Source organism: Puma concolor, chromosome A3 (genome assembly GCF_028749965.1).
Source record: "Puma concolor isolate L17-30 chromosome A3, mPumCon1.1.hap2, whole genome shotgun sequence".
Classification (NCBI taxonomy): domain Eukaryota; kingdom Metazoa; phylum Chordata; class Mammalia; order Carnivora; family Felidae; genus Puma; species Puma concolor.
The window spans coordinates 39,489,447-39,611,342 of NC_141669.1; the positions used below are offsets into that span (position 1 = coordinate 39,489,447).

The 121,896-nt window shown below is 42.8% G+C and overlaps 2 protein-coding genes and 2 long non-coding RNA genes across 10 annotated transcripts; 2 read left to right on the forward strand and 2 right to left on the reverse strand.

The window, feature by feature from the left end:
- Positions 1–28,549: 28,549 nt before the first annotated feature.
- On the reverse strand, positions 28,550–35,872 carry LOC147582392 (uncharacterized). 2 transcript variants are annotated; one of them, XR_015249074.1, is made up of 2 exons: positions 35,747–35,872; positions 28,550–33,971 (listed from the first exon to the last, which is right to left on the reverse strand). It is a non-coding gene; the product is annotated as an uncharacterized LOC147582392 (long non-coding RNA). The 2 variants fall into 2 exon arrangements; XR_015249073.1 differs by having other exon boundaries at positions 34,607–35,792.
- On the forward strand, positions 35,807–41,183 carry CD8A (CD8 subunit alpha). 2 transcript variants are annotated; one of them, XR_015249071.1, is made up of 6 exons: positions 35,807–35,980; positions 36,069–36,434; positions 37,044–37,154; positions 37,374–37,614; positions 38,125–38,155; positions 41,065–41,183. XR_015249071.1 is itself a non-coding variant. In XM_086700644.1 (6 exons), the coding sequence occupies exons 1-6, from the start codon at positions 35,932–35,934 to the stop codon at positions 41,114–41,116; spliced, it is 720 nt and encodes a 239-aa protein (XP_086556770.1). In that variant the 5' UTR covers positions 35,809–35,931; the 3' UTR covers positions 41,117–41,183. The 2 variants fall into 2 exon arrangements, 1 of the variants encoding a protein (XP_086556770.1); XM_086700644.1 differs by having other exon boundaries at positions 35,809–35,980; positions 37,374–37,484.
- Positions 41,184–43,436: 2,253 nt separating this feature from the next.
- On the reverse strand, positions 43,437–113,114 carry RMND5A (required for meiotic nuclear division 5 homolog A). Of its 5 annotated transcripts, none has more exons than XM_086700641.1 (11): positions 112,332–113,114; positions 92,880–93,022; positions 84,277–84,381; positions 76,445–76,579; positions 74,560–74,660; positions 61,702–61,868; positions 60,878–61,043; positions 57,713–57,815; positions 55,619–55,773; positions 53,931–54,018; positions 43,437–43,662 (listed from the first exon to the last, which is right to left on the reverse strand). In XM_086700641.1, exons 1-10 carry the CDS (start codon positions 112,471–112,473, stop codon positions 53,955–53,957), a joined length of 1,281 nt encoding a protein of 426 aa, XP_086556767.1. In that variant the 5' UTR covers positions 112,474–113,114; the 3' UTR covers positions 43,437–43,662; positions 53,931–53,954. The 5 variants fall into 5 exon arrangements, with proteins under 5 accessions (XP_086556767.1, XP_086556766.1, XP_086556765.1 ...); XM_086700640.1 differs by lacking the exon at positions 43,437–43,662 and adding an exon at positions 49,524–53,447; XM_086700639.1 differs by lacking the exon at positions 43,437–43,662 and having other exon boundaries at positions 49,524–54,018; positions 112,332–113,112.
- Positions 113,115–113,374: 260 nt separating this feature from the next.
- LOC147582393 (uncharacterized) lies at positions 113,375–117,843 on the forward strand. The gene is made up of 2 exons (XR_015249072.1): positions 113,375–113,952; positions 114,893–117,843. It is a non-coding gene; the product is annotated as an uncharacterized LOC147582393 (long non-coding RNA).
- Positions 117,844–121,896: the final 4,053 nt, after the last annotated feature.

Consider the following 121,896-nt stretch of genomic DNA (forward strand, 5'->3'; position numbering starts at 1 on the left):
ATTAATTTTATAATTGGGGGTAAAATGGTTTGGGGAAAAAACAGCCTCTTTTTAAAAAGAGACTCCAATCATCGTGTTATTTTTTGTTAATGTTTATTTATTTCTGAGAGACAGAGCACGAGAGGGGGAGGGGCAGAGAGAGAGGGAGACACAGAATCCGAAGCAGGCTCCAGGCTCTGAGCTGTCAGCACAGAGCCCGACTTGGGGCTTGAACTCACAAACCACGAGATCATAACCTGAGCTGAAGTCGGTCGCTCAACTGACTGAGCCACCCAGGTACCCTGTCCAATCATTGTATTATTAAAAAATTGGAGGGACACCTGGGTGGCTCACTTGGTTAAGTGCCTGACTTCGGCTCAGGTCATGACCTTTTGGTTCATGGGTTGGAGCCCCACATCGGGCTCTCTGCTGACAGCTCAGTGCTTTGGATTTTGTGTATTCCTCTCTCTCTACCCCTCCACTGCTCTCTCTCTCTCTCTCTCAAAAGTAAATAAATATTTAAAAAAATTTTTTTTAATTGGAATCCGCTTAAATATCCATCAATGAGAGATTTGTTCATAAATGAGAGTGTTTAAAAATCCGTGCAATGGGAATCATGTGACGCATGTGGGGGCTGCAGGACAGCGGGGCCTGAGCCTACCAGTTGTGCCAACTTGGACAAGCCCTGTAACTTCCGTGAGCCTCAGTTCCCTCCTTTGCAATGGGAGCCACGATAGTGTCGGTCTGTCTTGCTGTGAGGCTGGCAGATGGCAGGGTCTGGGAACCGTGGTGGTTCCTTGGCCAGCCTTCCTCTCAGTGGGAAGCAAGGGTAGAGAATTCTGGGCGCCCAGGCTGCAGGTGTGGCACCCAGCAGCACAAGTTCAAAGGATGGAGGGGGCTCCTATGCCACCCCCTCCCTTTCATCCTTCCTCATCCCCACCCTGGCCCCCCTCGTCTCGCGTCTCTACCTGTAGGAAGTGGGCAACTTGTTTTCACAAAGTGATCCCCAGCCCTGTGTGGGCTGCAACGTTGATCCGAATCTACCACCCAGTCAAAGGGAAAGAGAGAAAGAGCCCTGTCTTCAGAGGCCTTTCCAGGTGTGGAGGACGAAAGAGATTTCCTCCATCACTTCTTGGGAAACCTCCTCAGATGCGTCACTGACTCTCCTCGGTGACCGTGAGTCATTGGTTCCTGGAGTCCTCCGGGCTACATAACTTGGTGCTTCAGTCCAAACAGAAGGAAGCCGTATCCCCCGACACCGCCTCGGTTTGGGATTCACAGACAGACAGACAGCTGGCCCGTGTGATTCTCGTCGTGCTGAACACGGAAGTGCTGAAAAAGGAATTTATTCCTGCACAGTGTCGTTGACTCTCCTGCATCTTGTTTTCTCGCGTTCATGTACTGACCTTTATGAGCAAGTCCCCATCTTTAGCTTAGCTTGGGCTTCTGAATTTGAACAGAAAAGTCTACGTGTATTTTCATGTATTTTCAACCACAGACCATCGCCTGTCCTGTCCCCCGTGGACAAGGCTAATCGCCTGCCTCCTGTCTGCCGTTCGTGCTCCCCTTCCTCAGGTTCTTGGTGCCAGTTCAAATGCATTTATTTGGGGCACCTTCTGTGTGCCCGGCTGGCCCTGTGCTGGGACTATGGGCCCAGGACAGATGCAGCCTGGCCCCCGATCCCTCCCTACTGGCCAGTCCCTGATCTCCTGGGGACACCAAGGCCTGTGGGAGCCTGTCCTGCCATCTGCACACTCAAGTCCGCATTCCCGAGCCCCGAAGCCAGAATCAATATGAATAAATGAGCGAGGGAGGAAGGGCTCCCACAAGCGGGCCCCGCTCCTCGCTTGCTGAGCTAGGAACACAGTTCGCCTGAGGCACCCCCTCAGCCCTCTGCTGCCGGCTCCCCAACCCAGCCTGTCGGGGCTCCCCAAGGCTGTGAGAACTTGATTTATCCCCACTTCTCAGTGTTTGCTCTGCCAGGTACGGTCGACAAACCGCTTGAAGAACACGAGCTCAATGAACTGGCGCTGAATTGAGCACCTTGAGTGTCCTTGGCACTAACCATGCGTTCAACACACACACTGTCCCCAGCCCCACGGGCTCACACCGTCCTGGGGAACCCAGACACAGGTCCGGCACTTGTGTGACTCCAAGAGTGAGTGTCCGGGGCGAGTGAACAGGTCAATACCCAGATGATGTAAACACAAGCCTGAAGGCATGAATTGCCACCTCACAAAAGAGCGTAAGGCCTTTCACAGTAGATTTTGTGGAGGTCTCTGCGGTTGGGTGGGGGCAAAGCTAAGAGGGAAGATTTGAAGTGTTGGTGGGGAGGCAGAGGCCCATCTTCCCCAACACACCCCTCCCCAGCACCCCTTCAGCATCCTGTGGGCCAAAAGCTGGCTGCTTGGCTAGACCTGCTGTCTGGGTAGGACCAGGCCAGGTAAAAGGGAGGCCGTGACTCCTGTCCCTCTACCCTCACTCCACCCCAGGCCTTTGTGGAAGCCCTTTCCTGGACCACGCTCTGAGCCCATCTGGCCAGAAACTCAGCATCCCATCTCTCATGGCCCATCTTGAGGTGTGGGCGTTAAAGGAGGAGAGAAGGAAGGCTCACCGGGGCTCAGATGGGAGCCGAGCTTGCCCAATGGGTCTCTACAACTACAGAGCTTATCCATGAAAGAGCGATAATACTATTGGGATCTAGTCTACTTCACTTCGGAGGGAATGAGCTCCTGCGTGTGGCGGGCAAGGTGGGGGCAGGGATGTTAGCCTCGTAAACTATTCCTGATTACTGTGCCATACAGGGCCTTTCAGTGGACAGCTGTCCCACAGTGGAGCCTGGGCAGACCCTGCCGAGGTTAACTCAAAACCTCCCTGCCCTCTTCCCTGCCCTGCATTTAGTATCCAAACTAAATTAAGACCTTTGAGTGTGTCTGCACGTTTAAGAGAGGATGGTTGAGTCACATGGTCTCATTTCTCCTGCCATAACCTTTACACCAAACTTTCACCTTCAGAGAATGAGGGGTGATTCGGTCAAGGTTAAGAATACACATTGGGGCGCCTGGGTGGCTCAGTCGGTTAAGCGGCCGACTTCGGCTCAGGTCATGATCTCGCGGTCCGTGGGTTCGAGCCCCGCGTTGGGCTCTGTGCTGACCACTCAGAGCCTGGAGCCTGTTTCGGATTCTGTGTCTCCCTCTCTCTGACCCACCCCCGTTCATGCTCTGTCTCTCTCTGTCTCAAAAATAAATAAACGTTAAAAAAATAAATAAATAAAATAAAATAAAATAAAAAAGAATACACTTTCCAGGAAAATGAAAATCTGTCAGGTACCTACACGTGTCACTGGTTGGGTGAAAATGTAGAAGAGTGATACCACGCACTGCCGGAGAGGACGTGGGCGAGGGCACTCACAAGGGTTGCTGATGGTATCGTGACACACGATAGTCTTTTGGAAAAACAGTTTGCCAATATCTAGTAAGACCTAATATAAATCACGTACTCTAACTCAGCAATCCAGGGAATATGCCCCTATAAAGTAAAAACATTATTGCAAAAGAATAAACATACAAAGATGATTCTTTCAACTTCATTTGGGCAAAATAAAAGCTGGAAACAACCCCAAGTTCATCAACAGGGAATGACTAAATAAGTTGTGGCCTATACACCCCCTGAAATATCATGTAGCCATCAGAAGAATGACTCAAGAGAATGATTTGGTGAGATTACCAGAAATCCTTAGGTAGGAAAAGCTGGAGGAAGGGAAGAATTTACAATATGATCCTGTTTTGGTCCAGCAAGTAAGCACCTGTGGTAAACCATTTACATGTCTAGGGCTGAGAGCCAGACGGGTGTCCCTGTAGAAGGACACCCACCCGACCACCAATCCTGGGCATGAGCCCTAAAAAGCAAACATTCCCCAGGAAAAGGAATGAGTCTCGCTGAAGTAATGAGAAATTGAAACAAAACAACTCTTCCTCTTATTTCTTATTAATTAACTTGACTGTTAAAATGCAATTTTATAATATAGTGGAAAGCACAAGAATCAATATTTTTATTCATTCTTGCACTCCCCAATTTCAAAAATAATTTGGGGCAGGTTACAAAGCTACACACGCAAAAAGGGAACCGTGAAAAAGGGCAAACCAGCAACGTAATGGAGGGTGGGGACGAAACGGGAACATCACAGTGGCAACACCACCTGTCAGGGTTCAACATGGGGTTCCCACTCAAGCCGAGCCATTCGGTACCACGGGAAGATCTGGTGGTACTATGTCCTTCATCTTGATGTGTTATCAACCTCTCTCTATTTTTAGTTTTCCAGTCACTCCAGATAGTTTATTTTCTCCTCTACGTTGACCTAAAATTACCATTCACCACCCCAGATACACCGTGCTGCTCCGGCTGTGGGTCCGTGGTGTGAACGCCCCAGCTGCTCAGCAGTATGGTTACGTGAGAGAACGCAATTTCCACTCGTTTAAACTTTTGTTCCCCGAGAAGTAGAATTTGGACAGCAGCTAAACGTATTGTCGGTTCCTATGCTTAAGACGATGGCATTTCAAGCATAGGTACAATGAGGTTATTGACTTACTAAGGCATGACTCTATGGATCATTTTGTTTATCTGTTTTGTTATAGGATTCATTTAATAATTCATATCAGTAATAGCATGAGAACACTACTTCCTCCCAAACTCTTGGGTTTTAGTTTCTTCTCAGGGTCCCAGGACTTGGCTGGCTTCTCAAAGTGTCAGAATCCCGGAGGCTCATCTTCAGTTATTACTGTGACCACCTCCCACCCTCCCATCCCACTCCCCTCATCCCCTCCCCACCTCCCTGCCCAAGGAAGGGGAGCTTAAGTTTTCCCATAAGCTTTGTTACTGGTCATCCAGGTTCTGAATTCTGGATTCCTGTAGCCTCACTGTGATGTCCTGTGCTTCCCATCCTTGGGTCTTAGCAGAAGGAAAAATTGCAGACATGCAGGAATGTGATTCGCCCATCTTTTTGGAATCAAGAAGTCTTTATTCCTCAAAGGCAAGAGCCTCTTCCTCCCAAGGGGTTATCAGCTATTAAATACATACTGGCCAGTTTATAATCATGGATTCTAAGAACTAAACTAAAGTGATATGAGAACTGACCCCATTAGAGTGCACGACACCAGTGGCATTCACATACAAGGGGAAAGAACAGATTGTATAATAAAGGTGTTGAGATCATTGCTTAGCTGTTTGGAAAAAATTAGGTTTTTGTCCTTCACATCTTACACAGAAAGCAAGTTCAGGTGTCTCAAATAAATGAATTTTTTTTTAATGTTTATTAATTTTTGAGAGAGAGACAGAGTGCGAGCAGGGAAAGAGGAGAAAGAGGGAGACACGGAATCCAAAGCAGGCTCCAAAAACAAAAGAAAAAAAAAGGATCCAAAGCAGGCTGCAGACTCTGAGCTGTCAGCACAGAGCCGAGCCCGATGCGGGGCTCGAACCCAAACCATGTGATCGTGACCTGAGCCGAAGTCAGACACTCAACCAACTGAGCCACTCAGGCGCCCCAATAAGTAAAGAAACCAGAAGGTCAGTAATTTAATGAATAATAAACTCTAATAACAATTAAATACAAACTTGTTTCAGATATAGATTAGAGTTGTCTAAACAATAAATTTTAAAAAGAAATTCAATTTTTAAAAGGCATTATACCAGATTATACCAAAATATAATATTTCATATAGATGAGAAGAGTGCTGATAAGTGGTGTCACCATTGCCAAGGGCAATTTGGTAATAGGTACCAAGAGCCTTAGAGTCATGTATATTTTTTGACCCAGGAATCCCACTTAAATGAATCTATCATGAAAAGATTACTATGGTTATCACAAAGATTATAATAATAATAATGGCAAAAACATTTATTGTGAGCATGTTGAAAACATACTAAAAATCTAATTATCCTCTAGTGATACAAAAGAGAATACATCCATACAGTGTCATGAGAGCCATTAAAATCATGCTGTGCAAGAATGCTTACTAACAGGAAAGATAGAATGTATTTTTAAATTTAAAAAGCAGGTTATAAAACTTTAGATGTCATATGAACCCAATCCTGGAGAGGAAGGGAATCATCTGTGTGTCAGAAACATACATTAGAAAAAATAGAAAGACGGTCAATGTTAGCTCTGGTTGCCCGAGGGGCCGGGGGAGGTGGCAGATGACAGGTGAATTTTACCTTCTTGTCCATGCATGTGGATTACTTCCATCTGCATATGACATGTATAACCAGACAAAACAATAAAGCAATTTCAATTAAATATATATATATAGAGAGAGAGAGAGACTGTATAATGACAAGAGAGAAATTACTGTTTAAAAAAAGTTATGAAATATTAAAGCAACTGGCATGACCCCATTTTTAAGAGAATGTGAATCTGAAAGTTGATACAGTAGAAGCTGCTGGTTGGGTCTTTGGGGTAAGACTATATGAATATTTTCTTTTCCTCTCCTCTTTGCTTTGCTAGAGCTTAGATTTTCCCTGAAAAGACACCTGATTCTGATATAAGAAAATAATGTCTTTAAGGCTGTAGCCACTTGAGCAGAACTTCTCACTTCCACGGTGGCTCCGAATATCACTGGCTCATCCTCTCCGGCTGCTCTGAGGGTTTCACTCTCTACCTTCACGGCCATTCTAAAGGCATCTTACCTTCAGAAGCGAGCTCAACAAGAACATCTCCTGCAGCTGCAAAATCTCCTTCGAGAGGAGAAAAATAATCACCAAATAACAAAAAATAAATTTTACATTTCCAAACTATAAGTGAGATTATCCACTTCGTACATCTATTTTTAAAAAGTGGTCTGGCGTCTGAGCACGCACACACACACATGTGCACCTGTTTCTACTTGTTTTCAGAGAAGGGTAGCCCACATCCAATCCCGCTAAAGTTTAACGTGACCAGATGATCCCTGTCTTTGCCCTTCGTTTATTGACACTTGCCCTCACTTGCCAGCCACCATCTGTACTTATCAAACACTTGTTATGTGCTTACTACTATACTGTCTTACCTGCACTCCCTCAATGAACTCTTTACACACTCTTGTCGTTTGACAAGCAGGATGCTAAGCCTGAGCACCATCGGTCACCAGGCTAAAAAGCAAATGGCAGAGATAGGACTTTCCTGACTATCACCACCCAATGATACCTATGAGATATCCTGTGCCCCCCACCCGAACCCATGGGAACAGCAGCAAGAGCAGTTTAATCTCGGGTCCTGCACAAGTTTACCTAATCTTAGCACTGCATGAAGGCCCAGAGTTCATGATCGCTACATAACGGCCGTCCTGTGGGCTCTTTACTCCGCTTGAAGCAGCAGCAAACTGCAACTAAAATTCAAAATCTTCGCAACTGGTGAAATCTGATTCTTTAAAGTTTAGATCTCTATGTTTGGGAAAGAGTTTAGCCTATCCAGTTCAGCTTCCAAAATAATACTTGAACACCCTCTACGACAGCCCCGCCAAGTGTTTGTCCTCCCCACATTTAAATATTTCCTGTGACACGGAACGCACATTCTCTGGGCAACCATTTCCCGTTTCACTATTTCTACCCCAAAGTGTTTTTTCTCAAAGGAAGTCCCTGCAAGCTTCCAAGAACCCCTCAAAAGCAAGTCGACTCAATGGCTTACACTTGACTGCAGTTTTGAATTCCTAATGCACCAAGGTGAGCTTTTTGCTGCCACGAAATTCACATTGATGTCCACGTGTGACCATTTCCATGGCCTATTCCCAGCTGTCACTCCATCCCTTTCTAGCCCACTCAAGGGAGACTACCATGATACAAGTAAGCACGTGGCACTATAGTTTATAGGAATAACCTTGAACCTGCTCTGCTATTTTAAGGAGGTATGTTTCTGTTACACTTCACATCCAGCAGTGACAAAGTAAGGTACCCATACAGAGAAGGTTAAGAACGTAAGCTGGGGTTCTTTCCACGTGACAGGGCCCAGGCATTGCCATGTGTCCTGGGTCATCTGCTTTCCTAGAATGTCTGTTGGTGCCCCCTGGCCCAGAACCAATGCAGCTTTCAATGGTATCATTATGATCAGTGGTTTCTGTTTCCGCTTCATTTACAAACCCACACATATTACAGATTCTCAGAATATTTCATTGTTTGCAAAATCACTATTTTAGAATTGCCCTCTTTGGCTTTGTTTTGTTTATTGGAAGGGGTAATTTGGCTTTATAACTCTGTCACCCTGCCACACAACTGGGGAGGTGTTGCTGGCTAAGCAGGGGGCAGGTGTGACCTGCCTTCACTCCCGTGGCCCAGATGGACTCCCCTGACAACAAGGGGCAGAGCTGAGAAGACAACACAGGCCCTGGTGTTGCCTGCACGGCGCTCCCCCCACAAGACCACACTTCCTCCCAGTCTTTCAAGGCTACACCAGTATAACATAAATGAGACTTTCTAAAAAACCACCTAAAAACACAGGTGTCTAAGTCGGCTTAGTCTACGGATTTATCAAAGCTTGGAGGAGCCGTCTTGGATGCTTTCCTCCAAAAACTCCAGCCGTCAGTATCCACACATTCAGGTACGTTCCCATTCATGACTGAAATGCCCTGGTGGCCCTTCCTTGAGGATAGGGTCTGCAGCCGCTCTCCTTGGTGTGCTTTGGGGGGTGGGGGGCGGGGCACGGCTGGCAGGCACATGCTGAGTCACACAGCCTGACAGAGTCAGGTAATGGCAATAAAGTGCAGAGGTGTCTGGGCTGGAGGTGAGCAGCTAGGAAGGGAGTCTCTCTCTGGGAAGCTTCCATACCGCTGGTCAAGGTCTGCTAACCATGCAGGTGGCAGCCAAGAATGGGCCACAGCACTTTTCTTCTCCCCCATTGCTTCCACATGCATTTTCTGTTAGTTTCTTCCTAAAGGTGTTTGCCCCCCACCCCCACCCCGGGCATCATCCAATAGGAGGCTGCGTTGGCTGGAGCCCAAGGTCTCAGGGCTGGGGGCTTTCCCAGAGTCTCGCGGCTTCCACTGGCACAGGGCTTTTCCCACTTGGGATGCACTGAGTGGCACCTGCCGGGGCAGCGGTTCTGACTCCATGTGATCACAGCCACCTCAAACCAGCCACAAGCCTCTGTTTTTGCGTGCCTGGGGTTTGCTGCGACCGGTACAGACTCTGGGGCTGCTCGTCAGGCAGGATCACATTGAAATGGGCAAAGAATCCCTGAATGTGGGACTCTTTCCCAAGGAAGCTAACGGGAATAGACCAAGGAGGGGCTGGAGAGGAGCGGATGCAGGCCGTCGCCCCCAACAAGCACCAGGAGTCAGGCCAAACCACTATCACTCCAGGTCCTGCCTGAACACCTGCTCTTTTATGTGGGGATGCTATGTAGGGCGCCCCTCCCTGCTCCAGCAGCGGCCCGCCACCCCTACCCCACTGCTTGGGAGGGAAAGAACAAGTTCATTTACAAACACAGATGCAGTGTCATCCCGGTCTGTCCCTGGCCTCCTCGGCCTGCCCACAGCCGCCTTAGGCACCGTGGAGAGTCAAACCCGACAGGGCCCAAAGAAACCACTCAGACCTTGGAAACCCAGCGCGGAGATTAATCCTCAGGAAACACTACCCTCAGCGTTCTTAGCACTATTTATTAGCATTATTTATGTATTTGAGAAATACTGATAGCAACCTAAATGATCAATAATAAGTGATTATAAGCTATTCTTAATAAGCTATTTTAAGAAATTGTGATCCATTTCTTGGGTAGACAATTATTCAAAGTTCAAAAATCGCGGCCATAAAGATTTTTATAAGCGACTCTGAGGGGGCACCTGGGTGGTTCAGTCCGTTGAGCGTCTGACTTCGGCTCAGGTCATGATTTCATGGTTCGTGAGTTTGAAACCCGCGTCAGGCTCTGTGCTGACGGCTCAGAGCCTGGAGCCTGCTTCAGATTCTGTGTCTCCCTCTCTCTCTGCCCCTCCCCTGCTCATGCTCTGTCTCTCTCTACGTCAAAAATAAATAAACGTTAAAAAAATTTTCAAAAAAAAGAGACTGAGAATGTTTATGCAAATAAGTAAAGGAAAAATAGGACAGAACATTGCGTTTGCAGTAAGGTCAACACAGGCTTAGGAAAGAAGCACAAGAAAGCAAATTCGCATGTGCTTTGGAGAGACTAGAATCTTCTTTTCATCTTCTGTGGTGGGCTCTGCTCCCCGCTTCGCTCCCACCTTCACCCACAGGCCTCTTGCTTCTTCCTGGGGCCACAGTCAGCCATGTAAAGTCCCTCCTTCAGGCCCCTAGGAGGGAAGGATGGGGTGGGGATGGGCTCAGACGTTTCATTTGCTCATTCAGTGACAAGTTTACTCCTCATTCACTTACTTGCTCCTTGACCTTGGGCAGGTGGTTCCTTGCCCCCAAGCCTCAGTTTCCACTTCTACAAACTGGAGGTAACAATCACCTTCCTGCCATTTGCCAGATACTGTGCACAGAGCTGCCCAGCTGCGAACAAAGACACGGAACCAAATGGTAGATCCGAGCATGAGCCGCGCCCATTTAGCCGCCTATAGCCGCGTGAGAGGCTGCGCTGATCCTGGTGTCTAAGGAACAGGGCTTTTCAGGGTACCTGGCCCAGGAGGACATGTGGGTAAAGAGTATGGCCTTCAGTGCCCAGAGCGAGGTGTTGGCATGTCAGCTGTGCATTCCCTTCCTCTTCTCAGATATGGGGGATCCCGCTACAGCTCCCCACTGCATCTAGAATACACAGTTACCATAGGCCCCCTGCGCACACACACACACACACACCCCGCAGAAGGCCCCTCCCTCCTCAGGCTCTGTGGCCCCTCTTTCTGCCTGGAACCCCAGGGCTCCTCCTCAGCCTTCCTCCCAGATCATTCCCCCATTCATCCCACAAACATTTAGACTTTCCAGAAGACCCCATCGGGTTCTCAGGCACTACTCCTCATGCTCTGTGGTTCTTTCTTCTCCCTCTGGTTTCCCTATTATCTCTGTCCCACTACACTGTCAGTCTTGGACACCACATGTATTTCTTGAGCATTGCTTAACCCCGTGCCCAGCATAATACATGTGAAACAAATGAGCAAATAGACATTACGCCTAAAATGAAAACAAATCAGGGATTTGGTCCTTTTCCTCAAAAAGCTTTAAAAGTGGTTGAGGAGGGGGCGCCTGGGTGGCTCAGTCGTTTAAGCGTCCAACTTCATCTCAGGTCATGATCTCTCGGTTTGTGAGTTCGAGCCCCACGTCGGGCTCTGTGCTGAGAGCTCAGAGCCTGGAGCCTGCTTCGGGTCTGTGTCTCCCCATCTCTCGGCCCCTCCCATGCTCATGCTCTGTCTCTTTCTGTCTCTCAATAATAAATAAATGTTAAAAAAATTTTTTTAAGTGGTTGTGGAAAAAGGACAAATGTATGATTCCACGTGAGGTTCCTAGAGTAGTCAAATTCACAGAAACAGAAAGCAGAATAGTAGATACCAGGGTTTAGGGACAGGGGGGTAGCAATGAGCTAGCATTTAATAGGGACAGGGTTTCAGTTTGGGAAGATGACAAAGTTCCAGAGGCGGATGGTGGCAAAGGTGGCACGGCATTGCGAATGTACTTAATGCCACCAACGTGGACACTTTAAAATGGCTAAAATGGTTAACTTACTGTCATATGTATTTTGTCACAATTAAAAAATGTTTAAAATGGTTGTGGAGAAAGATATAAACCTAGCAAACAACTGGAGAATGATCAGACAACATCTGAATCAATGGCACAGACAGTATCAGGCAAAGATTGATACACTCTGCTCAGTCCGGCCCCTGAAAAGAAAAAAGTCCAACTCTGAAGGTTGTGTCGGAGGCAGAGTGTGGCTTTGCACTGACACCACCCCCCAGAAGGGAAGTGAGTTATTCTTAAGCTTTCCATTTGTAAAAGTCATCTAACTGCAATAACACATACACATTGCGGACATTTAGAAACTAGAAAAAAGGAGCAAAGGAAGGGAATCTTGATCATTCTCTTCTAATGGTTTTGAAGTATTATTTACATGGTTGTAATCTCGCTGCATGTTATGTTTTTTTAAAGTATACTCTCAGCACGTTCCTTGTTCCTGCGTAGTGTTCATAATTACAATACTGCGTAATTTTAATGTTTAAAATTGTGTTGAATGGATTATCATGATTTACCTAAATTATTTGTTACTTGTAAACATTTCCATTGTTTTTAACACTTAATATCTTGTTCATACCCTATTGTACCTAATCAAAGATTATACCTACTGGAGAAATGTTACAGACTGGAATTACTGAGCTCATGGGTGTAAACATTTTATAGCCACGAGCATGTACCACACTTTCACCCACAACAAGTATCACCTTTATTTTCCCTACCGGCTTATAGGTTGGGAAATACTTTTTCAGCATTGTGTGATAATTTTGTATTGGAAGACGGTTACTTTAAAAAAAAAAAAAAACCTTTATATTTTACAGCGATTTTCAGTTCACAGCAAAATTGAAAGGCAGGTACAGGGATTTCCCATATACCTCCTGCCCCCACACATGCACAGCCTCCCCCATTTTCAACATCCCCCACCAGAGTGGTACATTTGTTACATCTGGTGAACTTACATTGACACATCATCCCAGGTATATAGTTCACATTAGAGTTCACTCTTATACATTCGATGGGCTTGGACAAATGCATAATGACATGTATCCACATGATAGCATCATACAGAGTAGTTCACTGCCCTCAAATTCTCTGTGCTCCACCTGTTCGTCTCTCCCCACTCCCTAACCCCTGGCAACCATTCATCTTTTCACCATCTCCATTGTTTTTGCCTTTTTTGAATGTTATATCATTGGAATCACACAGTATGTGGCCTTTCCAGATTGGCTAACTTCACTTAGTAGCATGCATTTAAGGTTCCTCCATGTCTTTTCATGGCTTGACAGCTCATTTCTTTTTGTTGTTGTTGTTCTTTTTTTTAAATGTTTGTCTATTTTTGAGAGAGACAAAGAGTGCAAGCGAGGGAGGGGAAGAGAGACAGGCAGACACAGAATCTGCAGCAGGCTCCAGGCTCTGAGCTGTCAGCACAGAGCCTGACCTGGGGATTGAACCCATGAACTGCGAGATCATGACCTGAGCCGAAGTTGGATGCTTAACGGACCGAATCACCCAGGTGCCCGGCTCATTTCTTTTTAGTGCTGAATTCTATTCCATTGCCTACACGTACCACAGTCGACTTCTCCATTCACGTACCGAAAGACATCGTGGTCGCTTCCAAGTTCTGGCAATTCTGAATAAAGCTACTATAAATATCTGTGTAGGTCTTTGTGAAGATAAGAGTGTTAAACTCCTTTGGGTAAATACCAAGGCATGAGAGTATGTTTAGTTTTAAGAGAAACTGTCAATTTGTCTTCCAAAGTGGCCATGCCATTTGCATTCCCACCAGCAATGGCTGAGAGTTCCTGTCATTCCACATCCTCATTGGCATTTGGGATGGTCAGCGTTCTGGCTTTTGATAGTTCTAGTAGGTGTGTGGTGGTATGTCATTTTATTATTTTTTGTAATATGAAATTTATTGTCAAATTGGTTTCCATACAACATCCAGTGTTCCTCCCAACAGGTGCCCTCCTCAATGCCCATCACCCACTTTCCCTCCCTCTGACCCCCTATCAACCCTCAGTTTATTCTCAGTTTTTAAGAGTCTCTTATGGTTTGCTTCCCTCCCTCTTTTTTTTTTTTTCCTCTTCTCCCCTCCCCCCCCCCCCCATGGTCTTCTGTTAAGTTTCTCAGGATCCACATTAGAGTGAAAACATATGGTATCTGTCTTTCTCTGTATGGGTGATATGTCATTTTAATATGCGTATGTCCCGGATGACATATTAGATGGAATAACGTTTCTTTTTTTTTAAGTTTGTTTGTTTGTTTGTTTTTGAGAGACAGAGAGAGCATGTGCAGGAAGGGCAAGAGAGAGAGGGAGAGATAGAGAATCTCAAGCACAGAGCCGGACACAGGACTTGAACCCATGAACCATGGGATCATGACCTGAGCCAAAATCAAGAGGCAGACGCCTAACCAACTGAGCCACCCAGGTGCCCCTGGAGTAATGTTTTGTATGCTTATTTGCCATCTGTATATGTTTGTTGGTGAGATGTTAGCTGAGATATTTTGGACCATTTTTTAACTGAGTTCTTTGTTTTCTTATTGTTGCATTTTAGGAGTGCCTTGTATGTTTCAGAGAACAGCCTTTTATCAGATACATCTTTTGCAAATAATTTCTCCCAGACCGTGGCTTGTCTTACCACTCTCTCTTGACATTGTCTCAGCAGAGCAGAAGTGTTTACTTTTAATGAAATCCAGCTTATCAATTCTTTCTTTCGTGGATCATGCCTTGGAAGAATGTAGTATTTTAAAATTCTGTTTCCCAAGTGGAACATCTTCCCTTGTGGTACACAGACCTGCCTGCTGTGCTGTGGAAGCTGAAGTATAGAGTGTATGCTGTTCACATGGCAGGAACTCAAAACCCTAGATAGGGTACCTGGTTCATTTCTGCCACGTGCCTGGGGGCACACCACGGCGGGCTTGTTCAGAAGCAGTAATCTAAGCACAGTGTTACACGGAGTTGTGCGGAGACACAGCACGAGACTGCACTGAGGCTGCTGGGGAGAGGATCCCCGCCAAGCCTGCTGCAGACAGACCATCCAGGACCTGCCAGCAATGCCAAGGCTCCGCCAGCCTTCCAAAGTGAGAGAGGAGCAGGGCTGGAAAAGGCAAAAGAATAAAGAAGGCAGGACAGGATGGAGCCAAGGAATTAAGCAGCGGGAAGGCAAGAGTGCAGTTAGCAGGGGGCACAAAACAAACACAGCCCCTCCAAGAGGAACCCCCCCCCCCCCACCGCCCTGCTTTGGAGAGGACTGGTTACTGTGGGGGGCTTCCCCACACTGTGGCAGGGTCTTGCTAAAAGTGAAACCATAATTTTTCAAGGGTTCTGAAGGGGTTTGCCCTGGGAGGGAAGATGTTCCACTTGAGGGTCTGCACTGGCTTAAAAACAATCCCTCCTTCCACGTGCTTTCTGTATTCAAGGCTCGTCTGCAGTGGGCCCAGCACATCTGGCATCCCAGCATGGGCCGGGGTGTGAAAGAGCTCGTGTGTTTTAAGTGTGCCCGACAGCATGAGACCCCATCTGCTTCCTCAGCACAAGACAAATAAGGATAATAAGACTCCCCTCTGCTCCCAGGCTCCAGCACTGTGCCCTGAGAAGTACGTTCTTTCTCACCTCCTTTCTTGACAGGCTAACAGGGTGGGTGGTCTAGTAACCAACTCTTTTAACTTCTTAGGAAATTGAGGCCCAGAGAGGCTCTGCAGCATGATCAAAATCACACAGAGTTTACTAAATCCGAGAGTGAGGATTCAACCCCAGGCAGCTTGACTCCAACGCCTTACCTACTCCCCACACTTGCCAGGCACAGCCAAGCTGTTTCTCTAGATTTTGAGGAAGTGCAAGCCTAGGAGTTTGGAGAAAAACTTGGGAGAAAACGTGTGTAACCTGATTTAAAGGTCTGAGTTTTGGGCTTATCTGAGAGAAAAAAAGTTAAGTTGGCTTTCAAATCAGGTAAACCCAGCAATACAGAATGTTTCAGGAGAAGAGGTAAGGCTGGAGGAGGGTGAATCCAGAGCTCGAGCGACAGACAGGAAGGCTCCATGTTTAAGGCAAAGGCTGGCATCCAGAAAACCTGGGCCGCTTATGTGATCCCAGCCAAGTGACCGTGGCTGTTGTTTTCCCCCAGTTTTCTTGAGATATAATTGACATATAACATTATGTTAATTTCAGGTGTACAATGTAATGATTTGATATTTGTGTATATTATGAAATGACCACCATAAGTCTAGTTAACACCCATCATCTCACATAATTATAAATTGTTTTCTGGTGATGAGAACTTTTAAGCTCTATTCTCTTAGCAACTTTCAAACATACACTACAGTATTGTTAACTATAGCTGCCATGGCGTACATTATGCTCCCAGAACTTATTTATCTTACAACTGGAAGTTTGTACCTGTTAATATATGGGTTCATACCTTTTGAGAATAAATATATAGAAAGAACATCTCAGGGCACATGGGTGGCTCAGTCGGTTAAGCCTCTGACTCTTGATTTCCGCTCAGGTCATGATCTCACGGTTTGTACGTTTGAGCCCTGAGGCGGGCTCCGTGCTGACAGCGGGGAGGCTGCTTGGGATTGTCTCTTTCCCTCCTTCTGCCCCTCCCCTACTCGCATCTGCGCTTTCTCTCTCAAAATAAATAAACTTTATATATACATATATATATATACACATATATATACACATATATATACATACATATACATATATACATGTATATGTATGTATATATACGTATATATGTGTGTATATATATATATATATGTAGAATATCTCTAATCCATTTCACCCCTCATACAGTATTTGTCTTTCTCCACTTGACTTATTTCCCTTAGCATAATGCCTTTAAGGTTCATCCATGTTGTCACAATGGCAGGATTTCCTTCTTTTAAGTGGCTGAATATTTCATTGTAACATATATATCCATTCATCCATTGACATTTGGGTTGTTTCCATATCTTGGCTATTGTAAGCAATGCCGCAATGAACATGGGGATGCAGATTCCATTTTGAGATAGTGATTTCATTTCCTTTGGTAAATATATATACACACAGAAGTGGGATTGCTGGATCATTTGGTAGTTCTTCTTAATATTACTGTTTAGAGAGAGAGCACAAGCAGGAGAGGGGCAGAGAGAGAGGGAGAGAGAATCCCAAGCAGGCTCCATGCCCAGCATAGAGGCGGGGGTGGGGAGGTTCAGTCTCACAACCCTGAGATCATGACTTGAGCCAAAATCGAGACTCAGGTGCTTAACCAACTGAGCCATCCAGGCGCCCCTATGGTAGTTCTATTTTTACTTTTCTGAGGAATCATTATATTGTTTACCCATAATGGCTTCACCAATTTACATTCCTACCAACAATACACAAGGGTTCCCTTTTCTCCACATCCTCATTAGCATTTTTATCTTTTGTTTTTTTGATGATAGCCATTCTAACAAGTATGAGGGGATATTTCATTGTTTTTGATTTGCATTTCCCTAATTATTAGTGATGTCGAGCACCTTTTCATGTGATTATTGGCCATCCGAATGTATTCTTTGGGAAAATGTCTATTCAGTTTCTCTGCCCATTTAAAAAAAATTTTTTTTTTAACGTTTGTTTATTTTTGAGACAGAGAGAGAGACAGAGCATGAACAGGGGAGGGGCAGAGAGAGAGAGAGACACAGAACCTGAAACAGGCTCCAGGCTCTGAGCGGTCAGCACAGAGCCCGACACGGGGCTCGAACTCACAGACCGTGAGATCATGACCTGAGCCAAAGTTGGATGCTTAACCGACGGAGCCACCCAGGCGCCCCCCTCTGCCCATTTTTAAATAAGATTGTTTGGGTTTTTTTTTTTTTACTATTGAGTTGTGTGAGTTCTTTATATTTTTGGATGTTAGCCCCTTCTCAGATGATTTGCCTGGCTATTTTTGAATAGCTTAAAGTTTGTCCTCTGACAAAGGCCGCAAAGCCTGTTTCCTTGGAAATTCAAGTACTTTACACAGTGCCCAGAACCCAGCAGATACTCATTATATGATTAGTCTATTAACCTTCTAAAAAGGACAGAGTTTTTAAATTTTTGTTTTAAATTATTAAATATTTCACATATAAAGAAAAGCACTGGAAGTCTTATAATAGATGCCCAGACACCCACTGTCAGATTTACACAATTTAACATTTTCCCAAATTTTCTTCAGTTTTTTATTTCAAGATATAAAATGGTAACACTTACTTCATTCCCATTCCATCCTCCAGTACCACTCACCGCCAAAGTAATCCCCATCCTGAAGTTTGTGGATTCTACCTGGTTCTAGTCAGGCTTTTACATTTTTATACTTATATTTTATATGTATGTATTTATAAATAATGGTAATAAAAAATAATACAGAACATTATGGTCCATGTGTTTTTCTTTTTTATAAATGGTGTCAGGTTGAGAGTACACTTTAGAAATTTTCGTATTTCATTAAATGGCATATTTTTGAGGTTTATCTGTGTTGATGCCTGTGAATCTGGTTTGCTCACTGTGTTATTTATCAACATTTATTTATCCATTCCTTTATTATTCAATATTTAAGTTGTTTCCAATTTTTGTTATTACAAATTTCCAGTTTCTGTTCTTGTTACCTCTGTGAGCACTCATACTTCAAAGTTTCTCTGAATGATGAACCTAGAAGTGGAAGGGCGGGGGCGTGGGGGGCAGTTCGGAAAGCAGGGGGTGGGAATGGTGATGAGCACATTCCTTTTTGCTAGATATCGCCAAATTGTCTCCAAAGTGGATGCACCCATTCACATTCCGATCAACACTGCATAAAATTCATTGGCCATTTTCTCATGCTTGATATTATTAGTCTTGTTAATTTTTGCTAATCTGAGTATAAAGTAATATCAGTTGTTTTAATTTGCATTTCCCTTACTCATTTAAGGCTTACTGTCTTTTTATATGGATATTGGTTGGTTCATGAGCTGTTCATTTTCAATTGAGTTATTTGCCTTTATCTTTTTAATTTGTAATAGTCTTATACATTATGGATCATGCTGCTTCTATGCACTGAAAGTATCTTTTTTTAATCTGAGATCTGTTCTTAAACTTCGCACTTACTGGTTTTTGTACCACATTCTTTTTTAAAAATTTAATATGGTAATATTTTGTCAGACCTTTATGGTTTGTGTTTTTAAGGTCTTGATCAAGAAATCTTGCCCTTATCCTATGTCATAAATTTTTTTTTCCCAAAAGTTTTAAAGCATTTATTTTCACACTTAGTCTCCACTCCATCTGGGTCCATCTGGGATATACTTTTGTAAATGGTTGGAGATATAGGTCAGATTTTACATTTTTCCCATGGAAAGCCAATGGTCACAGCCCATGACTAGATCTTTTACCCACTGAGGTGTACAGCCATCTCCAATATTTTCATATGTATCTTTGCTAAGCCCTCTACTTTCTTCTTTGATTTATTACTATTAAAATTACTACATTTTATGAATCCTGATATTTGGAAAAGTAGGTTCTCCCCTTACCCTTCAGCAAACTTATCTTAGCCCTTTTTGGTTGGTCCTTTATACTTTCCCATGAATTTTTATAATCAGTTTGTTAAGAAGGTCTAGTTCACATTTAGAGTACACTGATCTGTAATATTAACTGGGGAACACAGACGTCTTGAAGTTGAGCCTTCTTGTCCAATATGGTGTACCTCTCCGAAGACATTTCTGTCAGAACAAGCTCACTGACATTTGGGACAGACTGGCTTGTCTTCCAACCTGAGGTGACAATACCGACCCACTTCACAACTCTGCTGGGAGAAATTTTAAGAGCATGAGGATTGTCTCTTTCACCTACAGACCTTTCTACCCTTGACCCCAAATGTCAGGGAACTCATTTGCAGGTCACACACTACTGAAATTCACCTTGATTAACAACGGTGATAAAACCCAAGGTGATGGCCGGGAGAGAAGGGTGGGACCCTCACTTTACTTTCCCAAATGAAATGAACTTGCTTACCTTGGGGGCACAATTACCTTAAGTGGTTCTGTGTGATTTCCTCCTTCTGAGGAGAATTCAGAAGAAACAGAATCAGAGGTTTCTGGCTTCAGGTCTTAAATTAAATGGGGGGGGGGGGGTCCTCTTGTGCCCTTAGGCCTGTGGGGTGCTACAATCCTGTTTCCTTCTATTTAAGTTGACATACCATTGGACTGGTGAGCTAAATCATCCATCATCCTTAGCAAGTAACCAACAGATTGTCACCACCTTGGTGCGACCCTGCCTTTTGCAGGGCCTCAAGGGGAAGGCATCTCAATAATCCCTGTCTCATGGTGCCTGCCTAGGAAGTACAGCCATGCTGTGACCTCACCAAAGCTGCTTGGCCGCAGGATCATGAGACTCAGAGGCAAGAAGTGCAGGGTCCACATGGGTGGATCTTTCACATTTTCACCAGATTCCCTCGCCCTCCCATAAGGGTGTTCCAGCACCCTACTCCCAGCCCAAATCCTAGGAGATTCTAGTTCTGCCCTGTAGACAGGGGTCACCCTGTATGATCTACAGAGTGTCCACCTTTAATAAATTTGCCCAAAGTCCTAGAGAATGGGGAAAGGGCAGCACTGGAATCAGCAAGCACTTGGGAACCTCTCTGTTCCTGCATCTCTGGCAGGGGATCACCATGGATATGATTCCCTTACTTCCGATGAGCAGCAAATCTGAGGTTAGAGAAAGTTGCTTATGTCAGGTGACCTCCTTCTGAGGAAAAGCACTTTTAATCTCCTTTCATTTTTTTAAAGCTTCATACAAATCTTACGAATACAATTTTGTCAGAAAAACTAATAGTTTGCCATTAGTAACTAATAATTCTTTGTTTCCCAAATCCACCGTCACCACATTAGTTGACATAATACCACAGCACTTTCTGTGCATTTATACACATACACACACATCATAATTTTTATATAAAAGAGTCCTAATGTATACATTGTTCTGCAACTCATTTGTCATTTAATAGATGTTAGAATTTGTTTTATTCCAGGACATACAAATTTATTGGCTTACTTTTTAAAAAATATTTATTTATTTTTGAGAGAGTGCAAGTAGGGGAGGGGCAGAGAGAGAGAGGGACAGAGGATCCAAAGCCGGTTCTGTGTTGACAGCAGCGAGCTCAATACGGGGCTCAACCTCATGAACTGTGAGATCATGACCTGAGCCAAAGTCGGACACTCAACCAACTGAGCCACCCAGATGCCCCTATATTGACTTGCTTTTAACTGCTAGATGGTATCCCTTGAGGTCAGTGAACCATAATTTAAGTTCCCACTGCCCCATTGATGAACACTGGGTTTTCTCCAAAAATTCACTTTATAGGCCGTGCTGCATGAACATTTTTGGACCTGCCTCCTTATGGATGGCTGTGAGGAAGCACATTCTGCTGCACCCATAGGTAGGCATGATGTTGTTCAGGCACATGCCGGGAAAACACTGAGAAATAACTATTTATATGGATGCCACAGAGGCAAAAATAAAATAAAAACAGTTACAAATATGATAGGTATTTATCCCATCACATCAATAATCACTTCAAATGGGAATGGTCTAAATACACCAACCAAAAGACAGATTTTCAGAGTATAAAAAGCAAGTCCCAACCATACGTTGTCTATAAGCAGCCTACTTCTTTTTTTAAAAAATGTTCATTTATTTCTTTGAGAGAAAGAGAAAGAGAGAGAGAGAGAGAGAGAGAGAGAGAGAATCCCAAGCAGGCTCTACACTCAGCACGGAGCCCAGTGCAGAACTCAGTCCCACAAACTGTGAGATCATTACCTGAGCTGAAATCAAAAGTCAGACACTTAATGGACTGAGTCACCCCCATGCCCCATACACAGAGCCTACTTTAAAGGAAAGACTCATATGGGCTGCAAAAGGATGGGGAAAGCTGCATCATGTTAATACTTATCAAAAGAAAGCACTTTATTTTGTAGTCATTTTAACTTCAGATGGGGCAGACTTCAGAACAAGGAAAATTATCAGGATTAAAAAGAGGCATTACATCGTGTTGAAGAGCTCAGTTCTCCAAGAGGACTTAACAATTCCACGTGTATGCACCTAACAACAGAGCGTCAAAATATGTGAGATAAAAAATGGCCTGACTGCAAAGAGAAAGAGACAAATCCACTATAATTGTTGGATATTTCAACACCCTTCTCTAAGCAGCAGGCAGAAAATCAGTAATGAGTTAATTGACTTGAATAGCATTTTTAACCAACTTAATTTAGTTGACATTTATAGAACACTCCATCAAACAAGAGCAGAAGACACACTCTTCCCAAGCTCACACGGAATATTTACCAAAGCAGACCACCTTCTGGCCCATAACACATACTTTAACAAATTTACAAGAATAGAAACCGTACAAAATATGGTCTCAGACTACAATGAAATTAAACTAGAAATCAATAACAGAAAGATATCTGGGTAATCCCCAAATATTTGGAGATTAAACAACATACTTCTTTTTCTAGTTTTTTAAGTTTATTTATTTTGAGAGAGAGAGTGTGTGTATGTGCACATGTGTGCTAGCAGGGTAGCAGCAGAAAGAGAGGGAGAAAGAGAATCCCAAGCAGGCTCTTGGGCTGACAGGGTTCGAACCCATGAACCGTGGGATGATGACCTGAACCGAAATGAAGAATCGGACGCATAACCAACTGAGCTACCCAGGAGTCCCTAAACAACATACTTCTTAATAACACATGCGTCAAAGAACAAGTCTCAAGAGAAATTTAAAAATATTTTGAACTAGGCAAAAACGAAAATACAACTTATCAAAATGGGTGGGATACAGCCAAAGCAGCGCCTCTAAGGAAATTTATAGCACTAAATGCCTATATTAAAAAGAAAGGAAGATCTAAAATCAATAACCTAAGCTTCCACCTTGAGAAATGAAAGAAAGAAAAGCAATTTAAGCCTAAAGCAAAGCAGAAGGAAAGAAATAAAAATGAGAGCAGAGGTCAATGATATGGAAAACAAGGAAACAATAGAGAAAATCAATAAAGCTAAAAGCTGGTTCTTAGGAAAGATCAATTAAATTAATAAATTGCTAGCCAGGCTAACCAAGAAAGAAAGGAAGAAGACACTAATTACTAATATCAGAAATGAAAGAAGGGTCATCTCTACTGATCACTTGGACAGGATAAATGGATGGGGCCACTTGCGTATGACAGGCTGGGCTATTCCTCATCTTCTTAGTCCTGGAAAAAAAGCATAAGACTCAGCTTCCCACACTTTTTTTTTTTTAATTTTTTTTCTTAATGTTTATTTTGTTTTTGAAAGAGAGAGCGTGAGCAGGGGAGGGGCAGAGAGAGAGAAGGAGACACAGAATCTGAAGCAGGCTCCAGGCTCCAAGCTGTCAGCAAGCACAGAGTACGACACGACACGGGGCTCAAACTCACACACCATGAGATCATGACCTGAGCTGAAGCTGACGCTTCAACTGACTGAGCCACCCAGGTGGCTTCCCACATCTTACTTTCTCCTCCCTCTCCACCAAACTCCCTTTACCTTAGGGACAATGAAACAGGAATGTATCAATACCAGGAAAATCATGTAATCTCAGTGGGCATCACTTTCCTCCATATTTCAGCCCAGTTACCCTAAAATCTCACCACTCTAAAAAAAAAAATCTTAAAAAGCACCCTCCCCCTTAATTGTATAAACTTTAGGCTCCACAGTACCCCTACCTGCTTTGCGTGCTACACTGAAAGGTCTGCTCAGGTCCAGGGGTAGCAGGGTGGGAGGCAGTCAGGGAGAATTTGTGGTATCTGACTTGATCACTGGATTTTTTTCTTTTTCAATAAGGTGTTTGGCAGTCAAATAAATATAAACATAATTCTTAGAATGTACGACTTGAAAGAGATTAACCTTCTCAAGTTACAAGTTAGAAAACAGAAACACAAAAGGACACGAACAAACAATCCACACACAGCAAAGAAAATTCAACTGATTATCAGACTTGCAGGGGGAAAAAAGTCAACTTCAATAAATATCAAAGCAAATCTTTTAAAATATCCCATATCCTACCTCAAAAATAATAATGTCCTGCTTTTGTTTTTGTTCTTTGTTCTTTTTTTCTTTTGTTTTTGTTGTTCTTTTTGTTTTCCGGGTTTTTGTTTTTGTTTTTTTTTACCTGCTGCCGACCGCAGTTAGTAAAGCAAGCCAACTGTGGCAGCCTACAGTGTGCATTTGTCAAATCCTCAGGATTTGTCAAATCCCAGTTCGGCTTTCAACACCCTTTCCTTCCAAAAATCCAGACTGAGAAAATAATTCAAAATCCATAAAAAAGATATATAAGCTAATTTGTTTATCTGTTCTTTTTTTAAGTTTACTTATTCTGAGAAGGAGGAGGGGCAGCGGGGGGCGGGGGTGGGGGAGGGGAGCATTCCAAGTGTCCCTGAAGTAATTCATGAACCAGTAAGATAACGACCCCAACCAAAACCCACTAAGGCACTCAGATGGTCCCAATTTGTTTATCATCGTAACATGGAAATAAAATGGCCAAAGGGTACAAAGTCCAGTTATAAGATGAATACGTTTTCGGGATGTAATGTACAGCATGATGACTACAATTAACAATACTGTATCGTATCTTTGAAAGTTGCTAAGAGTAAATCTTAAATGTTCTCAACTCACACACACATGGGAAAAAATGTAATTATGTGAGGTGATGGATGTGTTAACTGACCTTATCATTTTCACAATATATACATATATTAAATCATTATATTGTACACTTTGAACTTACACAATGTTACATGTCAACTGCACCTCAATGAAGCTGGAAAACATCTTAATAAATAAAATATGTAAGGCACAAACTGTTAGAAAGAACTATAAAAAGGAAATGGTAAATGCACAAACATAGTTTGAAAACTTACAGTTCTTTCAGAAATTAGCAGATCAAGTAGATAAAAATAAAGGACAGAGTAGGAATGGATAATGTATTTTACTAAGCTTGATCTAATATACAGAATTTCGTGCTCAATCATTCATTCAACAGTATGCCTAAAGTTATTGACAAAATCAACCATCAATCAAAAGCTGAAAAAATTTCAGAAAGCTTCAACATGGACCACATTCTCAGACTAGAGGGCAATAAAATGCAAAACAAATGGGGAAAATCTACCCACTTAGAAAATTGTTAACACCTTTTAAGAACTCTTGAAGTAATTAAGTAAAAATTGAAATTGTATACTATTTAGAAAAAAAAGAAAAAATATTAAAAATTACATACTATGTAGAAATCACTATGTCATAATGAAAAAGTAGGCACGACCTACATGTCCAGCTAACTGGGGACTGACTGGGCAAAATATGAGCAGAATATTATGCTGATATCAGGTGAGATTCATGACGCACCTGTTATCAAAGAAATGTGTATGATATAGGAATAGAAAGCAGGCTGGAAACCTGAAGAGGAAATATGATGACAATGATGGAAAAAAAATAAAAAATACATCAGTATAGGATCAGAACAAAAAAGGACAAAAAATGATACCAAAACAACTGTTGACACCATGAGTGATTATTTTTCTCTTTCTTTTCCATTTTATATTTTCCAAAATATTTTTAGTCTAAGAAAGAAGGCAAAACTTTTTTAGGGTAAATACTGATTGTGTACATCTGAGGCAGGGAGGGATTTAGAGGTCTGAGCGAAGCACTGTCCACCCCTTACCCCTGCTCCCCCCCCCCCCCCCCATTGCTGGGTCTAATCAGCTCAGGATCCACGTGAATAACCAAAACCGAGGATTCACGCCAGCAGAAGAAACTGACGGGGCCTAAAGACTTGTCAGTGGCTGACAGCATGACGCATTTTGACCGAGGGGCCCTGGCTCCAAGCACCGCCAGGGCCAGCTCAGGGCCGGGCCCTCCAGTAGACTGAAACCAAACGCGGAATGAAATCGGTGAACAGGTCGCGGGAGCCTCAGAGAGGCACGGCTCCTGTCACCACCCACCTTAGCGCTCCAAGACTTCCCCACTCTCGCAGACCCAACCCGAGTCCGGGGCGCGCGAGCCTGCACCCGCCGCCCGGACCCATCCCAGAACAGCTACCTCCAAGCCCCGACTGGGTGGGAGGCCGGAGACCGGATGCTCCGCCTGCCCCAAGGACAACCCCGAGCCCCTTCCCCCCCCCCCCCCCCCCCGCCCCCGACCGACCCCAACCGCTTCCTGCCCGACGCTCCCCTTCTCCTACGGCCCCGCCCCCGCCCCTGGCCTAGGGCCCCCTCTCGGGGCTCCGGGTCCGGAGGACCAAGCCTGGGGACCTCTGCCCGCGTTCCCTCCGTGCCTCGGCCGAGCCGTCCCCACCTGCGGAGCCCCAGACAGCGACCAGGTCACGCCCCAGTCGGGCCTCCCGGCTCCCGGGACGGCGCGGGATCTCCGATCTCCAGTCGGTCCCTTTTCGGGATGTTGAATTGGGAGAAATCGCAGCCTGGCCCAAACAAGAGGGGTTCTCAAAGTGGGGATTCCTACCTACCATTAAAGCGTTGACATTCTAGCTATTTCTAGGGACAAGGCATTGCACAGATGGCTTAAGACTAATGGTAGCTATTCAGACATTGGGGACAATTAAGAGTCTACCTGAAATCTCTCCCCCACCCCCAATACTGGGCCAGAAATTCCATCTTTAACTCGTCATTTGATCCCCTGTTAAAACGCAAACCCACCCTCCACCCACCCCACCCCCCTCCCAATACTAATCCCCGTTGCCAAAGAAAAATAGGGCTCTAAGGAGCCTGGAAAAGGATTAGGGAGTCAGAGTGGGGATCTTGAGAAAGGGGGGGGGGGGGGGGGGAGCTACAGCCGGGGAAGACTGAGGCAATGTGGGGAGGTTGAACGAGGCTGGGCACCCGGTGGGAACTCGCACCTGCTTCCGTTTTGCTTGTGGTCAAGCGCGGACTGAATCGGATTACCCACCCCCCGCCACCCCTCACCCCTCATCCCCACTCCCCACTAGAGGGGGGGGAAACCAGAGCAACATCGCCCCCTGCTGGACGGAGCGGCGCGTTAGCTTTCATCCACGGTGGGCACCGGGCGGGCGTGGTGGGGAGCGTCCTGGGCTGCTAGACCCAGTTTAGGGAGGCCCTCCTGAGTTACTTGTAGTAAAATGCTCACCCTCCTGGGACTCCGTTTTTCTTCCTCTATAATGTAATGTTTGTAATGTAATGTTTTCTTCCTCTGGGGGGGGGGGGGGGCAGGGGCAGAAGGCCAAGCCCCGACTTTCTTTAGGAGCCACTGTCTCCTGGGGTAAGAGTGGGAAATGTGCTGGCTGCTTCTGTTCGGGAGCTTGCTACGCACAGAAAAATAAATTCTGTGCGAAATGGTGGGAGGGATCCCGGCCCTGGATCAAGCAGGGTGGATACCTTAGACATCTGCCCAGGCTGGCCCAGAGAATGGTGCAGAATGAGCAACTGAGAAGGGAAGGGGGTGCAAACCTCTTACAATGGCCCCACCTCCTGTCCATCAACTCTGCCTCAAGCGACCTGGCTGGTGCGGATTCCCCAAACCCTCCGCTCCGCCTAGGCCGCCGTGCCTATGCAGCGGCGTGCGCCTTCAGCCTGGCTCCCCAGCGCTGCACGTCTCCGCCTCGGTGAAGACTGGGTTCAGGTGCAGCTGCGCTGGTCGCCCTGGTCGCCTTCCCCCAGCTTCCCTCCGCCCCCCTGCTAAGGGTGGCGACTTTGGCTGGGCTCCTGTCCTCGCTGCACCCACCACATCCTGGCACCCCCCATCTGGTATCACGTGTTTCCTTGCCTGTCCCCTTTGGCTTGGGGACCTGCAGCACTGGAAGCGGTGCGGTGAAGCAGGACACCAGCTGCAGGCCCCACCCGCATGCCGGCTCCACGTAGCTCCCCTCCACTGCACAGCCGCCTGGGGGCGGGGGGGGGGGGCGGCATGGGAACACATTCTCCACAGTCCAAGTTAGAAGCTGACTGTGGGGCCTAGGGAGTCCTCTTGCACCGCTCTGCGCTAGGAATGTTCCTGATGGACAGTTCGCCTCAATGTCAGGTGCGGAGAGGAGGCTCATTTCTCCCATTCCTGCTAACCTGAGAAATTGCAAACCTTCCTGGGAAATCCTCTCACCCCTTTCACCCCGCTCCCAGAAAAACGGAAAGAGGAGGGAGGAGCTGGAGGACTACAGGAGGAGGGAGGGAGGATGGGGAGAGCCCTCGGGTTTCCAGGTCTTTTCTCTCCTTCTCAAGCTTCGCCTTCTACCTTCCTCTTCACTCTCCTGTCTTCCTGTTCGCAGAGGAGGAAACTGTAATTAATGGGTCAGTGGGCTGTAGGACGAGTTGGAACCTTTTCCGCCTGCCCCAGGCGAGGGTGGTTAGCTGTGGAAACAATCGCCTCCCACCCCCGCCCTTGCAATTTTCCATTGCTGCGCCCTCCAGCTTCCACAGCTCACCCGGCAGGTATCTGAAGAGAACCGCGAAGATGCCCTCAGAAAGTAGCACGGGGGCTTCCCACGGGCAAGGTCACAGTTTATAAAACATGAGCGTGAAAGCTTCATGGTTGCGTTGAGCTTACTTCATGGATCCTCCACCAGCGCCCAAGTAAAGAAGTAACCATCTTGTGTACAAAGAAACATTTCCACTGACTTTTCAAGTTTCTATCTTGGATACACTGGGTCAAGACAACAAATTGTCTCAAGAAAAAGAAAGAGAAAGAGAAAGTAAAGAAAAGGAAAGGAAAGGAAAGGATAGGAAAGGAAAGGAAAGGAGAAAGAAAAAACAAAGGAAGAAAGGAAGAAAAAGGAAGGAAAGAAGGAGGAAAGGAAGGAGGGAAGAAAGGAAGAAAGTGAGCCTTTTTTGTAAGTTTATTTTGCACCTGGGTTGTTGTTTGTTTGTTTGTTTGTTTGTTTTTGCCAGAGCCTTAACCATGAGTACAGCAGGACTCAGCACAGCCAGAAAGAAAAAGGAGAGCTGAAGCCTCATTTATTGTGGAATCAATACTGCACAACTGGTTAGAAAGAAATCAGGTTCCCTAAGCACCAACAAAATTTGTCTTTTAAATGTTCAACAGACCTGTAGGCAAAGAATGCAGACAGGCATTTGGCGGAAGAGGTCAGCTGAATGGCCGCATGGGAAGGACACACTGTCTCTCAACCTTAGGGAGATGCAAGTTTAAACAACAAGATACCAACTCATCTATCAGAGTGACAGAATTGAAAAGACTGACCAAACTAAGAATTATAAAGCGCGTGGGTAAATGGAAACTCATCCACAGCTGGTGTGAGGATAAACTGGTATCATCACTTTGGAGAGAAACTTGCCAATGGCTAGGGAGGTTGAAGAGAAGCCCATGTTCCAGGTCAGTTGGCATCCTCTTGAAGCCCTTCCTCTCCCAAGCTGACACCCTAGAGAAAATCTTGTACATAGACTGTAGGAAATATTCACAAGGATACTCACCGTAGCATTGTTTATAACGGCAAAAACTAGAAACAGCCTAAAGATCCATTAAGAAAGGAACAGAGAGGGGTGCCTGGCTGGCTCAGTTGGTTGAGCATCTGACTGTGGCTCAGGTCTTGATCTTGCGTTCGTGAGTTCAAGCCCTGCGTTGGGCTCTGTGCTGACATCCTGGAGCCTGCTTCAGATTCTGTGTCCCCCTCTCTCTCCGCCCCACCCCTGCTTGTGCTATGTTTCTCTCTGTTTTTCAAAAATGAATAAACATAAAATTTTTTAAAATAAAAAAACACAAAGGAATGGATAAATAAAGAGTGGCGGTTGTTATCAGATTTTACTGCTCTTGTATCCCACCCCAAAGACGAAAGACTCTGTGCTCCTTTACTTGGTTTGTTTTTTTTTTTTTTGAAGTTTTTATTGTGGTAAAATACGTATAATATTTACCATCTTAACCATTTCTCAGTGTCGAGTTCAGTGGTATTAAGCACATTCACATTATGGTACAGACATCACTACCATCCATCTCCACCCATCTCCAGAACTCCTATTTTGTACTCATCAAATAATAACTCCCCAACCTTCTGCCCCCCAGTTCATGGCAACTGCCAATCTACTTTCTGTCCCTATGGTTCTGAGCACAGTATTTGTCCCTTTGTGACTGGCTTATTTCACTCGTCATAAGGTTCTCAGGGTTTAGCCACGTTGTAGTATATGTCAAAATTTCCTTCCTTTTTAAAAGTTGAATAATATTCCATTGTGTGGACATCCCACATTTGCTTATCTTTCATCTATCGGGGGACACCTGGGTTGCCTCCACGTCATAGCTCTTGTGAATGATGCTGCTATGAATGTAGGTATATTCCTTCACTCCATTTTAACTTGACATCAAGCATTTTTCGTCATAAATAGATGTAAAATATATAATTCCAATGTGTTGTAAATATTAATGTTTTAAGATAAAAACTTTACATCACTTTTTAACTTTTTCTGATAAAATATGAATAAATAATGTATCAATTTTATTTCCACCCTCACTGTTTGTTTGTTTTTTTTTTAATGTTTATTTATTTTTGAGAGAGACAGAGAGAGACACAGCATGAGCAGGGGAAGGAGCAGAAAGAGAGGGAGACACAGAATCCAAAGCAGACTCCAGGCTCTGAGCTGTCAGCATAGAGCTCGATGAGGGGCTCGAACTCACTAACCGTGAGATCATGACCTGAGACGGAGGCTTAACCAACTGAGCCACCCAGGCGCCCCAACCCTCACCTGTTTTTAAAAGCAAGAACATGTTGTTTACCTTTTGAAAATTTTTCATCATTCCTTTTTTCCCTCTAATTTATGAATTCTACCCATCTTCCTGCATAGAAGTTTATCCTAATGTAGTATGTTTTTATGCTTGAAGAGCTTTTATTGATCAGACTTCTCTGCCAGAAAAGCATATAAAATGAAATTTTAATTTCCTATAACCATGAATTTCCAAGTATTAAAAATGTATTTAGATTATGCCATCATTACAGCTATTGGCAGTGCAGACTGCTCAAAAACAACAGAAGTTACATTGAAAATGAAATGTTAAACATAAAAAGTAGCCTTTGGTAATACTGTACTATAGTTACAAAATGTTACCATTGGGAGACACTGGGTAAAGAGTATATGAGAGCTCTGTATTGTTTCTTATAATGCAGTGTCAAAATAAGAATTTTTATAAAAAAAAAAACTTTTAGTGGAAATTCAGCTCTTAAAGAGATGGATAGGCCCAATTAGTTAATGAACCCATAAGAAATTATTACCTATTGCTAAAATGAGACAGGGTTCAACATCAATTATTTTTCTACCTTCTTTTCATCCAGTGTAAGCACTGAGAAATCTTGTTCTTATAAATGGTTTGGTTGTAGCAGAGACGCTAAATCTTTTAACTTTTTCAAAAAAAAAGAACACCACAGGGCGCCTGGGTGGCTCAGTCAGTTAAGCATCCACCTTCAGCTCAGGTCATGATCTTGCAGTTCATGGGTGGGTTCGAGTTCCACATTGGGCTCCGTGCTGACAGTTCAGAGCCTGGAGCCTGCTTCGGATTCTGTGTCTCCCTCTCTCTCTCTCTCTGCCCCTCCCCTGTTCACACTCTGTCTCTCTCTCAAAAAATAAAGCATTAAAAAAAATTAAAAAAAAAAAAAAACCACAATAGTGAGCTACCAACAAAAAGCCATTTTAATGATCTAGTTGTTACTCTGTTACTTTGCAAGGGCTGCTGTAAACAAAGTACCACAAACCAGGCGCTCCACAACAGCAATGTATAGTCTCACAGTTTCTGGAAGCTACAAGTCCAAGATCAGGGGTGAGTTTGTTCCCTTTCAGGGCTGTGAGAAAGATCTGCTTTCCCTCTCCCCTACTTTCTGGTGCATTTCCCACCATCTTTGGGTTTCTTGGCTTGTAGAATCATCACCGTGATCTCTGCCTTTATTTTCACATGCCATTCTCCCAGGGTATGTGTCTGTATCCAAATGTACCCTCTTTAGAAGGACACCAATTATATTGGATTAGGACCCACCCTAATGACCTCATTTTAATTTGACTTTACCTTTAATAAAACCCTATCTCCAATAAGGTTATATTCTGAGGTACTGGGGGTTAGGATTTCAAAATAGGATTTTCAGGGGACATACACACTTCAGCCCCTAACCGTTGGCAAATCTAGTAGGTCTTCTTTCAATTGTGTTGAAAGCAAAGACTTGGGAACCACTGAACTGCAAGTGGCTTGATTACTATCTTTAGAGTTACTCACTTCTCAGTTTCTGGAAGCCGACTAAGACAGGCTTTACCAATACCTATTTACTCATACCTATGAACTGTACCATTCTTTTTTTTTTTTTTTAATTTTTTTTTTAACGTTTATTTATTTTTGGGACAGAGAGAGACAGAGCATGAACGGGGGAGGGGCAGAGAGAGAGGGAGACACAGAATCGGAAGCAGGCTCCAGGCTCTGAGCCATCAGCCCAGAGCCCGATGCAGGGCTCGAACTCACAGACTGCAAGATCGTGACCTGAGCTGAAGTCAGACGCCCAACCGACTGAGCCACCTAGGTGCCCCTGAACTGTACCATTCTTATCTCACCTAGAAGCAACTGCCCTCACTGATGGACTTAGAAGGGGTTGGGGAAATATAAATATTTTTAATTTCAATACAGATTTGACAAAACTATATTTTAATTAAATGTTTTTATTTTATCATAGACTTTAAACTTTGTTTTCATCAAAACTTTGGAGCTGAGGATTTTTACCTCATTTGATTCGCTGCAAATAAAAATGCTGCCAACTAATGTCATTGGCAAAGCCAGTCTTCAATGTCAAACCAAGTAGCAACTCAGACTGTGTGTTGAAAAGGAAGTCTGGGGGCACCTGGGTGGCTCTGTCGGTCAAGTATACAACTTTGGCTCAGGTCATGATCTCACGGTTTGGGAGTTCGAGCCCCACATTGGGTTCCGCGCTGACAGAGCGGGCCTGCTTGGGATTCTCTCTCTATCCATCTCTCTCTGCTCCTCCCCTGCTCTCTCTCTCTTTCAAAAGAAATAAACTTAAAAAAAAAAAAAAAAGAAAGAAAGAAAGAAAAGGAAGCCTGGTTCCCTTTGCAATGCAATGCTAATGAACACGTTAGGAATGAGCGCACCTCCTATAGTAACTGTGTGGCTTTGCATTGTAGCTCTCCAAAAGAGACGTGAGTAAAGTGATGGGGCCAAGGAGTTGGCCATAAAGTGCTCCGCTTCCAGCATTTCTCCCGGACACCCTCTTTGCCAGGATCTCAGGGACTCTCCTCAGGAGAAATGCTTATTCCTAAAGGAATGGGCATGGAATGAAAAATATCTGGGTGTTTCCCCTTGTTGCCCACAGAGGGTTTCGAACCTCCTGGGCATTGCCCCACAGTAACGTATGGGATGGTAGCAGGTCTGCCTTTTTGTTTTAAAGCAAGCAAATGGCAATTATGAAAAAGAAGGCAGGGAAAGAGAATCAACACGAAGACAAGACACAGACATCTGCTCCTGGGCAGATCCGTCTTAGGAAAGAGAACCAATGGCAGTTGAGGATCTGGAAAATGAGCCCCTTCAAATATCGTGCATCCCCGCAGACAGCCTCCTTGTCCCCCAGGGGTATGAATACTCTGGTTTGAGGACCCCCAAACTGTCCTGTATTCACAAGATAATGTTACTATACACCATTTTAAATGAATGAACTAAATCTATATGTAACAACACAATGCAAACTCAAAGACATACAATATGACAATGTGTCTGTAGATTGAAACATTCTCCAGAAAAAGTGGGAGTGACGTTGACAGGTATTTGTCACTGAGATAAAGCAAAGCCTTGTCAACTCTAGAACCCAAAGGCCTTTCTAGGCCCAAACAAGCTAACTCCTTCCAAGGAGACAGTATTGTCCCCACAGAGCTGGATTGGCAAGAGGAGGCAGCAGGGCCACTGATTGCAAGTTGTCCGTGTAGTCAGTGTCGTAGGAGCTGTGGCACGGAGCCCTGATTAATTTCGTACCCCTGCCCTGCCCGTGTATGCCTTCTGAGTGTCTTCGTGTCATGTCAGTTAAGATGATTTTATTTCCACGTTTTAAGAACGAACACCTCCAGAAAAACAAAGACTTGCTTCAATTCAGCACAGAAACTGGTGACTCTCCTACCTTGTCTCTCTCTGGATGTTTTTAAAAAGAAGGGGCTCGCCTGGCGGAGTGTAGTTCTCGTGTCTTCACGCCACCCCGCTGGAGTGCCGTGGCTTGGGGTAGGGGACGCACCTGGCAGGGGAGGGCAGGCCCCGCTCAGCCCTCTGCACACCTGGCTCTATTGCATGCAAGTATCCCCCGAATTTGCGCGCGGATTGCATCTGCTCTCCTGCTTGCTGCGGAGCGGATGTCCTCGTGGTTGCATCGAGAATCCACCACATTCTGTAAAAAAAAAAAATATCACAAAGCCTCCTTTGTTTCACACGTTGCCTTGGCATCCCCCTCCCCTCAACCCTCTGTAGTGCTCTGTACAAAGGGGCTGCCACCCTCGTGGCTGACACTTTTCTTAGCTGCAAGGCTGGAAGGCCTCCAAGCCAGCTGCAGCTCTCTTTTCCTGAAAGAGACATGGCCTGTCTGGTCTTGGCTCTTTCTCCATCACCCTCATTCATGTGAGTTAAGGCACAGCACTGTGTATACACAGCCAGGGACACACGCACACATGTATACATCTATATGCCAGGGGATGATGCCCTACTGTGAGCCACAGTCATAACCATCATTACAAAAGGTTTTCCTTCCCCAGCCTCCCTCATCTTCCATTTGAAAATGTAACAGGTAAGGGCGCCTGGGTGGCTCAGTAAGTTGAGCATCTCGATTTTGGCTCAGATCATGATCTCATGGTCCATGAGTTCGAGCCCCGTATCAGAGCCTGGAGCCTGCTTTGGATTCTGTGTCTCCCTCTCCCTCTGCCCTTCCCCTGCTCATGCTCTGTCTCTCTCTCTCTGAGATAAACATTAAAAAAAAAAAATTTTTTTTATAGCCCATTCAACACTTAAAGTTTTGCAAGCACAGCTCACCCCAAGCTATGATGTGACATGGTGGGGAGGGGTGTCTGAGACACAGTCTTCGCCAGGCAAAACTCACAGGTGGGGCAGACACATGGCACAGATAATGCCACGTGGCTCAACTCTAGAATGAAGTAGCAACAGTGTGAGGTACATTCATTATGGGATTCAAAGCAGAAAGGCTCAGGCAACCATAAGAAAAGGGAGGAGGGGCATCCACTGGAGCCGGAAGCTTTCAGGACCGCAATCTGCAAAAAGGAAGGGGACACGGTGTGCAGGAGCCTGGGAAGAAAACTGTCTCTCTCCAGGCATTCACCCAGGCTACACACATGTCCCTGCCAAGCACCTAAAGTCAGGTACACAGAGGAATGAGGTCTAAATCCCACAGCACTGGAGCCAGCCCCAGGGCTTAAACAGAATGGTATTTCCCGCAAAGGGAACAACGAAGGCAAGAGGAGTTTCGACGACCTCAAGTCCCCGTGAGAATGCAGGGCCAGGGGACTGGGCAGAGGTTGGGAGCAGCCAACCCGTGTTTCAGTCTCCATTCAGTCCCGGATTTCGTAGGCGCCTCCAGGAATGACACTCTCAGATCCCCTTTATGAGAATAATGATCATGGCAGGGTGACTGAAGGTCTAGCCAAGAGAGGCACTGGTGTAGAGGCCCCACTGTTTGCAGTGTCTACACCATACAAGAAAAAAAAAAAAAACCTGTGAGGTGAAGTTTAGCAGCAGGGAGAAATCTCCACGGGTGTGGTCAGCAGCTGACCGCCAGTACCACACAAGGCGTGAGTGGCCCCTGCCCCATGGTAGTCTCCTTCCGGCGAAACACCCAGAGTCCCCTGGCCAGAGAAGCTTGCAAATCATCAACACCTCTCCGTCCTCAACCCTCAGTGCCCATCTTGCTAGAGACACTCTGAGTGACTACAGAGGAAGGGGACGTGTGTGCTCTGCTTTCCTGCTCACCCTCACCCTCACCTCTTGTAAACCTCTGTCTCCGTCGCCCCCACAAGAAAGCCTTTCCCAAGGGTCATTTGCAAGCCTTTTTCTTCATCCACAAACCCGCAGTTCTCCACTGACCCCAGCTGTCCTGTAAAGCCTACTTCGACGGCCCATCTAGATCATGGACCACCACCTCCCTCCCAGCCCCCTCACCGGGCTGGAAGGTGGCAACCGCGGAAAAACAGGGCCACTCTCCTCGTCGGGGCTTCGGGTGACATCACATCCTCCGAACGCGAAATCTGGCTCCTCGGCCGGCCGGCGAAGGGCGCAACTTCCCCCCTCGGGGTCCCACCAGCTCCTGCGCGCGTCCGCTCGTGTCGCTCAGCGCCGAGTGCGCCATGGCCTCTCCGGTGACTGCCCAGCTCCTGCCGCTGGCCTTGCTGTTTCGTGAGTTGGCGACCCTCGGGGAGGGCGGGGGCGGGGCAGACGCGGGGCGCCGGGCTCCCGGCTCAGTCTGGACACCTGCCACCCGCAGATGCCGCCGCAGCCGCCGGGCCGAGCCCGTTCCGCTTATCGCCCGGGAAGGTGGAGGGCAGGCTCGGCCAGCGGGTGGAGCTGCAGTGCGAGGTGCTGCTGTCCAGCGCGGCGCCGGGCTGCACCTGGCTCTTCCAGAAGAACGAACCTGCCGCCCGCCCCATCTTCCTGGTGTACCTCTCCAGAAGCCGGACCAAGTTGGCCGAGGAGCTGGACCCCAAACAGATCTCGGGCCAGAGGATTCAGGACACCCTCTACAGTCTCACCCTGCACAGATTCCGCAAGGAGGAAGAAGGCTACTATTTCTGCTCGGTCGTGAGCAACTCCGTTCTGTACTTCAGCTCCTTCGTCCCGGTCTTCCTGCCAGGTCCGAGCGCCCAGGGCGCGGCACCTCTCGGTGTGCGGTTTAGGACTCCTCTCTGAACCCGTGTTCACACGAACCCCCCGCTTTCGAGCCTCTTAGAGACCTTGTGTGTTGGGGGGGGGGGGCTCCTTAATACTGCTCCCATTTCACAGACGAGGAAGCTGAGGCTAAGGTGCGGCTGGGTCGAGGCTGAAGATGGCTTCTTAGGTCCGGCCGATTTGGGCTCGAGTTCGGGTGCTCGTCTACTCCTGGGCAGTTACTTAAATTCTGTGAGCCAGCGTTTGCTCGTCAGTGACCGGCGGATATCAACCCAAGCCCGCAAGCTTGCGGGTTGAGCCATGGAGAGAGGCTGGGTGACCGGGAGCGGGCTTCTGCGTTCCGGTCCGAGGCGCCGGGTGCGCTTGGCGGAGCCGGGGACTCGGCAGGGTACCGCGCGCGCCGCAAAGGGGTGAGCGCGAATCCTCGAAGTCCCTAATCCGTCTCCCCGCCTTGAGTGCAGAGATCCGCGAGCGCGGAGGAGGCGCCCCCTGGGGCAGAGGCGCGTGGGGCAGTGGGGAGGGTTAAGGTAGATGTCCCCGGTCCGACTCCAACTAGGCTGTGTTTTTCCCGCAGTCAAGCCCACCACTACGCCCGCGCCGCGACCGCCCACGCAGGCGCCCATCACCACGTCGCAGCGGGTGTCTCTGCGCCCGGGGACCTGCCAGCCTTCAGCGGGCAGCACAGGTGAGACAGGCACAAGGTCCCGGGGCGGGAACCGGCCAGGGGCCGTGCGGACCGCAGGGAGAGCCCCTGCTAGGGCCAGCCCTGATCCTGGAGGTAGAGGCGAAAGCTGTCCACGTGGTGGGAAAACAGACCCGGACCCGAGAGACAGGCCCAACTGGTGGTATGGGGTGAGAGGATCGCGGGCCGGCTCCTAAATGTCGGCGTTTTCGGTGTCTTCAGTGGAAGCAAGTGGGCTGGACTTGTCCTGTGACATCTACATCTGGGCACCCCTGGCTGGGACCTGCGCCTTCCTTCTCCTGTCGCTGGTCATCACCGTCATCTGCAACCACAGTAAGTCCTAGGGAAGCGCGGAGTTACGGGAAGCGGTCTGCTCCACTGGCTCCGATTCCGCGGCTTGCTCCAGGCAGCCGTTGCCCGCAGACAGGATGGAGATTTCTGGGACTCCGAGCTGCACTGTAGGGTAAGGCAGAGCCCATTTTTTTCCTGGAGACAGAACTCGAGAAAGTCCCTTGTCCCTCTGCTTTCCACTCTCCGGGACATTTTCCCGACGACAGAGCCCTTATCCCAGGGGCCGTAGCTGTGGTGAGTCCATTGGCTAAGGACAAGGCAGCGCACAGATCCTGGCTTATCACAAACGGCCGCGGGGGAGTCTGCCGCTGTGGCCCTGGGACCAGTGCCCAGAAAGGCTGGTCAAAAACCATGACGAGTTGAGACTGACCCTTAGCCGCCTCCTCGCGAATCCCCTACTACTTTGGGTCCCACCGTGGGTGACTGTACTAACCCATCTTAACCCACATCTGTATTTTCAATGCTTTTTAAAATTGATGAGAAGAGGGAAGGAAAACTCCCTTACCTGGCTCTCAAAAGTTAAAATCCTAAAGAAATAGGAAAAGGGAGGGAGAAACTCTATCTGGGGACTATTGGTGGAGGGGGGGGGTCAGTCACTTTACCCCTTCTTTTTCTTATCCAGGGAACCGAAGACGTGTTTGCAAATGTCCGAGGTGAGTGTTTTGTAATCCCTGGGCCTAACACTGGGCAGCCCTGGGCAGAGGCCGGGCTTCCCAAACAGCACTCGGTGGGAACCCTTCCCAGAGAGAGGCCACAGCAGTGGAATTCTGGGAGCAGGGAATCAGCATAGTTCTTGAGCAGAGAGAGGCACAAGGCAGGCACTGTGGGGGAAATGGGGGCACAGGTTGGGCTAACAGGAAGAGCAGTGTGACTATAGTAAATCTCCCTCTTATTTGGCTTAGCACCAAAAATCCCATCTGAAGCATTCGCCCAAAGAATCCTAGCTCCTCAAAGACCTGAGGTCTCTTCATCTGGATGATTCCAGCTGGCTTTTATTGTTTTCTTAAGAAAACTTTTCCTTCCCACTTGCTTGTTCTAGATTTTTGAGAGTCTAGTGTTTTGAGAGAGAGCCAATCTTCTATCAGGGAACCAAATAAACAATGGTCTAGGTTCCTAATTTCCCTGTGTCAGTGCAGGGCCTGGATTTATGACCAAGGAGTGGACTGGAAGAAAAGGGAACCAGAGGCAGGGGCAGTTAACTATCTGGCAGCTCAAGTGACTCCCTGATCCAATTCCAGGCTGTGATCATTCTGAAATGATCATGAAAAAAACAAAAACAAAAACCAGTGTCTGGAAGAGAGGTCTCCGTCTCCACAGTCCTTTGAACTTAGGCTGAGGCAGCCCTGCCCTAACATCTCACTGGCACCACTGGAGCCCTGCACTGTGGTGGGGCTACACTCAGGATCTCTCTTATCCACACAGCAACCCCATGTGAGAGATACCACAGTCCCATCTCACAGATTAGCAGCTCAGCTCAAGAAACCCACCAAAGACGGCAGAGACATGATGACACCCAGATTATTGATAATAATAAATCACTTGATAAAAGCCTGCAGAGTCCCAGCTACTAGCCATATATATACATATATATATATATATTAATTTCAAGTTTCATAACAATTTTACAAGTAGTTACCATGACCACCATTTTTCAGATGAGGAAACTAATGGGTAGGACATTTAGTGACTTGTCCAAGGCCATACAATCAGCAGGTAGCAGAGCTGTGACTTCTATCCAAAACTCAGGCTGCTTCCTACGATTGGGGGGTTGGGGGATGGGGTTGTTTAAGGATAACATATAAGAATTATATTCACTGGTTTCTTTCAGTAGATAAAAATATTTCAAGGTTTGTTTTTTAAGTTTGAGAGAGAGATAGCATGGGTGTGCGCACACACACACACATACACACAAGCAGGGGAGGGGCAGAGAGAAGGGAGAGACAGAATCCCAAGCAGGCTTTGCACCATCAGTGCAGAGCCCGATGTGGGGCTTGAACTCACCAACTGTGAGATTATGACCTAAGCTGAGATCAAGACTCTGACACTTAACTGAGTCATTAATTTTTGAGGCGCCCCCAAATTATTTCAAGTTTCATTCCTAGGGTTTGCATTTCCCACTCCTTGATATTTCCCTGCAGGAAGCCAACTTCACTATCTCATATATCTTTATATATATATATAAATATGTAACAATGGAACTGTAATGAATTTCCAATGCCTGTTTTATTTTTTTTTTTTAATTTTTTTTCAACGTTTTTTATTTATTTTTGGGACAGAGAGGGACAGAGCATGAACGGGGGAGGGGCAGAGAGAGAGGGAGACACAGAATCGGAAACAGGCTCCAGGCTCTGAGCCATCAGCCCAGAGCCCGACGTGGGGCTCGAACTCACGGACCGCGAGATCGTGACCTGGCTGAAGTCGGACGCTTAACCGACTGCGCCACCCAGGCGCCCCTCCAATGCCTGTTTTAAATGCTATAACAAGGGGATAAAGACCCTTTCAAAACAGAGAAAGATTTTTAGCATTTTCAAGTACTTGGGGTGCAGTTGGGAGCTTTTGGAGGAGGATCATCCCTTATCTGTATCTTTTCTGAAAATTCTCATTTTGAAATGAACTGAGAGGGGCACCTGGATGGCTCAGTTGTTTCAATGTCTGACTCTTGATCTTGGCTCAGGTCATGATCTCACGGTTTGTGAGTCTGAGCCCCACATCAGGCTGTGCACTGACAGTGCAGACCCTACTTGGGATTCTCTCTCTCTCTCTCTCTCTCTCTCTCTCCCTCTCTCTCTCACTCTGCCTCTCCCATGCACTCTTTCTCTCAAAATAAATAAACTTAAAAAAAAAAAAAAGGAACTGAGAACACAACTCTGCCCTAGAATGCAAAGCTATACTGAGTAAGCATATCTCAGGGATCCACATGCATGAGTTAACATATCTAGTGATGACTGAGGGCAGCTCAGCTTCCACAGAGACGTTTGGGAGGATGGTATGCGTAGACATGACACTCATGATGCATTAGCCCATTTAGGAGGCACTAGCCCAGTACTGAATTAACACACATTTTTAGTGTGACATCAAATGTGGGTTGTTTGTGTGAGATAAAGTAGCTCTTCGTGGCTGATGGTGGTGGTTTGCTCACATCCTCCCCTATCCCTGTGATCCTCCCAGGGGATGAGAATCAGGTCAACTGATGATGTTGGTTATCAGCCTCTTTTTGTCACCTCCATGGGTACCCTGACAAAGGCTCCAAGAAGCTAGACAAACTGGGTTCAGACCCTGGCTCCACCACCTCCTAGATATGTGACCTTGGGCAAGTTCTCCAGTCTCTCATTCCCAGTGCCCCTCACTCTTCAGGTAGCTGTGACCACGAGACGACAGACACGTGATGCTTGACAGGGTTGCTGACATCACTCACCCAGCCCCATGCTGGTGTTCCAGGGACAAGTCCTCAGGCCCTGTAGGGGCCAGGAGGCTGGAGAGGGTGGGGAGACATGCATGGATGTTGCATCACACCGTGGGGGCTCTTGCTGCAGTAACAGTTGGTCGCCTGTCTCTCTTTCAGGCCCGCGGTCAGAGCAGGAGGCAAGCCTAGCCCGTCAGAGAGATACGTCTAACATGGAGATGGGCCCCATGCACCAGCCACTACAAGACCAAATAAAACTCTCTTTATGAGGACAGTAAGTCCTTCCCTTTCAGTTTTTCCAGCTTCCTTCTTAATGTATCTGTTCTCATTATTATTTTCATGGGGGTGGGGTGGGGAAGCGACTTTTTCTTTATGTGTTTTCCTCAGTTGACACAAAACAAGACTGTGTATCTACAGTACACCACAAGGGTTACGAGACCATTGTGTGCACGCACTGGGGTAAAGGGTGGGCAGGCCAGAGCTACTGTGAGCCATGTTCTCGGAATCTGGCGGTTAGAGCTGGTGGGGGAGGAGGGAGCCTTGACATAGCTTAGCCCAAACCTCTTCAGTGGACATCCAGGGATGGGGGGCAGCTTGATCAGAGTCACAGCAAGGTTCAGGGCTCTTCCTCCAGCCATTCAGATCTTTCTTCTGGAGACCTCTGTTTCAGCGTGGGGTGTTGTGTCTCAAACCTCAAGGGCACAAATTATTTCTTGAGCACCAGTGATAGAGCCATAGCCCCAAAGAGGTAAGGGAATAAGAGAACTTCTGCCTTTCAGAGTTTGATAATGTAGTTGAATAGTATCAGACTTTTTAAATTATGAAGTGTGAAACTGTATGGAGTAGGAATGCCTCAAAATGGAAAGGGTTAACTGAATCCTGGCACATGAAGAAAATCTCTGTGAAATCTGCAGGGGAGGGGGACAAAACTGCTCGCCCAGCCCTTGCATCGCAGAGGGGCCCCTGAAGGAGGGGAGACCACTCCTTTCTGAGTGTGATTTGCGTGTCAGTCTGGTAAGGAAGCTGAGAGCCAAGCGTGCTGCCCTACATGCACACTTCCTCTCTTATGGACTTGTGGAAGCAGTGAGTGCTGCTTGGAAGAAAAAAACATAGACAAGGAAATAAGAATCACCTGTAATTCTTTGTCTCGGGTATAGTCCATTGTTAATATTACGGTGTACATTCTCTATTTTCTATGCATGTATGTGAAGTACATACTTCCGTTTTTTAAAAGTGGGATTGCACTGTGTTTATAAATGGCTTTAAAAAACAAACATTTATGGCATGCTTTTTAAGGACAAGATAGCACTCCGTTTTTGATTGTGGCATCTTTTATCTATTTAACTATTAGGATTGAAGTTTCCAGTTTTTCACTACTGTAGTAACGCTGACAAAACTTTGCACACAGCTTTGTTTCTTTAGGGTAAAAACCTAAAAGTAAAATGACTGGGTTGGTCCCTAGTTTCACTGTGCACTCCCCTATTTTCACACCAGTTAAAACTGGTTAGCCTTGGGGCTCCTGAGTGGCTCAGTCGGTTGAGCATCTGGCTTTGGCTCGGGTCATAATCTCACGGTTTGTGGGTTTGGGCCCCGAATTGGGTTCTGTGCTGACAGCTCGGGCAGAGCCTGGATCCTGTTTTGGATTCTGTGTCTCCCTCCCTCTCTCTGCCCCTCCCCTGCTTGTGCTTTTTCTCTCAAAAATCGATAAATAAACTTAAAAACTGATCAGCGTCTTCTCGCAACATCTTGTCTTTTGTTCTTTCGTGGTAACAGATGAGCTGATACCTCTAATAAGGAAGCATAAAATCTTCAGGCTGTGGTTGAGGTCAAATATACATACTGAAAAGTGCCCAAATCCTAAGTATACGGCAGCTCCAAGACATCATTACGTGAAAACACTCAACATAGCCAGCACCAGGTCCACAGAGAACTTTCCCTGCCTTCCTAAAACTGACTTCTGCAACCTTAATTTTCAAAAACCAAAACAGTTTTAAGGAACAGAAATCAAGAGGAAAAATTGTCGCAGATGTGAAAAGGCAGTTGTGAAAGCTAAGAAACTTCCCGTAAGACAAAGTCTTGCCCCTGCCCCCCTCCTCCCCGAACATAATCAGCTGACCAGAACCAGACGCCAGTCCAGGGACTGAGACTCAGCTCAGAGCTGGCTCCAGGCTCAGAGCTGCCTGTGGAAGCTGTCCCTGGGTCCCTGAAAAGGGTGACAAGGAGCATCCGGCCTCCTCATGGCGCTGGCTGTGGAGGGCCAATGTCAAAGAACCAGGGCCAGGGTGAAGGCAGGAAAAGGGCCTTCCTTTCCTCCGCTTTCAGCTCAGGTGATGAGCAGCGGGGAAGCCGCACTGGGGAGGCTCTGGAGAGGGTTCAAGACTTACTGATTTTTTCATACTCCCTAACTTACCACACCATACTTACCACAGCTAAGATGGTAAACACTACTTTGGGGATTCAAAGTATCAACATAGGAAAAGGTATGCATTAGAGTTGGCGCTCAGGACCAGGGAGAAAATAGAAAAACAATGTGCAGGCTGAGGCCTAAAGCATGCTCAAGGTGGGCTGTGAATTTAGGCTCAGGGCTTGCTGGCAACCACAAGCACCTCGCCATTCATCCTGCACAGGCACAAGGAGCACCTCATGGTTCAAAGTCGGCAGGTCCAGGTCATGGTTCACTTGCAAGTTCTAGCCTGAAGCATATTGGTTCTACAAACTCCCCCTGGGGGATGATGCCGACAACACATTCTTTGGACCCTGAAAAACAGGAAGTAGAGAAATGAGTTCTCCATTATGCAGTTAACTTGGTCACAGTTGGCTGGAAACAGCTCCAAGGCAGTTCACTTAACATTCATTCATTCAACAAAACATACCCCATTGGCGGAAGAAAAAAAGTCAGAGAACTTTGTCGTTTCTTTCTCCAGTCGTGACACTGCTCTTCAGAGATCCCCACCCTACACTTGAACATCCCGCGTGACTCCACAACCACTGAGACGGGGAGAAGTCTCTCTTTTTCACCAGCAAGAAGCCACCCCTTCCTCCAGCCCCGGGGGCAGATTCTTCCCCCGCACACAGTTTTGTGACCACCAGGGTTAGGTACCACCTAACCTGCTCCTAAAAGCGGCTTGAGTTATGTTTCTCCACCAAAGGGAACTGAAGGAGGCCACGATTGCCTTAGATTAAGTTAAATGCAGAGGCTGTGAACGTAGCTTCCTGGCTCTGCTACTTTGTGTGTTTTCTAGCAAGCGCTTAAGGCCTCAAAACTTGTCTCCCCACTTGTAAAATGGGGGTAATGATAGTCCCTACCTCAAAGGTTGTTGGGAAGGATATGAGTTCAAATGTATTTTTAAGGTCCTGGAACAGCTCCTGGAACATAGTAACAAGACGTATACGAAAAAAGTACTGAATTTTTCAAAACTGGTGTAGTACCTATTACACTCTGAATGCAGTCACCTGATTCTCCCAATTCCTATTCTCAGAAATGGGCACACAGTAACCATTTCCAACAGATACACATTTATGTATGTACCCAGGGATCTCAGCATCCCAGTGCTAGGGAGGACAGCCCTTCCTGTGCAGCTCACCTCAGGAGAGCTCACTCCCAGATGCACACAGCCTTCACACTGTCATTGAAGCTCCCCTCAGCCTCACCTTCTGAGTGCCACCCCTTACGCCCCCCACCGCCCTGCTGCAAGAGAGCTCCACCATGCTTACAGCCGTCGAATAAAGTTGGCAGAGCAGAAAAATACTGTGTGTTCTACCATTTTGTCACCTCACCACCTACTGAAGCCCCCACCACTTTGGGAAACCTCACTTTTGCAGGCCAGTTACTAATTCCCCTTTTCTGCTCTCCTTTAGGTGGTTGTGATCTGCAGATGTCATTTGTTCTTATGTTTTAGCGACTGAAATAAAATAATAGCTACCAGTTATTTAGCACTCGGCATGGGCCCGCTCTCTCATTCGGGCCTCATCAGAACGATGAAGTAGGAACTAGTACCATTCTTCTTACAGATGAGAAAACTAAGGCATAGGAAGTTTTGGTCATTTGCCCAAGATCACACTAGAACCTGGTGGGATCAAGGTTTGAACTCAGGTCCAATCCTGTAGCCCAAACTCTCAGCTGCTACGCTATTACTGAGTATCTTATCTGCCTTTTTTTTTTTTTTTTTTAATATTTATTTTTGAGAGACAGAGCAAGCGAGTGCATGAGCTGGGGAGGGAGAGAGAGGGAGACACAGAATCCAAAGCAGGCTCCAGGCTCTGAGCAGTCTGCACAGAGTCCGACGCGGGGCTCGAACTCATGAGCTGTGAGATCATGACCTGAGCCGAAGTCAGATGCTCAACCGACTGAGCCACCCAGGCACCCCCCACCCACCTTTTTTTAATTGAAGTATAGTTAAGACACGATGTTAGTTTCCGGTGTACAACATAGTGATTCAACAACTCTATACACTATGCTATGCCACCACAAGTGTAGCTACCATCTGTCACCATATAATGTTTTAATAATACCATTGACTATATTCCCTACATTGTTTTTAATTTTAAAATTTAGAAGTTCTCTAAACTCTCTGTAAGCACCTCAAACCAAAAGTTTTTTTTTTTTCACCTATGCTGCCCAAGGTAGAAAACGAAGGTTACCACCTGCTCTGAAATCAAACAAATGGGAAAGAGTATGTTCTAGAACAAGAGTAGAGTAGGGATCCTGTCTGAAGTTAGGGTGAGGGCTCTGCTTCTAAAACAAATACCAAGAGGGGCCAAGAAATGCAGCTCATGGAGATGGTTCAGGGATAACTAACTCATTTGTCTAATATCTCAGGGCAGGTGGAAGGCTGCACTGACCGCTGGTGCTGATGGTTTATTCCTTTATGTGAATGAAATGTCACCTGTTTCCTGGCTGAGATGCACAGTGCAGGGGGGTAGAATTCGCAGGTTGCTTGCCTACCAACCATTCTCCCCTTTTCCCTTACCAGCAGAACCCTTGTTGTATTACAGGGGGTGACGTGCCGTGCCCAGACATTTCCCAGACTTGCCCCCAGCCAAGTGTGGCTAATAAGCCATTGGCTGGAGCTTCCAGGAGACTCTCCAAAGGGGCTAATTCAACTGCAAGCTCCTTTTCCCACCCCTTTCCTCTTTTTGCCTAACACAGTTATATGTCTAACAAAGAGGTGAAACTGAAGCCACACCTTAAGGTTGTGGAGAACAGGAGCCTGGGCCCCTGACGGCAAAAACCCTAGACTGCCTACTCCTCACAGGCCACTGGTACACACTAGTCAAGTCAAAGGCTATTTGCCCAAATTTCCTGTACTACTTCTCAAAGCTTTCATGACAATTTAATAATGTCCTGTACAATTCCTCTTTAGGACTAATTGATGAGCTCACTAATCTAAAATCACTAGAAGCAACAGGGTCTTAAGAATGAAAGGAAACCTAAAATGCATGTTCAGAAACTCCCAAAATGATTAGTCTTGAACACTGACAAATAACAGGTTTCCTTTTAAAGAACACTTTTCTTCTAGAGGGGAAAAAACATCAAAGTCCTTTCCTTAAACGGCGGCCCTTGCACAGTGGCTGAATGCAGCCTTCAAACGGAGTTAAAAAGATCCCTCCTGACTAGAAATTGGCAGAAAATCATACAACCCATGTAGTGTAGAGACCAACATACAGAGTCTGAAGTGAGAAATTCACCCTTCTAGAAAATGTAGACGACAGAAAGAATGGAGACTGTATTTTAGAACACCAGGGCAAGGAAGCCCATCATTTAAGAGACCTCACCATAAATTGGTTCTCTGAAATTATAAAAACGTTCAGAGCACTGACATTTTATGATAAAACATCTTGCTGGGTTTTCTTCATTGGATTTCTCACTCTCACAGTATCTGGGTCTCCACTGAGTAGACACCAAGTTTGTCTTGTTCACCATTCCATTCTCAGGACATACAATGCTCAATACTCACTTTAACTGCTTACTGTACTGGCCTCCCATGCTCTAACCTCATCCCCTCCCCAACCATCTTTCATCCTACTGTAGCCAGAGTGGGCCTTAAAAATACACAACTTATGGGGTGCACGGATGGCTGTCGATTAAGCATCCAACCCTTGAATCCAGCTCAGGTCATGATCTCATGGTCTGAGATCGAGCCCCTCAGAAGGCTCCATGCTGAACACAGAGCCTGCTTGGGATTCTCTCCCTCTCTGCCCCTCCCCCACGTGTGCACACTCTTTCAAAATAAGTAAACATTAAAAAAATATACAACTTATTACATCTCTCCCTTCTCATCCCTCCCATTGTCCTCCAGTAGTTAGGTCACTGGTGGGAATTAACCTCACCAGAAGGGTCTCGGTGCTCTACTTTTCTCTACCTCCCAGCAGTCCTAAGCTGCAGGAGGCCCAGGGCCCTGTTCTCTCTCAATGCCTTAAAAAAAACCCATGTCAAATGACTGAAGGTGCCATATCATTGTATGTAAGATGTTTTCTGCATTTAACATACACACATCTGGGGCGCTTGGGTGGCTCAGTCAGTTAAGCATCTGCCTTTGGCTCAGGTCATGATCTCATGGTTTGTGGGCTCAAGCGCTGCATTGGGCTCTGTGCTGACAGCTCGGAGCCTGGAGCCTGCTTCGGATTCTGTGTCTCCCTCACTCTCTGCCCCTCCCCCACTTGTGCTCTGTCTCTCAAAAATAAATAAAAATGTTAAAAAAATTTTTTTAATGACTTTTAAAAAAAGCAAAAAAACCATACACACATCTGTTATTAAACGAAAGGATTCTAATGCACAAGCCAGTATTTAGAATGAAACACTTGCTTTTCCAAGGAAACTCAAAATTCTCTGTCACATAGCGCTTTCCTAGGCACTACTTACAATGTTGAGGTATGTTACGTTAGCATAGAAGAGTCATAGGAGTGTTAAGAACACCCCACTACAAGGAAAAGTTTTGGAAAAAAAATTAAAAAAAAATGAGTATAATACTTTCTGTCATACATATACTGACAGAGATTTCAAAGTAGCTTTGTGAATGGATCATTCTCTTGTCCTTTAATGCAAAGTTTTTAAAACTGGATCTCGACCCATTAGCAGGTCATAAAATCAACTTAGAGAGTTGGTGAACATTAACAAATAAATCTAAAGTATCAGTGTTATCACACTTTAGAAGCATTCATTTTGTAAAACTTGTCTCAGAACTATAAACTTTATGTGTACACAGGGTTATGAGATTTTCTTACTGGCTGCCTCAAAACAGTGTGTCCTCTGTGAGAGGGTGAGGGGCACCAAGCTACTGTTTAGTTTGGTCTAAGGGTGCGTTTCCAGGCTTTCTCTTGCCATTACAAAAAATCCAGTTTTCCATCTTTGGTGATCATCATTGCCCATTTCAGTGGGTAGGGGATGGGAAATGCATTTTGCCATGCTGCAAATACAACACTCCTTTCAACTGCCTGGGTGCTTAAAGAAATACACTCATTTTTAAAGTAACTGTACTCAAACTGAATTCAAAGCCACACTAAATTTAACTTTTCTTGAGGATTCAAGTCTTAATCATCAAGAAAAGGGTAAATTTTGCCCAGTGGGCGTGATCCTTACCTCAGAAAATAGGGAGCATCCGAGAGGCTCCTCGTAAGGGAAGCCAGTTCTCTCACAAGCGTGCAGATTCTGATTCAGATCTGGGTTGAGGCCTGAGATTCTGCCTTTCTCACAAGCTCTCGGGTGATGCCGACGCTGCTGGAAACTCCACTTTTGAGTCCTAGAGAGCCCCACACGTTGCAGGGATAGGTGGCGAGCTCTTTGGCCGGGCTGGCCAGACCTCACCTATATACCACCTGAGCCACTAGCTCCAAATGCAACGGGGTGGGACCCAAGCGAGGACCCACTTGTTCCCAAGTAGGAAACATTCTGAAATCTCCCGTAAGAATGAGTCTTAAAAAATACACAAAAGCAGCACACAAGGATCCTTGGTCTCTACCACCTTAGCTCATCACTGAACAGGATAGACAACTGAGCCTGCTTCTTCTCCCTGGCAATGCCGACCGTGCGTGCCCCACTCTACCGACAGCCCGAGTACAGCTGTCTCAGGGCTCCTCTTCCAGGTGACACGCAATCGATCACTCCCGTCAAAGGGTCCCGGCTATGCACAGGGTACAGGAGCCTGCAAACACTGATGTGAGCCTGCCCTAGGAATTGGGATGGTGACCGGCCACCTCCTCTTCTTACACTGCTATGGCACAGAACAGGATGGGATGGAGACAAAGAGATTCTCTTAAATTCTTGGCATGCAGGCCCTTCACAAACACAGGCAGCAGTGTCCTCTTCTTACAACTGACGCCTCCATGCTCCCCTGCCCTCGTACCTCTGTCAGCTGTCACATTTATACAGACGGGTTCCACAAAACACTTTTTAAATGTGCATTTCTTTAATTTTTAAAAATATACACAGGAGAAGCCATGTGTTTTACATAGGAATACACACATTAACAAAGCATTTGTTATAGTTTTCCAAAATTCTATTATATCAGTCTGAAATTTATAAATTAAGTATAGCAGAACTTTTAAAGTCAAAATGAAATCCCTGAAACTACTGGATGCAGTGGACTTTTTTCCAAAATCAAATGAACAGAGAATATGAATATGGTTTGTGTTAAATAAGGTTTATTGTTAGCTTTATTGCCTATAGTCTATAAGATGCAACTTTATTGTGCCTTTGCAAACAGGATACATTTCTTAAAAAACTGATCAAAATTTTCCATACATATAGCTCTATATGATAGATTACAGTGCAACACTATTTTTGTTACATAATTATAGAAATACTATAGAACCCAAGAGCACAGCGTAAGCAAAAGAAATACAATCCTGAGCCATCTGAACAAGATGATTTAATGAATCCTTTTAGTGTAAGTTTAGAAAACACGGAGGAGAAAAAAAAAGATACATGCACACTGCAGTCATGAGCAAAATACATTAAATACCTGTTCCTTGCTAGACACAGGTGGGGGACTATGGTGAATTTCAGACACATGCACACGCACTCACACTCCCATCTACTCCTGCTTCCCTCCCATCCCCAATACATTCACTCCCACCCCTTCCCCAAAGAAAAGATCAGGCACTAAATCCTAGTGAACCCCACATCTGCCTTGCTGGAGAACGTGAAGGGACTGCTAAAATAAGAGTAGAAATCCTCACCCACAACACGAAACAAAGCATGTGCCGTAAGCCAATTCCAGCTGCTTTTGCCTCTTTGGAAGTAAACGAAGCATATGCTCACTACAGTTTACAACTGTAGAGGGAAAGGTCTTGAAAACAAAACTGTCTTCCCTCCCTATCCCCTGAAGTAAAATCAACAGCGGAAAACTCACCCTAAAACTAATTGCCTCATCTGCTATTAAAATACATGTGTCATTCTATTTTTGGTATCTATTCAATCATAGTTCAGTAAGAACAGTTCATGAAGTTTGTACCTGCTTATAGTAAACACTACTGTACCACATAAAACCCACCACGGCTGGACAGGCTTATGAAGCACCAAACCTTCTACGTGTGTGTTCCTTGCTAACATTCGCTCAAGACCACAGCATCCTAGTGTTACCAAGGATAATGTACGTAGAGTTAAGTAACGAAAGGTATTTGGTTTGTGTCTTCACCTTACACATCCTGGTGATGAAATTAACCAAACCATGCCTTCCCTGAAAATAACCTGAGTCTGCTGACTACGCAAACTGACCAGCTCGACTGTCAGTCCACTAATCAGAGGTTGAGCTGGAAAACCAGAGGGCTAATGTCTACCAGCAGCTTGTCTTGTGCGGATAACCAAGAGTTCTTGGTTTTTGCAGTATCTATTGTCCCAAAGGCTGAACCACTGAGGTGGAAAGAACTCACAGCATCAAGAATACTGAACGAACTACACAGCCTGCGGGACTGCCTGGAGAGAAAAGAGGATCCTCATTCCCCACAGGACGTGCTGTGGGTTTTAGTGTCTCTGTGTACATCAGCTGCTACAGAAAGAAAAAAAAAAAGATTAACTCCATAACTTTCTTATTTTCAATTAAATGCTCATACACTCACAAAATAGTCACACACCCTATGAATATGAGGTGGCTCTTCTCTTCAACATTTTTAAAATCAAGAGGCACCAATACCCGTTCATTTATGTATTAGAAGTCTCACAGAATCACCACCAAAACGACAGAAATGGCATTTGTGATGATCACACAAAGGAGAAAAAGATCGAAAGATAAACTTAGCCGCCGTATTTCAGACTGTACTTGAAAGCACAGACGCTCTGGCTAAATTAGAATCTAAGGTTCTAATAAGGTTTTCTTGGTTTCGCATAGTCCCATGGCCTTTGTCCGTGACTGATAAATGGAATGGTTCCTAAGGTAATTGAGGAAACCACTCTGCAATTCTGTTTTCGATGTATATTATTATAATTAGTCTGCCTAGAAAAAAAACCCTTGGCTCTGTCATGGCCTTCTGCAAACAGAGGAAGAGCATGGCGAAGAGCATCCTCCTGCACTGTTGACTACACGGCCTCGGCGATAAGGTCCTGACGCCACTGGTGAAGGGGGTTCCAGAGCAGAAAGGACCACATGTTGTATTTCAGCATCTTTGGTTAAGGTCTGGCCTTGTCAAATCCACCTCTCCTTCCCATTTAGTCACCAATGTTTTAAGCCCATGCCTTTAGTTAAAGGTCACAAGACATAGTTTTCATGTCAAATCAAGAGTTTCAAATTTCTGGCCCTACCCTGCCCAGTAGGACTGTAAGGACCTTACACAGGAAACTGTAAAATCCAATGCTTCAGTGAAAAGCATGCTCTTTTTAAAGTTTCATGAGCTGCATAGAAAACTGTCAATAGGATTCCCAACACTGGGAGAGGGACAGAGCACTTTGTCCTTAAAAGTGGCCTGAGCCAACTATATGAAGTGTGTGGCCCCCCAAAATATTTACCACCAGCCTCTAGAGCAACATCTATATTGTACAAAACTTACGTGAAGCCTAAATGTTTTATACGTTTTTCAGGTGGAAAGGTGAGAATAAGAGTTGTGAGTAAAGCTAAATCTGGCCTAGTGAGAAAAAAGAAGTAAACAAACAAACAAACAAACAACGTCTGGATTTTAATTCAAAGGAAAATATAGGTCATAAACCTGTTTTACATCCTCAGCCAGAGTTGCCTGGAATTCTCTACCTTCTGTTATGGAGTCCAACGAGCTTCTCTCTGCTCTCTTCCTTCACTGCTTAACCGGATAGAGGGGAAACTTTAGGGAGGGTTCCAACAGGAAAGCAGAAACATGGCTAAAGTCCCGGTGGGGCCAAGACTGAGGTCGGACAGAGCAAGCGTCGTGCCTGGATAGCCTAACGCTGCCCAAAGCGGTCACCCGGAAGCCTGACCACACACAGCAGTCAAGCAGCGTTCTCCTGCAGGTACTCCTTTCCTTTAGACGTACCCCCGCTCTCCCAGACAAACATTTCAGGACAAACCACCTGGTCTGGTATGGGCTGGTACGCTACTGCAAATGCTGACACTTTCCAGTGAATTCAGCACCAAACCTGTTTTCTCCCTCCCTGCGGAAGAAACCAATCTGCAGTTTAAAACACAAAGTGTCCCAGTCCTCTTTACTTCTGTGTTTTCTTCTTTCTCCATTTTCTCATCAAAGTTTTCCTATATTGACGTTCAGTTCCACGTCAGATGAAATAAAGTTGCAAAATATTTGGTGATTTCCACAGAACATTCTTCTCGTAATGAACTGACTTAACGCGCTTAAGTCAAACTGGCTTAACGTGCTTAAGTCAGAAGTATGTCCAAAGAAGTCCTTTCCATGTAGTTCGTTCATCATATAGAGAAAGACTCTTACACATGGCTATTTCTGGACAGTGCATTAAACGAAGATACCTCACAAGAGAAAAGATCATTATCTGTATCCATTAGAATAATATACAGATTCACAGTCAATGAGATGATACACTTTGCAGAAGAGAGGCATTGAACGGTATACTATTCAAATACAAAAACAGCAATAAACATATTCTGCACTACAGAAAATATGCTAACTTCTAACTTTAAGGATTTAAAGTAATGAGTCTGGTAACTGCATTTTAGGACTGGAACATGCTTCTTCCCTTCCAGGGACACAATGTTTGATGCCGGTGCACATATATATATATATACACACACACACAACACCGTGTCTGCAATGATATACAAAGAGACAGACAGCCGAGTCCTGAAGGCAGATTTCAGAGAATAGGGCTACCAAGACCAAGAGAGCAAATATTAACTTAAGAACACCTCTAACTTCAGAATTTCATTTTATTGAACACACCTTTTAAAACAAGCACCTCTTGGCAATAAAAGCAAAGAAACAAGAGTACTCCTTCCACTCTGTTCTAGTGGAAGACTTCTCACACCAACCTGCTAAATTCATGATGGAATCAGAAACAGGCAGCCCACTGGGGCTACAAGCAGAGCTCAAATGCAGGTCTGCTAACTTCTCGGGGAGAGCTGGAGCAGAGGAAAACACCAAAAAGCAAACTGGGCATCTATCACAGCTTTCTTCCTTAAGCAAAACAAATGCAAATTAGTTTTATAACCACAATTCAGTTTTTCAAACTTTTTCTGAAGAATTTTCATTTAATTTTGTATACATAACAGGAAGTAAAACTTTTTCACAAACATTCTCAAACCTTACAATTATCAAGAAATGACTAAAGTAAAAGCAGGAGAAATATTAAACACATGGCAGGGAGGTTGATTTCTGTTTCTGCTCTTAAAAAGTAAAAAAATCACCATATAATTAAGTACAAAAACCTGCATTGAATGACAACTGCTGGTGTATTTACTTGATCAAAAATGAAGACCAAGAATATAATAAAGCCCTATGATAATATTCGTCTGGAGCACTCCCCTCAGTGTGTGTACACTAAAATGTTGGCAAAGTTTCTGGAGCATTAGCTTATATAAACACGGGAGTCCTCAGTTAGCTGCATTAAATGGAACGTTCTCTTCTGAAATGCGCCACAATTCAGTTTCACTTACAAATCGCAAATTAAAGTTATCTCTTCAGAAAAATATCTGTTTGGCATCTCCTGGACTTTGTTCCATTGGACAATATGGACATTTTAATCTAAAGACAAGAAAGAAAACATTGAATCAAGGAACAGGATCAGTACTGAGCATTCAATTCCCTCTACGGAATGTCAATGTCTTCAACAGTCACACACTCACACTCACGTCTGTATTTTGTTTTGAGGGTTAACTGTGCTTTCCCTTATTACACCAGCCAAGCTCTGAAGGGTCACAAATAAATACCAATCAAGCCAGATGCTAAACTGAAGGCTTTCCTTCAGTGGAAATGAGTGAAAACTGTTTTGTAAACAAAACAAAGACAACGGTTTTGAAAATTGCTCTTGCAGTTTCAAAAGTAAGCCCAATTTTCCTCCTCCAAAGTTTAGGCTGTGCCTGTCTTTGAACAAGCTTCAAATGGACTGGTCACACAATCCACTCAAGTGCAGCAAATCTGATGCCAGCGGCTGAGCCTAGAAGGCTTGCTGCCTACCAAGTACGACGCCCAGAACCAGCACGGTCTAGTCACCACCCACCGGCACCACCAGGGTTGCTGCATGGTCTGGGAAGGGCACAGATAGCTTCATTACATGCGAAGACTTTCTTTTAAAAGAAAGACTTTACCATAACAGGTCTCAAGTGAACTCCAATGAAAAATGTTCTAACTGCCTAAGCTGGAAATAGGCTTTTGTGCCTTTTTTCTTTTTATTATAAGTTGGGCCCAGTATGAGTATAAAAATTACAAATGTATATACCCTGCGAATTAGCAATTCCAAGTCTACAATTTATATATCACATGTAGATAAAGTAATTCTCTTTACAACAACAAAACGTTTAAATGTTCATTGATAGGGAATTGGTTAAATAAATTATCACATTTCCATATGGTAGAATACTCTGCAGCTCTAAAAAAAGAATGAGGGCTCTTTCTGTAGCATATAAAAGACCTTCAAAATACATCATTAAGTAAAAAAAGCAAACTTGAGTACGATATAGGGTATGTTACCATGTGTGTAAAGGCAGGGGGGAAATGACAATGTACTGCCTACCCAAAAGTTAAGAGTTAAAGATCATGCTTATAAATCTAATCATCAAATTCATGAACAAATAAAAAGACTGACGGAAAGGGAAGGGAAGGGAAGGGGAGGGGAGGGGAGGGGAGGGGAGGGGAGGGGAGGGGAGGGGAGGGGAGGGGAGGGGAGGGGAGGGGAGGGGAGGGGAGGGGAGGGGAGGGGAGGGGAGGGGAGGGGAGGGGAGGGGAGGGGAGGGGAGGGGAGGGGAGGGGAGGGGAGGGGAGGGGAGGGGAGGGGAGGGGAGGGGAGGGGAGGGGAGGGGAGGGGAGGGGAGGGGAGGGGAGGGGAGGGGAGGGGAGGGGAGGGGAGGGGAGGGGAGGGGAGGGGAAGGGGAAGGGGAAGGGGAAGGGGAAGGGGAAGGGGAAGGGGAAGGGGAAGGGGAAGGGGAAGGGAAGGGAAGGGAAGGGAAGGGAAGGGAAGGGAAGGGAAGGGAAGGGAAGGGAAGGGAAGGAAAGGGAAGGAAAGGAAAGGGAAGGAAAGGAAAGGAAAAGAAAAGAAAAGAAAAAAGAAAAGAAAAGACATCAGATACCACCTTCCCACTAAGTTTCAAAAGAAAATTTTTTTACCAACATTTAAAAAATCACTTACTTGCTACCATTAAACATTTTATTCAGGGCATCTCTTGATATAATATGACCACAGACCAATTTCATGGGTGGATTGTTATCTGTCGTTTGCTGACGAAGAATGGGACAGGCAAATATAGAGTGATACCAGCACTTTTTACCAAGGTCCACTTCAATCTTCAAAAAACAGTAAAAAGGCTCAAGTTACGTCTCGGAAAACCATCTACATGTCAATATGCACTGGGAAGCAAAAACATTTATCAGTCTACTCATCCAAATGTATCTTTTTACAGCACTCTTACCTCAAAGACAGGCAGTCTTAGGGATTCAAGCCTTACTTCATAATTCTAATTAACCTTCAAGATTATTTATAACACTACTTTTCAAACTAAATTCTGATGTCTGAGGAGTCAAAGGAAGGCAATGCTCTAGATGTCTAACACTCCTGAAAATCTGTCAGAATAGATATACCCTAAGAGCAAAGCCCACCAGAAACCCTGTTTTGCAGCACACTCAGGTAGGTGGTAAAATTCAGTGTAATAATTCCTTTAAAGACAGAATAAACAAGGCTTACTTTTATGCAAGGTTCAGATCTGAGTTTCCCATGTTCTGTGTATAATGGTCCAGAGAAACTACCTGAAACAAGGACTTTAAGCTCAAGTTCAGCAAGACCTCTCACAATCTGTACATCAGAGCCATGGTAGGTGTACCAGTCATTTCTCTTCACAGGGAATGAAACAAACAGAAGCTATGAAATCACCTAGCTCAATGGTTGGCACACGACAGCGGGCTCCACAAACGTCAGTTCTTTCTGTTTTCTTTCCTTCCAAAATGGTTATCAATATAAAGTCTATTACCCAGACTCTTTCAAGAATGTTGACCAAGTGTAACAGAACAATCCTGAGAAATAATGGTCCGATCATCACCTCCCATTGCTTTACTACCCCAACACACAGATGTCAGGTGAATTCAGACTTCAGCGTGCTGCTCTGTGCTCATGCACAAATGTCAGAGATGCACGTAGCACAGCTGGGAAGCTGCCAGATTCTTGCAGGCACCTTCCTCAGCAAAGCAAGTGAAGGCTCAAGTTCTTTTCACTTGTTCAAATAAGCAACAGTCAAGGAGGGGTGCTGCCTGTGTCCTGACCACACTCAGACTGGGAATGCATCTGTGTCTTTAATCAAAACAGATCTCTGAGGAGGAGCTGGGGCAGCCAACCGACAGTTACCAGCTGGAAGGTGACTGTGGATAAACCTGTGCACAGGCGTGGCAGACAAAAAGCAAAAGCCAAAAGCGTATTTAGCCTTTTAGGGTCCGTGACACAACCGTGACAGGCATGATAACTGCAGTCCAAGTTTTAGTGCTTACTGTCAAAGGTCACATACAATGACCTTTGCCACTCCATGTCATAACTCCTATGGCAGCAAAGCTGGAGTCCCTACTATGTGTCCCATGTTATTCTAAGCATACCAATGTTATCTCTAGTCTTTAACAGCCCCAGAAAGGGAAGGAAGGTACCACAAACTACTGCTTAGAGAAGTAATAGGGTTGGCAAGTGACTAGAGGTGATGTTTAAAATCATGGCCTGGAGAGCAGTGGACACGCAGCACTGAAGGGCCGCTGAGGACTGCACGTGTACCAGGGACAACCTTTATTTTAGCAGCTCTGTGCTTATTTTGATTCAGCACAAACTCATGATTTCATAAATATCGATGCTTAACACAAAACTAAATTCAACCAGTTGACTCACCGCTCTTCTATTTTAAAAAACCGTAGTCCGAGTGGTTTCTCCAGGGCCCTGCAGAACACACTGCGTGCCACAGTACAGACGCCACGCACACCTGTGATGTCTTCCTTCACTAGCTCTCTACGTCAAAATTGTATTCGTTTTTTTCTACGTCAAAATTAAAAACCAGAAACTCCAGCGCCTCCAAAATGTACTAGCTCCCCATTTCTATTGTTTTTAATCATGTCTACACATGACATACAAGAATCCTGGCTGAACGGCTACAACGGTGTTCTCTCGTTAAAAGGCAAAACAGGGATTTTAAACTCTTAGCATCCATGTTCTTCTCATGGCAGGAAAAAACAGAGAACGGTAGAAAGTGGAACTCACAGGTAATTCATCTTTCTGGTTCCAAACTCCTGTGCACTGCCTCTGTTCTATCACGGCTTTGATATTAATTAACGCTGGCAGTGCCACACAACCTGCTGAGAAACTGGGAGAGAAGAGGAAATGTCAGTGCCAGGCCAGGTGTCAGACAGCTTGGTCCCAGGAAACATCAATCCCTCCAGACTCCATGTGCACAGGGTCCTGGCCATTGGACAGGGCACAGTGCCCTCTGCTTTGTTAAATCAGTGCCAAGAAAAAAAAAAAAAAAACCTTCACATTTTACAAAACCACCAGATTCAATGGGCTCTGCTTATCAATCATTAACGATATCCTGAAACAGTTTCTTGCTCAGCCTCCTTCTAGACCCTAGACCAGGATGCCCCTGTCCAGGGCAGAAGTGCTCATTTCTCAGACCCAGAAATGCTCACAGTCGTCTCTCAGCCGAGTCCCTCTTCAGGACTGCCCTCAGTTGAAGCAAGTCACCTGACCAGGGTCACATCTGATGACTGCTCTGGGTGAGGATACAGAGGCCCAGCTTGTCACCCTAATTTGGAACAGCTGCACAGGCCCACCATGGCGCCAGAGCTCCTCAGGGATGTGCTGAGGCCTCTGATAAGACTACTCTGCAGTCCAACTTACCCTAATCCTGCTGCTTTCATTCTGCCACGGGGGCTCATCCTAACAAACCTCCCTCGTGTCATCTCCACCATTTCACACTCTGTTCCCCCAGAGAACCTGACCTGCAGCCTGCTCATGCATTATAACAAACTGCCTCAGTGTCTCCTATGCTCAGCTGGAACACCCCACGGAAGGCAGAAGGTACCTTGTTCACCTTTGTAGCTCATACAATGCCTGGCACATAGCAGGGATCTAAAACACTTGAGGCATTAAATAAATAGGAGAGCTAAAGAAGTTATTTTCTTAAACAGGTTCATCGACTTCTTGTTTTCAAGACCCACTTACATGCTTAGATATTAAGAATCTCAAAGGCATTTGTTTCTGTGGGTTATATTATTGTACTAGAAATTAAAACTGACACATTTAAAAAATATCAATTTGTTTAAAATAATAAATATATCACGTTATAAATAACATTCTTACCAAAAAACAAAACAAAACAAAAACTCCGTATTTTCCAATCCAAAAATTGTGACAAGACTGGCACTGTTTTACATTTTTACAAATCTCTTTATGCCTAGCTTTATAGAAGACAGATTCTTATATCTTCTGTTGCATTCAATTTGTTGCAATGTGTTCTTTTGATTTAAATAAATGGGGAAAAAAATCTGGCTTTAAACAGATAGGCAGTAATTTAATTGCCTTTTCAGATAATTGTGATATTCCTTTAATGCCACACCAAAACTCAACAAGTAGTAGATTCTTAAAGGTTAGTTGCAGAGTGGAGTGAATCCTTGCCACTGAATTTTTTTGTTTCCTGCTACATTAAAATCCAATTGTCTGTCTCACACTGTGAATGAATCTTTTACTCATGCACGATTTTATAAGATCACAGTGAATTAAGATCTTCTAAGTGTTAACACATTTCATTACACAATCTCAAAAAAATCAAATTCATTAATATCACCAATCTCATCAGAAAAGTATTGGGAAGGGACCCCTGGGCAGTTCAGTCAGTTAAGCATCTGACTTTGGCTCAACTCAGGTCATGACTTCACGGTTCATGAGTTCCAAATCTACACTGGGTGAGCTCAAGCCCCACTGCAGGAGCACTGTCAGCACAAAGCCTGCATGGGATTCTCTCTCTCTGCCCCTCACTCACCTGTGCACTCGCTTGCATGCTCTCTCTCAGATAAATAAGGGAAGGAAGGAAAAGAAGGAGGCAAGGAGAAAGAACAGTATTGGGAAGCTGCATGCCCACAGTGGCAGATACAAGTTTTCCAAAATTGCTATCTTAGCTTAAACTCATGAATTTAAAAGATACAAAAAGATATAGTCAGTTGCTTTCCTTGACATGACAGGCTCACTTCATACATGTGAAAAAACAGCTGCCAAAAACCTAAGTGTAATTAACTGTAGTGATTCTAATTTTTTTTTTTTTAATGTTTGTTTATTTTTGAGAGTGAGAGAGACAGAGCACAAGCAGGGGAGGGGCAGAGAGAGAGGGAGACACAGAATCCTAAGCAGGTTCCAGGCTCTGAACCATCAGCACAGAGCCCGATGCAGGGCTTGAATCCACGAGCTGTGAGATTAGGAACTGAGCCAAAGTCAGACACTTAACCAACTGAGCCACCCAGGGGCCGCAGCTGTAGTGATTTTTTTCAAGTAAGAACTATTTCGTGAAAAAAACAACTAGTGGGGGCACTTGGATGGCTCAGTTGGTTGAGCGTCCCGACTTTGGCTCAGCTCATGATCTCATGGTCCCGTGAGTTCAAGCCCCGCATCAGGCTCTGTGCTGACAGCTCAGAGCCTGGAGCCTGCTTCAGATTCTGTGTCTCCCTCTCTCTGACCCTCCCCCACTTGCACGCACACACGCACGTGCGCGCGCACACACACACACACTCTCTCTCTCTCTCTCAAAAATAAACAGTTAAAAAAATTAAAAAACAACAACAACTAGTGTATTGGCTCATAAAAAATCAAGCAACATACACAGGTGTTTTCTGAGACAAGAGGATACTTTGGCTTGAAGTTGAAGTGCTTTATGAGAACTTCCCACTTTGTCACACAGAATATTAAAAAGGTGTGTACTCAAAGGTGAAGATGTAATAAAACTAATAATTTTAAATGTTTTGTCAAGAGCAATCTTTTTTTTTTTTTTTTTTTTTTTTTAGAACAGTCTTAAGTAAAACTAGTGTGTCTTAAACTGCAAGTGTGTGGTGAAATATGATGTGTGGGGAATATGCCAAGTCCTTTAGGAGTCTGGGACCGCTCTGCTGATCTGCGAGCTAAGGCTCAAGCAGTTTAATACACCACTGTTGCTGCACCATCTGTGGAAATATCGGCACAGTGAAAAAGGCTCTGGGTGACCCCCAGAGGTTCACAGATGACACTGCTCTAAGACTGTTTCATCACCAATTGTGATGATCTCCTGAAATACCAACCGTACTCTTCTTTAGAAAGACAAACGTTCTCTTCAAAAGCGAGACAGGAAATTAAGAAAAACTAAAGCAAGCAGTGCATATTTCAAATCAGGACCCATTTCCATACCTGACGCTGAGAGGGGACTCCACCGAGAGCCCCAGGAGGGCACAGGCGTCCCGAGTAAAGATGTCACAGATGTCAGCCCACTGGTTTGCATCAAGTAGGTGAACATATGGTGAGTTCTCAATCCCTTGTCTCAGGTACACAAGGCTTCCCATCAAAACCTGAATGTCTAAACAAAACCAGTGACAATTTGGAGGTATGAATGAGCACTCCTGAAACAGGGGCTGACGTGGGGGTGGGAAGCTGAGAAAGGCAAAAATTCCCCCAACTGACATAGCCTAAGTTATTAACAATGTCTTTTAAAATTCTGGTCCTTAAGCTTGGTTTATCCCTTCACTGTAAATCAAAGAAACAGCATTGAGAGAAAGGGGAAGAAAAGGAAAACACTGAATACGAACTTCAAGTTACTTTACTCTTATACACAGCATAGTGTAACTACCATTATCTAGATGAGTAATGATAACGTCGTAAATGGGGCCACCAAACATTTCTGGCTGTAGAACTGGCCAGGACTCCCACACTGACATTCGGTGTCACTGCTGCCACCTTGGACACTTTGTGGTGGCATGCCTGCCTGCTCTTTCTCCTATCTCTTACATACAGAATCCCCAAAATGCAATGTCTCTTTCTGACTTTGAATCCAAGAGGCTTCAATGTTTTACTTTTGTTCTAGGTCCACTCAGCGATCTAATAATAATCTAAGCGATTAGCATCTACAATTATTTTAGTTCCTTAGCAAATTGGTATTAGATCTCCTTAAGATAAACCTAAATCCCAGTGGTGGCTATAGGTCTGTTCCAATTAAAAACATTTGACTCTAGACTCACCTTTTTGATGATTTAGGGCAAATGGCTGAAAATTTTTAGCATATTGTAATGCTTCTCGCTGATTCGTAGTTCCGCCCATTAACAAGCTAATAAAATACAGTCTGTGTAGTTTAAATTCCAAGGAACTGTTTTGGGCTATGAGCATTTCTCGGTTTGAGACTGCCCATCTAAAGGAAAAGCAGAAAAGATTTTAACAGTAATTAAGAGCCGGCAAAGAGTGTCAAAAATTCTTTGAAACCTAACAACACACAAAAAAGGGTCTGGTCTGCCATCTTGTGGAAATCAGTGGTAACATCAATCCCTTGGCCCAGAGACTTTTGTAAAGAAAATAAACATAACTACACTCAAAGAGACACTTCAGCTAGTGAAAGTAAGATAAAAATAGTAAGTCAGATGACAATTAAATATTTAGTAAGGTTTTATACCAAGACAAGATGGACTCTGATGAGTCACAGGATATATTTGGAACTTGTACAAGGCCCACTTTGAAGCAGGTGTCAGCCATGAGATTCACTACTCAATTGCCCGTATCCACTACTCTTTTCCTGTTAAACTGGCATGGCATATTTATAAATGAATCATAAGATTCCGAATGGGAACCATCTATTTTTAGACTTTTTGGGGGCACAATATTTTGTGCTGCACACTTTGAGATTAAAAACAGCAAACAAGGTTATTTGTGCCTCAAGGTGTTTTCAGTCTAATCCGGCAGATAAAACTACATACATATCACATTTATATCACACTGTGCCATAATGATTTGTACAAACATACTGCTAATGAAGGAAAGAATATCCAATTCTGAAAGATCCAAAGTACAGGGACTCAGGACTCTCCAGTACACACAGTTGGGATAACCAATGTTGAGCTGGGTCTACCACTCCAGGTGGGCACTAGGCAGAAAAGTGTACCAACCAGCTGTTAAAATCAATTTTGCAATCAAATGGTAAGGAAGCATTACTTTATCTCTTTAAACAGATTAAGATGTAGGAGCCATATCGTATTTTTCATCTGACTTTCAGTTGGACAAATATTCTAACCCATTTCACCAAGAACCAATGGAACGTGAACTGGGTATGATTATAAACCCGGAGCAGCTCTGCAAACTACAAAAGTAAAATGTTTCAGGTTCCTCATAATGATCAGTTGAATGGGATTAGACTTCACAGAACTCTACTGTTACAGGATCCTACCCTAACAGGGTTCCACATGCACATGGGTATTCTAATCAACCTGTTGATGCATCCACATCTTAGAGTCCAAACATGAAGCTTCTGTGACTTCAAAATCAAGGTTCTTGCTAAAAATATTTTAAAACTATATTCATCACTTAGACTTTGGCAATATTTACTTAAATTTAAGTAAGCTTTGAAACCTTGCCTGGTCGCAACACCAAGTCTGAGATAAATCCTGCTGACACCAGCAACGTACTTTTGGCAGCGATCTTTCATGAATGCCCAACGCCAACCGCCAGTACCAAAAGTATTGAGCGTCTGGCAATATCTAGCTTGTCAGGGACCTTCATGATTTCCAGTTCCAAGGAGCACATTTATTTTTATTTTTATTCCAGTATAGTTAATATACAGTGTTGTATCAGTTTCAGGTATACAATCTAATGATTCCACACTTCCATACATGACCCAGTGATCAACATAACAACTACCCTCCTTAACCCCCTCACCTATTTCACATATCCCCCTACCCACCTCCCCTCTGGAAACCATCAGTTTGTCCTTTACAGTTGAAAGTCTGTTGCTGGCTTTGCTTCTCTTTTTTCCTTTGCTTGTCTGTTTTCTTAAATTCCACATGAGTGAAATCGCATGGTATTTGTCTATTTGGCTTTGCAGCTCCATCCACATGGTTGCTAATGTAAGATTTCATTCTTTTTTATGGCTGAGTAATATCTCATTATGTGTATACACCACATCTTCTTTATCCATCTATCTATAGACACTTGGCCAAGCAGTACATTTAAATCATGTTGCTTACCAAAAGTTTATCCTACACCCCTCACTCATAAAATCATGAGTGTGTTTTCCTACTAACAAGGAAGGAGAGGCAGCAAGCTACTTGTTTTCTGTTTCTGATATGAGGTACATGTGTAAGAGTCTACAGAGTCCAAGAAGGGAACTAATAGAGAGTAACTACAAATTTTAATAAACAAAGTCAACAGAGAGGGCAAAGTCCTTACGTAGGCAATTCACAAAGGAAAAAATCTATTTCATTTTCACAGGCAGATTTTCAGGATATAATACTAAAGGTGGGGAAAATTGTCCTGTCTAGGAAAAAATAACTCCCAGTTACAAGAATCTTTAATGGTAATGATTCCAGGGAAGCTGGACTGCATGCATTGTTCACCAACTGTTATGGTGCATGGGCTACAACAACCCAGACCAGGGCATCAACTCTCAGAGCAGCACCAGGAGGCCAGAAATAATGGGAGGACATAACGGTGGTCCAGAGGACAGTGACTAACACAGTCTATGCTGTCCTACGTTTTACAAAATTACTTTCAGTTAAGAAGGCAGTAACTTTTTAAGCAAATGCAAAAGTAAACGAAATTCTTAACTTCTTTTTTAATCAAAAAAGCTAACAGTAATTGCAAATTACATTTCCTAAAAGTAATCCAAGCCATGAATTATGATTTTAAGCTCTGCAAACTATATATATATATGTAACCCATTTAACTTGGAGAGGTATTTAAATACTGGACAATGTAGTTCCTAATTTATCACTTATTTTTACTCACTTTCAAATTTAGCTATAAACAAGGCTACAAAATAATCAGAAAAAAAGCTAACATTGCTAGTTCCTAACCCCCAGGCCCACCAAGAAATTTTCAGGAAAAGTAAATAGCTATTTCATTACAAAAAGGAACTGGAGAAATGTGGGGAAAATGCAAACTCCAAATTCACAGAATACAAGTTGTCATGTATTTCTTAAATTACATTTCTTGACCTTCTGTCTTGAAACAATGTATTATCTTCACTTAACTTTTGAATATTATATTAAGCCTAAATCTCACAAAGCAAAGCATTAGATTAACCATTTCTAAGCTTCTCCCTTCCTGGCAAAATGTCATTTTCTACACTAAGGATCTCTGCTCTCAAACGTGTAAACATATGTAAGTAAGCATTAAGGTGAAAACCTTGCCTTATAGCACCTCTCCCTCATACCTCCAGGCACCCACATTTGTATTGTCCTGACCCCAATTCCTTGGCCACAGTTGACTGGCCAGGTAAACATGGGTTTTAAAGTCACACTCTTGTGGTGTCTCATATAAATGAATTCATCTATCCCTTATCTCCTTCATGATCACTTCATGATCCTGTATCTTTTGTGCTTGAAGTTCTTAATGATTGCCTTCCTTGACAATCAGAACATCTGCCTTAACTAATCTCTGGAATCTGGGTACAAATTTCACAGCAGCATTTTTATCTACACTAGCAGCCTCCCCAGAGAGCTAAACGTTAGCCAGTTCATGATGACTTCTGAATTGATGAAACCATCTTTGGCAGTAAAGTTCTTCTTCAATCTCCTTATAATTACTGTTTTCTTTCTTTTTTTTTTTTTTTAATTTTTTTTTTTTTCAACGTTTATTTATTTTGGGGACAGAGAGAGACAGAGCATGAACGGGGGAGGGGCAGAGAGAGAGGGAGACACAGAATCGGAAACAGGCTCCAGGCTCCGAGCCATCAGCCCAGAGCCCGATGCGGGGCTCGAACCCACGGACCGCGAGATCGTGACCTGGCTGAAGTCGGACGCTTAACCGACTGCGCCACCCAGGCGCCCCAGTTACTGTTTTCTTTCAATACGGCCAACTGCCACATGGCCAAACTAACCTTTTTAAAAAAAAAAAAAAAAAAAAAATTGCAATCCAAAGTAGAAGTAAACATTCCTTTTAAACCATAAGCAGCTTTCCGTTCCTAGTGCAATTTAAATGAAAGAATGTCAAAGTGGCTCTACCTTGATTTTTCACATTCATAGTGCTTTTTTCAGTACGGCTTCTATCATGACTTTGTTCAGGCCTGCATCTCATCCTGGCTCCGCTCTGTCGATGGCATTTTCAACTTTTTTTTTTGTTTTTTAATGTTTATTTATTTTTGAGAGAGAGAGAGAGAGTGTGTGTGAGTGGGGGGCAGGGGGCAGTGGAGAGAGAGAGAGGGAGACACAGAATCCGAAGCAGGCTCCAGGCTCTGAACCATCAGCACAGAGCCTGATGTGGGGCTCAAACTCACGAACTGTGAGATCATGACTTGAACCGAAGTTGAACTCTTAACCGACTGAGACACCCAGGCGCCCCTCAACTCTTTCTAATCACGTGCAATTTCACTTCTAGCAATTCATATTTGTTGACCAAGCTCCTCTTTCAAAAATCCATTTCTGTAATATGTTGCACGTGTTTATCTCTGGGGGATGAGGAGGCAAGACAACTACACGCTTGCTGAGGGGTAACGAATGTGTGGTGACCAATCACTGACAGACTTGGAAGAAGTGATGTGGTTGGCTGTGATCAAGATGCACATCTGTTATTTATGTGGTGTTTTGTTATTTATGTGGTGATTTGGGAGTAAGGTTTGTAGCTTATGCAATTACTTACAGTTTACACAGAACTCGAAGCAGGATCCAGGCTCTGAGCGGTCAGCACAGAGCCTGATGCAGGGCTCGAACTCACAACGGCAAGTCATGACCTGAGCTGCAGTCAGAAGGTTAACCAACTGAGCCACTGAGGCACCCCAACTTTATAAAAGCCAAGAAGGCCCAGAGTGGCACAAAGGAGAAAGATGCAATGTTTGAAGAACTAATAAGCAAGTCCACGTGTCTATGGCACAACTCTATTTTTTTTTTTTTTCAACGTTTATTTATTTTTGGGACAGAGAGAGACAGAGCATGAACAGGGGAGGGGCAGAGAGAGAGGGAGACACAGAATCGGAAACAGGCTCCAGGCTCCGAGCCATCAGCCCAGAGCCTGACGCGGGGCTCGAACCCACGGACCGCGAGATCGTGACCTGGCTGAAGTCGGACGCTTAACCGACTGCGCCACCCAGGTGCCCCGCACAACTCTTTTTAAAGTAGGCTTCATGCCCAATGTGGGGCTTGAACTCACGACCCTGAGATCAAGAGCCGCATGCTCCACCAACTGAGCCAGCCAGGCGCCCCCACTACGGCACAACTCTTAAAGAAAGAAAATTAGGTTAGTTTTCTTTTTCTCACCAAGATCCCTGCCCCTCCACTTTTCTTAAGCAGCACAGGGGTGGGTGTCGGCAGGAGCAAGAAGTGGTTGGCCAATAGGAGAAATTAGCGGTGTTTGTCATGTGGTGTGACAAATTAAAGGAGGAAAATAATGAGACTAGAATGGAGACAGAGGTTCAGGCCAAGAACCTGACATCTGAACCTAACACATTCAGATAACCTGATCTAGCAAACTTCATTACCATCAAGAGTGATGTGTCCGGGGCGCCTGGGTGGCGCAGTCGGTTAAGCGTCCGACTTCAGCCAGGTCACGATCTCGCGGTCTGTGAGTTTGAGTCCCGCGTTGGGCTCTGGGCTGATGGCTCAGAGCCCGGAGCCTGCTTCTGATTCTGTGTCTCCCTCTCTCTCTGCCCCTCCCCTGTTCATGCTCTGTCTCTCTCTGTCTTAAAAATAAATAAACGTTAAAAAAAAAAAAAAAAAAAAGAGTGATGTGTCCAAGTGAATGAAAGCTGGTCTAGATGGAAGACCTGTTTGCTTTGTGCAGTGAGAAGCCATGATCCTACCTCCCAGTGGAGGTGCTGGTTAATTTTTTGCAAACGAACAATCAAACACAAAGTGAGTAGCTGAGAATAGAGCAGAAAAACTCAAGGGCCAGGCTCAATTGCCACATTTTCTACAACTTTCCTAAATAATCTCTGCAGCCACAGAACTCTTGATGTCCCTTGTATCTGAACCTCTCACATGGCTCATCTCACATTTGTAGGATAGTTTCTGGTCTTTTATAAGGCAGGGACTCTGTCTTGCTCATCTTGGCACACCCTGCCTACTCTGAATGGGGTATACTGATACAGAATACAGGTTAGTAGAGTCAACTACGCGTGGACTTTAATCTTAGCTCTGCAGTGTGAATTTGGGCAACTGTTACTCAATTCTCTAAAATCTGTTTCCTTACTGTAAAATGGGGGTACCTCAAAGGGTTGTGGGCATCGAACAAGGGGGCTAGTTAAAGCGCTGAGCACAGAGATGGGCACAAATAGATACTCAATAATAAGCAACTTAATTTGTATTTACTGAATGAATGAACTCTAATGGTTCTTCAAAGTCTTATTTTGAATAAGAAAATTATACTTAAAAGACAAGAATTATTTGGGCGCTTCCATGTAATACTCAGTGCTGCTTTGGTTTTTATAGTCTCAACTGTGTGGGAATATGATGATATCCATGTATCAGTTAATCCTCTTCAAAACATTCAAGTTTTTGTAGCTAGAAGTTCACATTGAATATTCACTTGGGTATTTGCTTCTCTGAGCAGGAATAAGAAGTAGAAGACCGTCAGAGCCTTAATTAACCTGGTAATAACCAAATCCAAAGCACAGGAAACTATAAAAGCACGAAATATAATTGGCCCCCAAAACTTAACCCACTGCCTATAAAGCAATACAAGACACATACAAAAAAATAGTTGAGATGTTAAGAAATAGAATGCTATTTTCTAGATAATGGCATTTCCAGCAGAAAACTTTTGATTTTTAATTTTTAAAAGAAAACAACTAGTACGATACACAACCAAAAAGCCAACTAAACATTCAATTGTAACTTCACTGTGATTTGTTAAAAAAAAAATTCTGATCCCAAATCTCCTATGTGGATTATTGAGAGCACCATGAGCTTTACAACTATTCCTAATTTAAAGAGACACTGTAGGGGCACCTGGGTGGCTCAGTGGGTTAAGTGTCTAACTTTGGCTCAGGTCATGATCTCATAGCTTGTGGGTTCGACCCCCACGTCAGGCTCTGTGCTCACAGCTCAGAGCCTGGAGCCTACTTTGGATTCTGTGTCTCCTGTTCTGTCCTCCCCCGCCCCCCAAAAATAAACATTTTAAAAAATTTAAAAAAAAGACACTGTAGACAACCCCCCCAAAAGGGCTAAAAGGCACCCAGTAAGGTCACTGATATCACAATTATCTCTGTTCACTGCCACTCCATTCCCTAATAAAGAGAGCTTTTGTGCCTCTTCCATAAAAAGACCCCAAAACAATACTACTGACTTAGGTGACTAAGTTAGAAGCAACCCACTCCACACAATTATCCCACGAAGCATTAAGCATTAATTATCCTAACTGTCAGGCCTCTGAAAAGACTTGGCACATTGTTAGCTCCATATTTAGAATTTCCATGTTATTCCAAAAATAATTAAAACAAGATCCCACCTTCACAGTTAGCTGCTGTCCCCCAGGAACCTAACTGACAGCCTCATCTATTTACCTCACTCCTCTTATAATTTTGCCAATCTGGGTTGGTGTCTATTTCTGGTAATAATGAAAAATATCTCTTGCCAATTCCCACAGACACTCCACTACAACCTTTCAGAACATTTTTAAAAGGCTTACAAATATATTCTTTTTCTGTTCTCCTCTAGGGCTATATTCTTGGGCGGGAGGGGCGGGGATGGTGTACAAGCTTAAGTTCAGTGAAATGAATGACGTTTATTTACTCCACAGACGTGGACTTGGCTCAATGTTATTGGTGACCAAATCAAGTGCTTAAAAAATTCAGAGAATGGCAAAAATGAAAAAAATCAAAGTTCAGCCAAAAAAAGGTTAAGAATCCTATAACTTTGCTTTAGAGACCAAAAAGAATAGCTTAACATTTCTTTTCTGAAATATTTGCAAATGGCAGTTTCTCAGATATGGACTGAGTTCATCACTGGAACTACTAACATTTTACTCATCTCAGACTGGTGTGAATCTTTGTCCTTCTTACATGCTATTTTAAAAAATAATACAGGGGCGCCTGGGTGGCTCGGTTAAGCATCCGACTTCAGCTCAGGTCATTATCTCCTGGTTTGTGAGTTCGAGCCCTGGGTCGGGTTCTGTGCTGACAGCTCAGAGCCTGGACCCTGCTTTGGATTCTGTGTCTCCCCCTTCTCTGCCCTTCCCATGCTCATGTTCTGTCTCTGTCTCGCAATAATAAATAAACGTTAAAAACAAAATTTGTTTTTAAATACAAACTATAGTGTTACGCATTTAATTTACTTCAAACAAAACAAAACAAAACAAAACAAACAACACGCACACTTTTAATTTGAGCCTCTCCATAATGCAGTGCCTGGTAAGAGTCCCAAAAGCAATGTGAGGCAAGTGGCCACCATGCTGGATGACACAGTTCTACCAATTAGCGATTTTTTTTAAATAAAGTTCTTAAATATGACATGCTTTTTATTTACTGCTAATAAATAAACCCACAAACCATGAAATCATGACCTGAGCCGAAGCCAGACACTCAGCCCACTGAGCCACCCAGGCGCACCTCAATTGGTTTCTTTTTAATAGAATAGCTCCGTCTCCACCAGACTTAGCGCATGGGCACAGTGAGTTAAAAATGCATCCCTTAGCTCACCTTTTCTGCCTTTTCAGAATTAAGAACCATCCTGAACAACAACAACAACAAAAAACCCAAAAGAACAAAAATAAAAACAAAAAACTCTAAGCTCTGGAAAAAAAAAAAATCCAACTTGAATTCCTTTTCTCCAATGGTGTATCTATCAGAGCCTTCTTTCTTCTGTGGTTCTATGTGGCTATTAAAAAATGTCTGAGTCAGCAAGACTGCCCACCTACAGGAAGCCAAAACTAAAAACAAGAAAACAAATACCAGAAACTGCCTAATCATTGTCACCCTCATTGCCAGTGGTAGTCAAGGCTCTGTGATCAGGTACTTCAGCTTGCTGCCTTCATTTTCATTTTCTAAAAACTTTCTCCGCTTATAACTGGTGTTTTATTCACAGCTACTACAATTTCTCTACGTCTGGCAAACACTTCCTTCTCCTTAGATCCACTGTTCATACCACAAAGAAACTACAATGGTTAAGCTCTTCATAATCCCTCTGTGGTTTTTATTTCTAGCCCCACCTAATCACTAGGCTTAGAGATGGAGTCCTTTCATTTTTCAACAGGCTGCCTCATACTGTTCATGGCCTGTCCAATCTAAAATTCTTCTGTGGTCTAAACTAACAGAATATTTTTCTCTCTTCTGTGAAAAATTCTTTTAATTTCTCTCTCTCTGTCTCCTTCTCATAACCATTCAGTTATTGTCTGTTCCCTCACAGTGTTCTACTGAGGCTTTGCAAACTCTTTTAAACTGCAAATTCTTCTAAACAAGTGCTGGGGGCCCCTGGGCCTACTCCTCGGTGTTGAAAAACCAGGTTTCCAAGTCCGCAAGGTTGTAAGCCAGACCATAGACTGTGGCAAATCCACGAAGGTGGTATTACTCTTTGAAACACCTTTAAGGCAGGCAACCAACTGACTTCCCCTGAAGACAGCACTTAAAATGTCAGTAACTGGCTCATACCTATAACAACAGTTTCTGTTTCTCTAATATTTCTCCATCCCTTTGTGTTAAGTTGCTATTACTCTCTTGTTGACACGAGTTACTTTTGGCTTGACCTCTATCTCCCCCATGAAGGAAGAGGTCTCACGTTTGCTCAAAGTTCTCCTTCTAACTATTCCATCATTTACTGAAGTATGCCATACGCTTATGAAGTAAAGCACCATGCCAGGTGCCAAGAAGAACTTAAAAAATAGATAAGGCAATCTGGAGGAGAAGAAAAATCCATATACAAAGTCAGAAATATAAGGGGGCAGGAACAAAAGAGTAGGCAGTGTCCTAACCAGCTCTGTGTGTATAATTAGCTGTTGTTCTGCCACTTCTGCCATATCAACATTCTTTTCTTCCTTCTTTCCATTGTCTCTTATCATTTGCAACTGATAGCTAATGCTCTCCAAAGTTCCTTTCATGGCCTCTATCCATACTAATCTGTTTGGTTGGCTTCTGCCTCCCCAAATGTCTAGACTGCCTGGAGGAAGTGCTGCAGCCCCTCGTGGATGGTTCCATGCTGCTGCCTCTCCCAGCGTGGACAAATAGAAAGTGACACAATGACTGAAAGATACTGTCTTGTACCTGAACCAGAATTCTTCAAACTGATGTCCCATATTCGTCAACTTTTGCCATGAGCTGAATAAAGTGAATTCTCTGTACCTTGGACATTGAAGATGCTGAGGAAATAAGGGCTTTGTAGCCACCAGTAACAGGCAAGAATTGGAAAAGTCGGAGTTGTTGTAACAGACATTTCTATTAAACTATCATTTTCAAAGCTTCTGTTCGGTAGGTCTCCAATTTTGTGGGTTTTAGCGTTTTGGGGGGGGGGTTGGGGACAAGAACAAGGATTCTGTGGTCAGATATGCATGGGGAACATGGAATTTAGGAACGTTAAATGTTTCTTTAGGACTGCTGATAGCCCCTGTAATGTGCTAAAGTAATAAGTCTCTTAGAGAAGAGTATTCACAGGACATCATGTGAAGTGCTTTTCATGTGACCTTTTGATTCCATATCCTGTTCTTCCACAAAGCACCTGCCAGGCCTCGATTCGTCCTCTATAAAATGAGTATTTATTTCATAGGGTTATGATGAGAATTTAATAAGTTAATACACGTAAAATGCTTAGAACAATGCTCGGTATATAAGCACTCAAGAAAAGTTAACTATAATTGCCGCCACATCCCCCTATACTGATAATATTTAATATGGCAACCTTCCCAGAAAAGTGAAGTAACAAAATTTTTACTGTGTAGTAATTTCCACTATTACAACCAAGGGGATAGAATGAACCTTGCCTTTGCCTGAGAGGCACTGCTTGAGGCTACCAGTTAACAGAAAACATTGATAGACATAATTGATACATATGATATAGTTATCAGTAAGAATCTTAGATCTTACAGAAAAAGCACAAAGTTAAAAGGGTGTTATCAATTTTCTTCACTCCAAAAGGGAAATGCCTTGAGTACTTTGAGAGCTGAGGTGGTCTAAATACTCAGCACAGTCTGTGGCACATGGTAAGCACTCAACAAAAATTTGATGAAAAAAATCCTGAGAAATTAACGGATAAATGACTATCAGTTGAATAACCCAAATATTATTTCCAAATCGTTATGAAACAACTGGAAAACCCATACATTTCTATATTTAGGCTCCCTCACTCTTCTCTATAGATGTTTAATCATATGGGTAAAACATGAAAGTAGATGGGAGAGTGGCTATTTAAGAGTTATGACTGGTACTTGACAGAATTTAATCTCCCAGGTGTGTCAAAATCTAATATCTGCTAAAAAACAAAACCCAAAAAAACTGTAAAGGTAATGTATGCCATACACAGTGGTACAATTTGATATCTATCTTTAAAGATACAGGACCTAGGGGTGCCTGGGTGGCTCAGTCGGTTGAGCATCCGACTTCAGCTCAGGTCATGATCTCGTGGTCCGTGGGTTCAAGCCCTGTGTCGGGCTCTGTGCTGACAGCTCAGAGCCTGGAGCCTGTTTCAGATTCTGTGTCTCCCTCTTTCTCTGACCCTCCCCTGTTCATGCTCTCTCTCTGTCTCAAAAATAAATAAATGTTAAAAAAAAAAATTAAAAAAATAAAATAAAATAAAGATACAGGACCTACCTGCCTCATATTTATAATGTATAAATGTAATTTATCATTTATAAATGTACACAGGAATCTATCTCTATCTACATGTTCATCTGAGCTGGTTTCAAAACTTTGCAAATCTTTTAAGAATTGATAAATGATCAGAAACAGAAAACTAAATATGCAGAATTAAATAGGTTAGTGGAATTTTACAAAAAAAAAAAAAAAAATCAAGAATCTCCCCACCTACTTTTTTTTCTGAAAACAATAATCTCAAATACTTCCAATTTTAAAATACCAGAATTCTATGCCTAGAACTCCATAACAGTATCACTGTTTCTATCATCCAGTTTCTTCCTTTTATTTTATGAGTTTTTGTTTTTTTTTAAACCACCTGGTAATCCTCACATTAAAAAATTCTAGGACAGGGGTCAGCAAATTATGGCTAAGGTTCAAATATGGCTTGCTGCCCATTTTATATACCAGATGGCCAAGATGGTTTTGTGGGTTTTTTTGTTTTGTTTTTTTACATTTTTAAAGGGTTGTAAAATAAAGCAAAGAAGAATATGTGACAGAGACCTTATGTGGCTTGCAAAACTTAAAATATTTACTGTCTTGCCTTTGACAAAAAACCTTTCTTGATCCTGCTCTAGGGTATTACTTATCATAGCTTACTCAGTAATTTAAGATAATTCATATCAATGACAAGTTCACAGTGAATCATTACATTTTATAATGTAGTAATGAGCACAGAACTCCTTCATAACAATATCTGCAGTCTTCCTGCATACCACTTAGTTCCAATAGCCAATTAAGTTGTTTTTTTTTAGAATGCTAGCACAGAACCCCGCACATTATGGAGGTTCAAATATCAAACTGAGACCACTTGAACAATAGTACTTCAGTTATAATGCTAGTCTAAAGCAGTAGAATAGCCTGGATATAGGAAACCCTTTTTCTCTTCTGGGAATTCAGATCAACTGATAAGAAGGCTCTAACCATTTTCTCATATTTGTCCATCCCCCATTCTCACTTTGCTAAAAGAAAGAAAATAATTCTTCCTCACTTTCTCTGAAGTCTACCCCAGGTGAGATATATAGAGGGGTACAGATATATGTCAAAATCTCTAATGTGTTTTTTAATTAAGTTTCCTTACAGAGAGTTCTCCCCAAGTATTCAAAAGAAAACAAACATAGGAACTCACTCCAGAGCAGGTCTCAGAACTCTGACTTTTAATGCTTCTAAAATTCTATTTAACTCCACAAACGGTTCTTTCTGACTTGGGTCTACAGAAAGACCAGATTCCTGAAAAAACAGAAAGAATTTTTGTTAGCAGTAATCAGACAAAGAAATATATTAAAAGCATATTCTAAATTATAAAATATGAGGCAAGCCATTAAAAAATAATTTTTAACATGTGTTTCTATGGTACAGACTGATGACTGAGTCCTACTAACATTCCTTCTTCTTTCCCAAAGTAGCAGAGCCCCCAGATTTTAGCCGAGTACATAACTGTATGGAATAAAGCCGTACTCCATAACTGTATGGAGTATGACTTTGCGAGATGGAAGTTCTGGCCGGTGAAATACAAACATGTACTCTTTTCCCTTTCTTGGAATACCAAAAGGTGTACCTAGAGTTCTGGTTGCTATCCTGGACCATAAGGACAGGGGACACCTTAGTAACAGCAGAGCTACACGGAGGCTAGGTCCCCAAAAGCCTCATGGAGCATAGCTACTATAGATGCTGTGGATGGCTTACTACTTCCTATTTCTGTGCAAGAGAAATATAATCCATTATTTTTAAGCCAGTGGTATTTTGGGTCTTTGTTACTTATAAATAAGCTTAACGCTAAAAGACACAATTCACTTTAGGAAATTTACATGGACACACACAAAATTCCCATAAAGGTACAGAGAAAGACTTGAATTATTGGCTTTCCGAATTATTTAAAATAGAAGGGGTGCCTGGCTGGCTAAGTCAGTAGAGCATGCAACTCTTGATCCTGGCGTAAGTTCAAGCCCCATGCTGGGTGTAGAGATTACTTAACAATAAAATCTTAAAAAAAAAAAAAGAAAAAAGAAAAGGCTTAGATTAGAGGTCTAGCTTACATACTGACATTAAACTATTTAATTTTTATAGTCCTTCACTTTTCTAAACAGAAAATACAGTAACATATGGTGGACTAAAAGGGAGTTTGAAGACACATGAATTTGGGACTGAATCCTAGTTTCTTCACGAAGAACCCATATGGCCTTGGGCAAGCTACTTCTCCAGACCTCGGGTTCCTTATCTGTAGAATGGAAGCAATTTCTACCTCACAGGATTGCAGTAAGGAATAAAGGCAGGGCTTGGCCTGTGGCTCTAAATACATGGCAGCTGCCATTATTACAACTAGGTAGAATGGATGAACTATTCTGAGATCCTTAAGCTCATATTCTACTAGCAATAAAAGGCAAAGCTGCTCACTGAAGTAAATTTTAGCTTGAAACTTATTTGATAAACAAAATGCTGCAAGTTGGGCCAGATCAGCAGGACATACGTAAACTTCTTTATCCTCTTCTTCTCTGCTATACTACCTTCCCTAACAAAAGAGGAAATGGAGAAAGTAGTATCACTTTTGACCCCTTGGTTGATTACCTGGGACCTCTGTGATGAGGCAGGAATGAAAAAAAACAACTCAAATAAGAAGTTCTAGAACTGTGGGGCATGTGGGTGGCTCAGTCAGTTAAGCATCTGCCTTCAGCTCAGGTCATGATCTCACAGTTCATGAGTTCCAGTCCCACACTGAACTCTACACTGACAGTGCAGAGCCTGCTTCGGATCCTCTGTATCCCTCTCTTTCAGCCCCTCCCCTGCTCGCGCTCTCACGCACTCTCTCTCAAAAATAAACACAAAAAAATTCTTCAAAAAAAAAAAAAAAAAAAAAAAGAAAAGAAAAAAGGACTTTCTAGTAAAATGAGGTCAGCCCTGGTACTTAAAATATTAAAAATCTGTCTGTGGCCAAAAGAAAACTCAAAACTCCCGAGTTCCCTCATTTTGTATCATGTTCTCACCCACCGGCACACTGTTAGCAGGCACACCGTTACCTGGCAGAGCTCCTCAGCTACATCCAGCATCCCTTGTCGAAAGAAGTGCTCCACCATCACCTCATTGAGAAGCCTCTGACTGTCTGCCTGCCAGCAGCCATCTATTCCCACACTGCTAATGTCAGAATCAAAATTCTGAAAAAAAGAAAACAAATCATGAGTTGACTAGGATATACCATTTTATATGATCTTCACCCTACCTAACAGAAAGAGTACCCTTCGTTTCACTCAGATATCCACAGTAAGTACCCAATTCAAATTATCTGCAGCCTACCACAAGAAGTAGTTTTTCCACTGCTTTCCAAAACTTGTCACCCTCACTGATTATTGCTGGAAGAGTAAATGGGTACATTTTCAGAGGGGATTTGGGAAAATACATACATTTAGTCATTTCTGTGGATAAACTGATTTCTAGTGAATACAGCAATATTTTCAGGTATACAGTGCTAACTATACAAACATGTTCAATACAGCACTGTCTAACTGGAAAAGAGAGAAAACCCATACGTCCAACACAGGATTAAATAATCATGGCAAGGCCCAACAACTGCCGTGCCAAGGTAGGGGTTGGGGGGAGGGAAAATGGCCAAGTAATTAAGAGAGCAGACTCTGAGGCTAATCTACCTGGGTTTGAATCCTCATTCTCTCTCTTACTAGCTGTGTGATCTTCGCCAAATTAGTCAAAGTCTTTGAGCCTCAGCTTCCTTAAGTGGAGAAAATAAAAGTACCTTCCTATTATGGGCTGAACTTCATCTTCTCAAAATTCCCATGTTGAAGTCCTAATTCTCAGTACCTCACTAAATTAAAATGAGGTCATTACAGTGAGCCCTAATCCAACAGGACTGGTATCCTTATAAAAAGAGGAAATTAGGACACAGACAGGTACAGAGGAAAAGCCATGTGTTATTAACTGAATATCTAGATGTCCCCATCTCCACCCCTCCCGAATTCCTACATTGAAGCCCCAACCACCAACGTAACTGTATTTAGAGACATCTGTGAGAAAGTGATAATAGTTAAATGATGCCACAAGGGTGGGGCCTTAATCTGATAGGGCTAGGGCTCTTATCAGACAACAGGAGAAACACCAGAGTGTTCTCTGTCTCTCTACACTGTGAGAACAGTGTGAGAAGGCAATCATCTATAAGCCAGGAAGGAGGCTGTCTGCCCTCAATAGGAAATGAATTGGCCAGCACCTTGATCTTAGACTTCCCAGTTCTCAGAACTGTGAGAAAAATAAATTTCTGTTGTTTAAATAACCTAGTCTATGGTATTTTGTTTTGGCAGTTCAAATGGACTAAGACACCATGTGAAGACACCGGGAGAAGATGGCTATCTACCAGCCATGATGACCGGTCTCAGAAGAAACCAACCCTGCCAGCATCTTGATCTTGAACTTCCAATCTCGAGCTGTGGAAAAATAGAGGTCTGGGGCGCCTGGGTGGCGCAGTCGGTTAAGCGTCCGACTTCAGCCAGGTCACGATCTCGCGGTCCGTGAGTTCGAGCCCCGCGTCAGGCTCTGGGCTGATGGCTCGGAGCCTGGAGCCTGTTTCCGATTCTGTGTCTCCCTCTCTCTCTGCCCCTCCCCCGTTCATGCTCTGTCTCTCTCTGTCCCAAAAATAAATAAAAAACGTTGAAAAAAAAATTTAATAAAAAATAGAGGTCTGTTTAAGCCACCCAGTCTGTGGCATTTTGTTACAACAGCCCTGGCAAATTAATACACTCCCTTATTGGTTAAATGAAATGGTAGTTGCTATTATTCTAGTATTACCATTCACAATGAAAAAGTGAGGTTCATTACTCTACATCTACTAACACAGAAAAATGCCCAGGACACCTTAAGGGGAAAAAAAGCAAGTTTTACAAAATTATGACCCCATTTTTGTTTAAGAAAAAAAAGAAAGAAAGAAATTCTTGTAAAAGCTTAGGAAAAAGCCTGAAAGAATATACATTAAAGTTTTTAGCAGAGATTATCACTGGAGATTACCACTCTCCACACAAAGAACAAATGTTCCTTTTATAAGAAAATAAAGGATTTTTTCAAAACACATGTTAAGAGTTCCAGTTCTGGGTAAGATCATGTAAACACATTCCACTCTATCCCACTGAATACAGTTATAAAATCAGGACAGAATGAATGCAGCAGCCATTTAAAGGACATTAAAAAGTAACTACAAGGGCACTTGGGTGGCTCAGTCAGTTAAGCTTCCGACTTCAGCTCAGGTCATGATCTCACAGTTTGTGAGTTCAAGCCCCAGATCAGGCTCGCTGCTGTCAGCACAGAGCCTGCTTTGGATCATCTGTCCCCCACTCTCTCTGCCCCTCTCCTGCTTGTTCTCTCAATTAATTAATTAATTTTTTAAAAAGTAATTACATATGTTCCTCCACTTATGATTACATCCTGATAAACTCATAAGTTGAAAATAAGGTAAATTGAAAATGCATTTAATACACCTAAGTTACTAAACATCATAACTTGGCCTAGCCTATCTTAAACATGCTTAGAATGCTTACGTTAGCCTATAGTTGGGCAAAATCATGTAACACAAAGCCTATTTTATAATATAGAATATCTCATGTAATTTATTGAATACTGTAATGCAGATCATACTGCAAAGTATCACTAGCCCAGGAAAAGATCAAAATTCAAAATTCCAAGTACAGTTTCTACTGAATGGCTATCACTTTCACACCATCATAAAGTCAAAAAATTTTAAGTCAAATCATCTCAAGTCAGGGACCATTAACAGTAGTAAGTGGATTGAGAAGAGGGTCACAGAACTAGTAGTGAGTTTACTATTTTTCTCCCACCACTACCTCTCAGCCTGGATGCAATACAGCCAAAACACAGAACGAGGCACCCAGAATATGGACACAGAACTCCAGGAGAAGCCCTCTAGTTCTGGCATGAGAAACAGGAATGGGTTTCTCCTACCATTCAGAAAGACAGGAAGGGAAATCACATGTTTTTCCCCTCCATTTTCTTGCAACTCTAGCTCAAGGCAGTCTGTAGGTGCACTAGTTTTTGACTGTTAATTTAAATCAATTTTATTATCTCACAGCTTGATAGATCAGAAGTCCAACATGCTCCAGCAGTTTCTCTGTTCCAGGCCCCACGAAGCTGAAATCAGGGTGTCAGTGACTTAGGCTCTTGTTTTGAGAATATGGAACGAATCTGCTTCCAGATTCATTCAGGTTCTTGCAGAATGCAGTTCCATGCAGTTTTAAGACCAGGGTCCTTGTTTCCTAACTGGCACAGGGAGTGTTTTCAGCTTATAGAAGCCACTCACATTCCCTAGCTCATGGCCCCCTCTATCTTCAAAGCCAACAACAGAGGTGACATCCCTCACACTTTGAATTTCTTTCTACCAACCTCTACTGCCTTTAAGAACTCATGTGAATTACACCAGGCTCACCTAGATAATCTCCCTATTTGAAGGTCGACTGCTTAGTAACCTTAATTATACCTGTAAAGTCCCTTCACAGCGGTAACTAGATTAATGTCTGAATAACCAGGGGACAAGAATCTTGGGAGGATATCTTTAGAAATCTACCTCTACAGCGAGAAACCTAAAACTCTGAGGGGGGGGTCCTTTCTCTCTAATCAGAGGAGCTGTGGTCCCAAGAAGGAGGGGCAAAAACCTCTACTGCATCTGCTCTCTGTCCTTCTACCACCCACCCCCAGGTACAGGCATAATCTCCGTAAATGCACAGAACAGGGTAAACAAAGCCCCAGCTTTCAGGCTGAATGACCAAAACAGCAGCCCCAGAGAACCATAAAGTCATAGGGAGATCCCAGAGAGGGAAGAATTAAACAACATGACCCTTTAAAGTTGTTTCTGAACCCTTAGGTTCACTCTCAAGTTTCACGTGCATGGGTCTGACCCTAAGGAATATGCCAGACTTTGAAAACTAAACTAGGGGACAGAACTAGGTTCCAAGTCCCAGAATGGCTGTTGGTTGGCATACAAACAGGACACATTAAAATAGCTCAGACACTGAAATTACAACTCAGAGAAGACTGATCAGAACTTACAGCCTGAACCCAACCAGGTTGACTGCTAAAACAAAAACATTAACATTCTCCATAGAATTTACACAAGACCCAGAATCTCGTAACATAATATGGGTGGCCCTTGAACAACATGGGTTTGAACTACAAAGATCCACTTATATGTGAATTCTTTTTCTGATAAATACAGTAAGATAAATGTATGTTCTCTTCCTTACGATTTTCTCAGTAACATTTTCTTTTCTCTAGCTTACTTTACTGTAAGAATATAGTATATAACACATGCAACATACAAAATGTGTGTTAGGGCACCTGGGTGGCTCCATCAGTTAAGCGTCCTACTTCAGCTCAGGACATGATCTCACAGTTTGTGGGTTCGAGCCCCGTGTCAGGCAGGCTCTGTGCTGACAGCTTGGAGCCTGGAGCCCACTTCAGATTCTGTGTCTCCCTCTCTCTCTCTGCCCCTCCCCTGCTTGCTCTCTCTCTCTCTCTCTCTCTCTCTCAAAAATAAAATAAAAACATTTTAAAAAATGTGTGTTAACTGTTTATGTTATCAGTATGGCTTCTGGTCACAGTAAGTTATCAGTTTCGGGGGAGTCAAAAGTTATATGCAGAATTTCAATTGTGCAGGATATTGTTCAAGGGTCAACTGTATTTAATTTTTTTTTTTTAACGTTTATTTATTTTTGAGACAGAGGGAGACAAAGCATGAACGGGGGAGGGTCAGAGAGAGGGAGACACAGAATCTGAAACAGGCTCCAGGCTCTGAGCTGTCAGCACAGAGCCCGACGCGGGGCTCGAACTCACGGACCGCGAGATCATGACCTGGGCCAAAGTCGGCCGCTTAACTGACTGAGCCACCCAGGCGCCCCTAGGGTCAACTGTATTTAAAAATGTCCAGGATACAATCCAAAATTACTTGGCATACAAAGAACTAAGAAAATCTAAACTTACATGGGAATAAATGTTCAGCAGACGTCAATGCAAAGAGAACAAAGACACTGAAATCATCAAAGACTTTAGATATCAAGTTATAAAACTGCTCTAATAAGGAAGAACAAACACTTTCAAACAAAAGACAGAAGGTCTTAGCAAAGAAACAGAAGATACAGTAATCAAAATAAACTCATTGGATGGACTCAATAATAGAATGAAGGTGATAACACAAAAAGTCAGTGAAAATCAATACAAACGATCTAAACAACAATAAAAAGGGGTGCCTGGGTGGTTTAGTCAGTTAGTGTCTGACTTCGGCTCAGGTCATGATCTTGCAGCCTGGAGCCTGCTTCAGATTCTGTGTCTCCCTCTCTCTTTGCTCCTCCTCTGCTCATGCTCTCTCTCTCAAAAATAAATAAACATTAAGAAAATAATGAAAATAAACAAAAAAAAACCTGGAAAACATGAAGAGAGCGTCAGAGACCTGTGGGACAAAAAACACCTGACATGCACTTCATCAGAGTATCAGAAGGAGAGAAGAGTGTAATGTAGAAAAAAATATTCCCCAGTCTTAGCAAAAGACATAAACCTACAGACTCAAGAAGCTCAGCAAACTTGTAAAAGGATACACTCAAAGAAATTCAAACCCAGACACCTCACAATCAAACTGCTGAAAACTGAAGACAAAGAAAAAATCTTGAAAGTTGCTAGAGAAAAGTGATGCACTGCTTATAGAATTCTCCACAGAAACCATGGAGACTAGAAAGAAGTGGCATGTTTTTCAAGTACTGAAAGAAAAGAACAGTCATCCCAGAATTTTATGTCAAGTAAAAATATCCTCTACAAATGAAGATGAAATAAAAACATTCCCAGATAAAGGAAAGCTGAATTTGTTGCCAGAAGACCTGCTCTGAAACAATTGTTATAATAGGTTCTCTAGATAGAAAATGATACCATAAGAAAACTCTGAACATCAAGAGTAAAGGAAGAAAAGTCTACTTTGTGGTCTAAAAGCTTTCCCTGACCAATTTTATTTCCATTCCCTAAATCTTTCATAGGCATTACCCCCTCATAACCTTCTTGCATTTTTTAAGTACATAAATTTAATTAGATAAGATCATTTAGATTTAACTGAAATTATAATCCTAGGAAATCACTGCTTAAATCAGACCAAGAAACACAGGATTATTTTATAGCACATACAACAACAGGCAGGAACTACTAATCACCTACCATTTACAATTACCACAATGAAGGAGTTGTCCTCTCCCAAACTGAGCATCTCTTTCTTTAAAGAGCTATCTACCCTATTTTTAGATGTCAACACATATATTAAGACTAAGACTTATTCAGACAAAAACCAAAATGAACAATCCAAAATTACTGTCAGAGTCTAAATTTTTATTTACTTGTTTTTTATAAACATCTTTCTTGGTCTAGTACTTAACGTAAAGAATACTAATAATACAAAGCACCGAGATGCTAAAGCAATAGCTTCCACACGCGTACTAAATCTAGGTTGCCCCTAGCACTGAAGGCCACAAATGCTTGGATAAGGCTCTCTAATTTCAAATCAGCTTATGAGATTCTGCCTGTTGAGAGATGCCTTCATAACAGTTTACCAATGCTTTTGAGTAGATTATTGTAGCTTTATGCCGTCTATGACCACTAGAATGCTAGAAGTAGAGATGGTGCTAATTCTGTTCCTCTTCTAATACTGTCCAGTATCTGTGGGTACACAAAGCCCCAGGCAAATGGTCATTCAAATGAATAAAGGAATGGGTATCTGAAGATGATTTCATTTATATATTTGATTTATATATATTTACATATTCATTTATAGATATTTCATTTATTTATATATTTCATATATATTTATATATTCATTTATATTATATATTTATATATTTCATTTATAACAAACTCAGGAATCTGCCAGTATTTCTCTAAATGTCTAAGTGTAACCTATAAGCAAGAATTATTGAGACTAAATAAGAAAGATTCCTCACTGATCTGTTGACCTCATTCAATCCAAACATAGTCTTCAGACTTCCAAATATTCATTTAATAATTATTCTCCAATCCCATCAATCTCCAACAAATTTATAAGGTATCTGTTCTGTAGGAAAGAAATGAAACAACTTTGGAAGACATACTCATCAGCTCAAAGGACAGGACATGTTAAAAGAAACTATTTCATTTGGTAGTATATATTAAGTCCAAATTTTAATAGCTACCATCAGATAGTAACTGCTCAAGAATTCCTTTGTGGCACCTGGGTGGCTGAGTCAGGCCTCTAACTCTTGATTTCAGCTCAGGTCATGATCTCATAGTTCATGGTATCAAGACCCGAGTCGGGATCCACAATGAGTCTGGTGGGATTCTCTCCCTCCCTCCCCAACTCTCTCTCAAAATAAACATTAAAAAAAAAAAAAAATCCTTCAAATCTTCTAATATACATAAAAAAGTAAAATTCGACCATTTGGAAATGTTAAAATTTAATATTTAAACAAATTTGAACAATTTTACTATGTCCCTCACATACCTTTATTTCCATAAGGTATGCCATGGTCCCTGTTATACGGGTAAGAAAAAAATCAAACACTCATGCTCAGGATGTCTTTTTACTACATTCAAGTTCTATAACTTATTTGATAGGTTCGGAAAATATAACTAAGCATGAATAAGCAATGCACTAGATGAAATGTTCTGAGCTTCCTTCTGCCATTCTGACTTTCCAGTATAGACTACTAAGAAAATAAAATACTTTCATAGCTTATTTTCTGTTCACCTATAGTAAAAATTACAGCTAAAATTATAAAAAGAGGTTGAGGAAATGCAACACAGTGTTAGAACTCCTTTTGTTATAACTGCACGTTCTTACTGTTGCATCAGTGCTAGGATCAGTTCCAGCTTCTGTTGCTAGGTGACCAAATTCGTTTGCATGGCTGCAGGAAATCAGTAGCATTGCACAGAAGCCAAGAAGTGGCGAATAAAAAGAAATATCTATTATTAGTACTTCTGTTTTACTGTACTTTTCCCTCTCATATTTTTTTTTTTTTTTTTTTTTTTTTTTTTTTTTTTTTTTTTTTTTTTTTAAAAATTTTTTTTTTCAACGTTTATTTATTTTTGGGATAGAGAGAGACAGAGCATGAACGGGGGAGGGGCAGAGAGAGAGGGAGACACAGAATGGGAAACAGGCTCCAGGCTCTGAGCCATCAGCCCAGAGCCCGACGCGGGGCTCGAACTCACAGACCGCGAGATCGTGACCTGGCTGAAGTCGGACGCTTAACCGACTGCGCCACCCAGGCGCCCCTCCCTCTCATATTTTTAAAGAAAAAAGGATGTGAGAAGAGGTTCTTAAAAGGTGAAAGCAGGATTCAAACATGAATCAAAAGCAAAAGAGCACACATTCAAGGGTGCGTCTGTCTGAAGAGGATGTTATGGCTTAGAAAGAAACTCAAGGATACACGAATTCATATACTACCTCATATATGTACTTCATGTCATTCATATTTTTGATGAATTTAAGTTTTAAAATCTGGAAGCTGAGACAGAGAAGGAATAAATAGCTTTAATAAAACATTATGAAGGGTGCCTGGGTGGCTCAGTCAGTTAGGCAGCCGACTCTTGATTCCAGGTCAGGTCATGATCTCAGGTTCTTAAGTTTGAGCCCCTCATCGGGCTCTGAACTGACAGTGAGGAGCCTGCTTGGGATTCTCTCTCTTTCTCTCTCCACTCTTCCCCAACTTGTGCTCCCTCTCTCTACTTCAAAATAGGTGAATAAACTTAAAAAAAAAATTACAAAACTATGAAATCTAAACAGATCATCCTCTTTGGCCACATCACGAACATGCTTACACACTGGTTAAACTTTAAGGACTGTTTTTGACTGTTCACCATCCAAAACCAATACACTTCCGAAATACAGTTCATGAGATTATAATTATTGAGAAAGTGGTAACAATACATGATAAAACTCAGTATGTGTTTCAATTCTTAAGTACAAATTCTTTAATACTATTAATAATATTTTTAAAAACTACCTACTTTTGAAGAAAAATTGGTGTTATAAACCTAACAATGTGCTATTGCTGCACATACCAGGAATCAATTTCCCTTCTAAGCATCCAGTCAATCTGGTTTAGCAGTGAGAGACAGAGATAAACTGCAAAAAATGCTTAATAGGGAATAAAAAGACCTGAATTCTGGTTACACACAGTCTAGAGAAAGAAATCTTAACATATGTACATATTTTACATACATCCAAAAGAGGTGTTTTTTTAAAATTCCTCCCAAAATGAGAACAATCAAAATCCCCCCATCGATAATAAAGACAAACAACCTAACTGAAAAAAATGGACAAACAATGAATAAGAAATTCACAAAAGAGAGACATTCTGATAGTCAAACACATGAATCGATGTTCAACCCCGAAGATGATGATGGAAATGCAAATTGATACAACTAGATAATATTTCACATCTGATTAATTTAAGAAATCTTAAATCTGATAATACCAAGTATAGGTGAGAAGTGAGAAAACAGGGCTGCTACCGTATATGTTTGGTAGGACTGGAATTTGGTATAAGCTTTTCAGGGAAAAATGCAGCAAACCTAGTAAAGCTGATGATGAGGCACAAGGCCTCAGATGAAAATAACCCATATTTGGGCATATACCAGCCAGAAGTACCTTGCAAACTATGGCTGGAAAATAAACTCAGTAGTGTGTCATAATCAGCATTTGTAGATGAATTTTTAGATGTAGATACTACCTTCTTAGACATTCCATTCTGTCCTCTGTAGGATATTCATACCTCTATTTTTATTTTCAAAATAGAGAAGTAGGTTGTGCCAAATCAAGGAAGGTGGAGGGGAAAGTCACACTAGTAACTTCTTACCTTGTAAACGAAGGGGAGAGTAATGTGGTGTGGTCAGAGATATGCCAGACTTCTGCGCTGGGCTTTTTAAAATCCTTAAAATGCTCCACAATCTAACCATCTGTCACATTTGCATCCTTATCCCTCACAATTATTTTATATACCTTCCTGCTCTAGTCTGACTGCCTCCTTATCTGAACAGATTACAGAAATCTGAGGGACTATTTTACTAATTCTCCCAAAGATGTCACATACCTCTTTCCACTCTAGATGCACACGAGAGAAATTCATACATACAGTGGCTACCCAAGGACACCAGGAGTTAATTCTCTCAAGGAACTCCAACTGAGGAAGTTTCTTCAAAGTCATAAAATCTGAGTATTTACCCAGTTCCTCCATTTGTTTTCTAGTTCTTTGATCAAAGTTTTCCCATCTGTATCTGTGGACAATCATCCCTATCTTACAAAGTGGTGATAAAAACTTATCCTAAAATATCTATCGGGACCTATCCCACAATAAGCCTTCAATACACAGTAGCTGAATCAAAAACCAGGCCTTGCCACCAAATCCTGATTCTACATTTAAGAGAGTCTTCATTTTAGGAAACATAAATAAAAACAAAAAACACATTAACAGAAGCATTAATAACAAATTCATTAATTTAAAAATCACTTGAATACAATTACACACTGGATTAGTTGGCACAACTTACTGGGTGTAAGATCCCTTTTCCCTCTCAACCCAACCTGACCAGGACTCTAGAACAAGCTAGCTATTTCATCTTCTGGCCTCAGGCCAAAGTGGGTCTGTACCACCTCCAGGTTCAGTGGGATTATCTGATCCTGTATCCTAATAGGAGAAGTGATTGCAAAGGTGTAGGCTTTCCTCTGTGGACTATACTTTAATGCAAATAATTATCATTACCAACTAAAGAATACAGTTTCATTCCGCTTGAAACAGGGTAAGAACAATACAGGCCCAGAGCTTACAGCTAATGACGTAATGTAACAGATGGCAAAGAAAACAGAACTTAACTCATCTTCGCTTTTGAGAATGATCTTCAGACTGAAAAAGGCAAAACCAGTATTGTTTCAGAGAAAATGGAGCCCAACACAAGTGAAGAGACCCAGAGAGCATCTAGCTGTTTATATGAGTCAGGACTCTTCGTTCTTATAAACAGAAGTCTCTTTTGCCCACACAAGTTGGATTTGAAGGACGCCCAGGTAACCAGGTGTAGGTAAGAGGGTAACTGAACCTCAAAAAATGTTCGTTCCCTCCCCACCTTTTGCCTCTATTTCTCTCTGCGAAAGCATTTTGTTTTCCACTACAGACCAGACTCTTTCAAGGACTACTAATCACTTCTAGGCTCACATATTCCCAGCCCTTCCTTCCATTAAGAGCTCTAATGAAAAAGGTCCTACAAGAGGACTTTGAGGTACTCACCCTGGAGCAAACAATTGTGGCCAAGCCTGCGGGGTCAGATCCATCCTCAGACCATGCACTGTGGCCAAACCCAACGAGGTATTGAGAATGCAGCTGCTCCCAGTCAAATCACATAATTTAAAAACAAACATCTTCCATCTTGACCACAAAGGTATGAGATTTTTATTTAAACACATAGTCTACTCCATTTCCTTGCATTACTAAGTAGTAATTTGGGGAGAGGAGTTAGTTTGACATGTCTTATTTTATTTCTAGGGGACTATATTCCTGGCTTTTTATTATTGTTGCCTTTTTCATAATTTTGTTAACCATTCCTTTTCAGTAATTCTAAAAATTCCACTCAAAATATATTATCAAATTATCTGTCTATATTTCAGAATTCAACTTAGGTCTTTTTCTTCTCAGAGTGAAATTTCCATTTCTAGTCATTTTAATTTCCTTTTTCCTTCATTACCAGTAACATCTCTCTACTACATAAGGATTTATCCATTACATAACAAAACTTTAGAGCTAGTACATATCTGACTTCACCCACTCTGTATCTATATGGCTAAATCCAACACCTTTTCTCCCATTGGTATCTTTTTCTCCTCTCATGCCACAGTCAAACCCACATAAAAGGCAGTTCCAGATGGTTCACACAGAACTATCTTAAATATTCTACATTTCACTTTTTATAGCTTTATGCCATTTTTTAACATAGTCAGCATTTTGCCTCACCCATGCAGATGCTCCATCTACTGGCAGAATATCAGCTTCGGCTTATGGTTTTTATTTTATCATTATTTTTTTAATGTTTATTCATTTTTGAGAGACAGAGAAAGAGAGAGCATGAGCAGGGGAGAGGGAGAAAGAGACGGAGATACAGAATCTGAACAGGTTCCAAGCTGTCAGTATAGAGCCCCCAACGCAGGGCTTGAACCCACGGACCGTGAGATCATAAGCTGAGCTGAAGTTCGACATTTAACTGAGCAAGCCAGCCAGGCGCACCTAGGCCAATAGTTTTTAAAACTACTTTTTAACCCTTATTTTCCACCCTTAAAACACTACTGCCCTGGCAAAGGCCTAACTGATTTCCTAGCACAGTGTTTAAGCATAGACTCATGAGTGAGATCTTTTTCCAAAACCTGATTCAGCACTTCCAAGCTGCACACCTGGGGTATGTTACTTAATATCTGAGTCTTAAAATGGGAAAAAAGTACCAGCATCATAGAATATAGATATATGTACAGCACTCAGCCCAGTAGCTGGAACACTGTCAAAATTCAGTAAGTGACAGCTATTACCTTCCTACTCCTGACTTCTCCTTAGTCTAATTTCACCCTATTTAAATGAGGGCAAGCAAATCCTCAACTGCTTAAATCATTCACTCCCTTTTCCCCTAATCTCAAATCATTAGGCTTTCCATCAACCTGATCCTGCTTTTTCCTGATAAGGCAGCCACTCCAATTGAGTCAGTCCCTGAGAGTCTTTCACAGTCCAGCATCTATTTCACTGTTGTTCAGCCTCCTTCTCAGCCTTGCAGAAAACCACACCTCACTCTGTTTTGAAATCTTACCTGTTCTTTCAAGTCAAATTTAAGATACCAACTCCACAAAACTTAAACAAGGGCACGATGATCTTCCATTTACAGTAAGCAAAGCCCATCCCATGCAAATTTATTTTACACTGCCTCAGAAGTTTTCCAGTTCTTTCACGTGTACAAGCAGCACTCTTATGTGACCAACTAGACCATAATCTTCTAAAGAACATGGACTATGTATTTTGCTTTCAATTACCCCACAGCAAATTTCAGACAATTTCAAATCTTAACACTATTTATTTTAATACACACACACACACACACACACACACACACACACCCCTAAAGAGCAGTAATCACATATCTAAAGCAGTAATGGTTTTATTGACTTTTCTTACTTAGGAAGTAAACTAAAAAAAAAAAAAAAAAAAAAAGCCAAAAGACTAAGTAAAACCCTAAAGTAAATGCCCTAAGCAGGAGAGAACTCTAGATGTTCTTAAAATGGGAAATGAAATAAGAAATAGCCCAACACATTGTTTTTACTAAAAATAATTTGCCACAGAACCCAATGGCTGATACTATTTATTTTAAATAGTAATCATACTGTGGGCATCTGAAAAGAGTCAACACATTAAGGCAGAAATCTTCAATAATTTTTTATGTTCACAATAATTAAAAGCCAGAAAGTGCCTTAGCTAATGCCACAAACTTCTTTTCTGCTTACTTTAAGTGATGACTAAAGAACTTTAAAACAAGCATTAAAACATTAAAGGAAGAAAAACCATCAAGCATGTCAAAAATTTACTCATGTTCCTCACTCAAAACCAGCCTGCTCATAAAGGAGTCACCAGCTTCTCTGTCCTCCTCTTGGCAGGGTGGAAAAATGTGTCCATAACATGGTGCTCACAGGCTGCTTCACAGCATTCCAGTTCATTACTCAAGTCTGTTTGTGGTACTTAAAGGCTTGTGCCGCAATGGCTTCAGCTTCATCCTGTTTGCTCACCGCCAGCCCAAAGGAGTCCACCCTGCCCTGTTACAACAGGTGGCCCTGGAAGCTTGTACAGATTTATTTACCAGATCTAAGCTAAAAGAAAAGGAAGACTTTACAAGTCAGTGGAATCTTCTACAACAGCCTACACAGAATTCCTTATGTATGCGGGAAGCACAATGTCTGGTTCGTTCTAGTGGGGTAACAGCTTCCTACAGCTGAGGCCAAGCAGATACTCCCACCCCGAAAAAGGGGGAGGGAAGGAGAAAATGCAGTGAAACATGTTAGAGAAGTGGGCTAAAAGATCCAGGCTTTCTTCTGTGCCCCAGGACTATAATTCAACAAACAGTTATCAATATCAACCTAACAATGTAGTTTCATAGGACGGATCAGAAGAATCTGGAATCCAGGTCACCTAGAACCTAAACTACTTTCACAGCAACATAAAGCTACAACAAAAAAAAATTTTTTTTTTACTTGAAAAAGCCCTTATAACTTCCACATACATGAAAAAAAAAAGTCCTCAAAAGAGAAATGAGTAAATTAAAATACATAACTAGGAATATCCACCTCAAACATATCCCCACCAAAAAAGCCAGAACGTAGATTACTCCTCATGCATTCCCTGGGTATCCATGTTTGTTTGTCCCAAACAAAAAGGGACACTTTTGTTTCTAGTACCAAATACACTTAACTGTTTTGTCTCAAAGATTAGCCAAAATATCTGACAAGCATTATGAATATTTGTAAAGACCTGGTGGATCAGAAGGAAGACACACTTCCCAATTCACTGATAGCTGAGGAACAAGAATTAAGAAGAGGATTCTGATAATCATGACAGGACAACAGGCACAATCTAGGAAATGAGGACAGGTGGTCACCCTGTCAGTGGTAGAATACAGAGCTAGTGAATTACTGGCCCAAATACTCCAGATCCTAGTGGCCAGCAGTCCAAGTACTTGAGCTATGGCTGCTGAGGCCATCCTCACCTCTCCCGATTCTCAGATCTCTTCTCAGATTCTTTCTCTGATTGGCTGTGAAAACTTCAGCTCTTGTCACTGTCATGGCCATCTTCTGGTCTTACTCTCCCCCCACTCTGTCATAACTACAGGCAGCCTGATGGTCAAGCAGATGCCTCCTGGAACGTCTAGGAACCTCCAACCTCTAGGTTTGAACCATCAGAACCATTAGATTGCCTTGACCACTGTCAGCCACCAAAACCTGAAGCTTCCTAAATACCACCAGTAGTTACTCTACCTAGAGAAACTGAAGGTTCCTCACCCACGGTGATTTAAGATGCTCTCTAAAGGCCCCATCACCATTCCAGTAAGTACTTAAGCCAGTACAGGCCAACTGAAGACTTCCAATCCCATAGCCCCCAAAAAGTCTAATGCCAAAGCCACTTCCAATGCTGTGTTCACTCACCTGGAGTCACCAAATAGGCATCACAACCTCAAAGCTATTTCAGAGAATACTCACTGCCTTCCCAGCCTTTGCTAGCAAATGCCATCACTAACCCAAAATGGGGCTGCTGCTGCCAACACTACTTCTCTGGCCTCGTTTGCTGAGTTGAAGCCCTCAGCACTACGATAGTGGCAAAAGCTCTCTGAAAGGGCGCTAACACTTCTGTGAACCACAGCTACCCAAACAATCCCGAGAGCCTCTGCCACACACAGTCCTGCCACACTGTACCTACCAGTTAAAGAGATCTAGCTCCTTAGAAGCATATAGTTCTGCCTTAGGCTGCCTTGTCTAGCCCTTCAATACTACTGCTTTATAGGGTAATTTCTAACAGCTAGGTTTACCCATGAGTTAGACAAAGCCACTCTCCGGATTCCATGAGTTTCCATCTACATCATAGCTATTAGCTCTCTTATATACAAACTAAGCAACTCATAGGACTGCTTTTGCTACAAAAAGCTCTTCCCAAAAGTTCTTCCTACCTTCCCAGAAGTTTACAATGGGTCAACAAAAACGTCCATAACCAGTTACAAACTCCCCAATGGCTGATGTAGCAGGGGTATCACATAGTAACCTTATACCTCTTCTCTTAGGCCCCACTAGGACTATGAACTCCAAAGGCAAAAGTGGTCCAGTGCTAAAAATAACTGCTTATAAGGAAGATTCAAGAGATGTCACTGGAACAATCACCCAACAGAAATGACTGGCCCTGCCGGCTAGCAACCAACCCACTCACTCACACAGAACACAACACTGGAGAAAAGCAGCTAGCATGTCCACAGGAAGACAACAGTTAGGATGATGCAGGGGAGACAGATGCAAGGGTGTTATTCTAACTGCCCCATAAGAGAGACACCGCCAAGGAACTACTCAGGAAGTAGGAAAAGTTACCCCTGTAAACACACTCCCTCATAGTAGCTAAAATTTCTTTGTAAATTTACTCATCATGATACTAGGAACTGCAATCATACAAGCAAATGGATAAACAACAAGGCTGTAACAAGGTTTGCTGTATTTTTTTTTCTTTTTTTAAATATCAACAGAAAACTTTAAGAATAACATAATAAAACCAGATCTGCAGAAGTTGTTAAAAGCAAGCATAAAATAATTGGAGAAAGCAAATGTTATCAAAGCAGTGACAGGAGATAAAGGATGCTTTTTAAAAATCTCAAACACTTCCTTCAACACCATACCTTATCAATGGCTTTTCCAACCCGAGAAACACTGCTGTGGATGTCTTTGTGGTCTGAGGCCAATTTTTGAACAGTATCCTTTATTCTTTTACAGCACTGTGTCAAAACAAGTGAAAGTGTCCCTGATAATTCAGCATCTTGGCCTATAAAAATGAAAGAAAGAAAGAAAAGAAAGAAGGAAGATTGGTTACTCATGAAAGCAAACCCAAAAGACAGCAAATTTCAAATGGGCCCTTTAGAACATGAGAGTTGGAAGAAAAGTGAAGAAAAACAAATATCTGCTTTGAAGCAGATGGTCACACTCACAGATAACATTTTTCAAGTGAATGCTAAGAAAGCTATCTTAATTTATTTTTTGGAATAAATAAGAAAACTTTACTAGGAAATAAACCACTTTTGTAATTACCAAAATAGCACAGACTGTGAATAATACTGCCAAGGCATTTTTCAAAAAATATGTCTAAGTGAATAAACTCAGTTATTCAATCCACTTAAAGTAAACTGTTCAAATTATTCTCAAAACAGTTTCATCGTTACTAAATTTCCTGAAGAGATTATTTAGTCCAAATGCTTTATATTCTATATGAAAGATAGAAAAAAACCCAACAAACTTCTTTGGATACCATGTTGAAAAGCATGAACATAGCAGAAAAAGTTATCATATCCCCATGTATAAGGCACAGTGAGCCATTCTTATAAGGGTTCCCACCACCCTACCTGATAACAGAGGCTTACTGTGCCCTAAAGTGTATACAATGTGGTTTATGATGAATTCCTGCTTTCCTTATGGGAGTCTAGAATTACGCTATACGCTAAGGCAGAGAGTGCCTATATGACCAGTTCCCAATAAACACCCTGAGCACTACCTCTCTAGAGAGCTTCCCTGGTAGACAACACTTCAAACTTGCTACAATCTGATGTCAGAGGAATTAAATGTGCCCTGCCTGTGTGACACTACACTGAGAGAGGACTCTTGGAAATTTTCTCCTGGTTTCCTCTGGACTTTGCCCAATGAGCCTTTTCCCTTGGTTGATTTTGCTTTGTACCCTTTTGCTATATAATAAACCTTAGCCATGAGTGTGACTACATGCTGAGTCCTATGTGTCTTCCTAGTGATCACTGGAATCTAAAGGTGGTCTTGGGGACCTTGATACACATGACAAATCAACGGAAAGTTACTAGAATTTAAATCCTCTTTCCCAGTGCTACCTCCTCAGGAAAAAGGGAGGAAAAGAAGATGGGAGGAAGAGAGAGAACAAATTGAGTCATGTTGTCAATTACCTCATCTATCTACATATCCCCACCTGTGAGTAACAGGCCTGGCTTCTAAACCCCTACTCACTGTAACAGTGATTCTTAAACTGTAATTTACATCAGAATCACCTGAAGGTCTAGTTAAAACAAAAGAGTTGACCCCCCCCACCCCCAGTTTCTAATTCAAGAGCTCTGGGATGGGGCCCAAGAATCCGAACAAGAACAACCCCAAAACTACAGTAGTCCTAGGATGTTCATTTATTCAACAAATATTTATAGAGAACTCATTATGTGACAGGTATAGCAGTGACGCAAAACCATCAAGTACCACCATCAAGTACCTAGGCTGCCTTAAAACGTACCTTCTGGTGAGCAAAATAAACAACACAAAGTATCAATTATATACAGTATGACAAAAGATGATATATGCTACTGGGGGAGAAAAAGTTGTGTAGAAGAGATGGGGAGTGCATTTGAGCTGAACAATCACAATCTTAAACAGAGTGGACATTATAGGCCTCACTGAGAAAGTGGTATCTGAGTAAATACTCAAAAGAAATGAGGAAACCAGCCTTGGGGCTACTGTGGGGGTTGAAGGGCAGCATATCTGCCACCCTAAAATTAGCTTCTTTGGCATAAGAATTATTTTGAGCGTATTATTGTGAGAAACAGCAGATGCAGGAAAAACTCTGAAAACAGTAAAAGTTACCCTTTTGTAAGGGAAATTTACATTTAGAAATCTCCATCAGTAAGAATGTCTCCCTCTCTATACCTCGAAAAGAAGAATGGCACTAAATCATAAGAAACCTATCAATGAAGAAGGCTCAGATTTATATCTGAATAACAAACTTTACTCTTACTGTGCTTTTCCTGATAAACTGGTCTCCCCACACCTTTCCTGAACTCTAAGCCACCTTTTTGACTTGCTCATTTTTCTCTGGGAACCTCCCACGTATACATGAGGTATATATGTTAATAAACTGTTTTTCTCTTCTTAATCTGCCTTTTATTACAGGGGTCTCAGCCAAGAACTCACAAGGTTAGAGGAACAATTCTTTTTCCTCTCCTTCAGGGGAAAGCATTCCAGGCAGAGGGAGCAAAAGCCCTTACAGAAATATCCTAGATTATTCAAGGAACAGCAAAGAAGCCAGTGTGGCTAAAGTAGATGTCTGGCAAAGAAAAAGAGGAGAAAATGTTTAAAAGATTACGGGGTCCTGATCGCGCAGGGCCTTTTTGGCATTATAAAAGGCTTCTTAGACTTTATTTTGAGTGAAAGGGATATCCACTGCAAGGTTTTGAACAGAGCAGGTACAAAAACTGACACATTTTAGTATGGCCATTCTGGCTCAGGACAGGAGTAGAAGAACAGAAGCAGGAAGAGTAGTTAGGAGGCTGTGGCAGCAATCTACATGAGAGGACAGTGGCTCAGCCCAGGGTGTTAGACATGGAGGTGGTGAGAAGTGGCTGGATTCTGGATATATTTTGATGATAAAGCCAACAGGATTTCCTGACTTAAGTATGAGGAAAGAAAAGGACTTACAGATGACTCTAAACTTTTTAGCTTAAGTCAACTGGAAAGATGGAGTTGTCTTCAATTAGAATAATATAGATGAAAAGCTGAACAGGTATGAAAGGAAGAAGAGATAGAGTTCAGTTTCAGCTTGTTAAATTTCATATGTGAGTAGTCACCTCAGTGCACATGAGGAGGAGTTAGACATACAAACTTGGAGTTCAAGAGCAAAAACAGGGCTGGATATATAAACTTGTGAGTCACTGGCATGTAGATGATACTTAAAGCCATGAGGCTAAATCAATGAAATCATCAAAAGAATTAGTACAGACACAAAGAAGTAGTAAAAGACGAGAGTCCTGGAAACTCCAAGTTTATAAGACCACGATAAAGTCGAACTGGAAAAGGAGACTAACTGAAACACTGTGATGTAGGAGAAAAATCGAGTATGGTGCTGGGGAAGCCAAGTAAAGAAAATGTGTCAAGGAGGAAGAAGTAACCAAGTGTATTAAATGCTCTGCTATGTTAAGTAAGATGTGGACTAAGAGCTGACCACTGGATTTATAATGTGGAAGTTAAGAGTGACCATGACAAGAACAGTTTCTCTCAAGTTTCAAGAAAAGAAACCTAGAAGGGGCATCTGCATGGCTTAGTTGGTTGAGTGTCTGACTCTTGATTTTGGCTCAGGTCATGATCCTATGCTGACGGTTCAGAGCCTGGTTGGGATTCTCTCTGTCCCTGTCTCTCTCAAAATTAAAGGAAAGGGATAAGGGGGAAGGGGGAAGGGGGAAAGGATAAGGGGGAAGGGGGGAAGGGGGAAGAAGGAAGGGGGAAAGGAAAGGGAAGGGAAGGGAAGGGAAGGGGAAAGAGGGAGGGAGGGAAGAAACCAAACCTAGGGACTTCTAGGCACTATGAGAAGGGAATATGTTTGGTTCAGTGACAACCACCGAGAGAAGTAAAAACGATAAGCAGACAGAAAATAGTGTCCATTAGGTAAGCAACCCAGTATGATGTGGCCAAAATAAATTGCCCTGATCTCTATTTACAATTATACGAAGTAGGTATCAGGTGCTTCCAACATCTAATAACATAATTTAAGCTAAGAGAAGACCTGGAAATTCAGGAAAATTTCAAAATCTGTCTAAAAGGTATTCCATACATACCTTGAGCCAAAAGAATCTAACTGCTTCAGTAGCTCTACTGTGGCCATTTCTGTATCTAAACCTTACCTAACGTCAATAGCTTCATCTCCTCTATAAATCTCTCTGTTCACCGATTCACTCAGTCTTCTCAATTCCTAATGAATTCTGTTCTCTCCACCATTCCTCTGACACTGAATCATATCCCACTCAACAATTTTATGTATAATCCCATCATCCATCTCAATTAGATACAAGTCCTGAAGGGAAGACAGATTCTTATTGTTAACTGTGCATTCCAGTCTTATCCTATTGTCTTGCAGTTTCATGCGCTATTAATGTAAGTATTTGGATTGGTGGCAGAGAGAAAAAAACAGTTAAAAAGAATGCCATATTCAACAAATGGTGTTGGAATAACCAGACATGCAAAAGAATCATACCATATACAAAAATTAACTCAAAATGGAATGAAGATCTAAATATAAAAGCCAAAACTATCAAATACCTAGAAGAGAATAAGAGCATTCTCGACCTTGGATTGAGCAATGGCTTCCTAGACATTATACCAAAAGCACAAGCAACAACAACAACAACGACAAAAAAAACCAGACAGATAAATTACTTAATTCCTTCATTTGTTCAGTTGGCCTTTACCAAAACTAAAAACTTTGTGCTCCAAATACTACCAAGAAAGTGAAAAGATAATCCACAGAATGGGAAAAAACATTTACAAGTCATATGTCAGATACGGGCCTAGTATCCAGAATATATAAAGAACTGTTAGAACCTTACAAGACAAATAACCCAATTTAAAAGTGGGCAAAGAATTTTAATAGACATTTTCTTCCCAGAGAGAATAAGACAAAATACCATAAAAACAGGAAGAGATGCTCAACATCATTACTCAAAAGAAAAATGCAAATCAAAACTACAATGAGAAACTACTTCACTCCCACTGAGATAGCTATGATGAAAAAGGTGGACAACAAGAAGCGTTGGGGAGGATGTGGAAAATTTAAAACCCTCATATACTGCTGGTGGCTGTAAAATGGTGTAGCACTGAAAAAAACAGTTTGACAGTTCCTCAGAAAGTTAAAGAGTTACTGTATGATCCAGGAATTCCACTCTGAGGTACATACCCAAGAGAAATGAACACAGAGGTCCACACATAAGTTTGTACACGAATGTTCACAGCAGCATTATTCATACTAACCAAGAAGTGGAATCAATCCAAATGTCCAAATGATGAATAGATAAGTGGGGCATATCCATAAAATGGAATATTATTTAGCCATAAGGAATGGAGAACTAATACATACTACAACACGGATGAACTTCAAAAACACTGTGTTAACTGAAATAAGCCAGACACAAAAGGCCATACATTGTGTGGTTCTATTTATATGAAATCTCCAAATCCATGGACAGAAGTAGATTCATGGGGGCCAGAGGCTGGGGAAGAGTAGAATGAGGAATGACTGTTAATAAGTATGAGGTTTCTTTTCGGAGTGATGAAAATGTTCTGGGATTAGATAACGGTAATGGGTGCACATCTCTGAACATACTGAAAGGCAGTGAGTGAATCATACCCTTTAAAAGGGTGACTTTTATGGTATGTGAACTATTTTTCAATTTTAAAAATCTCAAAAATGCAAGCTGTAAGTCCTATCCATTCTATCATATTTTTTTTTTTCCTACACTCAGTAGACAGCAAAGTAAACAAAAGGTTAAAGAACAAAACGGCAAAGACCAAAGCAGAGGATAGAGGTCATCTGGAATTTACCAATTGAACTTCCAAGCCCCAATCTTGAAATCCATCATTTTCCAATCTCAGCAACTTAAATGTCTGAAGTTTGGTGCCTTCGTCATCTCTTTTTTTCCTTTACCATCTACAAGACCCTCCACTTTTTGTTTTTCAAGTTTATAAATGACAGACACTAGTAGCATAAGGTCAATTAATAAACACAGAGTTTTCAGTATGCCCCAAGGAAAAATAATTTCTACAATGTATTTGGAAGTGTAGGAAAAGTACAATGGAATAATCTGAAAGAGAACCCTGGGAAAGCCCTGTTCAAAGAGAAAGATTCCACTAATGCATTTTCAAATGGATTTAGTGGAAAGCAGCCAAAGGTAAAAACAGGTTTAGAAATCACTATAATAATCAAATTGACTGAGACCAAACCTCTAAGTCCTAAAGGGAGAGTTCTAATGTTCTTCTGATTTCTCTGTCTTAAAACGAAACCTGCTTCTAGGAGAACCTTTCTGTGAAAGAAATCTAATTGGATTTAGTTCCTAGAAATAAAGTGGGAGGATTACTGTGACAACCATCTTTACCATAACTAAACTGGATGTGAAAGTATATGTTAGAACCCCAACTGGCCACTGCAAGGGTCACTTTTTACCCAGAATGACGTCCTGTGCCAACTGTCTTTCCATGCAGTAAACCTCTTTGGACTCAAGCCCCATGCACAAGCATAAAAGAAATAGTTCTGAGGCAGTGCTCATTACTTACAGTGACCAAAAGTATTTTTTTAAGACTGTTTTTTTAGAGCAGTTTTAGGTTTACAACAAAATTGAGGAGATACAGAGATTCCCCATTTTCACCTTGCCCCTATGCATGCACAGCCTCTTCCATTATCAACATCCCCCACCTGAAACGTACTTTATTTTTATTTTTTTTAAATTTTTTTTTAATGTTTTATTTACTTTTGAGACAGAGAGAGACAGAGCATGAACAGGGGAGGGTCAGCAAGAGGGAGACACAGAATCTGAAACAGGCTCCAGGCTCTGAGCTGTCAGCACAGAGCCTGACGCGGGGCTCGAACTCATGGACCGCGAGATCATGACCTGAGCCGAAGTCGGCTGCTTAACCGACTGAGCCACCCAGGCGCCCGGAAACGTACTTTATTTTTAAACCAAGGATGAACCTACACCGACACATCATTATCACCCAAAGTCCACAGTTACTGTAGAGTTCACCCTTGGTGTTGCACCTATGGGTTTTGACAAATGTGTAAGAGCATATATCCCTCACTATTGTATCATGCAGAGTATTTTTACTGCCCTAAAAATCCTCTGTGCTCTGCCTCTTCATCTCTCTCCTCCACCCCACCCCTGGCAAGCGCTAATTCTTTTGTCTCCTTCCATAGGTTTCCCTTCCTCAGGTTAGATAGTTGGAATCACATAGCATGTAGCATTTTCAGATTGGCTTTTCATCTGGTAATACGCATTTTTAAGGTTCCTCCATGTCTTTTCATGGCTTGATCCTTTCTTTTCAGCAATGAATAATATTACATTATCTGCATGTACTGCACTTTAGCCATTCACCTAACTAAAGAACATCTTGGTTGCTTCCAAGTTTTGGCAGTTATGAATTAAAAGCTACTATAAACAGTCTGTGAAGGTTTTTGTATGGACATGTTTTCAACTCCTTTGGGTAAATACCAAGGTGCACGATTGCTGCATTTCATAGTAAGAGTAGTGTTTACTTTTGTAAGAAATTGCCAAGCTGTCTTCCAAAGTGGCTGTACCACAAAAGTACTTTTTACAATTTTTTTTTTTTTTTTTTTTAATTTTAGAGCAAGAGAAAGCAGGGGAGAGAAAGAATCTTAAGCAGGTTCCATGCTCAGTGTGGAGTCCAACTCAGGGCTCAATACCACAATCCTAGAATCAGGACCTGAGCCAAAATCAAGAGTCAAATGCTCAACTGACTGAGCCACCAAAGCACCCCTAAAATTACTTTTATCATTATTTAATTCAACAGATAAAATAATTGGTACATCCATAAGAGATTTTAAATCCAAGCAAAGAACCAACACACATGGTTGGTCTTTCAATACAAAGAATGATATTCTCAGAAACTAGAATAATCATAGTCTCTTCCAAAATCAGACAAACTAAATTAAACATATCTGAGTGAACTCCTAAACCATTTTTTTTAATAGAGCACAGCTATGACTTCAAGCTCTGCCTTGGGCTTCATTTACTGCCTAGCGATTTCAAGATTTATGTCCATTAGTTTCACAGAAATAAACTAGAAAAATGTTTGTTTCCATAGCATCCTGTACTTCCCTATCAGAGTTTCAGACTTAATTGTAAATATTTGTCTATCACCCCCATGAAATTACTTGAAGACCGGAAACTCGATTGCTTAATCTCCAGTGTTTAGCATGGTAACTGACATATATTAGGCATCCAATAACTATTTACCAAAGGAATAGAAAAATAATATATTTTTTTTTTTATTTAAGAAGGCTCCATGCCCAACGTAGGGCTCTATCTTACGACCCCAAGATCGAAAGTCACATGCTCTACTGACCGAGCCAGCCAAGGGCCCCTAAAAATTATGTATTACATATTCTAATTTTCAAGCCCAGCACTGGAGACTCCTGGCACTATGACATAATCTGAACTAACTCCCTCTGAAACTGCAGGCAGTGTCACACTCAGCAGCTCACTCACCTTCCACTTCCTTCCAGTATGTTTAGTGCATACTACACAACAGCATTACGGCTTAAATTTTCCAAATACCAAATAAATAAACACACACACACACACACACACACACACACACACACACACACACCCCACAAATTTCCAAATAAAACACATTCATAGAATAAAGTCCCCACAGTTGTAAGCACCTTCCCCTTTCCAGATAATGACCAATCCCTCCCCTCAAAAACCTTAAATAAGTACGTAAAGACTTGGAAAAAAATTAACAGGCTTGTGTCTGAGCCAGTTTGTGTTTGTAAAACAAAATCATGCCACGGTGTGTCGAAAAAATGAAACATATTTCAACTTTAGTAGATACATGTTCCTATAAAAGTACACCCCAAGTCAAAATGTAGGAAGGCAGGACAAACTTACACAATTAAGAGTGCCCTGTTCCCACAAAGGGAAAAATTATAAAATTCCTATTTATACCTTGGTTTTTATAAATAACTTTTCAATGCAGTCTATCATTTTTTACATTTATTTGTTCAATTATTTCCCTTCAGTACTAATCACATGGCTTAAGACAACCATAGGTCCAACTATGTGACAAGATTTACTCATCACTTTGGCTAATCTAATACAATCAAGACAAAGATGATTGAAAGCTATGTTCTCATCCCTACTCAGTGTTTACATTTTCAATTTGTTTGCCATTTATTTTTATGGTATCAGGAGGAAAAAAAAAACCCTCAAATAATTGCACATACTGTTAAAGAAAGATAAACAGCTTGTTGGTAGGCAGCACTATAATGGTGTGGCTTGATATGTGTGCTCATGGACAGATAATTAAAAGTTCTAATTTGGTCTGTAAAAGGCAGCTTAAAGGTGTCAATTACACTATGCAGTGCATGCTGCCTAAGAGTCCAACACATGAGACTATAATTAAGAGCATTCTATAAAAAAGTGGTGAGGCACAACACAGGAAGGTGACTACTATGATGATGATTACTCAGATGTCCAAAACGGCTGAAAACCTTACCACCTAGGACTACAATATTTTGATAGAAGCAAATAGTAGCATTCCCCAGAATTCACGAAGACTTGACTTTACAATCTTATGAATATCATGGAGGCAGAAAAAAATTTAAATATCCAAGTTTATAAATATTATATATATTGCATTTGAGCTCCTTTGCATTATTAAAAGTTAATTTCACTTCATAAAATGGACAGAGATCTTAAATTTGGAATTAACTGGAAAGCAAAATGGCACACAAGTTTTTATATAAATACAAAGAAATCCACTTAGTAAACATAATTCATTTAGTCAACATAACTGTGTCTAAATGAAAACCCAGACCTCATAGAGCTATACCCCAGAATTCATTCTAGTTTAGTTCCTTAAAAAATATTAAAATAAAAAAAGTCAAAAGAAGGCTGTAAGGGGGCAAAAAATGCTACATTATCCCACTCTTATTTTTAAAAGTCTTAATACCTTAAAATAAACAAAATGAGACTAGACAAAGACAAAACAGAAACAACAGCAACAACAACAACAACAAAACACTAAAGTCAAAAGGGAGAACCATGACATTCAGAGTCAATTTACTGAGTGCAGAATACCCATGTCAGTAGTGTTCAAGGTACAGATCAAGTATTTTAGACAGATTAAGAAATTTAGGATGGGAATAAAAAGAGAAAGAATAAAATGGTCTAAGATTGATTCTAAAGAAGTCACTGAAAAGGGCCATCTGGGTGGCTCAGTTGGTTAAAGGCCTCTTTGATTTCAGCTCAAGTCATGATCTCACGGTTTGTGGGATGGAGCCCAGCACCGGGCTCTGTGTTGACAGTACAGAGCCTGCTTGGGATTCTCTCTCTCCCTCTCTCTCTCTCTCTCAAAATAAGTAAATAAAGCATTTAAAAACAAAAAAAAAAAAAGTCACTGGCAAGGTGAACATGAATCTACTTGTAAAATATTAAAATAGAAAAACTGGAATCCTGAAAAGGTAAGGTTTGTATTTAAAAAACAATAAAAGGACTGTTTCATACTGTGAGTAGCAAACTAAATTGTGGCCTATGGGAGTTTGGGGCTTCTTAAGAGCTACCTCAGCACCTAAGGCCCAGCAGCTGCTCACAGAGATTCACTCAAAGGAGGAAGGGGAAGGCACAAATAGAACACACCCTTTTTTGTTTCTAGGGGCAGTATACACTGAAAACAATTTCCAGTATATTAATTGGTGGTAAATCTACAAAGTACAGTATTTTGGGGGTCAACCCTGACCTTTCAGAACAAAATAAAGGTTCACACAGGTGTGTTCTGATCCAGTGCAGCAAATCACGGCCTAGTGTGCTGCAAAACCAACCATGGGGGGGAGGGGGGGAGTTTATATTTAAAAATGAAATTACATGGTACAGACTAATAGTGCTCCTAGAGCAGAGAGCTAGATCAAAATGAGTGGCATAGGGAAGAAAGGGAAGACTTCAAAAATACACAATGAGGCAAGACTGAGAGAGATGACCGAAAAAAAAAGAGGACACAAAGCACCAGGTTTGAAATGTCTGTGAGACAGTCCCACTTTATAGAGCCTGTTCACTACCTTCTAATTCAAAATAGAATTAATCTCTAACCATCTCCTTATTTATCTCTGAAATGAATGACTGAACCAGATCAAGTTTCTTTTAGTCTTTAAATGTGAAACTTCATACTTAAAAATCAAACTCAAATTTCCACCTTTCTCTCTCATAAACTTCCTATTTTCTTCTTAGTTCCATAACTGTCTACCTCTCACTCATGCTCAAACCTTAGATTAACCTTTGATTTTTCCAACCCTTCTCTCCCATTCTGCCAGACTGCATCCATGCACCGAGTCCTGGCAATTCTTTCCCTCAGGAGATCCCATGCATGGGTCCCTTTACAATCTCTACCACCACTACCCAAAGACAGGTCCCTCTTTCCTCAGATCTAAGTTGGCACTTAACTAGTCATCTTGCCTGTAGCCAAACTGCACTCCCAACTCCAGTCAACCTAAATGCTGCTAATTGGTCTCCGATCAAGTCCCTGCCCAGTCCCTGTTCGAAATGTACCACCCATCCAAGTCATTCAAGGTCTTCTCAGTCTACTACACTACTTTCCCTGGTATCTAAGAGTCTGTAAACCCTGATTCCAATTTTAATTTTTTATTCTATTTCTCCCCACCCTGGTCCTTCCTTGTTCCCAGAATGCCTCTTGTATTCTCACTCTTCTGCATCTTTTTTCTTGCCAACCTCCACTCCTGGCACTTTGTCCTACCTTCCTACTATCCACATTCAATCTCTGTTACTGAAACTTGACAGGTTAGAAGACTTGGTTTCAAATCCCACCCCTTCTTGCCAGTACCACTCAATCAACATTGGCCAATATACATGGCCTTGCATTATAGGGCACTGTTTGTTAAAAACACACCAATGTCATCTCCCTAACTAGACAGAAAGTTCTTAGAGCACGAGAACGATTCCTTGTCCTTTGTTAACCCCCACAAGAGTTAGCCTAGTCCCACATATATATATATATAATTGGCGATTAGTAACTATTGACCAGGTGCTCTGAAACTCAAGTCAAATAACCCAGCCATTCTTTCTAAAGGTTTCTTCTCCTCCCATTTCTCTGAACTGCTAGTATTTATACCAACCAGAAACACTGTTATACTGTGCCAAGACCATGACTTTCTTTTCCCCTCTCAAATGTACATGTCTGGTCTCATTAGCCAACCAAAGTTCCTTGAAGATTGTTTCTTATACCTTTTGAATATTCCTTATGGTGTTACAGGCAGACCACTGGGCACAGAATGGTAGCTAACATACACCAGTTTAAAAAGATACCTAATAGTCAAAATGTCTTAATTAAGACAGTGCTTAACACTACTTAAAGGCACAGACCTAAAAAAAGGGGGGGGGGGGCACTGATCTTAAAAATAACAAATACACCTTGTTTCACAGATTTTAAAGCCAGTTTATACCTATTGACTATTTAATTCCCGTAACTCTTGCAATGTAACTTACCAGTTGACTGAAGAGGAAATAGGTTAAGTAAGATTATAAAACCACTCAGCAAAGTGGCAAAGACTCAAACCCAGATCTCCCTAGCTCAAGGACAATATTTCATGGTCTACTCTCCAAGTGGCAGACTCATCTTCTCATCTTCTATCTCCCTAACTAGCCTCCAAGTTCCTAGAGGACTAAAGCCATGTATAATCCTTCTTTTAAATCACTCCTTATCTCCTCTTGAATACCTTCATATAATCACTAATAAGTTCATTATTATACCATGTGTTAGCTAACCTGGATTTAAATGAAATTTAAAAGTAAAAAAAAAAAACAATAAGAAGACACTGAATCTATATAGATCCCATAGATAGAGCAAACTCTTCAAAGATAACACACAGCCAGACACTGTGCCCCAAAATGAGAAGAAATTACCATTCAGGCTCAATGTTAGGTGTTAAAAGACTTTGCAATACAGTCTTATGGACTCCCAGGACAAGGCTACCTAAGAACCACTCTGAGCTCAGCCATACTATCACCAAACCCAAATAAGGCGAAACTATTATTTCTAAAAGCTTCAGGTCTTGCTGGAGATTCTAGTCTCTGTTCTTTATGGCATTAGACGAGCATCTAATCCAAGAGAAAGGACAGATGTTTATGCCACTCTTCTACAAACTCTTGGAGCTTTCCAAAAAAATGCCAGTCTAGAGAGCATCATGTCCCTGGTATCTATCAACTTCTGGGGGTTACACAGAGTACCATGGGGCTCCAATACACAGCACAGGGCCGGGACCCTCTAGAATTCTCCCCTATACATTTTCAAAGATTTTACAGATGAAGAAGCAGGGCCCCAAATAAAAACAAGTCAGTTTCAATGTCCTAAGTGAATAGTTTACTAAAACAGCATTTTCACTTTCCTAACAACTAAGAGACTAAGACATGGAAACAATGGAGATTTCTCTATATACTCTAGTATGATAGTATCACAAAAGTATTAGCAAGCTTCTCCTTCACAAATATTATTACCCAGGGTTAGAAACTACTTAAGATATAAAATAACCTTAGGAAAATGATTTTATTATGCCAAGCATACAAGCAATTTCATGTAAGTTCCCAAAGGTAACATGAACCAAATTATATTTTTTAATCTATAGATTAAGTTGTCCTAACAACTCAGTATTCGAACTGTTTGAACATTACAGTTAGGAGGCAAGACAAAAGCTGAGAAATAAAGGTTTGGCTAGTCAAGAAAACATTGCAAAGAACATTGCTATTAGTCTAACTTGCAGCTGCTCAACTATAATAGCCATCTACCACTTTTGTCTGGATACAAGTTTTCCTTCTTAGAACTCTCTCCTCTGTATGATCACAGGGCCGTACATCTCCGTACACAAGGTAAGCAAAGACAGCCCAAGGTGGCCAATGGACTCCATGCCCTGGCCCCTTTACTGATTCAAGAAAAGGTTTATGACCCTTACCAAGGCAATACGGACACTCCCTGGTAATTTTGTTTTTGAAAATACAAGGGGAAAAAAGGCATGTTCCTGTCTTTAGGATCACTAGCAGGATAAGGATGACATGAACTCCATTGGCCACCTTTAACTTCCGTGTAGAGAAAGCTCCTCTGAGAATGAAGCCAACCATGGAAAGCACAGGTGAGTGAGGAAGAGAAAAAGACCAGTCCTTATGGTACCTTCTCTAGTCCTGGAGACAGCTGGCCTTACCTCAGCCTATTTAGTCATGAGTCAACAAAGCCCACTTTAATTAAAACTATTTGATTGCCACTTGCAATCAAAAGAATCCTGAGTAATATACTAGCCTCCTGGTGTATTGAATGAATGAATAATGAGCCAAATAACAAAGAATTATCTCCTAAAAGAGCCTGGAAAGGAATGGCTGACAAAGTTAAATCTGCTTCTAAACCTAACTGGAAATGCTCACACGAACCTATTCTTCTCACCATCTAAAACAGCCCAAGTAGTGCCTTAACTGCTCTATTCTTCTCTTAGAGTATTTGAACAATGACTACTGTTATCCACCCTAACTTTTCTGACCTACTTATCTGCTACTTTCCACACTAGATGTTAAATGTAGATATCAAATTTTATTCAATTCAAAATTTAAAGTCCTTATTCTCTCAATCTCAATACAAATACATGTATTGATCACTCCTACAAATTGTCTTTACCAGCTTGCAAACTGCAATAATACTAAGCTTAAATCACAATAAGTAGAACTACATGTTCCGTACCTCAAAGTAAAAAGGAATAGTGACAAATTACCATTTCCCTGAATTTTCTTTAAAATTTTCCTGGAAGCAAGCTAGCATCTTTGTATGAGGTAGAAGACTAGGTGGTCCAGAAATAAGAAAGAGTAGGAAGGAGATTTCTTAGTGAGTATCCTTTTTTATTATTTGAATTTATACCATTTGAACGTACTACCTACTCAAATAAAATTAAAATTTAGAAAATTCACTGAGACTCATTTTCAGAAACTACATTATAACTCTCTGTAATAGCCTAGAAATAATTTTTTAAAATACTACACACTTTTGACTCTTACAAAGATAGTAATTTTCCAAAATATACTTCAGACACATCATAAATGCTACTCTATTGTTTCAGTCCATTCTCTACTCACCAAATGTGAAATCAGAATACCAGCAAAACATGATATATAGTTCTTTTTTGCTCTCCCTTCCAGAACAGAAGTGCTAGTGGGAAACAAAATGTATTTGCCAAAAGAAAAAAATTGCTAAAAAGCATACAAATAATCACAAGTCAAATCACCAACATTTATCCATACTGTTAATTAAGGGTTGTCCAAAGTATGGTTTCCATACCATTGATGCAAATGGTGACTTTAACTGTATGTGAAACAATATTTTAATAGTTATGAATTTGCTTTTAATAGTTTATTATACCTAGTACACCAAATCAATGACTTCACAAATACTAGTGCTTACAATGAGACTAAATCTATTTAAGTGAAATCATGAATCTATCTGGGAAAAAAAAAAGAGTGCGTATGTGTGAGTAAAGTTTGAAAACCACTTGTGCATTACCCAAAGATCAAAGGCTCACCAGGAATGATCACCAAACAGAATCAACCATACTGAATCCTAAACTAGCTCAAACTTCATGCATACGGGGGAACTCACTGAAAAGCTGGTACAACTAAATGACACCAGTGCTCTCCTCTTTCTTAAGAGTTACGGAAATTAAGCAAACCTGAAGTTTAAATAAAGTAAGGGTAAGACTCAGAGCTTGGTACAATCCTTGAACTTCTGGCTAATGACGCTAAAAAATGGTATTCCTTTCCACAGACCTTTCATGTGCTGTCAACAGTCACCTCTAATCCCTTTTACCTCAGATACCTCACTCTGCAGGCTCTGGCTCACTCTCCCATCCTGCAATCTACCACCCTAAGGTTTCCAAGGCAGTTCTAGGGCCTGAAGAAAGCCTTTACAGTCGATCAGTCTCCAGGAAGAGGAATGAATCAGGCTCCGGCAGAACTTCTGTTTAGTATTCTCTGTGATTCTTTACTGCCTCTTCGCACTTCTGTTACTGCTATGTTGCCCCTCAACCACCAAAACACTGGCCACGACCCAGTCGAAGCCTGCACTTGTCTGTCAGAGCCTTATACTCTGAAATTACTCCTCGGTCTCAGGCCTCACATTCCCATTAAAAAATTAATTAAAAAAAAATTTTTTTTTCCTTCTCCCAGGCCGGACTTGGTGAGGAGTGGATTAAATGGCAGAGCACAAACTAATCCTCCAGGTGTGAGTGACCATCCACCTCACCTTATCCTCCCAAAGGTATCTGAATTAAGAAAAGTGCATTTTAAAAGAAACAGTTAAAGAAAGTTTATATGAAAGAATTCTAGGCTATATAGAGGCAATTTAGAGCAGATGAAAAGAGATTGTAGGGCTCACTGCAGGACTACTGCCAGGCCATCTGCCAGGCAAGCCCCCTCTGGGCAGTCTCACAATCTGGAATAAGAGTGATGAGGGTGGACAAGAGTTGTCAATGGGCTTCCTAAGTAAACTTCATTTATGCATGATCAGTTCCCACCGCAAACTATCCTAACTGTCCTCATTTAGTATGGTTTGCTCACTTTAGAAAAAAGACATCTAAACCCAAGAAAATGTAAATCACCCTCAAAAACTATACTGATCCCCTGACTGTAGCCAAAAAGATACTTCCAAATCAGACAGTTACTCTCCATCAGTATGATGCCATCTTGGGGAATCCATATGGTTCCCAAGATTCTACTTTATGCACATTACATTCTTACAAGAATATTATCACAATAACCCCAGAGAGTGAGATCCAAAGCCCTGACAGATGGTCCCAATTGGAGACCCTCTCTCATGTCACAGGAGCCCACAAGATCAATTGCCTAGACAAGCACATTCACTTGAAAATGCAGTTCTAAATTCAGATTTCAGTAGACCTAACTTTAGAAAGGGTATATTTAAGATACAAATGTAATACCCACATCCTGAGCAAAGAACATTAGAAATTATCTGCTTTGAAAATTACCATAACCCAGATACCAAAGCATGATGTTTGCCTTCACACCTAAGAACACCATAAGAAAAACCATTCTGTTTTGGAAACTAGACCTGGCACTTGCAGTATTTATTTTTTCTTTTATGTTTCATAACTGCCTTTAGTCACTTGTTCCTATTAATAAAGAATTCAAGAAAATTAAAGAATTGCAATATCAAACTGCAATTTGGTAGACAAGACAGTAAAAAATAGGTTGAAAGTGGAACACAGGCAATTCACCAAGTCAGACTGTTTGAATAACATGGCACAATCTGTGGCTAATACCCTCAGACTACATATATTCCTTGCAAAGTTAGCTGATACCAAGCAAAAACAATTTGTCTAAAACAAACTCCTGCTCCAGCAATTTCTGGCAATTATCTTATCCGTCCAGGATGGGTCCCAAATTCCCTAAAATGAGGCTTGCGACCACATCCCCTTCAATTAATATCCCCCCCTCTCTTACAGGAAAGTATTTCACTTTTCATCTTCTCTCTCAAATTCTGCCTATCCATCCCCTCAATCCTGACCTGGTCCCTAAAAAGGAAATGCTCCTTCCACCTCTTCAAGTCTAGACTCTTGACTCATTCTCTTCCTTTCAGCCTTTAACAAGACATAGATTCCCTGGAACGGATGGACAAGCAGGTGGACACACAAGGGCACGCGGGGCGCGCGCGCGCGCGCGCACACACGCGCACACACACACACACACACACACACACACACACACACACCTCCCACCGCTTTACTTAAACAGCTTTAGGCTTCCCTACACTTCAGTTTGAACAGTTTTCTTAACTCCCACTAATCTAGTTTATTTGAACTCTATGAAGCTCCAAGCACAGAGGGTCACTGACTCCCAACAGCCCAATACCAGCTGACCAACTTCTCTTTTTCTAAGCTCCTACCCTTTTCTGTTTCTGCTGGCTCCTCCATGGCCCTCCACTCTCCAAGAGTTCAAGGTGTGGTTAGACCCTGGAGTCTTTCCTCCCTCCAGTCTACATGACTTCCTTCACTCTCCTCTGTAGCAGTGATACACCAGGGATCTATATTGGACCTCACTGTCCCCTCAGATTCTAACTATGCATCTTTAGCCACCAGTAAACATTAAGCCCTTGCCTCCATCCTCCTTAGCCCTTCCGCTTTGTCCCACAACCAAATTCACCAGAGCCTTCCCAGGATTCGCACTCAACTCCCACCTCCACTTCCCCCTTTACAGGCAGCCATCTAGGGCTGCTTATGTTTCCGTATTAATATTTTAACTCCTATTCCCACTATGGTTGCAGGCTTGCTCCTTCCCCAGAGTTCCAAAGTGACTGCCATGTCCAGAATGGGATGTTATGGACTCCCTTACCATGGGCTAGCACTTGCTCTCAACTGAAAGGAGTCATGAAAGAAGGGCACAGAAGGAAGAAGCAGCTCAGGTGGTGCCCCTGCCTTCACGTCACCTGCCAAAGTCCTGCATTTCACCCCAAATACCAAACTTTCCTTTCCATAAATTTCTGTTCAACCTAGCTGAGAACACTGCCCCAAACTCTTGAATAAGTCCATTAAATAAAATCCTTTTTTGATCAGAAGAAATCACCTCTATGAATACTGCAATTAAAGGTACCAGACCTTCAATGTTATTAAAAAAAACAAAACCAAAAACCCTTCCCAATCAGCTTCCAAAGCTAACTTCGGCCAAGTATCTGCCCCCAGGTCCTAGAGCAATAACAAAATAATCTAGGTAAAACACCTTCTATAGAAAATCTGTTTTCTAAAGGGAAAACCCCAAGTAAAAATCTGACCAGGTAAGGCAAGTAACTAACAACGCGTGCCACAATTTTCTTCAGGAAAGTTGCCTGTTCTTCCTCATGCTACACTAGGAGAGCTGAACAGCTCGATTCAGCTAGCTTCCTAGGAATCAGGTCTGTGCTGCTGCGGAGTTGAAGAGCTGCTTCCTTCCACACAGCAGTCAAATCATGAAGTTGCAGCAGCGGCTGTTCTGTTAACCCGCAGCTGAGAATAACACTCGACTTTCTAATTTTAAAAGAAAGAAAGAAAAGAAAGACAAAAAAAAAAAAAAAAAAAAAGACTTGGAAAGTAAGTCCCTGGGTCAAGGATCTGGGGCATGAGAAGAGGAAAAAGGGGCTTCCTGCACTGACCCTCTTATCACCCAGACCCTTGGGTCCAACGCAATTAGCGCACCTTCAGCCCGCGGGGACAACCCGAGAGCGCCGGGCGGGGTGAGGGGCGCCCACCTCCGGAGGGCGGCAGTTTGCAGGTGCCACGGACTGGCCACCCACGCGTTTAACCCGGCTGGAACTCGCGGTTCGGGGATGGGTTTCCGGGTGGATAGCGCTCACTCTCAATTGACAACGAGGTCGGGGCAGGTTCGAGGGAAACAGGAGGAAAAGTCACAAGAGGGCTGAGGAGGAGGGGGGTCTCCGCGCTTCGGGGGGAGGCGGGGACCCGGCCCTCCAGAGGGCACCCCTGCTGGCCCTCCGGGGCCCGAGGGGCCGGGCCCTGCCCCGCGCGCCCACCCGGGCCGCCCTACCGTGGCTCTGCAGGATCTCGTGCTTGAGGCCGCCGGTGTAGTCGATGAGCTCCTCCAGGCCGCGCTCGCACAGCTGCCCATAGCCCGAGAACTTGTGCAGCACCTTCTCCAGCTCGCGCTCCACCGTCACGCACTGATCCATCCCGGAGGCGGAGGCGGCGCCAGGCTCCCCGGCGCCCGGGTATCCGCAGCCGTTCGGCCCGGGCCCGGCCGAGGCCGCGTCCTGCTCCTCGTCCCCCAGGCGGGCGGCGCGGGCGGCTGAAGCGGCCGAGGCAGCGGGCGCGCTAGCCGCGGCGCCGGGGGAGCCCCGCGCAGCCAGTGCCCGCCTGCCCCATGCCCCCCCCACGGCCCCCGGGAGCGTCGCCGCCGCTCCCGCTTGCTCTCCCCACCCGGCCCCGCGACCCTGGTCTTCACTCGCCGCGTTCGGCTGCCCGCAGCGGCGCCGCCGATTGTTTTTGTTTTCACGGAAACCGACCGATGACCTGGTTCTCCCGGGCGGCACCAAGCGCCGCCGACCCGAGGGGGGGGGGCAGCCACCCCAGCAAGGGAGAGAGGCGGCGCGGGCCGTACCAAGCGCACACTAGAGGGGGGAGCAGCCTGGAGAGCGCGGGCGGAGGAACGCGACGGGCGTCCGCTCGCGCCGCCGCTCTAAAGGTGTGGGCAGTACCACGCGGGTAAGCGTGCAAGGGAGAGGGCGAGGGTGGAGCAAGAACCCAATTGGTCCAAGGAGCTAAATAAGGAACTTTGGAGACAGCCCCGGAGCTTGCAGAGCGCTACAACTACGCTCTCCGTAAACAAGAGGGTGGAAACCGTCCCTAACCACTCCGCCCAGAAACGGGGTAAAAGAACCAATGGGCGCGGAGTACACCTAAGGAACAAACGTCCTCCAATCCCTGACCGAGGCGTAAACCTTCAGCCAATCCGGGTCTAGGGGCCAAACCAATAGTCTCGCTGTTGGAGGGGGTGACTTTGGAGTACATACTGGAACCAAGTTGTTTCTGGAAAGCCATGAGGGAAAATAAGACAGAGATGAAAAGGTCTGTTTCCTGTAGGAGTTCGCCCAGGTCATAATTTATGTCATCTCCCCATTACTCCTGGGAGCACTGTCATTCCGAAGTTTTGAAGGCTGGACTCGCCGCCCCGGACGAAAAACCGAGCCGGGCGGGGCGGGTGGTGCTGCGGGCGGGAGTCACTGACGACAATTCCAGGCGGAGGTGATGCTGGAGGGCGGGGGAGGAGAGCTGCTTGCTAGCCGCGCGGGCCGGCGCCGGGAAGGGCCCGGCGCGACCAACGGTGAACCCCGGACGCTGGCGCCGCGGGGAGGTCACACTTCCCACCCCCCGCGGGCCTCAACCCCATGGCCCCAAGGCCTGGGACCTCTCCGGACCGGTAACCTCCCCACCGCGCGGACAGGCAGCTTCCCGCGGTCGAAACTCTCGTGGGAGAGTGGCTCCACAGCCTGGCTCCCGCTGTCGGGCGCCTTATGCCATCGATACAAATTGAGTTACTTCCTCTGCGTACATTCTTCCCCGGACTTGCCATGGTGCCTCCAACCTTGGCCTGTATCCCCTTGTTCACTAAGCTTCAGTGACGCAAACGTTACCTTTCCTCCGAAAGCCATGTTAGTAAATTGCTTCAGAGCCTCTGCATTTACCCTTTCCTTTGACCGTACACCTTTCTCATCCTGAAGTTCTCAGCTCACTTGTCCCCTGAGGAGGGCCCTCTCCCTGACCGGTAATAAAGCCTCTACCTTCCCACACTCCTCCGTGGCTGTATCATCTTAATCATATTTATTATGCTATCAAGTGTATCCCCAGTTTTCGTATTTTCACCCCATCTATTAAAAGTTTAAATGATCTGGTTCATTTATCCGTTTACTTTTCTCCTGCACCTCTCCAGTAAATCTCTATAAAGGCAAGGCTTGCCTGTCTTTTTCCTGGCCCAGGAACAGAGCCTGGCAACGTAGTAGGGATTTTTTTTTTTTTTAAATTAAGGTGAAATATTTTTGTGTTTCAATTTCCTTTTTTTTTTTTTTAATTTTTTTTTTCAACGTTTATTTATTTTTGAGACAGAGAGAGACAGAGCATGAATGGGGGAGGGGCAGAGAGAGAGGGAGACACAGAATCAGAAACAGGCTCCAGGCTCTGAGCCATCAGCCCAGAGCCTTACGCGGGGCTCGAACTCACGGACCGCGAGATCGTGACCTGGCTGAAGTCGGACGCTTAACCAACTGCGCCACCCAGGCGCCCCTCAATTTCCTTTTTTTATAACTTGCAAATAATTGGAATTAATGCTTAATTGGATTCTTGGGAAATTGAGATAATAGATCAAAACACTTGTAGTAAGCAGGCAATAGCCACATGATAAATGGTGGTGGTGGTTGTTACTATTGTCAGTTCCCAGATGTAAATCTGGGATGGCAACCTAAAATGCAATCAGGTTGGTGTAGTCCCCAATCCTTCCATTCATTTCTTGGTGATTCTCAAGGGCAGCCCAGACTGCTGTTATATATCTCCTTTCTCCTTCCCACCTAACCCATTTAACTTTCTCTTTCTTGACAGATGGCCCTGATTGCAGTATCACTGAGAAGATAAAAAAACATTCAGCTCCAGCATCCTCTGCCACTCTTCTCAAAGTATTTCTGTCTGCACCATCAATTTTGTGAACTGTTGTCAAGTACCTGGAGGAACAGGAGCCTCTTTTCCCTTCTAAGTTGCCAACCCTTGGCCTGCTGGCTTCATCTCACCTCCGTTCAGATATTCTTCCCCTGCTTTGCACTGGGTTCCTCCTTTCTGCTTTCAGACTGAATGGAACTCGCCTATCTGGGGAGTTGAGGTGGGGGGGGGGGCGGTGAGGGTGGAGGTAATCTTTATTTATCCCTTTCCAAACTGTTTCCCTTTTTCTCTCATTCCTTTCACAGCCAAAATGCCCAGACAAATCCTTCACACTTGTTCCTCCCTTTTCTCCAAGGATCTCCTTGATAAGCTCAGTCACCTTTTTCACAGTGTTTTTTTTTTTTCCCTTGACCTCACTGCAATGCAAGAAAATTATGACTCACTTCCACTTGTAAAATTCTCCCTTGACATTGCCCTAGTATGGTTCAGTCACCCTTTCTTCCCTGCTGGCTCTTCTTTCTCATTTAGCCCTCTGGGTGGGTGGGCATTTGCCCCAGGTTCTATTCTCAACCTTCTTGTTTCTCTTTACCTGCTGTCCTGGGACAACATATTACAATTGCCCATCTCCAGCCTTGATCTGCTTCATAAACTCTAACTTCACATTCCCTCCAACCAGTAAGACATCATCGTCCAGAGGACTCATTACCTCTAGTCAGCATGTCAAAAAATATTGATACTTCCCTTCAAAATCAACTTGTCTCCCTTTTACTCAGTTTTTGTCCGCATTACCTTGCCTCCCAGGTACGACTGCCACTTTTCCATCCTCATCTTTAATTCACCTATAGGACTCAAAAATCTTTTCTTTATCAGATTCCTCAACTCCACTAATGTGTTTCCATTGCCACCTATCTTGCCAAGATCGCTTTGCTAAGTCAACTGCCGTCATTCACCCCAGAATCCTTGGTGTTCCCCAGGATTTTGTCCTCATCAGTATCTCTAGGGATACAGATTGTCTCCTCCCTTTTTCAATTCACCCTCTACATGTAGTCAGATGTCACGTTCTATTGAATCTAACTTCCTAATGTCCTAATGAGGCTTTTTAACTTCCACATTCTCATCATCAGTACCTCAGAGATATTTCCAAGATTATAATTGCTTCTTTTACCCCTACGGTGACATCAAATAAATCTTCATTCCCCTAAAAAGGTTGTTATAATAATTAAGTGAGATATAATCCATCTATCGCACTCAACATAATGCCTGACCCACAGTAAGAGCTATTATTATACACTGATCAGATATAATCATACAAATACCAAATCATGTTGTACACCTGAAACTAATATAATGTTACATATCAATTATACCTCAATTTAAAAAGAAATAACCAATTGCTCCCCATTTCCTGCAGCTCCAAGTCCTAACTCTAAGCTGCATCTACACTGGTCTGCCCGGTGTAGTAACCCATCACAATCCCCCCATCCAAACACTGGATGTTTTCACATTTTCAATGTGAAGTAAGCACAGTTCATGTTTTTTTCTTCTCCCGGAATGCCTTTCTTTGTCCTCAGCCATTCAAATCTTCCCCCTTTCTTCAAGTAACAAGACAAGTCCTACTTTATTGGTGCCTTCTAGATCTTGGCTTGCACTCTTCAATATGGTAAGTCACCAACTCTATGTAGCTTTTTAAATTAAATAAAATTAAAAATTCAGTTCCTCAGTTGTACAGGCAGCATTTCAAGTACTCAGTAACTACATGTGGCTAAGGGCTTCTGTTCTAATCAGTATAGAGTGAACACTATCATCACTGTAGAACGTTATATTGAACAGTGCTGATCTAGACCATGACCACAGTGGAGTTACCAGCCTGCTTCAGGACTGCTATAGGACTTCTCTGTGTTAAGTCATTTAATTCCTAAGTGCATAGTGCTCTTTTCTTGGTTAACTTTTCCAATATGTTCCTTGTTTACTCAATTAGATTGTTAGCTCCTAGGTCGGGGCTGATGTTTCTTTTTTATTTAATCAGAATAACAAAGGTGTTTTAGGTGTTAAAGGAAAGAGCATAAATAAGAGAAGAGGCTTCAAATTTAACCAAGGAGAGAAAAATAGTACTTGTAAGGGCAGAGATCTTTATGTTCCCTCTTTAGTTTGTATTGGCCCTTCCTACCCAGTGCATAATTGCTTTAAGCCTATACCTTGATTTCTCAGAGTAGGATCTGTAGAAGCAAGAGGGGAAAAAAATCAGTTTTCAGAACAACTGCAAATTATTTATCTATGGTTGCATTTTTACCACACAACAAAAAAGAATTCACACACAAGGCACCTGGGTGGCTTAGTCCATTGAGCATCCGACTTCAGCTCAGGTCATGATCTCACGGTTCGTGAGTTTGAGCCCCATGTCAGGCTTTGCACTGACAGCACAGAGCCTGCTTTGGATTCTCTGCCTCCCTCTCTTTCTGTCCCTCCCCCACTTGTGCACACTCTCTCTCAAAGATAAAGAAACATTAAAAAAAAAATTCACATAAAAACACAAACAAAAACCCCACTCTAGTATCAAATGGACTCCTGCCCCACTTATTCTGTTCAATCTGGAGAACCTCTCATTTACAATCATTCTGGACTTTGGTCTTTCCCTTCACTTTAAATTGGATTCTCTGTAACATGTAAGTATACATGAATGAAAAGAAAGGGAAAATGTATACCCTTTGTCTTCTGACCAAAATACATATTCATTGTAAAGAAATAAGAAAAAAAATACATAAATATTTTGTGATCTCATGAAATCACAGAAGCCAGAAAAAAATGTTTTAACATTTGGGGTGAATTTCCAGAATTTTTCCTGTGTGTGTACATATACCCATATGTGCATTCTCATAAAAGATAACTCTTTTTATATATATATTTTGTAAACTGCTTTTGTTGTACACTTAACATTTCTCTAAGAAAAAAAAAGTTCTTAGAACTGCTTTTGTTTTTTTGAGTAATCTCTACACCCCACATAGGGCTTGAACTCATGACCCCAAGATCAAGAGTCATACACTCTTCTGACTGACCCAGCCAGGTGCCCCAGAACTGCTTTTGACATCCTTTGAAATGTTTAATAGCTGTTGCACATAACTAGAGCTTAGCACTCACCCTTATTCAACATATCTCATATATATTTTATTTCATTCTCATTTATACTTAAAAACCTGAAATTACACAAAGGCAAGATAGAGAAAGTCAAGGGGCACATGGGTGGCTCAGTTAGTTAAGCATCTGACTCTTGATTTTGGCTCAAGGCATGATCTCACAGTCATGGGATCAAGCCACACATTGGGCTCTGCGCTGACAGCGCGGAACCTGCTAGGGATTCTCTCTCTCCTCTCTCTGCCCCTCCCCTGCTCAGGCTCTGTCTCTCAAAATAAATAAATAAACTTAAAACAATATGAGAAAAAGTCAAAATTTCATCTTTCAGATTTGAGACTATTTTTAAAAACTGCTTTAAAAATGTACTTTCATGAAAAATACACTTAAGAAAGATTGTTTCTAATCATAATCATTAAAAAAGACCTTGTAGAAAAGATCTTGCTAATTTACTGACTGTTGTAGCTCATGGTTAATATAAAAGTAAGAGTAAACTGACAAAATGGATAATGAAATACTGAATTACAAAAAATATTCCTTCTCATCACTTAAAAAAAGTCAATGTTCATCATTTTCAAGCTAAAAAAATCTCCACACATTGCTGGAAATTGTTACTAAGACCACTTTAATAAGTAGGTAAAAGTACCACGACAAGCAAAAAATATCCTTGTGAATGTTTTCCACTTCTTTTACGTCTCCTGTGTGGTTTGGGGCACATTGCCACTTAAATGCCTGTCTGCTGGCTGGTTAGATGATACTCGCCTGCCATTATGACCTACTGTTAGGAATTGGATGGGCAGTGTTGACAATGACTTGTCTTCTGTATCCACCGCCCCCTTCTTTCAACCCCACTAATGTTTGTAACAGACTGCCTCTCTCACCAGCAAAACTTCTCCAGTGTAGCCTTCATTGCTTCCGGGAGCCAGGACACTTGTAATTTGTTGTCCACCAATTAAGCTATCCCCCTTATGGATCTCTGTGAGGATGGTGTGCAGGCGTTGCCCTCATTCATGGGGACCAACCTTTAGGGAAGTATTTATACCTTTTGTACCTGTCCCCACCTCCCCAGATGTTATTGGCCCAAATCTTTTTCTTTCTGGAATCTGGGGTGTCTTTCTGTACTTTATTTCCTGCTCTCTCTTTTGTATGCTTTACCAGGTGTAGCAGGAAGGGTGCTAACACTGTAACTCTGAAGTAATTCATTCAACCCCTCCCAACCTAAGTTTCCTTATCTATAAAATGAGAAGCTTGAAATAGATGACCTTTTAGGTCCTTCCAGTTTTAAAATTACAGAGATGCCGATGTTTATTAAGCAACATGTGAGGTGTGTGACACAACCAAACAGGAATGAACAGATGCACCCTCTCTGCTTTTGAAAGCTTTGAGTCTGTATCATTATTTCCTCATTATGGAAATGCAGTGGGATTTTTTATTTTTTGCTTTATTTAGCCCTAATTATAATAATAGCTACCATTTATTGAGTGCTTACCATATGCCAGGCACTTTGCTTTAAATATGTGATTATCCAAAGCAACCTTTTGAAGTAAATATTATTACAGTTATCCCCATTTTACAGATGAAGAAACTGAGGTATAGAGGGGTTAAGTAATTTCTCCGAGATTACACAAATAAGACATGGTGGAACTGGAATTTGAATTCAAATCTGACTCCATAGCCCACAAGCCACTATGCCCCCAAAAAGCAAAGTTATGCTTTGTGATTATTTGTTAAGCACAGGATTTCTACTACAACAAAGGGTCATTTACCCTAGGTAGTGTGGTTTGGTATCAGGAGCTCAGGACTAAGAGTCACAAAAATTGTAACACTTCTACTTACCAACCTTAGGCAAGAACCTTAACCAAACAGCCTTTATTTTTTTTAATACCAATATCTGCTCTACCTACCTTGTAATATTGTTGAGAGTAATATTTATATTTATGAAGTGATATGAATATATAGTAAATATATACTTAACCAGTAAATATGAGTGTGTGTATACATATATATGTATATACACGTATATATGTATACACACACTCATATTTACTGGTTAAGTATATATGTATATATGTATACAATATATACATATGTATACATATTGCATACATATGTATATATGTATACATATGTATACATATGTATATAATATATATATGTATACAAAGCATTCTGTAAACTATTAAGCCCCATAAAAACTTAAGGTATTGTTATTTCTTCGTTTTATGTATGCATTTGATTCATCTATTTAGGTATCTTCCTGTGCATCTGTTCAGTGCAGAGTCTAGGCTGTAAATTGCTACAATACAAGATTCATGACTTTTGACAACCTGGGGAGATTCTAGGTAGTAAACTAAGCAAATATTTAAAAATGGCCTTTGGGGCACCTGGGTGGCTCAGTTGGTTAAGCGTCCAACTTCGGCTCAGGTCATGATCTTGCAGTTCACAAGTTCAAGCCCCACGTCGGGCCCTGTGCTGACAGCTCGGAGCCTGGAGCCTGCTTTGGATTCTGTCTCTCTCTCTCTCTCTCCCCCCCCCCCCCCCATGCTCTGTCTCTCTCTCTCTCTCTCTCAGAAATAAATATTAAAAAAAATAAAAATAAAAATGTCCTTTTAAGGAGACTTCCAGTTCAACTGACATGAAGTAATCCCATTCCTGTGGGTTTCCCTAAAAAACCCTAGACATGGCACAAAAACTAAGCACAGTAATATTTAGGAAGGTAAGAAGGTAAGGAGAAGTTGGGCTGCATAGGAATCTGGAGACTTGAGGAATGACACAATGGTAAGTTTCCCGGTTTCTTTATTTCCTCTCATATCTCAGAGCACTATAAAATCCTCCAACCCAACACTATGAATGAGCACAGGCAATAAAAGCTCAGCCTGTTCTCCCTAGCCAAAGGATGGAAAAAAGAGTGGCCTAACAAAGGAAAGCCTTATTGGCAATTTTGTCCTACTTAAGCCAAAGACAGAAAAGCTACATGGTTTTCAGCAGAGCTGAGCAAATAAGGAGTTAATTTTCCATTCGATCTTTCATAATACATGGACATGAGAGGCAGCATTCCAGTTCCCTTGCAGGATGGTTTTGGCATAGGTGGAGTGGGGAGCTGACCTTCCACCTCCTGCCTGGCAAATGCAGGTGGTGCTCCATTTTCCCCAGCAGGTGGTATCAGCAGATTGATAGGGGAGCTGAGTTTATGCCCCCACTCAGATGCAACAAGACAGTGGGGGTTGGTGCCCCACTTTCACTGGGAAGTTGTCAATGGAGTAAGGGGAGAGCTGAACTCCTACCCCACCCATTTGCAACAAGGCAGTGTGAGTCAGTGCTCCACTTTTGCCAAAGTGGTGTTGGCAGGGCTCAGAGAGAAGCTAAACATACACACCCAGCAGCCCATGTGCTAAATCTCAACAGGGGACTTCCTGCTTTAAAAATAAACTCATAAACAATTGATTAAAAAGGATCTAGAGCTTTATAATATAATACAGTAAAACCTTGGATTGAAAGTAACTTGTTCCGCAAGTGTTCCGCAAGATAAACAAATATTTCTAATAAATTTTAACCTGATAAACGAGCAATGTCTTGCAATACGAGTAGTACGTGATGCCAAACATCACATGATCACAACTGAGCAGTTTTCCTCTCTCTCTCTCTCTCTCACTGCGGGATTGTGGGTGATTGCTAATGAAATGTCACATTTCTGCGAAATCCTCAAGAGGAGGCAAAAATCCTCATTGGATACATTCGTTGTTAAATTTACACAAAAAGCGGGGCGCCTGGGTGGCGCAGTCGGTTAAGCGTCCGACTTCAGCCAGGTCACGATCTCACGGTCC

Excerpts from the sequence above, each read along its gene's own strand:
- CD8A (XM_086700644.1), top strand. The coding sequence starts at position 35,932 with ATGGCCTCTCCGGTGACTGCCCAGCTCCTGCCGCTGGCCTTGCTGTTT. Across the intron at positions 35,981-36,068 it reads GCCGCTGGCCTTGCTGTTTC|ATGCCGCCGCAGCCGCCGGG; the intron begins GTGAGTTGGCGA and ends TGCCACCCGCAG. Across the intron at positions 38,156-41,064 it reads CGTGTTTGCAAATGTCCGAG|GCCCGCGGTCAGAGCAGGAG; the intron begins GTGAGTGTTTTG and ends TCTCTCTTTCAG.
- RMND5A (XM_086700641.1), bottom strand. The coding sequence starts at position 112,473 with ATGGATCAGTGCGTGACGGTGGAGCGCGAGCTGGAGAAGGTGCTGCAC. Across the intron at positions 93,023-112,331 it reads CGAGATCCTGCAGAGCCACG|GCCAAGATGCTGAATTATCA; the intron begins GTAGGGCGGCCC and ends TCATTTTTATAG. Across the intron at positions 74,661-76,444 it reads TAGCTGAGGAGCTCTGCCAG|GAATCTGGTCTTTCTGTAGA; the intron begins GTAACGGTGTGC and ends CTGTTTTTTCAG.